General features: G+C 38.7%; 3 protein-coding genes and 1 long non-coding RNA gene across 15 annotated transcripts; 2 read left to right on the top strand and 2 right to left on the bottom strand.

Annotated features, from left to right (window-relative positions):
* Positions 1-4,157: 4,157 nt before the first annotated feature.
* Positions 4,158-30,389, bottom strand: ZBED4 (zinc finger BED-type containing 4). 3 transcript variants are annotated; one of them, XM_068402282.1, is made up of 5 exons: positions 30,221-30,389; positions 29,073-29,217; positions 25,651-25,774; positions 24,304-24,381; positions 4,158-9,447 (listed from the first exon to the last, which is right to left on the bottom strand). In XM_068402282.1, exon 5 carries the CDS (start codon positions 9,007-9,009, stop codon positions 5,521-5,523), a length of 3,489 nt encoding a protein of 1,162 aa, XP_068258383.1. In that variant the 5' UTR covers positions 9,010-9,447; positions 24,304-24,381; positions 25,651-25,774; positions 29,073-29,217; positions 30,221-30,389; the 3' UTR covers positions 4,158-5,520. The 3 variants fall into 3 exon arrangements, with proteins under 3 accessions (XP_068258383.1, XP_068258384.1, XP_068258382.1); XM_068402283.1 differs by lacking the exon at positions 29,073-29,217; XM_068402281.1 differs by lacking the exons at positions 25,651-25,774; positions 29,073-29,217.
* Positions 30,390-30,473: 84 nt separating this feature from the next.
* Positions 30,474-39,164, top strand: LOC137663741 (uncharacterized). 3 transcript variants are annotated; one of them, XR_011048216.1, is made up of 6 exons: positions 30,474-30,615; positions 31,796-31,966; positions 33,428-33,527; positions 34,233-34,298; positions 34,987-35,154; positions 38,617-39,164. It is a non-coding gene; the product is annotated as an uncharacterized lncRNA (long non-coding RNA). The 3 variants fall into 3 exon arrangements; XR_011048215.1 differs by lacking the exon at positions 38,617-39,164 and having other exon boundaries at positions 34,987-36,668; XR_011048217.1 differs by lacking the exons at positions 33,428-33,527; positions 38,617-39,164 and adding an exon at positions 33,278-33,395 and having other exon boundaries at positions 34,987-36,668.
* Positions 39,165-40,687: 1,523 nt separating this feature from the next.
* Positions 40,688-113,149, top strand: BRD1 (bromodomain containing 1). 8 transcript variants are annotated; one of them, XM_068401390.1, is made up of 14 exons: positions 40,731-40,818; positions 45,825-47,205; positions 61,403-61,559; positions 68,033-68,164; positions 73,657-73,785; positions 74,603-74,915; positions 75,716-75,976; positions 79,188-79,676; positions 95,414-95,549; positions 96,862-96,989; positions 102,445-102,554; positions 104,905-105,059; positions 107,835-107,934; positions 113,105-113,149. In XM_068401390.1, the coding sequence occupies exons 2-14, from the start codon at positions 45,839-45,841 to the stop codon at positions 113,111-113,113; spliced, it is 3,486 nt and encodes a 1,161-aa protein (XP_068257491.1). In that variant the 5' UTR covers positions 40,731-40,818; positions 45,825-45,838; the 3' UTR covers positions 113,114-113,149. The 8 variants fall into 8 exon arrangements, with proteins under 8 accessions (XP_068257494.1, XP_068257491.1, XP_068257492.1 ...); XM_068401393.1 differs by lacking the exon at positions 113,105-113,149 and having other exon boundaries at positions 40,688-40,843; positions 107,835-109,693; XM_068401391.1 differs by lacking the exon at positions 113,105-113,149 and having other exon boundaries at positions 79,572-79,676; positions 107,835-109,693.
* LOC137663429 (uncharacterized) lies at positions 40,745-41,623 on the bottom strand. The gene has a single exon (XM_068400639.1). The coding sequence runs from the start codon at positions 41,621-41,623 to the stop codon at positions 40,745-40,747; it is 879 nt and encodes a 292-aa protein (XP_068256740.1).
* Positions 113,150-123,683: the final 10,534 nt, after the last annotated feature.

Here is a 123,683-nt window from a genome sequence, read left to right as displayed (position 1 = left end):
TCATGACCCATGCAGTGTGTGCAGTCGCTGTATGACTTGTGACAGCATGGGTAACCCCCTCCAAATGGTAGCCCACACCTGGAATACGAAGGGGCAGCTGTCAAACTGGGATGAAGATTACTGCAGTTTTTCCCCAAAGGCTGCTTTCAATAAACAAACAGTCTTTGGAACAGAAACTAAAGCCATCTCTCCTTTCTCTTAAATGAATCTTTTAATCTGCAAGTCCTGTGTTGTCTTTTTTTAGCTCCACAAGAAACATAGAGCTTACTTTCTTCCATGCAAGTACACTGAATATTAATCTATATTAAAGGAGAAAGTAAGTGTGGGTTTAAGTTAAGTTCCCTTAGATGTAAGAGGGCATTAAGGAAGTATCTATCTCACCTCTTCTACAAACTTGGAGTGGGGTATTACAAATTACATCTGAATGGTGCAGATGAGAGACACTTTGAAAACTTACTTGGTGGAAGTTTTGAAGGGACTTCAAAATAATAAATTTCTCATGACTATTTCAAGTTCTTAAAAGAAAAATTCCTTTTGTCTTGACTGATTACAAACAACCCAAGCTAAGAGTATAGCTTTTCTTAATAAAAGCAGAAATAGGGTGAGCGTATTCAAGTAATTGAGGATTGTATTAATCTGAATAAAGCAAAAGACAGATAGTACAGTCCATCTATAAATTATGTTACAGCTATGACATTTAAACACAGAATGGAGTTGTAAGTAAAATGCATTTAACATGTATAATGCTGCAGTAGAATGAGATTTGTTTTCGGATGTCTTGTTAAACTCCCCAAAGGTCAAACGTTGCGTAGCATCATGCATTGCCTTTTGAGGTTTGACTTAATTTCTTACAAGCAACATTTGTTCCCGTAAAGAGCAAGGCTCACAAATGATTTGGATACAAACATGTCACCATGTCATTTCACCCAGAGATGGTGAATAATCACTGTCTTATAGCCTGAGATTTAGGACTCTGTGTTGTAAAACTAAATAAAGTAATTGCATGAAAAATGTTGTGGAACTCACTGATAGAGGACATTTTTGGATGCTGAAAGTAAAAGCTGCTTCAAAAAGGGTTAAACAGATCACTCTCCCATCAAGAACTAAAACAACCAAAGATCAAGGAACAGCTTCCAGTTCACAAAATCTCTACGCAATAGAGTGTTCAGAGCTGGGAAAAAACTATCAGACCGTATTTACCTTATACCTCCCCTAAGTACTTGCTATGGGTCTTCTCAAGAGCGAATTTGGGGTGAGGGGACCTGGAGAATGGTTGTATTGGATCAGACATATTTACCTGTTAACACTAAGAAAAGCCAGAATGTGTCTCAGGTTCTTCCCTCCGCCGTCCGTTTCACTTCACCCATCAGAACACAACCTCAACGCAATGTAACTGCATGACACATTTTGAAACACTGATCACACCCCTTTTTCTTACTCCCTGGCCATTTCACACATCCCCTTGGTGAGACAGGTTACACATTTAGGCAAACAAGACTGAGATTGTGCTGCCTCTCCTACTGCAGTTACTACTGTTCTAGGACCATTACTATCTTCCTGAACACTTGCAGTTCTTTCCGTAACGCTAAGGAGCTTTAAAGGTGATACAAGATTTAAGCACTTGTTTGCTGTATCTCAATTCCAATGCAAGACTGTGCGTTTCCCTTGCATCCGAGAGCACTTTTTCATACGTAACAGAAATTATACGGAAGTCCAGCGTCGCTTTCCTCCCTCTATTACCTGTGCTCATCATTAAATACTCCCCTTCCACCCCCCTGAGAGCTTTCCTTGTAACTTAGTAGTCAAAGAGTCTTGTACAAATGACTTCACTTTCTATTTGCAAGAAAAGAAAAAACCACAAGCTGAGTTTATCACGGATGTCAGCAAGGCTGTTTAACCACAGCCTTCTCAGTTAGCTGGTTACATAAGTAGTCTCAGCTATGTCTTAAATGAAACGTATCGCTATCTGCTTAACACATGACACAGAAGATTAAAAGGGTGTTTGCAAAAATTCCTGAAGTTAAATGAGAAAGAATACCTCCGTGAAGTTTTCTTCATTTTTTACTTAAATATGTACGATTCCTAAGCATAATGGATCCATTTCGTATGCAACTACTTACTTCAGATCAGCTCTTTAGATAAACATGAGCAACTACAACTGCTTTTGGTTGCTCATTTCAGACCTTTGTTTATGATAGCAAGGACAGCCATTATCTCTTCTGAAATTCTACTTCTTACAGTCAGAGGCAGCCTTTCACCAGTTCTGCTTTATTTCAGCTGCAACTGCCCTTGATTCTGTACTAAGGCTTGATTTGTGTCCAGTTATGTCCCCTTCCTACCTTTAGTACTACAAAGTATTTCTTGCTGCAGTGTGTAATTAATTGTTACACCTGCCTACTCTTAAAAGCAGCAAAAGCTGTAAGATTCTGATGATGAGATGACACAAAGTATGATCTTTAGTACCAGCTACACTTCACTTTTTATGCTAAGAGGAAAAAGTCTGCTTACTAAATTTATTTCTAAAGTTGCTAACATACTGAAAGTAACTGTTTAAAATAAATATCACTGTTGCAGGTTCACCACATCACTATGCATCAGGGAACTTGTCTGCTGCTGCAGGGACTGGTGCAGCACAAGCTCAGCTTGATGAAAACTCCCACTGTTAACAGCTTGTGCTTTATTACAGCCTGAGAGAGTGTAATGTAAAAATAGGGGAGTTTCCTATACGTTACAAATATGAGAAGGGTTGGAAGATGCAAGAATTTTAGCCATCACTAAGAATTTATATTAAAAATAATAAAGTAAACCCAACACAGACCCCATGCACTCAATAACTTACCTCAGTACTTCAATGGAAGCTTTCAGCCCTTCTTTTAAAGTCATTCTTGTCTCACAGGCGGCAGTGCCTGAACTGAAGATGGAGATGCTCCCCTAACTCCTACAGAAGGATCAAGGCTTCCAACTGAAAACCAGCAACTTTGTGCTCTCAGTCTCTGCTATTTTTATTTCTATTTTATTTAAGTTTTTAAGAATTACGTGTTTTGATTTTAAGGCCTTTTGGGCCTGCATAGTAGCTTTTAAAAAAAACCACTAACATAAGCCTATTATTAATTCTGAACCAAGCTGACACTGAAACAGTGCAGTCTTAAGAACTAAGCCCTTAAAAAAAAAGGAAATTGCAGGTACAAATAAAGAAGACTAACTGATAAAATTTTACTTTTAAAAATAGTGACTAGTTCTCGTGCTCTCAGGAAGAGTTATGACAAAAAGCATGACTATACAATTAAGTATCCGTATGAGTAAGATGCAAATTGGGGGCTCCAAAATGCCATGACTTCAACTTTCCATGAGAGCTACATAGGAGCTAGAGCAAAGACTGCCTTCAGAGGAGCCAAGATGCTTGTTTCCAGAGAACTGGGATTTTCAGGTAAGCCTGTTCACTGCCAGCCCTCCTGCTGGTATGATGTGGCTCCACAATGCTTTAAGCCAAAGGCTTAAAGTTTCTTCATCCTCTACCTCCCTCTCTGCTGGTTTGGAGAGATTAAACATCTCCTTTACAAAGGTCAAGGTTATATTCGCAGTTAAAATGCAGGGAAAAAATTGAGATAATAATTAACCGGTAACCATTTAAACATGTTTCCCAATAAGCTGCTTCAAACTCACCTAGTTCCAACTATACATAAACGAGAACAAATTGTTTTATTACTGCAGAAAAAAAACACGTGCTGTTCTCTTTTAACCCTAGAAGAACAAAGAAATGCTGACTTGATAGAATTAAAAGTTGCCTTTTAAAATACTGGAGACAAAATGCAGTATTATTTTTTTCCCAAGTACAGTGTATAATAATTTACTTAAATAGTACAGGTGTAAACATAACTGATGGAATAACAATTGAAATACCTGAAATGTTTAGAGAAATGTCACGTGGAAACCAAAGCCACCTGGAAAAGAATTCATCAAATTTTCCTGAGGTTGAATAGCTTGAGTGAAATGAAAAGAACCAGAATCCAGGCTTCAGTCCAAAGAGCTAAATGGAAAACCAATCTTTTCACATAGCATGTTCTGTGGTATATTTAGGATTACAATTGTATCAATTGATTTTTACTCAATGGTTGTCATAAATCCATCTGAAAATAAAAGGCAGCGTTGACTACCACTAGAAAATTGCAAATAAAATGTTTAATTTCAGAAACTGAGTTCACCATTTATAAATACACTAAAACATAGTAAATGCAAAATTAGATTAGGCATAGGTACAGTATTTTAACAAAGCTACAACTTTTCTAAAAGGTCATAGGCAAATGATGACTTGTTTCCCAAAAAGTATTCAATGAAAACTGAAATGAGAAGATTAATCTCGCTAGAGCTAAAAAACCATGGAGAACGTTCCTTTCAAATTAAATGCTGGCTATTTTTTTCCATTTTATTTGAAGTTTTGAGGGCTCTATATCCCATTTGCCTGATGGACACCAACAGTTAAGAATCAACCCTACTACACAAAATCCTAAGCAGTGCACCATATCCATAAGGCTATTACTGAAAATCAGAAGATCAGTTATTTCTGTACTAGGAGCTTTAAGACAGGCTGTTCTACACAACTGAAATTACGTTAGGAATAAGGGCTCAATTTTTACAATAGGGAAACCTTATAGTTTCGATGCACGAAAGATTAGAAAAGGCTTTAGAATGACATTAGAGTCTTCATGGTAAGTTTCTTGCCTTTTTTGTACACGGCATTAAATAACAAGCATTAATTCACAAACTTTGATAAGACTTCCAAAGAGCTTTTATAAATACCCAGAATATTTCTGTAGTTCAGTTAAAATGTAAAACCTGAACAGTAGAACCCAGAATGGGAAGTTTTACTACCGATTGCTGTATAACTGACATTCCATATCATCTCAAATTTAAGATTTATTTTCAGATACTAAGTCAATAGTCTCCTGTAAACACATCTTCCTCAATAACTCTTAAACCTTTAAGTACTTTAGGGCTTGTAGTTAAAAACACCACATGATAAAAAGACAGCTTGAACCCCATCTTTCATGTACAGCTTTCTTTTCACAACTACAAAAGCTGTTTTGTTGCAATTAAAGCAATGTTCAACTAAAACACAGTACCTGGTTTATGGTTTTTACATAATAATTGAATAAAAAACTACAGAATAGAACTGTTTACATCTTTTTTTTGCCATTCTATTAAAACAAATGACTGAGCTTTTTTAAAGTTCATTTACAATTATGGATTAAAACCTACATAATTTTGTATAATTTGACAAGACAGGCTATCTCTAGTGTGAACTTTTAAAAAACATATATACAATATCTGGCCTGAAGTACTATGAATAAGGCACATGTAGACATATTGAAAGCTGAAAAAAATTAAACTAAAATTTGGAATTATAGTCACTGATTAGATGTCATACATGGCCCCTATTGGAGCAATTTAAAAATCCAAGTTATAGATAGTTAATATCCAGTGAGCAACAATATATTTAGTCTAGCAGTTTGTTCATTAGTTTCAATACTGGAAGTATATTAAAGGAAGATTCACTTTCAAAAAGATAAGCTTTTCAAAGTGTTCAATCATTAGCCTTGACTGACTAAAGTTGTTGCTTTCATTGGATGTATTGAACAATCTCTCTGAAGGAACAATGCTTGGTGGACAACCCAAGAACCTGACAGCCAATTTTGACAGTACTGGCCAAGATGACTTCTTAAAGTTCCAGTAAGTTAGAGGATCACAGTTATGCTCAAGCACTTCTTCCTCCAAGTAAGAAAGCACCATTTCCTCTGGTAACTTTGCTCTCTCTTTCAGGTCTTTTGTTTTCTTCATGTCACCCATGAGTGACCAAAGATTATCTTCCCCATATGAATTTGTAGATGGTGAACCTATATCACATCCATTGGAAACAGGTTTATCATCATCTGAGGTAGAACTCATTATTTCCAGCTCCCTGATTAAGTCTTGTTTATATTGTTCAGCCTCCTCTTCTGTAAATAAGGATGTTTTATACCGGGGATCCAGAAGTGTAGCAAAAATGTACCTTGGATCATGAAGCGTGGAGGACAATCTACTCACCATAGCTTCTTTCAACGATTTCAGCATAGTATCTATGCCCATTGTTTCCTCAAATAGCATTTCTATTTTCCTGTTAAGTATATGAATCATTGGAATCACTTGGCTTAGAGTAGACATGTGCGTACTCATCTCCCTACTAGCAGCTTCAAAAGGTTTGAGAGCATGACACACCGACTGCATGACTTCCCACTGATCACAACTTATTAGCTCCCGAAAGCTGCACTCTATTGACATTTCATCAATTGCTCTTTTCTGTTCAATAAGACGTTCAAGCATATGAAATGATGTATTCCACTTTGATGGAACATCTTGTATTAACTGATGCTGAGGCAACTCATACTCTTTTTGCAACTCAGCTAACTTCTCTTTTGCTTTTGCTGACCGATGGACGCGTTCACAGATCTTTCTTGCAATACTAAGCAAATTCTGAACCATTCTCTGGCTTTTAATAGCCTCATTTACAATGACATTAACAGTGTGACTAAAACATTGTACACTTGAATGATCACCTTCATTTAAAGTTTTCTCTATACTCTGATTATCAGTAACAGTAATCCCAATCTGAAGGCCAATGGAAGTAATCCATGTTTCCCACCAGTACTCTAACTGCTTTTGAATACTGATTCCATTGTAGTCGCAATCAATTTGTGATACATTTAATAGTGCTGAACAATGGTAATCCTCACACTGCGGTCGAAATGAAGACTCAAATGTTACCCAATGAGCTGTCAGGGTTAGATATTCTCGTGTTTGGTTGCTCATCCAAATTCCGGATGTAAAATGGATCACTCCACTTTCAGCTTCTTTAAGATGTGAAATAATTATTTGTTTTACATTATCATACATATCTGGAATTGCTGTCCTAGAAAAGTAAGATGGAGAAGGTAAAGAATACTGAGGTTGCAAGTATTCAAGCAGCCTGTTAAAGCCAATGTTGTCTACAAAAGAATATGGCTGAAGGTCAAGTGCAATCATTTCGGCTACAAGACTTGTGATTTTTTTGGCAACTGGGTGAGAGTCACAAAACTTGTCATTGGTTTCATCAAAATTTGAAGATCCTAGTAATTCTGTGCTCAGTGGCATGTGATTATCCGTAGATGAGGATAATACTGTCTCCGAGACATCAGTTTTCAGTACATTGTTATGAAACCGCTGCAAATGTCTTAGAAGGCAACTTGTGCCTAGATTTGTTGGCTTTTTCCCCCTACTTATTGTACGTCCACAGTGCATACATATTACTTTTGTTGAATCTGCAGAACAAATTGAAAAGTGATTCCACAGTTTTGAGGTCTTCTTACTATTAACAGGAAATATAATTTGATTACCATGTGTAACCATTGTAGGCAAGTCAGTCAACTTTGAGGATGAACATTCTGCAGAAGCCAAAGTGGCGTAAGGAGAATTTGCCAAACTCACATCAAGAAAGCTCTTTTGGTTTCCAATTACATCGGGATGGCGTCTATATAGATGTCTCATCAAGCAGCTTGTGCCCACATCTCCTTTCTTACCACGACTTATCATACAACTGCAGTATCTACATACTGCTTTCAGACTGTCTGCAGGTGACAGTGAAAAGTGATGCCAAACTTCTGATTTAAGCCTTTTCATAATCCTTTTATTTTGCTGAAACACAGCAGTAGGTTCAAATATTAGTGGACCTAATCCCTCACACTGTTTCTCAGGAGATGAAACAAAGGAGACTTCACCTATATCATCAGAAGATGACAGCAGTGAGTCTTCCACTAGAGCATCTCCAGAAGAGAGATTAGTATGGATCTCCTCAGAGATTCTGTCTGGAGAAGAAGAAACAGAAGTTGATTCTTTCATTAGTTTCCCAGGAGAGGATGACATAGAATTCAGATCACTATCTGAGGGTAGTAAAGAAGGCAACAGAGTTGGAGGTGCAGTGTAGAGAGGTGGTATGCTGGTACCACCCCCATTCTCTTGCAGGACAATGGAACGATGGGCTCTCCACATGTGTCTTATTAAACAACTCGTTCCCAGGTCTTTTCCATTTTTTCCTCTACTGAATTCATTCATGCAGTGGATGCAAACAGCTTTAGAATTATCTAGAGGTGACAAATAAAAGTGTTTCCAGACAGCAGATCTCCTTCTGGAACCTGATGTGCTCTTTGGAATTACAATATTTTTTTCTGCTACATTCTCCACAGTGTCATCATACTGGTTGTTGGGTAGCTGTGGAGATGACCCAACGATGACTTCTTCTTTGCTGCACTTTTCAGAAACTGAGAGATCCGATATTTCTTCAGAAGAAACAATAGAAACAGATTCCTCAATTATTTGATCTGGAGACGGTATTTTAGAAGCCATTTTCTTGACCAGTTTTATGGGGGATAGCATAGAACTCAGATCTCCAACATCTGCGGACTGAGGTGGCAGTAACAATGTGGGTGAAGAAAAGGAGGATATACCTGGCATACTTCCATTTTCTTGAATTAGTACAGTGGGGTGGGCTCTCCTCACATGTCTCATGAGACAACTTGTACTCAGGTCCTTTTCATTTTTACCCCTGCTAAATTCTTTCATACAGTACATACATATTGCTTTAGTGCTATCTCTAGGAGATATAAAAAAATGGTTCCAAGCAGGTGACTTTTTTCTGGAGCTTATGTTTCTGCTAGAAAGGAGGCTTTGTGTCACAGCTTCCATTGCTACATCATACAGCGTACTACTATACTGAGAAAAAAGAGATCCATAATCATCTTCATTTTCTGTAGATAAATATTTGCCAGGGTTGTTGGTAATGAAGTTCTTTTCTTTGTCTTCCTGTTCATCACTGCTGTCAGTATGTTTGAAATCATCTTGTTCTGCCTTTATATCCATTCTTTCTAGAGTGCAGTTAATGCTGTCTTCCTCTTGCTCTACTTTTAAGTTATTGATTTTACCCAATACAAAATTACCATCCATTCTGGGGGAACGTGCTTTACTCTTGTCCGTGGATAACAAACTCTTCTTGCCAAGACTTCATTTATTAATAAATATAAATAATTTAAAAGATTATTTAAAATTTGATTAAAATGATGTATCTTGTATATCGAATGCACAAACACAAATGTGCATATGTGTTAAAATAATCTCTGGTTTATGAATTCTGTATCCATGTCATGCATAAGCAAATATGGTTAGTCATAAAAATACATTTAAAAATTATAGACTTAATTAATGGAATATCATTTTTTCCCCAGGATCAGGACATTTCAGGTCATGGATGAATGCTCCTAAAGACAGCTACTGTTAAATGCTTCATGTTGTAGACATAATCCTAAAAAATGAATGTACTATTTTCTTATTGAAGGAAGCCATTCTGTTCATCTTGATTGGGCAACTGTGATTCTTTTGCACCATCTAGAAATAAAAAAATCAGAAGACAAAGTTAACTAACACACTTCAAACATCTACAGTAAAGGTGAACTAAAAACATGCACTAAATGTTCTGTAGGTTTTTTTTTTTCCTTTGAGATAAAAACAATTCAGTGCACTATTGAAGAAAAGAAGAAACCCAACATTTACTCAATACATTTATCGTGGGCAAATACATGTCTACACATGCAGCTCTGGTTCAGCTTTGACAAAATCTACAGTCCAAGCATCACTTTTGTATTGGACACACCTATGCCTTGTCCTACTTCCTAATTCAACCACTGCATAATCATACATACACACACATATATATATACAAACATATACTATATAGCTGTCTATATCTACAGATAGAGATGAAGACAAGCAGGCATTTAATCGTATTAGCACAGAAATATGTACTTAAAACCAAGAGTTAAGTTATACTCCTGTACATGTGAGCCCTTCGTTACTGACAGCAGCATTTAAAAATACAAGATTTTACAAGAAACCTCAATAAGGGTATCCAGCATTGTTACACTAATCTCTCTTCCTCTGACCATAGTCTCACGGGGTTATATTCACACCATAACACTCCCAGACAACACCATACTATAAGGAACAAGCTAATTCTAGAGTTTCACGATTCAAACCTGAAATGCTTAATTTAGGATAACCGGGCTATGCAAATGCCATATATATATATATATATATATGTCATATATACACTGAGGTCTCCCAAAAGCATAGCAACATCACTCAGAAGCAAAGATATATACAGTTGGATACACTGGTGCCTAGTGCAGCACTGCCAGATCAAGTTCCTCATGTACCCAAGGGTTACACTTGAAAGCCCATTTACACCGAGATAGCTCATTTCCCTCATGGGTAAAGATTTCCCCCACCAACAATTCCAGCACAAAGAGAAGGTTTTTGAAGTATAGCTGCATATATATCACAGCGCAACAACAGGCTCAAAAACCAGCCCCCCGCCAGCCCCACACAAACCTGAAGAAGCTGTCTGCATTTGTCAGCAACTTTTTTTTTTTTTCCATAGTTCTATCAGAATGCTGAATTTTGCCAACCCTTTCTCACGTATTCTCTTCTGTCATTAATGTAGTTATTGGTACCTTCATTCAAGATAACAAACATTTTTTGATCACACAGGTGATGCTACACTAGGCACTCCAATTTGTGCAAACTGGATTTTATGGGACTCTTTCTCCTCAGCTGAAGAAAAAACAGAATTCTGAATCGGTTATTTTAAAAACTTCTCACACAATTTTCATGTGTTACTCAAACACAAGAAGGATTTCAGTAGACAAAAGGTGAAATTAGCCATACCTACAAGACACACAAAAGAAGCCTAGGTTGTACTCACACAGCCATTTCCCCCTGTATCAAGACCAATGTCATATTAGCTTTGTAACCTATTTTAATTAATATTTCCCTGAGGTGTGTTTACAAGTGAGATGAGAAACATTTTCTGTGGATTTCAGATTTCTGGAAAGCCTATCACAGCAATAGCTTGCTTTCTTTTCCAGTGCAGGGGAAGGGGCAGGGAGAAGGAGGGGCAATCAGCTTTCTGCAGCTATTTTAAGAAAAGGGAGATGGAGCAGTCAGAACTTGCAAAGAAGGCGGCAGTAACTCTGGTCTTCTCTCTGTGAAAATTTTAGTATTTGTGCTCTGCCTTTCTCTCTCCTTCTCAGAAAAAAAAAAAAAAGATGTCTTCAGACACAAAAAGATATGATGGTAGAGCACGAAAAACATCAGGTTCTAATGACGGGAGAGACTTGAAGGTAAAGAAAAACCTTAAATTTCTCAAGAAATTTAGCAGGTTTGTGAAATCACATCTAAGAGCAACTCTGGCAGCAGAAACTAAATTTACATCACTCAGTATAAAACTGAATGAAACCCAAGTTAGTGATCACACACATATTGATGATATGGAAGCACGTGCATCTGGGACGAGAGCGAGAACGTAAGACAGTCAACATTTTTAATAGAAAAAAAATCCTCTTAGATTGATTTCATCTTTATTTTGATCTAATCTGTGAATTTGGAGCTTGTACTGCAAACAGGAAAAGCAATATATAATAAGGTGTTGTGACTTAGGATCACATAATAGAAAGGCTCACAAGCAAGTGACTCCATGCAGAGCTTAGAGAACATAAATTATGCACGTAAGTGCCAAGTTACAGTAAGCACGTTACAGATTCCTAGCTAGATTCACACAAAATGCATTCATCCATTGGCACAGAGTTCTGATGAAGTTGTGCACAATTTCTTCGCCTCAAAACAGGCAATCGCATCTCTAGCCTGCAATTCCTGTAATTCCTTAACTATGCAAAACCAATTCTAGGCTTTGAACAGGAAAATCCATGGAGAAGCTTCACTTGTCCCTGCCCTGATAAGCAGTTACTGCTTAACACAGCTAAGCGTAAGATGGAAGATTTGGAAACAGAATCACAGAACGGTTACGGTTGGAAGGGACCTCTGGAGATCATCTAGTTCAACCCCTTGCCAAAACAGGTTCCCCTAGAGCACGTTGCACAGGGTCGCGTCCAGGTAGGTTTAGGATACCTCCAGAGAAGGAGACTCCGCAACCTCCCTGGGCAGCCTGTTCCAGTGCTCTCTCACCTTGAAGTAAAGAAGTTTTTCCTCATATTGAGATGGAACTTCCCTCATTATTTGTTAGCACTGTTGAAACCTGATAGATGACACCAGTTGCAAACTTCATAACAATACTTAAATAGATTGACACTCATTAACAATACACATTGCCAATGGTTAAGTTCTTGATCATTATCAGCCATTATCACTACATATTCAAACAGTGAGGCCCTAATCATCTTACCCTAAATTAGCTTTGAGTACACAACACCACTGAGCTGATGCCATGTAGTTAAAAACTGATGGTTATGGTCCTTGAGGGTCTTAGCTTCTGAAGTTGAGTTGAATAGGTGAGTGTGCTATTTGGACTGTGAAGCAGGAACAAAGGTGGTAGACTTCTTTCTTCCCTATTTCTCCTTGCTGTCGCTGGGTGGTTTTGATGCTCATAATCTCCTCCACCAAAAAATGGTGTGGGAAGCAATCCCATCTGCTCCTGACACTATTTACCTTCTTTTCTTTAGGATCAGAAACTGTTCTTGTTCCACCAGAAATCTTTCCCGCTTATTCTGTATCTTTTGTTTTTGCTCGCAGATTTTACTGCTTGAATTGTCGATTCACTTGTTTTTCTCTCCCCTCCTTGTGCAATTAAACATAGGTCTCCCTTGGCAGCTACATATTCTTTCTATACTTATGCTTAGCTGTGATATAAAATGCTTTCATGCTGTTAGGAGGGTTACGCTATCAGCAGTGCTACAAAGCACGTATATACTGCAGCCAGTTACACTATTTTAGTGTACTTACAACTGAGTTTAAGACAAGTAAACATCAATTTTATCTTGTCCACTTTACGGCTGTTACAGGTCTCTGGGTACACAGCACATATTTTTCTGGGTATTGTTGTTGCCTTCTAGGAATGCAGAATAGCTGAGATTCTTAGAGGAGACTCATTAGGGCTGCTAGATCACCTCCTGGGAAATCCCTAAAGTTGGATCCCCCTTAGAAGATTTTGCATGTTTTTTTTCCATTTTCTTTCAAACATCTTAGCATGATCTCTATTACTTTGAGTGTTACTACACTATACTGTAAAATTAAGTCAAGCTCCCTCCCTTCAAACACCCTTGAGGGTTCAACCTACATTTTCTTTAGAATACAGTCCCCAAAATGCTCAGGGTTAGAAAGACAGGTATGTTTTTCATCTCCCCCTCCCATGCCAACTCTATGTAAGAGTCAATCAATCTGTTTTAAAAACAAATAAAACACTCCATTCTATTTTAAAATTTTATAGTAGCCTAGAACAAAGTATGAATTTGGTTATGACCACCTTTACATAGCTTATGTATACCCTTGGACATAAGCTACTTGAAGTTAAGGACTACTGCTAAACAAACAGGATCTTCAAGGAGAAGGAAAATGTTTTCAAAGGTACAAAAGGCTACAGGCAGTCAGTTCAAAATTAAAATGATTTATGCCTTTGAAATCTCCTCAATCAGATACAGACAAGCAGCGAAACAAAGAGACTTAAGAATCACCCTGCAACAAAAATCTTCAAAGAAAATAAATGAAACAAGAGGACAATTATCTACTCTAATGTACTACTCTAGACTATGAGCTCCTGAGCGGCTGTAAACAGTCCGTGGTTTGCTGTGGTAAGAAGCCTACAGAAGCATTTTATAGGATTTTCCATTCAAAATTGGATTACTGAAAGCGTATGTTGGTTGACAAGAAATGTCAGGAGAATGTCACTGATCCAAAGAGTGCCACAGCGGACTGCCATGACCAGAAGAAATCACTGCTGAAGTAAGGGGGTAAAAAAGAGAAACACTGGTGTCTTGGGACTGCAGAGACATACATTAACATACAGAGAAGTATGAAAAGCATGCAAGAACACTGAACCATGAGCAGACTGTTTGTAAAGCAGATAGTGGCCTGCAAGCTTTAATCAATTCTAGATTTTAGGTTGAGTAGTCAGGCTATAATCATGGACTTGATTACATTACAGAATCTTAGTCCAAATAACAGTCTAAAGAAAGTTGTTTAAAACACTTTAAATCATTATACAAGTGCATATAGTGTAAATACAAACACACACACCTGCAAAATGCAAGAGCAGTTGTTTCAAGAAAGATACAAAATGTGGAGACAAAGTGAAAGTAAAAGTATTTACTAGCTTGAAAAAAAAAAATCAAAAGTAGTAACAGATTTTGAGCGTAGAAGGTACATAAAAGCACATTAAAAACAATTTGCACAAATGAATGTCAGTTTTAGAGTAAATAGTGCTAATCTTGTTTATTTTTGGAAATGTACAGACTTCATTAAGAACATCAAGTAAAAAGAAAATCCCCAAAAGCAAGCCATACAAGCAAAAAGGAGGAGACATTTTAAGAAATTATTATTAGCTTCCACTTCAATGTCAGGTACTATGCTAATTAAGGAATATTTGCTAAAAAAAAAACAACCAAAAAAAAAAAAAATCCACTCACAAAAAGAAATAAAATACTCCCAAAAAACTGAAAACAAAACACACATTCAAAAACCTGTAACAAATAAGCTGAATATATTTGTATAAATGTATAACCTAAATGAACCTTACCACTTTCAAAGTTACAAATCCCTTGAAGAAGGAAAACTAAGAACAGGGACATTTTTTCTCTATAGAAGTTTCCTGTGACAAAATATCAGTACTAGCTCACCCATAAAGAACTGCAAAGTTTGCAAGATACTGAGCAATTAAAATGTGGTATTAGAAGAGACTGCAAAATTAGCATGTTAAGTCACACTCTGAAACAAGGTGGGTCCTATGCTCCGTTCTCACTGAAGCTCCCAGGAACCTGCACAGATGTACCAGCATGAACTAGTGGATGCAATAGTGTAATTGGAATCAAAGTACAGAAAGTGAGTCTTAATAAAAGAAAAGTTGTTCTGGACCTCATGGGAGGTATGATTTGTAGAGGACTGTTGGGAGAGAAAAGAAGGGGAAGGTAAGGCCACCTTTATTGCTCCATTACTTTTCCAGTCACCTGAAAGGCAGATCTTCCATTAACCGGTAACCGTTGTGGTTTTACAAAGGTATTCTCTCCAACTTGCAAAATACCCTCTCATGTCCACGACCCCAAACACTCCATCTGGACACAAAAGAGTGAAGTGTGGAAACAGCATCACCAATACTGTATATTGCTCCTTGTTGACAGGAATATTCTTCACTCTAACCAAATACTGGAACAGAATATAACAATTAAGACAAGTAATATTAGACATTTTTATTAATCTTATATGAAAAAGTTGAAGTTTATAGGAATTTGTGTACTTAACAGAAAATATGTAAAAAAAAATATTGGTGAAGTGTATGTTAATGAAAGGAGAAACATCATAACCCAAATCATATCTGAGTCAATTAAAAAAAGCCCAAAAGGGCACACACAGAAAAAGGAAAAAACAAAGACAGAAACTATTACTTTTATAACTGCTCTCTTCTACCGGAGAGAAAAACCCTGATATTAGAAACTCAAAGTATTTTTAGTTAAAGTTTCAGCTACTTACTTTTTTTCCTGCTTATATCTTAACAAAAGTGATATATGAAAGTAACAAAAATACAACATTTTTGAATATTGGCTGAGAAATATCTAGGTTTAGCTCTTGTTCTGTCACAAGCTACTGGTCTTACAGAAGACTAAATTTCTCCCTTCATGACCAGTTAGGAGGGCTATAATATTTTATCTTTCATTTTTTGTTTATGTTCCATCTCTTCTGCCACGAGATTTACAGAGTCATCTTACTACGTGGCTTATCCAAGGTCTCACTTTCACTAAGGCTCCCCTAAGTACTCCTGAAACACTTGCAGAATGAAAAAAAAGCTTTTATAATTTTTTTTAAAATTCCATTTTAGAGTGAAATAAACATTTAGAAAAATTCTAGTTTACACATAGGGAGCATTCATGAACAGTTTTATATGTTTGTGTAAACCAGAAAAGACTGATTCAGCTCTCAAGACTAGGGCTGGTGGTGGGAGGGGGAAAAAAAAAAGGGGGGGTGCATTATTTCCTCCAAGGCTGGAGCATTTCAAGGATGTGTGACCAGCCAAGCAGGATGCCATGCACAGGAGCTGTAACAGGCTGGGAGGCAGGAACCAGGCAGCTCCGGAGGATACTGTAACTGCTGGGCTTCAGCTGCTGGAAGAAACCAGGCAGCATCCTGACAGGGCAGCTGATGCCCTCAACTCACTCATCCCGGAAGGGAAGAGAAGCCAGGAAAAATTACAGAGATGAAATAACATATCCAGAGTAACGCATAAGGAAGGAAACGAAAACATGCTTTGGAAAGCGACAGGACAAAGGTACGTGCTCAGAGGCTTGGGGGACAAGGCAGAAAGAACAAGAGCCCTCCAAGAAAGGTATGTGAGCTCCCCGGTGCGCTCATGCTGCTTGTCAGGACACGACACAGAGACCTCCAATTTATCCAAGTACAAAGATCATTCATGCCTCTTCACATTGCTGAAAAACTCAGTGCCTGGTGTAAGGTGGGGTCTAAATCAGTCATCCCAGACAGAGAAAAACAAGGTGTGGAGAGCTGAGTATTATAGCCATAACTGTCATTAGACTCTGGGTACTCAACCCTAATTACAAACTCAAGAATTTAGCTAAAGTAGAGACTGAAAAGCTAAAAAGACTACCAGCTAAATGTAAATATTCCCCCCCTTTCTTGCCTCCTGTCCCCTAAAACATCAAATAATTTTACTGTGAACATGGACTATTTTATATTAAGCAGTAAAACAGACCTGCCACTGCCAAGTTACATTTTCTTGGTTTAGCAGTCTCTGGACTCTTCTCTCTGCCTTCTGTTTTCCCCACCACCACTAAATTAACAACAATGCAGGAAGCTAACAATCAGCAGCACAGCTCAGAAGTGACAGTTCTAGTTTTAGACTCTTGCTAAAGGGACAGTGTCAAGTTAAAATCTAACCAGTACACAGAAAACACCTAACATTGCACACACTCAAACTCCTCAAACTCAAACTCGGCCTCTTACTCTTTTAAAAGTCGTTTCATTTTGTACATCTGTTTTCTCCTCTTGCTGCTGTAAACATTAAAAAGTCTATAGGACTCTGTTTTCAGATAATTTTTCTGATATTCCCTGAAACCTCAGGAAAGATTCAAGAACTGAAAGCCCCAGCTTTGTACAAGTATCTCCATCTCAAACTCTACATCATCTGCATCACAGTGTACAGAAGAAAGTGTGCACACTAGCTCCCCCTGCACAAAACTACACTGGCTCCTACACTGATGTGTAAAAGGAGTGAAAATAATTCATGACAATGGCAAAACTGAAGAGAAATGGTATGATTTCCAGATTAGCACTATTTAAAAAACACGAAGCTGAGATGAAGTAAGATTTCATTTTCAAAATTAATGTTTTTTTTTTTAAAAAAAAGAGGATCTGGTTCTTAATTCAGTTCTTACACCAGTATATCCCCAGTCATAAAACTTCTTTAAAAGATTGAGATAATGCTTTTTTAAAATATTGTACATTTTGCATTATTTTTTAAGTCTGATATAAATAAGGATATTTGTGTTAGCATGCACATTGTTCACACCTGGCTGACATTTAGTTCTGGCATCCCTGTTCAGTGCCCAACCGAATTTGCTAAACATGCTCAGTACCCACGTGTTTCATCAGACCTCAATGACACAGGCTGACTGCTCAGCATGTTTAAGAACAAAGCAGGGTGGGGAGTCAAAACTCAAACTTATTTCTGGAGAAATCAGTCTTCATAATTTATTTGACAATTTATTAAGCAAAAAACTCCCAAGTTTTATATTAAAAAAATAAAGAAATATCCCTGTGTTGCATGTACCACCATACATAATATTATGTATCACCACAAATAGTAACAGTACGCACACCTACAACCACCTGATAAGCCTTTAATTCTTGCTATTTTTTTTTTCTTAGTGCATTAAAAATACCATCGGATTTCAAATGAGGCTATCTTCCATCACATGCCCTTTGCTAACTTCCCATAGCAGCACACTATAAGAAAGGAGGAAAAAAAAACAGGTCGTACACATGCTAATAATTTCTGTCCCAGCTTTTACTAAGAGATTGCTCATAAAAAACAGATCTGTCACAGTAAATAAATTATGTCAACATTTATCTAGCATCCAAACTGTCTCTTAAGCGTTGAAGTGTTCTTTCTCATTATCTGGTATGATACTACCCCGAAGCAATACTTGCAGGATATGTTTCTATGCTATTGTTCACACCTACCAAATGTCAGACCTGTCTGTCATTTGTTAAAATGTTGATGGTTTAAGCAATAATTTAATCAAAACTTTAAGCAGGATTTTCCTAAGTCTTACACATCAGTTCAATATTGCTCCAAGTGGAAGTTACACATTATACTCTTATTTTGATATTTTTATTATTTGCATTTTTTGACAAACAAACATTACATGCTAATAAGATGGGACAATTCTTAATGTTACAAGAGATAAGGTGGTCTTAAAAAAATTTAGATTTTTTGAAACAGCTGAAGCATGTATTGTTTGGTTTATAGAATTCTTAGTGCAGGACATGAAAGCTGCTTTTAGTATCTCATGCTGTACAATTTGGGGCTGAGGGGAGGGTAGATGAACAAAGGTTGCAGTAACACAACACGAGGGTAAAATACATAAGATAAAAATAAGAACAGAGTAGGGAAGGTGCATCAGTATTATTATGCAACAGGAAACAACATAAAACCAAAAACACAGCAACAACAGGTAAGTTCCGAAAGAATGAAAGACAAAAGACATTTACTCCATGTTCCTAGAGAACAGCAGCCTGCCTTCAGAAAAGCATCACAAAATTCAAAGCAAAGCTCCTCTGACACTTCTTTTCCACAAGTCATCAATTCCTCTGCCTAGCCCATTACACCCTTCTCTCCTCCTGTGCAGTCCCCAGCTAACAAAATAAATGGGATAGGATTAGGACAGGAAAGTCTTCTCCTGACTAGTCCATCTTCCTACCTTGCAATATACTAGAAAATATACACTTTTGCTATTTTTTTTAAAGTCTATCTTTAAACTCAGTAATAGTGAAACCTTAAGCACTTTAAGGATGATTTCAAAAGGCTAAAAATGAGACACCTGTAAGGAGAAAGCTGATAGTTACACAGCTGAATAGTCAGGATGATGAAGAATGAAAAAGCAGTTAGGAGAGGCACGCCATGCCTTGTGTACAGCAAGTCTTCTTGGAATTCTTGCTGAAAACATCCATGTAAGTACAAAACATAAACAGGGTCCTTTACATAATGTAGCATTATACTAACCTGTTTGAACTATATTTTTTCTAAAATAAATAAAAAAAACCCAAATTGAACGATAGCTGTTGAACTGCTAAAACTACCATATATTAGTATCTATTTTGATACTAACCAGATCAAGTCTAAAGATGGCTGTTTTAAAAACCCTTCATAGCTACCCATTAATCCAATTCTGTGTTCATATTGATGCCAGTTAGTTACATGTCCTCAGATAGTTTCCCTTGTGCTACGGAGAGGTTTTCCATGATTTACACATATTGTATTCGTATATGTGTAATATGACATAGTACTATGCTTATATTATGTGTTTGTATCCTGGAACGCTTGTGCATATAAAGGCAGGTTAGAAAGAGTCATAGTCCCTGAAAAGACAAAAAATATTTTCAAGAGGTTAAACAGTAGTTTAAATACTTGGTAGGGATTTTTTACAGCTAAGCTTAATCATTCTTTCGTCACAAAACTTTATTTCAAGTCAGAAGATACCCTCAATTGCAAATGATTCTCCAAAGAAATGTTTCTTCTCTGTACCAGGTATCTCCTTTCTTCCTCATGTAATAATTTGAAGAAACACATCTAGATTCTACCTGAAGCAAGGAAAAGACTCTCTCTTTACTACTAAGTATACTAAATATAACAGAAAATAATATTAAAAATATCATTCAAGATAATTTTTATAAAGTTCAGAAATACTCAGTTTCATCCTGTCAATGAGCACAAGAACTGCAACAAATACAACCAGGAACTTTAAAGCCAAGCTTCCATATCACATGCAGGCATAATCGATGATGGCCATGATAGGGGTGAACTTCTTATGCCCCTTTCAAGTAATTTTTGTCTTTTGGTATTTTCTAAGTAAATTGTACATGCATCAGTAGCATCTGAAAGTTTCACCTGATATCCTAGTTTAAAAAAAAAGACCTCAACTGTGTCCCTCTCAAAACAAACATTCTTATTCACAAAACGGGGGAGAGGGAGAGAGAAATGAGTGTACAAATCTCCCTATTCACTTGTCAACCAGCCTGTCACTAGTGTCCATGACAAGGTGTCTTTTCCCTCTCAACCTCTTTTAGGGACATATTCTCTTTACCTTCTTCAAGGCAAGGTGAGACTTTGCAGCAAAGACCCAGCTGACACGGACAACCAAGCCAGGAAAGCCAACATTGTTTCTACTAGCACCACACTGGGCATAAGCAGGAAATCCAAAGAGACACTCCTGTCCCTGGCAAACAAATAGCTCAGTCTTCTCCCAAAAGAAACGGTTTATAGGAGAACCATCCTACTGCTGTAGACACAGATTTTAATTTGAGCAAATAAGGTTTTGCTTGAGGAGCAAACAAAAAATACAACAAGAATTTTAATTGAGAATAAAGGTTTTTGCAGTACCTATTCTAACCAGTGCAGTTCATGAGCTTTAATTCATGTAATGCAACCTGTAATTTAAACAAATTTTACAGAATAAGGTTATATGGGTGGTTTATTCAGAGCAGGATCAAAGACATTTTTAGTACAAGAGCAGGTAAAGAAAAGGATAGCCCTTGCTGTTCCCATTTGCTTGATTTCTAATATGATACAGAAGCCATAATAATTATTTTAATAAAATTAATATTTTTGAGGTATAGAAAAGCAAAATAAATAAAAACATTTAGAGAAAGAAGAAGGATCAGGAAGCTCCCTGTTCTTTACGAGCATCACTGTATTTCCTATCATAAACAGATCACGGTCTCCCCACCGCACAGTAAGCCACAGAAGACAACTCAAAATCCCTAGCAAAAGAAAAGAAGAATGGAACCTCAATTGCTCCTGTTTTCCAGTGTCAAATCCAAAGATGCTGGCAACAGCATAGTCTGCACACTGTTTGGCTCCCTGAAAGCTGACCCACTCTTCCTACTATTTCAGGGGCTGCTAACTGAAGTTGCAACAAGTGAAAACCTTTCATGTAATGAGTACTACCCTGTTGTCTTTTGGGTTGTTTTTTTTCCCCCCTGTCTCTAGATATGCTCCCATAGTTATTAGCATATCACGTTCCCACCTTTAATGCAGAAGAAAGGGAACCACAGAGTAAAAATAGATAATAGTATATGATTGCCATTATCTATGCCACATTTTAGCATGGATTTGCGGTCCCAAACCTGAAATAAGAAAAGCTCTCAAGAGCTGGGAGCCAGTAGTTGGGTGGGAGTTATAAACAGGCAGCAGTTTCCACACCGTTCTTTCCTCTCCCACCTCCTCCATTGCACGTCTAACACTACTAGATCCCTTGAATCAGGAACTAGATTTTCTTAAAGCATCTAAACTGCACATGAAAGCTACTGTATACCATAAGCACTGGAAGACTTTAATTCTTACACTGGATGCTTAAGGATGTAGACCTATAACGTTTTCGACCTACCAAAACTTAAAATTTTAAGAGAGAAGATAACATCTGGACAGCAGAATATTCTCATCTTTGTTCTCAGCAGACTCTTCAGCTCTATATAACTTTAGCTGGAACTAGATGAACTAGATCGTGGGTTGGAACTAGATGATCTTTAAGGTCCCTTCCAACCCAAACCATTCTATGATTCTAAGTGCCCATACTACCAAAAGAGTGCCGCCTTAATCACAAATGAAGAAAGCATCACAGAGAGAAGGAATGTTTGCAAAATGCTAGCTCTCTGGGTCACACCATTCAACTCCAGGAGCTAGTATGTAATAACTTATTCATAATATGCAGCATGGTATGGTCCGTACTGGTGAATACATCACATATTGCATATCGATACACTGAAACACAGAGGAAAAACAACGGCAGTCTTCAACTACCATACCATGAAGGAAAAAATACCCCAGCAAGAAGCAGTATGAGATCACTTAAAAGATTATGTATTTGGTATATTCCTCACATTCCATATTTCCCAAAATAAACATGTAAAAATGACTGTGTTCTATAAAACTTCACCAAAAAATAAAGAAAAAAAAATTGTCAAAAAATATGTTCTATAAATGCATTTTTAGGCTGACTAAAATTATCTAAACTCTATTCCAGACTGCTTACAACCTGAATTTCAATAAAGCACATGAATATGACAAAAAAAAAAAGAGGTGATAAAATGTATACACTTTTCTGTTGGAGCTCATATTGATGTTTAATTTCTTTAAGACTAACCACTTACAAATTTTATTATCTACCAGAATAACTGAACATGCAGTCAACAGTTATTTCATCTGGGTTTATAATTCAAGAAATATTTCTTGAAGATACTAAGACCAGATACTCATTTTCAGCAGACAAGTAGTATTAAAGTAGATATTTTCATTGAAGGCTTTTAACGTTGAAAGACACATTAGAAAGGCACTTTAGGTAGAACTATAAAATGCTACAGTGCTTGATATCATGTAATGAAATGGTGCAAAGCATAAAGTGACCCTAGATGAGTACATTAGAGTTCGACATTAAGTACATGAGAGTGAACTTGTGGACATTCTGGCAAAAGCAACATTGTTCCTATTACCATATTTCTTTACAGTGGTCTAGAACTGACTCAAAAGGCTGCTGCAGATGACGACTACTTTTTCCTGCTCTTTGGCTATGCTACGGACTTGGAAAGCACTGGCAGTTCATTTTTGCTTAGACTGATTAAGAACGATCCACAAGCAGATTTAGTATGTAAAAAAATCCCCCATACCTTCTGTATGCGTCACCTAGGAAAACCTTCCTTCAAGAAATGAATCTGAATCATGTTTTTATTTTTCTTTTCCTACGGAGGCCAGACTGTAATGAGGATAGGCTGAGAGAGTTGGGGTTGTCAGCCTGGAGAAGAGAAGGCTCCAGGAAGACCTTACAGCAGCCTTTTAGTACTTAAAGGCAGCTTACAGAAAGATGGGGACAGACGTTTTAGTAGGGCTTGTAACAATAGGACAAGAGGTAATGGTTCTAAACCAGAAGAGGGGAGATTCAGACTAGACAGAAGGAAGAAATTTTTTTACAATGAGGGTGATGAAGCACTGGAACAGGTTGCCCAGATAGGTGGTAGATGCCCCATCCCTGGAAACGTTCAAGGTCAGGCTGGATGGGGCTCTGAGCAACCTGATGTAGTTGAAGATATCCCTGCTCACTGCAGGGGGACTGGACTAGATGACCTTTAAAGGTCCCTTCCAATCCAAACCATTCTATGATTCTATGACCCCACCAAGACTTCCTAGCTCAACATTTTACCTATCTTAAACATTTTGTCCATCTGTTGCCAACATGCATGTTAACCAATAATACAGGCAGCTTAAAATTTGAACTACTTTATTTGGGGCAGGGGAAGAATTAAAAAATAATCAGAAAGTTCTGAAACACTACACAAGAATAACACTTATTGTTAATCTACACATAAATGCTGATCTGCATATCAACAATTTTTTTCTACTGCATCTTAGTCAGGAATCTCAGGCTTCTGAAAAATCCGTATGCAACAGCTTAAACTGAATATAGAAAGAAAAAAAAATGTTTCAGACAAAAACCTTAGAAGAAAATAATAAAATTTACTTTATCAGTGAGGACATGAAAATCTGAGTAAGACAAGTGTAATCTGAGTATAGGATGAATGTAGCACGTAAGTTACTTCCCCCTTTTAAAAAGGGCAGACTGCAGGGTAAGGATGTATATATGCCAGCTGTTAACACAAAGTAAGAGGTGCTCCACAAATCATAAACTATGTACTATTACTGTAACACTGTAAAGATATCCAGGCTTACAAACTTAATGTTTAAGTCTCAGGCACTCATACAAACCTTCTGCTAAATTATTAAGCTCCATACAAGTCAATGCACAGGCATATAATTATCCATTACCTTTGTCCATTGGCTTACTCTAAATTAATAACAACAACAATGACACAAGACCCAAAACGAACAAGATGCCCACTAGTTTATTGGGAAAAACAAACAAACAAAAAAACAAAACAAAAACAAACAAAAAAACTTACACATCTGTTCCACTGCATGCAGGCGGCTTCATTTGACGTTAAATCCTTGCTACTCAAACTTAATGATGACGATTGTATCTAAGGAAAAGAAGACAGTAATTCCTTTTAACAATTTTTTTTAGTCATGTTAACTGTCACAGTGGCAAGTCATGGGATGTTTCAAGTTTCTCTTTAGGTGGCAGCTCCAGGAGTTACACTTACATGACTAGCTCTCTCCTTTTTTCAAAATTCCTAGCCCTCATATTTCTTCACAATTATTAGACATTTTCAACTCTAGAGCTCCAAAGCAAAAAAATCAAAATTACACCTCCCCCTAAGATGAGTACTAAAAAGATTTAAAAGTAAAATTTTTGTACTTGTCTTGGCGCTGCTCCATTTTCTTTATGCTCAGGGATGACTACATCCCACGATGAATGAAACCAAGCCTACACTACATGCAAGATTTCAAAGGAGCTTGCCAACACCTCTCAATGCACTACAGGATTAAGCTGGCAGCTTGTTACACCTTCTCTTCACGAGCTAAACATACTGCTTACACAGTGCACCCAGCATGTGTATTAACCAACATGCAATAGCATAGGATCAACATAAGATTATCATTCCCCATGTATGAGAAAGGAACGATTGCAAGTGGGGCATATTAAGTCAGATATTTTGACTTGGCAACAAAACAGACCAAAGCAGTCTATCACAGGACATATTTCTGGAGTTTTGCAACTTCAGTTCCACTGACCATTACACAGACATGAGTGTCATTGTGCAGAGGCCCCACCTGTTCCACTGCCCCAGTACACTTAAAAAACCCACTAACTAAACAAGAAATCTTTTTGCCATCTTAGAAACTCAGGAAAGTAAACTTTGACTCCAAATCTAAATGCAGGAAATGCTGGACTCCGTCATGCTTAGTGGTTAGGATGGTGCTTTGTCCTCTTTTCTAAACTTCATACGGATCAAGCATCAACAGGGGTTAAATCAGAAAAGCATTCTCCCCACCAGACAGTGCTCACTGCTCTTATTCAGATCGTGAGATGGTGATTGACATATATACATATATACACTCACATATTTTTTTTTTTCCTTTGAGAAGCAAAGCATGTCTCAGAGGGTGGAAAGTTCTGATTGCTGCCTTACTGTGCTTTATGGAGTGAATGATATGTAACTTCTTTTACTGATATTTTCACTTAAAAATACTTCCATACTCCCTCTTAAGCAAGTGAAAACATCTCCAGAGCTGTGTGGCTGGCTGATTTGGCTGTTAAGATGAGACACTTCAGCTGTCCCTACTACACGAACATTTAAATAATGTATACAAAGAGGAAGGTGTCAGCCAAGGAGACAGAGACCCACCCGACACAGGGTGCTCAGCAGGAGCAGTTAGGGAACTCTCAGAGACGTGGATTCAGCTCCTCAGGCAACGCAGGGAAGTGAACCTGGCTCTCCCACATTCCTTGTAAGTGCCAGAGCTGTCAGACTACAGGCAAGACAGAGTACAAATAATGCATCTTTATCATCCCCGATGTCTTTAAAAAGCAACACCAAAACCCCACAACTCTTCCATTCCCATTTTCCCATTCTTTCATTTGTTTAAGTTGACTATAAAATAGTTTCAAGCCAGGCCAAACATTTCATTCAATTCAAATTAGTTTTGGGTTTTCTTGATTGTTTATTTTAGTGACAAGTATAACAAAGAAAAAGTCATTTTAGCTGGATCTGAGTGTATTTTCTTTAGAGGCAAACACTGATTCAGAAGATAGCGTACAGAATTACAACAACAGGTAAGCAGCATAATTACTGAAATGCTAATTAAATGAACCTATTTGGGGCAAAATTGGCACAAATTCTTTGATCCTTGTCATATGAGATAACATATTATTAATTTTAAATCCCCTTTTCCATACATTTTGTAAAGAATTGCAAAAGAGTATTGCTAAAATATGTCACAGCTGTTAAACCATTCCTATTTTCAGCCATAATTTTCAAGCTATTGACTACTGAAATCCAGAGCTGGCTTTTGTATTAAATGTACAGAAAATCTGAGTGCTCAGTGCAAAAATTCCTCTAACACACCAAGGGAAAAAATGTATCTGTATGACACTAGTGAATGTAAACTAGCAGACATGACTCAAAAAAAAAAAATCCAACAAGTTTTCAGACAGCTATAACAGTGAACTAGTAACCCTCTCAACCTTCAAAGAGGGATTGTCCAAACCTACATGTCATTACAAAGCGAAGGGAGAAGGGAAAGAGGTGAGAGATGGAAGGGAGGCAAGTGTGCAGTAACAACTAAACAAAGCACACAGGTTGCAAGTTTAAATAAAGATTATGGTAATATTGTAATATTTCTTATGTCAACATCCACTGAAAACCAGTCTTACACAGGTTACAGGAAAGACTGATACTTCACTTTTCAATATGTTGTTCACTATACAAAATTCACAATTTGTTCTGAATTATTATACTTGAATGAAAATAAGTACCTTAAAAATTAAGATATGTTATTCTCTGTCTCACCACAAAAAAAAAAAAAAAAAAAAAAAAAAAAAGAAACAAACCAATACCACCATGGTTAAACTATGTATCACAGTAATTTAGGATAGAAGTTCTTCCACTTTGGGAGAAAAAAAAAAAAACAAACTATAAAAGCTTTAGTTGTTCTTACTTCTTGTTGTGTATGCTTTAAAGTCTAGATTTCACTTGAAAGCCCTCTTTAGGTCGCAAACTACTCAATTTTCTCAATAACCGGTTGAAATCAATCCCAAAGCTGTGAATTGATAGATACGGATGATGCCAGTAGTAAATGCAAAATAAACAGCCAAAGTTGTACAGAAAACAATGCACATCTGCCCCATGCAAGAGAACACCTTTTTGTGAAGCCTGTTTTGAAAGCATACACTAGAACAGACAACATTATGTACATTACATTAATTTATGTCGATAGTACTAAAATACCTAGATTGTTCCTACTTAGGAAAAAAGTGTCAGTCACAATGATGAGTTAAACACTATGGTCTACATTGTGCAAAATCCCCAACTACACTATCTATAATAGTGTTTTCTAGCTAAACCTAAGCTAATATACATGTATCATCACACCTGCTTACACAAAGCCAATTATTTTAACTGTACATTACAGTGGCAACCCCATAGCACAATATGCTCATTTTAAAGATGAGAATTCCTACAAACTAAAAGCGAGTCTCAAAAGACAGGAGTTACAAAATCCTCTCATAGAGTCTTCACTGTGAATGATGGTAAAATGCAGCAAGGTGTTGGGAGATACATCATCTGTATTCCTTAACTGAAACTTTCTCAGAGCCACAAAAAAAAAAATCTCTAAGAAGTTGTTGTATTTAGGGTTCTAAAAATTAGAAGAGAACAAATTCCAAGAAAAAGGGGAGGAAAGGCCACATAAGCCAGCAACTATTCCCTACGACCTAAGACTTTGCCAGGACTTCCTTCTGTAATACCTAGTTCTTAAGAATCTTTGATAGGACGATATTCTACTTTACATGAATAGGCAATTTTAAACAAATGTGTGAAATTCCGTTGCCCTCCTGTATTTCCAAAGGACCTGTTACAAGCCTTAGTGATTTACTGTGTGTGCTGAAGTAGACCCCCCCTGCATTAACCACCCATGATCCCAGCTATTCTGCAAACACAATTCTTGCTCAGGATGTTCGCAGTCTAGGTTTGAAATGAGCCAGAATAGGTAGAAACCCAAACAGAGAGAGAGGCCGTAGCAGAAAGACAGTAAGCATTGCTCTAAGCTCATCACCTGTCTAGCCTTCCACTAGTATACACTTTGCCTTTCACATTATCATTGAGGATGCTGTACATTTCACAATTTTGCTTTATATAGAGTAATAGTAAAAGAGCTATAGTTATTCAAAAGTACCACTGTTCAGGAAACTTTTATCTGAGACACTTAGTTTAGATATTTCATTTTACTTTCATTTTACTTATTCTCGATCAATTCTTATATTTGTCTGCTCTGGAGAACTTCCGCAGAATAAATTCCTCAACAGCTGTTAAAGTTGGAAGATACTAGCAACACTGCAAGTACCAAAGTAGACAGACATCCAACCATATAAAAACTTTCAGCACCTTGCCTGCTGGTCTCATACCTAGCAGACAGCAAATTTTTAAGAGTCCACAAAAGAATTTCTGCCACTTTTAATATACAATGAAGAGATGTAAGATTTTTTTTTTTTCTCCACAAAACCAATCTCCATAGCAAATAATAACTAGAATGCCCCTGCCCAGTATTTGTACAAATACAGGCTTTCTAGTAGCAGCGTGGTATCTTGGGGATAGTTGATAAAAGTCTTCCAGACTTCACTACCCCCAGTACGTACTCCATGAACATCCTCCCAAGGGTGCACGTCTGCGCTTTAAATGAAACGCTGAATTACTGAAGATAACCTTTAGAAGAAAAGAACTGCCCTCACTCTCTTGAAAAGCAAAACTCATGCACATACATCATGCGTGACAGACAACAACGTGTAAGGAAAGCCTGAGAAGTACTTTTATGTTATGGGGGCTTGAAAGACTTTCTCTGCTTGGCGTTATAGGCATAGCATGACAGCTCATGCTAAATTATTGAAATCTCTGAAAGATACCCGCAGAAACAAGACACGACTGCTTCTAACACATAAGCACCAGGGAGAAAGGACTGGGGAAAGAGGACTTTTTCTACACTGCAAAGCCAAATACTACTAAACTTAGCAATGATAATCAGAATCACCATTAATGCAAAAGACACCTTTTACCTTTCAGGGTGTTAATAAACGTTTTTACACTTTTAGTAGACTGCACGTGCAATAGACGACTTTAAGTGTATCAGACTCCCTCTGAAATCCAGTAAGCGTTATAACACAGCCAGTCCCTACCATCGGCAGCTGTCTCAGTGCAGATCTAGAAGTTACAGAAGATATTTTTAAGGAAAACTACCACGTCCCAAGTACAAATCGAGCGCAGCAGTACATGAAAGTTAAATTCTGCAGTTTTTCCACATGCACCTCTCCTGCACGACTCTGCCCAAGAGGGACGGGGCTGGAACTTCACCCCACGCAGGAAGAGATGCGGTGTTTACGCCGCGGCCGAGGCCGCTGGCGGGCGCCTGCCCCCCTCGTGTCCCGCGTTCTCGGGGGGGAACGCTTTTTAGGACTTCCTGGGCTTTTCAGCCCCGGCGCCCAACTAGCAAGCCGGTGCCCGAGGAGCCCGCCCGCCCGCCGCTTCCCGCGCAGCCCCGTCCCGCACCGTGCGCCCTGCGCGGAGCCGCGGCCGCCCGCTGCGGGGGTCGGCGGGCTCTCCGCCCCCGGGGCTGCCCGGGCCATCTTAACTGGGGATGGCAGTGGCCACATGGTCACCGCTGTCTCCGCGGGCCCGGCTCCCGCGGCCTCCCGCCGGCGCGGCCCCGCCAGGTGAGAGCGGGCGCGGAGCCCCGGCGGGTCCCGCCGGCCCGGCCCGCGCCGCACACAATGCCGGGCGGGCTCGGGGTGCGGCCAGCGGCTCAGCGGGCACCTCTCCCCGGGCGGGGGGCGGCAGACCCCGCCGGGCGGTCCGGGCCACCGCCGAGCCCCCGGGGACCGGCGACCCCCGCCCGCCGGGCCGCCCCGGCCCCCTCCCGGGGCCTCGCAGACAATGGAGCCAGCACCGCGGGCCTAGTCCCCGGCTTCCTGCGCCGCCGCCCCGCCGCCACACGCCCCCTCCCCGGCCTGGCGGCGCTGTCCTGCAGGCGCTCCCAGGCGGGACGGGACGCCGCCGGGCCCGGGGCGCGGAGCCCCGGCCGCGCAGGCACCGGCGCCACTGAGGCAGAACCCGGCGGAGGGAAGGGACGGGGGTGGCGGGGGCCGGGGAAGGGCGAGCCGGACCGCCCTGCCCGGCCCTCTCCCGGTGCCGGAACGGTGCCACTCACCTCCCCGGGCGGCCGCCACAGGAGAAGTCGGAGGTCGCCGCCACCGCCCGGCCGGGCCCGAAGGAGTTAAAAGGAAGGGCCGGGCGGGACCGTCCCATTCATTAGCCGGGCGCTTTGTCTCTGGCGGCCGCCGCCACCGCCGCGGCACTGAGCAGGCTGCCCCGGCTCGGCCGCCACGGGGCGCGCTGCGCAGGCGCCGGGCGCGGGGGGCGGTGCCGCCGAGCGGCGGTACGCACGGCGCGCAACATGTCATCCGGGCCGCGGCCCGCAAAATGGCTGCCCTGGGGCTGTGACGCCCTGGGGGCGGCGGGGCGGCTCCGCGACCGGATCCGGCTCGGGGCGGTGGCGGCGGGGAGCTGGGTGTCCTGCTGCGCCGCCCCCGCGGCGGGGCCGGGGTGAGACGCGAGCCTTCTCCGCAAAGGCGCGGCCGCTCGCCTCCGCCCGCTTCGTTTCTGGAGGGGCTGAGGGGGGCGGCGGCAGCCGCGGCGGCTCCGAGGGCGACGGGGACGGGGCGGCGCCGGCCTGGGGGTTCCCGCGGCGCCGCAGGCCTCGAGGGACTGCCGAGGCCTCTGCCCGGCCGGCAGCGCCTTCCCCGGGAGACCGCGGGCGGGCGCCCCGAGCTCCCCCTCGGGCCGGCCGCGGCCGGAGCGGACGTCCCCGTCCTCGCAGCGGGGGTTGGCGGGCGGCGCAGCGCGGAGAGCTGGTGCCTGGAGTACGGCGTGCTCGGAGCGGCTGCTGGCAGGGCCCCGGCTCCGGGAAGGGCCGGCAGCCTCCCCTGGCCGAAACCCCGAGGAGAGGCCTTCAGGGCACGATGCTGTTCTGAACACAGCCCTGGCCTTTTCAGCAATTTAATCTCCATTATGCATATTTGCACTTAAAAAACCCCACCTTGATGTGTATCTGTGGTCTGCTGCACACTAGATTTGGTTCTGGGCTCTGTTCTGCTGTACTTGCAGCCACTGTCTGCCTTGGGAGGGGCACTTCACGTGAGACTTCAATCTGATCTGCGCAGCTGTTGCAGGGAAGGCAGTTCAGGATGAAGGATATGCGTTGTGTCTGTTCTATGAAGCAGTGGCCCGCTATGTGCTTGAGATCTTGGAATTTTTCAGGATAAAGCTCCTTCAGTTTTGGTGTTCAGTTGTGGGTCGGTGGTTGTCCTTTCTGATTGAGAAAGATTAGTAAAGGTTGTCAAGTGGACTGAGTGATCCAGGCTTTTCGGGTAGGGTGGGGGTGAAGCAAAGTGGTTTGTTGGGTTTTTTTAATGTATGTCATTTCTACAGACAGCTGGGGAAAGATGTGGTCTGGTGAGACTTTGACATCTGTTGTCAAATTCCCAGTGGCAGTCATAGATGTCTGCTTTGACTTTAGTGTCACTGGTCAGAATAACTTGCATCTTACCTTTGGGAGTGTAAGTAGGAGAAAAACATTAACAGCACTGGTTTGGAAGCAAGGCTAAGTTTTAAATCGGGACAGTGTTTAGAGAGAGAAATCGTGTTTAAGCAAATACTTGTTTTTTTATCCAAGTTGTTTTCATCAGTTAACTGACTATTTTTTTTTCTTTTTTTAATTAAACAGATTTAGTCAAAAAATGTTTTAGTGGATATATGGCAGTATATGAAGAAATCAGTTGATTGCTTTTTGATTTGAAATAGTGGAGCTCTTGAACATTCTTCTATAGTATTTATATGTTTATACTTCTGTAGTACTGGTGTGGTCTTCTAAATGGATTGTGCCAGTTAACATAAGGTAAATGATTGTTATGGTTAATGCTTCCTTTAGAAATCTCATGTCAAGTTTTTTTTTTTTCATTGATCTGCTACTCAAAGTCCCAACAAAATAGCTGTTATGCTGTGTGCTGGCAGTCCTTTGTTCCATATTATAACTTTTTAACTTAGAGTGTGTCTTTACTGATACAGTTGAACTGCTACTGTAGACGATTGAGGCCAAGTAACTGAGGCCAAAGTGATTTAAAGTGAAGTTACTTTGGCTTGCCCAGTTTCTACTGTTACAAAGTGCATTTATTTAAATACGGCTACGTAAAAATGAAGTTTGATATTGGCCAGATCTGCCAACTGGACTCTGTAATAGAGGTGTGGGAGCTTAGTTAAGAAGCCTCTTTCACCAGTCTGTTGACAGTATTATTATTGCAATAATAATAGATAGAAGTATATAATCTCATAAAGCATCTCTTAGAGAACTATAAAATTGTAACAGTTATGTTGACTTTTACTTGTAATTACATAGTTACACTTTTCACACCACGGAAGGCCTGATACTATTAGAATATGTGGCTCTATTAACTGCTTTTTTTTAAAAAAACAGCTATGACTTTGAAGAGTTTCCCAATTTGTAGTTGAAAATTTTACAGTAAATCAAAAAAGACTGGAAATTCACTTTGTGTTTTCCCACTGCTTGTTGCTCTTTCTGTATGCACCTCTTTGTACCTCTTCATTTTTTCATACATCCTATTCTAAAAATTTCTTTAAGAGTTAGTGAAAATTGAGATTAATGAAAGTTGATTATTTCTTTAAATTATCCTCTAAGCGTCTTGAGAACTAGTCAGTGATTCAGTATATCATCTATAGATGTGTATCACAGATTGAGTGAAATAGCTGGAACTTCTTTCTGTTTTACAAAAATACACCAGAAACTTAAGAATGTAGGTCTTAAAAATCTGAGCAAAGCTGGGGCCAAAAAGTCTTCTCTCAAACAACCAAGTAATTTGAAGAATAAAACAAAGAGATGATGATCATATGGTGACAGGCAAAGGAAAGAGTAGTAACTGTAATTCCTAGAGAAGGCTCCAGACTGCCGGCTTGTGGTCAATGTAGCAGCACTGGTGTAGTAATAGTCTAAAGAGACACATTCTCCATAAAGCATGCAGTCTGAGGTGTAAGTGTGTGAAAGAACATAGTCTTTTAGCAAGAGGGATATTAGGAAAGTCTGTGCAAGGCATCTTGACAGGAAGAAACCAAAAGTTTTCTTATTTAACTTAAGAATAATTTTTTTCTTTGTTTTCCCCCATTTATGCCTTTATAAACCTGTTATCTGTTTCAGATATTGTGAATAAACATCTTTATTTGCACGTTTAACTGAACCTGACATGAATTAAAAGTGATCTGATATTAAATAAATATAAAGAAGTAATTTCTCACTCCAGTCCCTGGAGCAAACTGTAAGTACCTGGCTCCCCGTTATGTTTTGTAGAATATCGGAAAGCTAAGAGAGCGTGCTCCTAAAGAAACTGAATTCTCTGGAGAATAGGTGTTACAGTTTCAGAGAAGAAGAAAATGTCACAGCAGTAACTGTAAGTGACCAGCTCTCTGCCATTCTGGGGTGTACATTGAACTCAGAAGGCTCCCAGGGAAGCTATAGCAAGAGCCTAAAACCAGTTGGAAACTAGATGAAATCCTCGTGTCCCTACTGTGACAGAACTTCAAATATGCCTTAAATATACCTGTTTCTCTGTCAATATTATGTTACGTGTTATTAGACGATTCAGTTGCTGCAGATAAAGCTTTGTGTTCTGTGGTTCCAGAGTCTCTCCAGTCACTGAGATGTTCATCTTAATCTGTTTTTTTGCTTCCTTCCATCCATTTCTTTCTTGGTAGTAAAGATAACATTGGTACTGCAATGATAAATTGATGTAGTTCTGTCTTTCTGAATTTGTATACCTTTGGAAATATTAAAAGTTACAATGGCATATTGGTAACACCAGTGTTGGGAGTATTAACCATTTTGCTGCTGTTACCTTGTTTTAGCAGAATTGAGCAGTTAATGTATTTATCTCCAAACCTGCTCTGATAAGCTTATTTTCCTTACTGAATCACACAAACCTTTAGCTTCACCTCTAGCAGCTTCTGCATCAATGATGCATTTTCTGTATGAAATCATGAAGACAAAAAGTATATCAAGAAATAATAGTTCTTAAGTCAAGCACAAAGAATTGATGCCTTTTGTATGCACTGAGGTAATACATTTAATAAAATGATCTCTTTTCCTCCTTGTATAGACTCCAGCCTCTTCCAGGACCCTATCTAGACGGTGTCAACTTAATGATCAAAACCTTAAAATAGAGGTCAGAAGTACTGAATTTCAATGTCCAATTTAGTATCACAAGGGTACGATTTCTAAGAACACTTAACATAGGAGAGTACTTATATATTTAGCATACATAACCCATTAACTTCAGTGGGCACTTGGCTCTGCTGGTCAGATCCAAGGTGTCAAGTTGGGTGCTCAGAAAATAAAGAATGAGCAATCACACAGTAGTTGTGAGCAACTTTCAGCAGCATTCACTGCCCAAACCATGATGCCTTTGTGCTTTTATGTTAATTACCTCCTTTGTTACAAACACAACTGTCTAATCTCTTTATCATCCTGGATTTATAGCACATCAAAGGTGTACGTCAATGAATTTTCAGGAGTGCTCAATTGGAAGTTCCTATTCTAGCTTTTTTTTGAGCCTATTTGGATTCTGTCTGCAATATGAAGCCATATTATATATCAGAACTTATTTATATATGCGTGAGTTTGGAAGATCTCTTTGTTAGCCAGCATCAGGCACTGGCCAAGGTGATAGCCATGTCTGAGACAAAGCAAAGAAAACTTGCGTAGGGCTCATTACGGTTTGTTAAATGATACGTACTCGGAACAGCGGAAGCTATGAGCCATGTCTGATTCTCTTGTTTGCTTGAGTTTTTTGTGGATGTCATGTATTGAGTCTTAATTCTGACATATTTTTTCACTTTATTTTTCCTCCCCAGATTTTGATGTCACCTTACTTTGTAGTCCTTCCCTGTGTAAATGAGGAGACAAGGTTTTAATTCTGAATGAACCCCATCTATTTTGGGATTTCTTCTGCAGTAAATGACTAGGGATTCTAACAGCAAAGCTTCCTCCATTGCATATCGTCTTAATCATCTGCAGACCAGGTTTGTCCTCTAAAATGAATGAGGAAGAGGTAGTAAAGTAATTAAGACTGGATTTGTGTCTCATTGCTGATTGAATTTTAACTTAATTATACTAAGGCTGAAGTCTTAACTCATTGTAAATATTGGAGATAGTTTCTTGGAGATACACGTATGTGAGTGACCTAACTAGGAAAACAACTTTACTCAGAGTTTATACTTCATCATGTATTACACTTGCAAGTTTTGATTCTGACAGCAAGGAATTGAGAATAGGGAAGTCACTCTAAGGGATTTAATAAATAAACTTTATATATTGTTAAAATTTATGAAGGCAGTGAGTAACTTTTCTTTGCTTGGATGAAGGCTGTGTAGAGGAAAAGGTCAGCGAAGGAGGAAAGGGTTATCAGAGAAAGTAATAATGCATTTGCAGTAATATTGTTTATGTGGGATATGCTGGCTTAAGCAGTTACCTGAGTTCGTGCTAAACAAAATTATCTTCTGAAATCCAAACCTGATGAGGAGAACAACCACAGGGAGAAATTAGAAATAAAAGTACTGAAACTGATGTTTGATTTGAGAAATATATTGCATGTCAGATATTTCTGTGGAGAGCACTTTGTTTTTCCTTTGCTGTGGCTGCCTTTGGCAAAAATTTTCTGTTCAAATAGGTGCTTTTTTGTTGCAATAACTTTCTATAAATTCTGTCTTTATCTGCTACTGAGATTTCCTCAGCATGTCGTGCAAAAAAAAAAAAAGAAGTCAAAATCCAGTGTAAATTGTTTAGCCACAGGGTTTGATATTTTTAGAACTTTTCACATAGCAATTATTGTTTTGCTTTTTGGTTCCCACCCATTATCACTGACATTCTGTCTTTGCCCATAACTTGGCTCAGTTAGTTATGCTATGTGAATTAACAGACAGTCCAATTCTAAACGTGCAGCTTCTTTTGTCAGCTAAGCTAATGATGGTTAATAACTAGGGATGCTGAAGGGGCACTCCCAAACCCTGGATTTACTTTGCTGCTGCCTCCCTTGTGCTGGCAATCATTTTCATCTGATCATGCAGGGAGGCAGTTCTGGGAGCTAACCAGAAATCGGTGACTTGTTTATGAAGGGTTATTCTGATGGCAGTTACTATTTGGCAGTAATAGCTTCCCATAAAGACCTTTACAGGTGGAGTCACTATGCAGAACATAATAAAGGTGCCAAACTGTAAACAGTAAGAACTGAATAATTAATGCCAAAGAAGCAATGACGGGAGAGAAGGGGAACACTATTCCCTTGTTTATGGCTCTGTCTGCTCTTTTGTAAACAACAATACCATTACACGTAAGAGTGCCAATAACTCTGCTCCAAAGGTTTGTGCTTAATCAATAGTCTCCATAAGATAGTAGTTTTGCTGTTTGGAAGACCTACATGTGAGTAGATGGGCCAGCTTTGTTCTTTTGCTGCAGCATTTTGTAATTTGGGGAATTTTTTTTTGTTTTGTTGAATTGTAGTTTATGTATGCTTTCATGTATATCCTAATACTGAAGTTTGTTTGGGTTTGTGTGGTTTTTTTTTTTTTTTTGATCTTTGCAGTGTCCATAGGGGTGAGCTCAAGCCCCACCTACCATCATGCAACAGTTATGAGCATACATGGTAGAGAGTGTCGTATAACTGCAAAATCCCAAAGGTACATGATGTTAAAGGATACAAGCTAGATAGCGGAAGGGTAAGGAAGGCAGGAAGTAGGTTTCCCTGTCAATTGTGTATCTCAGTGAAGTGCTTAATGCATCTTTCTGTCTGCAAGTAACAGTCTACATACCTCTTCCTGCAGTAGGTGACTCCAGTCAGTAGTTCCCACAAATGCTTAAATGGACATGGGGTAAAGGCCTTTGCATAGCAGCTGTACAGCTTAAAGACCACTCTGTGAAATGATCTTTAAGTATTATCTATAGATAACATTCCATAGGACTGCTTAGCAGATGCAACTCCCAGAGGTATTTCGTAGCAAGCATACTGATCTAGCTTGGGTTCTGGTGGAGCTCTTGACAATAAAAGGGCTCTGTCTTTATCAGTACCATAAAAGGCATTGACACAGTCTCCAGTCTGTTTTTAGAATCATGTTTTGGTGAAGACCATTCATTTGGATCAACATGAACTGTCCTGGATATCTAAAGGGTCTTCTTACCAATTTTATAAATAGAGAACCACTTCGATTCTGAGAATGAGAAAGATGGTATGTGCAGCAAGTAAGAGTTAGTGAGGCCATAAGAAGCAGAATATTTAAGTGCTGCAGCAAGTCTGAGTTGATCTTTATTAATCTGTAAAACAAACATGATACACTTTAGCAACGTAGAAATGTATCACCTACGTAGTATCTCATGAAGTTTGCCTCTGCAAGGAAAGAGAGGAGGATGCCAAAGCAGGTACATAGCACTGGTGTTTGTTTACATGATCCTTACTTCTTAAAGTGTTTCTCTTGAGAATTTGATAACCGGTGCAGGTGAAAGCTGGTAAGGCAGAAGATATTCCTTCTGTGGAAGTCTTCCATGCAGGGTGAGTCAGCAGTGGCAACTTGAATAAAAACTTGATGCTGCCAAGTAGCGGTGTGAAGATTCTGATGGACTGGGACGGAAGCCCCATGCACATGTTGAGCTAGTGCCAAAAAAGGTGGTGAGGGTCCTGTTGCCATCAAACTATGGTTCAGAGAGCCAGTTATTTTTTCCTTGAAATTGTACAGTATCCCAGTAGAATTTTTTCTTCCTTGTCCAAAAATAGAATACTATTTTGAGGCACCAAGTCTCACTTGTGAGATGGAAAAGGCAAAGGAAACTGATCTTTGAGGTTACAGAGGCATGTGCTGAGGACTGGTCAAATTCCCCAGACAATGCTACATACTGTTTCATTTTGAATTAATATGGGGTAACGTACTAATATTTAAGATGGAGGGGTTGAGGGCGCTGATCTGGTAGCCTGTCATAAGGTCAATGAGAAATGATTCAAAAGTGTAAGGCTCCTAATACTGAACTATGTGTTGAGCCTGTCCTGATCTTTGTGCCATTGCTCTGAAGTACTGTATCAAGGAATGACACTCATTCTGTGCCAGAGCCTGGACCATCTGCAGTGAAAACTTCTCATACCTTCTTACTGAGAGTAATTGAGAGGATCTAGAAGACTGATGCACCCTGCCTGCATGTTAGTAGTTTGGGGCAGAGACACCGTCTTCAGTATGGGAACCAGGAAATGAAGCTCAGCCATTCATTGAAATTCTGTAGAGAATCTGAGGAGCAGGGAGACCTTTCTGCGTTAGGCTAATGTGGATCAGAAGCTTTTAATTTCAAATCTGTTAGGAGATCAGGTTCTGGCACCATAGCACACTGTCGTGATTGATTCAGGCTGCGCTACGAGTCCTTGGTCAAGAGGTTGTGGGAATCAGTGACGCTGCTGCTGTCTTTTTAATGAAATAATTTTGGAACTGTCACTTCCTGTTTTTTATCAGCATGAAGCTTAAGACCTTACACCTTGCAGATGGAGTATTTTTACCGAATGTGCCCTATGCACAGGGCAGGCAGAGCTGGAAGATGAATCTGAAGAAAAAGTCATATAAGTAGATCTTACTAGAGAGAATAAAGCAAGAGTTTAATCTACAAAAAGATGGTTAAATGATGCAAATACCAGAAAGGAACACTGCGTTATTGAAGGGATGTCCAGCTACGGAATGCTGTAGTCCACCTGGCAGAAAAAAGAAACTGGAAATGTGCCAGACTTGTGCATCAGACACATGAGAGTATGGACACCATCAAGCTCTCTTTGTAACTGGAGACAAGTTTTCCACAGCTTTTGTACAGCTGCAGGGCAGATACACATGTGGATGATCACTTAAAAGATAAAACAACATGTTTTCTATCAAAAATGAGATTTTATTGTTACTAACTTCTTGACGTTTGTAATTTCTAGTCATTTTTATACTTTCTGCACTGCTGTATATGATTTAATATGCTGCTCCCTCTTTAGTATCTATCACAAGCTTAATTCCAGTGCAACAACGTTACCTCCAATCAGCGTGTTGTAAGATTTCTGAGACTGATGGCAGGATTGCTTAAGCAATGTAAGTGGAGAGTAATTCCTCACAGGCAAGCACACAAATGACCAGATGGCCTCTAGAGTTCGTACAATCTTTCTTTTTTTTTAATATAGGAAATTGAAGTTACTGGGCCTGTCTGACCCTAAAGATCTATTTCTACACTGAGTGCACTGCACAAATGTTAGCTGTTTTAAACTTCTGTTTTGTTACTGTGCTGGATGGTCCCTGATGGGCAAAAAGGAGTTGGAAAGTACTTGGCCTATTTTACAGGATTTCTTTAGTGAAGTTACTTAGGCTCTCAGAACCTTAATTCATTTTCTACAAGTGATGACAGGTGTATCTATTTCTGATTTCCTAGTCACAAAATTATTGTAGCAAAAGCTGCTGTTTGAGGTGAGCAAACACAGTGTTAGAGAAAACCAGAAAATGAATTGGTAAGTGGTTGTGAAGAAAGCTTTGCTCAGTGGATGGTTGTTACAGATGGGCAAAGAGAATCGTACCTACTCTTGACCGTTTGCCTTTTACTGCACGCAGGACTTATTCTGTATGATCGGCAAAGGCAAGTGTTTGTCTCAGGCTGGCTAGCTAAAAGTTTTTAAAGCATGTGTGTGCAGCTGTCTTGCAGAAATGTATTGCAGTAAAATCCTCCTGATCTCGAATATGGCTGTCTAAAAATAGTACATGACAAAGGGTGTCCTTTGCAGGGAGAGCCAGGAATAACTTGCTTTTGCTTCGTCAAAATGTAAGGCTATTACCAACTAATTTACAAGCAGCAGCCTGACGCGGAGACCACGCCAGAGCTAACTTCCAAGCAAATTTCCTACGTAAGGAGTCTAGAGCTTGGACTTACCCCAAAGAAATAATAAATACCGCCGGCTTGTAGTTTCCAGCCTTGGTTTTGTAACAAGCCGTGTCCTGCCCCCCTTCCTCCCCCCTCCCCCGCCCCGTGTCGTTCACCCTGCGCTGGGGCGTTTAAATGTTCCGGCTGGGGGTGCCGCGGCGAGGCGGGGGAGCCTGGCTGCCGCCGGGCCCGGCCGGCCCTGAGCGGGAAGGCGGCAGCTGGAGCAGCGCGTTCCCGCCCTCTCCCCCGAGGCGCGGCGCGGCGCGGCCCTGCCCGCCCGAGCGCCCCGTGCCGGCCGGTACCAGCCCGCCCGGCCCTCTGCCACCCGCGGGTGGGGGGAGCGGCGGCGCGCAGGCCCCGCCTCGCGGCGGCGGAGCTGGGCGGTGCCTGGCGCCCTCACGTCCCTGCCCTCCCTGCCTCGCTCCCTCTCCGCCCCCCCGTCGGCGCAGCGCTGTGGTGAAGCCGCATTGTTTGTGCCGAGGGGGGAGGGGAGCTTCTCAGCCCCGGGAGCTGAGCGCCGAGCCCGCAGCCGGACGGCGACCTGCGCCGCGCCTAACGAATGCGCCGCGCCCGGCTGCAGCAGCAGCCCCGCACCCAGCGCCGGGTCGCCGCCGCGGGCTGCTCGGCCTTCTCAGCGCCCGCTAGCCCGCCCGCGGCTGCCGGACGCGGGGCCAGGCGGCAGCGCCGGCGGGACCTCCGCCATTAAACCGGCCGCAGCGTCGGCCGCAGAGGCGGAGTGGGAGGTCTGTCAGCCGCGCTTCGGCGGCTCCCACAGCGTGAGTGAAGCCGCAGCAGGGGCCGGTGGGTGGGGGCTGCGGGGCCGGGAGCCGGCGGGTCCCGCCGCGGCGAGACGGAGACCGGCGGGGGAAGGGCAGGGCGGGGTGGGCACGGCAGCGAGGGAGGGCGCGGGGGGGAGAGGAGGCCGGGGGCGAGACGGGCGGGCGGGGAGGCTGCGCGGGGGGGAGCCGAGCGCGGCGGTCTGGGGGAGGGCGCCGCTCGAGCTGTTTTGTCAGCCGCCATATTTGTGGGCCGAGTATTTTCGCGGAGGGGAGGGAGGTACTGTTGGGAAGGGCTGGAGATGATGGGCCTGGGCAGGAACCATCCTCCCGGGGGCCGGGAGGGGGGGAATGCCGGGGCCGGGCAGCAACCATCGGCGCGGAGGGGTGTGTGCGCGCTGGAGTCTCCCTGGGCGTGGGCAGGAAGTGTTCGCGCAGAACCGGCGAGGGCGGGCCCGTGGGCAGGGCCAGTGCGCGGGGCGGTGGAAGCCGCGCCGGTAGCCGGGACGGGTGCGTGATCCCGGGGGGGCGCGGGGGAGCCGAGGCGCTGCCGGCGGCCTTCGGCGGGAGAGGGGCTGTGGTGACCCCGCGTCGCCCGGCCGTCCGCGGGCCGGTTCGCTGGGCTGCGTGCGCCTCGGCGCTGTGCGTTCCCCGGCGGGGAGTGCTCCTGCTCCGCGGCTGGAGCCGTGGGTGGTGTCCGCCCCGCGTGCGTGTAAGCGCTGTGTGCGTACCCTGCCGCCTTGTCCAGGACTAAACAGCGTTCCTGTGTCTTTCTCTTTTTAATGGTCTGCGTGAGAGTGACCATTGAGCATGGAATCCCCTTTCCATTGAGCAGGGGATCCAGGGACCAAAGGCAGTTTATGTGAAGAGGAGGAAGGTAACTAGGACAGAGAGTGTGAAAGGAATTTGTAATCAAAAAGTACGTCACCATACTTTTCCTGTTGGTTTTAGCTATCCTAAACCTTGATAAAAAGTATTTTCTGCCTCATACCGTGAATTCCACACAAACAGCTGTCTTCATGTACTTTTGTTGTGGTGAGGGAAAGTGTCTGCTGGTGATTTTCTTCCTAAGCAGCTGATGTAATTCCAGGAGAGGAAAGCTGTGAATAACTTTTCTGTTTTATCTCCTGCGGTCTTTGGGTTATTGTAAGAGGCAGAAAAGTCCTAACAGGAGTACATTAAAGTAATTTAATTTTGCTCTTAGTGGGATATCTCTATTAATGTTGCATGGAAACTGTCTTAGTTTACTCTTTTTCAAACATAGGTCCATGTTCTTCATTCCTATGGATCCACAGGGTACTTCGGGGGGGAGAGAAGAAAGATGTCTGATAATTAACTATGAAAAGCAAACCAATTGGCAGTCATGAATTTGCTATGCAGAAATCTGGTCTTCCTCCAGAATATTTATAGGACATTTGCAAACAGATGAATTTTGGAAAAACAAAACACTGCTTTGGCTTCCAGAGCATTTAAGTTATTCACAGTCAGTTTCTATGAAATTTGGCCAGCATACTACCAGTTCCAATTCTGTGTTCATTGCATTGTATTTGTAGGGTATCCATTCTGTGTTTAACTGTGACTGTAATTTGCTTCCTATTTTAGCTTTATTTACAGTTGAATGTTACAAGGAAGATGCTTAGATATTAGCTCAATGATTTTTTTTTTATCATTCTGGTTCATACAGTTTATTTGACTTTTACGGTAGTAGTCCTAAATTTTAAAGCAGCACTTGTGCTTTTGAATATTTTCTTCCTGTTCTTGTTGCCCGCTTGCAGAGTCTTGCCTGCTTAAGAGTCTCGGGGACAGAGGGGGATGGAGAGCTTGGAAACCTAGCATAAATTTGTTTTTTCTGTGGTACTGGGTTAGGTGAGTTAGTGAAGTGTGGACAAGTTGCACGGTTTTTTTTGATTTCTGAAGACTAGCTCTCATCCCTCCCCCAGTATTTTGTTCAAAATGGTCACTATCCTCATGAATCTCTAAGAACAGATACACAGCCAGCTAAGATGTAGGAAGGGACATTTAAAAATAATACACACTTCTGCATCTAAAGAGAATTAACGTGCATGTAAAAAAAAAAAGAATTAAAGATATAAATGATCTGTTTCTCTTGATTGGTGACTAAATTAAAGACACATTAGAAAACATAAAATGAAACTATTCTGATCTGTAGTAGGTTGCTGTACATTGACACATCAGCGTGTTTTAGCTGAAGAATCACTCATTATTTGTTCACAATAATAAATGGAAATCAGGGCCATTGTGTTATCTTTGGTCTCTTAATTATAAAATCTATTGTGAAACTGGGAACTAACTTTCCATTTCAGTTAAATTATCAGTATGACTTTGTTATTGGACCTTCTGTAGCAGTATTAGTGGTTTAAACTTTTTCTGCAGTTAAGAAGTCGGTATGATTTAATCCTGTGTTGTTTTACAGAGTTAAATTATTAAATATTTCTTCCAAACTTGTTTGAAAAAGTGGAGCCTTTTTTATTCATCTGTTTATATAGAGCAGGTCAGAGGTCTGTCATGATTAAACACTGACTGTTGTCTGTTTTTGTGCTTGTGCTATAAAAACAAGTAATAAGAGTTAAGGATTATTTGTGTAAGTCAGATCCATGAGCAACACAATTCTTGCCTGAATAATAAAACCAGTTTAGATTGGCAAAGAAGGTCAGTGTGTGAGAGCAGATAGATCAGACCCTCTCAAGAACTAGTTTTAAGGCTAGGTGCTTAAATTATTTAGTCTTCCTGTAAAAGGGAGTTCCTTCAGTGCTTTGAAGGTGCATCTTTAGCGACTGACATCATAGACTAAACAAATGGAGTGGTTTATGTAATTGTTCCAGTCCTTGCTATTTTCTTCCTGACATAGATAAACTAGTCTTTAACAATAATTGTGGTTTGATCTCTATATTTCGTTGCTATTTTGGCAATACATGCTAACGCTATGGGCAAGAACAACCCCATCTGGGCAAGAACAACCCCATGTACCAGTACAAGTTGGGGACAGACCTGTTGGAGAGCAGCGTAGGGGAAAGGGACCTGGGGGTCCTAGTGGACAGCAGGATGACCATGAGCCAGCAATGTGCCCTTGTGGCCAAGAAGGCCAGTGGCATCCTGGGGTGTATTAGAAGGGGTGTGGTCAGCAGGTCGAGAGAGGTTCTCCTCCCCCTCTACTCTGCCCTGGTGAGGCCGCATCTGGAATATTGTGTCCAGTTCTGGGCCCCTCAGTTCAAGAAGGACAGGGAACTGCTAGACAGAGTCCAGCACAGAGCCACGAAGATGATTAAGGGCGTGGAACATCTCCCTTATGAGGAGAGGCTGAGGGAGCTGGGTCTCTTTAGCTTGGAGAAGAGGAGACTGAGGGGTGACCTCATTAATGTTTATAAATATGTAAAGGGCAAGTGTCATGAGGATGGAGCCAGGCTCTTCTCAGTGACATCCCTTGACAGGACAAGGGGCAATGGGTGCAAGCTGGAACACAGGAGGTTCCGCATAAATATGAGGAAAAACTTCTTTACGGTGAGGGTGACTGAACACTGGAACAGGCTGCCCAGAGAGGTTGTGGAGTCTCGTTCTCTGGAGACATTCAAAACCCGCCTGGACGCGTTCCTGTGTGATATGGTCTAGGTAATCCTGCTCCGGCAGGGGGATTGGACTAGATGATCTTTCGAGGTCCCTTCCAATCCCTAACATTCTGTGATTCTGTTACACTAGTTGCATTATTTTAACTAATACGCAACATTGACTTGAAGTGCAGAATTGAAACTGTGGGGCCTTAATAGTACTTTAAGCCAGTGAATAAAGACCAAGAGTTTTTTCTGTAGCTGAGGTTGAATTTTGCTATTTAGTAATGATTTATTAGGAATAAGGAAGGAGGGGGATAGAACTTTTAAACTTGGTCTTATCAGTTGGTTTTGTATTATTTTCAACCCTCATAGAAAAAAAAAAAAACACAACATTAAAATGTGAAAAGACATAAGTATGGAAACTTTTAATTAAGAAATTTTGTGATCAAAGTGCATGCTTGTCCTAGTCATGGTACTTCATGGTGTGGGGAAAAAAAGCTATCTTGTTGTATGGTGTGTGGAATGATCTTTTTTCTAGTAAGTGATAAGCTTGAAAATTATGTTGAAGAGCTCGGAATTGGATTTAAAGACAGGGAGATTTTTATCTTCCCTAGTTCCTCTGAGAATAACTCTTGAAGAATCTGTTGAGGGAGAAAGGTGCATGTACACGCACGCTTACATACAGGGAGCATATTATCGCTGTAAGTCAAATCTGCTTTGCGGGTGGAATATTTCCTACTTTCGATCCATACTGCACTGTATTGGGCAGTGCAAGTTCAATTGTGTTCTTGTAACTTTGTGAAGGATAATAGGCTCACCAAGGGTTAAGAAGAGAAAAGTGAAAAAATAAAGGGCTGTCAAACTGCATACTTGCCAAATTTGGAAGTGTGCATGTTTTTTCCTGCTTTAAGTATAGGTGTAGTAATTAAGTTGTTAATGTGCCTATTTCAAATTGCACGGGAAAAAATCATGGGGAAAACTTGTTTTTCTTTCACTATTAGTTCTTTTGCAGGGAGATCTGGAGAAAATAATTTGTAGCTCTTGAAAAAAAAATTGCTAACTACAGGACACCCTTAAGGTATTAGGAAACATTGTATTAAAGGTTTTCTTACGATGTAACGGGTGTAATTTTTTTTCTGTGGCACTTCCGAAAGGTTTCTTTCTCATGCAGAGGTCTTACATATAGCTCTTCTGTAGGATTTTTGTATAAAGGATTTCGTATAGCTGTGTTTACTTAGAGAAGCTGTTATTTAGGAGATCTTTTTATCATTAGGTTAAATTTGTACAAAACAATCCTATTAGGTGAGGGTGACAGACTTTTTTTTTTTAATTGAGTAGATAGGTTGGGGGCTATAGAACCAAGTTTTTTTTTTTCTTGCTATAATAAAACTAATATTTTAATATGAATGTTAATGATGTTAACTGTTGCTCTAATTTTAGGTAAACATTACCAAATGAGGAGAAAAGGAAGATGTCATCGAGTATCGGCAGCAAGGCATTCTTCTTCCCCGTGCAGTATTAAGCACTCCCCGACACGAGAAACCTTGACATACGCTCAGGCTCAAAGAATGGTTGAAATAGAAATTGAAGGTCGCCTGCATAGGATCAGTATCTTTGATCCTTTAGAGATTATATTAGAAGATGATCTTACAGCCCAGGAAATGAGTGAATGCAACAGCAATAAAGAAAATAGTGAAAGGCCACCAGTTTGTCTAAGAAGCAAACGGCATAAAAATAACAAAGTGAAAAAGAAAAATGAAGCTCTTCCGAGCTCACATGGTATACCTGCTACAACAACTCCTCTTCCAGAACCAAAAGTACGGATTGTTGAATACAGTCCCCCTTCGGCTCCTCGGAGACCTCCGGTTTATTACAAATTCATTGAGAAGTCAGCAGAAGAACTTGATAACGAAGTTGAGTATGACATGGATGAAGAAGATTATGCGTGGTTAGAAATAATAAATGAGAAGCGGAAAAGTGATGGAGTGTCAGTTGTTTCACAAAATATGTTTGAATTCCTTATGGATAGGCTTGAGAAAGAGTCTTATTGTGAGAACCAAAAACAGGGTGATCATCAGTCTTTAATTGATGAAGATGCAGTGTGTTGTATATGCATGGATGGTGAATGTCAGAACAGCAATGTAATCCTGTTTTGTGATATGTGTAATTTAGCGGTACATCAGGAATGCTATGGGGTGCCATATATACCTGAGGGCCAGTGGCTCTGCAGACACTGTCTGCAGTCCCGTTCTCGGCCTGTAGACTGTGTGCTGTGCCCAAACAAGGGAGGTGCCTTTAAAAAGACCGATGATGATCGTTGGGGACACGTTGTGTGTGCTTTGTGGATTCCAGAAGTTGGATTTGCCAATACAGTTTTTATTGAGCCAATTGATGGTGTCAGGAACATTCCCCCAGCCAGATGGAAGTTAACATGCTACCTCTGTAAACAGAAAGGTGTTGGTGCCTGCATCCAGTGCCACAAAGCAAACTGCTATACTGCATTCCATGTGACGTGTGCTCAAAAGGCCGGTCTATATATGAAAATGGAACCTGTGAAAGAACTAACTGGCAGTGGGACAACGTTCTCTGTAAAAAAGACTGCCTATTGCGATGTACATACTCCACCAGGTTGCACACGGAGACCTCTAAATATTTATGGAGAAGCTGAAATAAAAAACGGTGTTTGTAGAAAGGAGGGATCAGTCAGAACTGCTAGGTCTACATCAAAAGTCAGAAAAAAGACAAAAAAGGCCAAGAAAACAGTGGTTGAACCCTCTACAGTTATGCCAACAGTATCTGCTCCTTATATCCCCCCCCAGAGGTAAGCAAAGCATCCAAATGAGAGAAACCTTTACTTAATTATCTGTTTAATATTAAACCAATGCTTTTAGATGCCAGCTTGAAGTTTTTGTGCATTTCTTACATGCTTTCCATAAAGGTCATAGTCAGAGGACTAATGTAAATTATGTACATTGCACTTCTGTGAAATTAGATTAAAAATGCAGTAACTTCCCCAGAGAAATTAGTAAGTAGTCTGTCTTCTCCTCAGAAACCTTTTTTTTTTTTTTTTGTCAGACCAAATCGTGTTGGGTGCTCAGTTGTCATTCGCTGCGCTTTTGAGAATTAACCGCTGAATTCAGAATAGCATGTGTAGTTGAACTTCATATTGAAAAACCAGCCAAGCTCAAGCTTAACTGTATTTGTAATTTGGGAATCGGAACTTCTTTTCCTAAGTTTAAGAGCCTCAAACTGAAAGTTACACTTGCATATATAAGATTTGAATCTTGTTCGTCTCACCTAAACTAAGTATAAACTTGTACTGTTGGATCTGTCTAAGCAGTACAAACAAACCTTCCCGGAAGTATTTTCCTTGTGGGGCAGAGTAACTTTTCAGGAGGTTTTTCCTAAATTTGTGTTTTTCCTTTTGCAAATGCAGTAGTGTTTATCAAGGCTTGGATGAATTTGGTACCTTGCAGACTTTTCTAAAAAAGTTAGCAAGTAAGTGATGGTAAGTTAGTTGGTTAAGGGAACCTGAAATGAATTTGCTGTCCAGTTCAATGATGCTATCAGATAATCTGTCCTATAACTATAGTAAAATGTTTATGTTTGAACAAAAATGAATTAATGCATGTGATAGAGTTTTAATCCTAATCTTGTTTTTGCTTACGAATTTATACTCTGTAAAAAGTTCTGTTTAAGCTCATTTTTATATTAGTGTGTCTTCTGCAGCGCTTGCAGGAGATTTTGTTATGTGAGTGCAAACATAAAGCACAAACACCAGAACTGAAATTACTCTTTACATTTAACGTGCCATATTTTAGTGTTTTTAACAGTGGTGTTCGGGGGGGCTGGCAGATGGCTCTGGATCTGGTGAGGCTAGTGAAGTGATGCGTCAGAAAGCAGGGATGTTTCGAGTGATGTTTTCAGAAGTAATAATGGAATTGGAGCAAAATGGAGATATTAAAAAAACCTTTATTTCAGGAGTTCAAAACTACAGCATAAACTTGAGTTAGCTTAGAACAGTAGCATCTCTTTTCAGATTTCATGCAGTTAAACTGAGTTGTAATGCATTTCAACAATGGAAATAATTTGTGGGATTTGAGCAACGGTAGAAAGCTCTGTGGTAAAGAGAGAGTTTTGGCTTTGCTGAACATTTGAGACATAACATACTGGGCTGAGAAATGCAAAATTGGGCTGTTGGGACTAAACCATGTTGGTCTTTATGGAGTATTTATTCTGTTTGTAGCATTTACAACATCAATATGTTTGTTTACCCCTTGAATTAAATTCTTACTGATTTAAGAACAGTAGTTTAGAAAGTTTCTAAGAACAGGCACAACTTCCACGTGCAGGTTCGTTGTTTGTACTGTGAACAGGACTCTGAATGCTCAGACAGTGAAGGCTCTTAAAATAATACAAATAAACCATGCTTTTTTTTTTGAAAGCTGACTCCCAAGTCTCAGGTAATGGACAATTAAGGCTGGTTAAATTAATGTAAATAAATACATGTTTTGAGTACTTTTCCTGTAATAAGTTTTGTTAATGTAAGTAGCTACTTACTGACTTTGACAAACAGCCTTTAGCTCCTGTATGGTGTTTACAAACATCAGATTGATTGCACTGTTCACTGTTATGATTTGCGTGCTAAAATGGTATTTTTGTTTAGTGGTGCAATGCAGAAAAGCTTGAGTTGACAGCAACTAATACTGTTGACTGTGGCTGGGGGAGTACATATAAAAGAATTTGGCTTTGTCTTAATTAGGACAATCCAGATTGGTTGTGTAGTGTGTTTTGTGGGGTGTTATTTTTGTTGGGTTTTTGTTTGTTTTTAAGAAATGTATATGTAAGAAATGACATGAACTAGGTGAAACTTGAGGATTAGAATGCATGCTCTCAGTTGTACCTCTGGCAATTCGTCCCCTAGGTAACCTTCATAAAAGCCAGACCCTAAAAGGATATTATCGTCGCATTTTTTTTTTTAACAGTGTCATTAGATGCTAGAAACAGAAATATAAAGACTTTTATTTTTTCTTTTTTTTTAAAAATAACAACTACATTTCTTTTCAAGACTGCAGAGAGATTCAGCTTGCTTCTATTTATGCTTGGTTTCATGTTACTAGACACAAGTATAGTTCTTATATTCTGTATCAGAAGTGTAAAAAGGGCACAGTTAAAACTATTTTAAAGTTGAGTTTTATTATAAATTGCTTGTCTTCAGCTGAAGGAGGCTCTTGCTTAAGTACTCTCTGTAATGTGAATGTGCTTTGTCCTAGAAAATGTAATACCTGAATTAAAAGCAAAACAGAAAAGAGCATATTAAAAGGAAAAGTGATTGTGCTGTAGACCCAAATCTCAGTTGTGTAATTTTCTTTGCCTATTCTTTTTTTTTTTTTTTTCCCTTTAGAAAAACTATTGTATATGTATGGGAGTTAAATACATACCCATAAACTAATAATGAACGATGTGGGTCATTTCGCAGCAGTCTTCTTTTAAATCATCCCTTTTCTCTAATCTGTTTTTAAATGTGCTTTTTTCCCTTGGAGTTGAAACATGATTTGCCTTTCCAGAGATCTCAAGGAAGAGCAATCAAGTTATTTAAATTATCAGAGAAGAAATGTACACACTCAGTGTTTAAACATTAGTGCTTTTTTTCCTGAAGAATTTGAAATGCACACATTTCCAACAACTCTGGAAATTGAGGCACACGTGGAGATGTTTGGTCTTAATCATTAATAACTAGACTACATGTCTCCTTGACATATAGCTGGTTCTTTAGAGTTGGTAGCTGAAGAAGTATGGAAATAGGAAGATGATAGTGAGCAGGAAAATTCTAGGTGGATGTAGCCTCTGAGCATGCCAGTTGAAGCTTGAAGGCAAGAAGCCTCTTGCCATTTCTGTTTAGTTTAAGGTGGAAGGATTGTATGCTGTTTCCTTACCTGGATAGTGAGTGTGTATGAAAGACTGGGCATTTTAATGACACTGTGATATTTCTGTTTTCTGAAACACCTATCTTAATGTTCAGGATACGTTAAAAAGACTGGTGTAAAACAACATACATCATAATTTCTGCACAACTGTCTGTAGCTCATGAATTTCTGTATCAGCTTATCAGGTCAGATTTCTGTGCTACTGCCTTGAATGATTTTGAGCTGTACACTTTTCAGTTGCCAGAATTTCTTACACAGATGTCATGCTCTAAGCTTTTTTCTGTTAAATTACATAGTGTCATTCTGTAGGTCACTTGTAATCTAATTATATGGCCTTTCAGACTATCATTTGTGAACTACTGACTGAAGAGTGTAGGATCAGAAGTTTTTAACCGTTGATAAAAGGAGATGAATGCTTGCTTCCCCTGTCTCTTCTTTTTTTTCTTTCCTTGACCTTTTCTTTTCTTTCCTATTTTTTTATTTGAATGTTGCGCATCTTGTCTGTCCTGTTGCCTAGGTATTTTGGAAAGTCTATACCTAAGTGTCCACTTCCAAAGGTGTAGGGGTCATGTTAGAGCCTTAAGGTGACTTCAGTTTTCAGTGCTGTCAGTGCTGACTTTCTGGTAACTTGCTTAGCACTCGGAATAGTATATGGGACCACTGGAGAGCCTCTTATGCATATATCATTTGCATCAGGCCTCTGGCTACAGGAGTGTGTTACTTCTTTACTAGGAAATTCCATTCAGTTTTTCTTGAAATATAAAACTTGAAGATTGTTGCTTATGTTGTACTGCTTGCATTCATTGGTTTTTGTGGTTTTTTTTTTGTGGTGGTTTTTTTTTTTTTTTTTTGAAAAGGCAGAAATGAGCTTAGTCTGAAAGTCACATGTTTCTGGGAAAGGGTCAGAGAAGCTGTGTTATGTGGGGGGGCAAGTGGGGAAGGACAGTCCCTCAAACTACCTCTGTATGGGAGGGACAGAGAGTACCAGCACTGGTTGGCCAGTGATGGTCAGAAAAGTGGCCTCCTGCTGCCACTAGCTAGTTTGTCTGAGGACAGTGGCAAATTTGTTCTTGCAGTGTTCGTACTCCACTGATGATGTGTGATGGTTGAATTTTGCCTAGTAGATAAATGATTTTTTTTTTCCCCAAATAAAATAGTAAAAGTATTTTATTTAGATTGCAGGTCTAGAATTTCGAAGTTAGGAAACTGTAACTTTTAGGGCTGACTTGACAATCTAAATACAGCTTCTTGTCTATGTTAGTTATCTTATACTGGCTCTGTGCTCCATTTCTTGTGGATTTTTTTCACCCCTTGTTGCTGCTCATCCTTGTCCTTTATAACAGCTGCCTTATCCAGTGAGTAGGATAGATACACCAAGGAGGAGAGTTGCAGTGTTAGCTGTGAAAACTATCTGGTTTCTCTGACTTTTGAGTGATTGATTCTTCGGTACAAATAACATCGTTTTGTTGTAGTCTCCTGATCTTGTGTCAAAAGAGGCATTTAAAATGCGATTGCTTTATGAAAAGCAAAGCCAGTGTCGATGTTCATATTCTCTAAAAATGCGAAACTAGGATATAGTGGCTGTATACTTGGGGGGAAATTGAATGTGATATAAAATATTTAATCTTCAATATTTTCAAAATATATGCACTGAGATACAGTGTAATCTGCTTTATTAAAATACCATTCATGCAAGTATTGCTCTATTAAGTGGAAGCAGATATGTTAAAGTATATAAATAGTTGCTTTCATCTTTAGTTTTGGTTTCTACATGGTATATTTGTAGTGTCTGAGATCAAGAAAGCATTTGAAATGCAATACTTGTACAGAGAGCAAAAAGTAAGCACTTTCATACTAAGTAGGAATGAGCTGTTATACTTGTTTTCCATGTTGTATGTATCAGTTGTGTCACATGATATTATTGAAAAAGAATTAAAAGACCCCTATGAAAGTATGTAAGTAGTGGGCAGATAACTGAAAGCAAAAATTGCTGAGACTCTTAAAAAATATTTTCATCTGTTTTTAGAAATCTACATTTACGTGCTGCACATTAACTGTTTTTTCTATGTTGTCCTTTGCTTTTATTAGAAAGCATTTTGCTCCTGGTGGTAAAACCGAATTTCTGTTACTGTATGTCTCAAGGCAGAACCAGTGTTTTGTTTTGTTTTGTAGTTTATCCAGTTGAACTATCCTGAACTTTCTTACCAACTAATTAAATGTAGTCTTCATATCTTGACACAGGAATCTTGATTGTTTCTAAAATGAAGTATGGACCAGAAAAATAAACGAACAGGAAGTGATGAAACACAATATAAGTGAAAGGAGCATTCACGAAGGCCTTTGACACTGTTAGGCTGCATTCACAGATGATGCTTCTTAATCATATGTGTGGCTTGTGGATTTCTTTGGGGGATTTGTTTTAATGTTTTTTAGGGTACTGGGTGTTTCTTTGGATACATTCAGAAAGTTTTTAAGTGGGGGAAAAGAATAAGAAAAGCTGCTTAAAATTCAGCATGAAAAAGCCATTGAAAAATACTACTAGAGCCAATGTTGAAAAAAAATTGAAAGCTGAATAAATCCAGACTAATGTCTGTTAGCTGTTTATCCTTGAATATACATGTATGTATGCTTTCACAAAATCATGTGGAAATGCTTATTTTAATTACAGAAGAGTATGATGTAGGTACACCTTATGGTTGTACCTAATAATTAGATGATGGAATCATGTGGGTAAAGTGGAAGGGGATGCTAGCAGTCGTTGTCCACTGGTGTTTCTTGTAAGATCAATGGAACTCAAAACCTTTCTGATAAATGTGGAATCTACTGCTGATGTTATCCTGACCTCTTTGCTTAAATAAAAAAACAATTTTGCCTATATCAAGAAAAGAGCTACTACAGAGTTCACTAGCTTTCCCTCAGTGGTGCTTTAAAAAAAAATAGAAGTAACTTTAGAGCTTTATTTTCAAGCCAGTTCATCTTGACTCTGGTTGGCTTATTAAATAAGAATTATTAATGTGTTGGAGAAAGTGTGGCTTACTTAATAGGTTGTAAAAGTGGATTTTGATTTTAAGTAAAAATAATGAGGAGGATATTTGTCTATCTGGTATTAAAAGCCAGATGTTGATTGGTGTCCAAGGGATGATTTCCCCCCCTGCTAAAAATCCAGAGGATAGAAGTGATGTCTCATATTTAAATGTACCCTTTTTACAAAATGGATATAGGAATATGCTGTATATATAACTTTTTTTTTTCTGTCTTCTGTTTATTTTGCCGGTATGGGACAAAGACCTTAAAATAGAAATTGATGCGTTAGATATTTCTGTAAGGTGCATCATTAGTATTCTGTGCGTCCACTAAGGGTTTTGGTTCGCAATGGTTATATATGTGGTAATGCAGTTATGAAGATAAAAATTAATGTGTTTTTGTTTTTCAGTACTTCTGAGTTTCATCAGTTATGTGACCTTTCATTAGATTCTTTTGGTGGCAATTAGAGTGTGTTGTGTCTTGTAAGTGCCATACAAAAACATGATTTTCAAAACGCATTGTCTGAAGAACTGTCTCCTGGCAGATTTTATTTAATAGTCAAGTTACAGAATGCACAAAAATTAGTAGGTAAATACTGAGATTTCTTTTATTATAGATAAAAAGGTGATTTTTGATTAATACTTTATCTTCTGCTGATGTGAATTTAACTTTTTGAGATTAGATTTAAAAATCATGTGTGGTGTAGTTATGACTAATACAAAAAAAGAAGCACAGAAAAATATTTTGAGTAATTTTAAGGAGAAGTCATGACTCTGTATTATGTACAGGAAGTGGTAGAAGTAAATCTATACATGGGATTTTTCTGAGAAGACTAAGGAGGTTTTCCAGTGTGACAGGGTGGAGTTTTTTTGATTGTTTTGTTTTTTTTTCCTTATCCAAAGGTTTGGAAGATCACAAACTTAATTGTTGAAATAGAAACAAAGTAACCTGTTATAGTGGAGAATTGACTGAAATAACATAGCATTTTCTTAACTCTTAAATTCAGTGTTCTGCTTTCCTGTGCAAGAAAAAATTTACAAGCTGTTTGCTCAGGTAGAAAGATAGATGCCTGGTTTCACAGTCATGTGAAGTAAGAAAAAGTGCTTCTTACATGTCGGTCAAAATTAAATACTATTTAAATACCAGTAAATGTAGAATAAAGAGTAGGAACCTGGAGAGACTTTCAGGCTTCAGAAGATGTATTAGTAGATAAAATATATACTGTTGTATTCTCTGCCTAGCAGAGAAAGGCAGATTCAATAGCTCGAATTTTAAAACATACAGACAAAAAGGAGTAACTGTGAAGGTGATTAAACACTGCATTAGACTAGTAAGGGAAGTGATTTGGGAATGGGACATTCCCGTTTCTTCAAATCTTCAATACAAAATCTGGAAAGTAGTTATAAATAGGAAAGCGTGTATTCATCACATGGGGATTGTGCAGGCTTGTGTCGCACAGAAGTTTAAATGAAATCCTTGTCAGCCTTTTCAGGATTTGATATGTACCCTGTTGAGTACATAGCTGACTTCTGCCAGTTACAAAAGAAAGCTTATGCTTACCCTTTTTCAGAAGGAGATAAAGACATGCAAACAGACTCCAGTTTTTACATAGTTAGTCATCTACCTGTGTTGTCTTTAAAGCTGAGCAAAAGGGTTTGTTTGTTTGGTTTTTTTTTAGTTAAGAAATCATATTATGTTGAATTTTTTATTGATGGCGGGGATAACAGATACAGACACAGCAACAAAACTGTCTCCACTATTTAAAACAATAACAACAACAAAAAAGAGTATATTAAAGGCGAGTTTTAGAAACACTGTTTGATAGGCAGCTGCTGCCACAGGCTGTGTGTGGGAGGAGTAGGGTTTCACCTGTCCAAGTAGGCTTTCTCATCTTTGAAAGCTGAAGGTTTTTTTGATAGTTGGCAAGGCCCCAGAATCAATTCCAATTCTCAAAATAGATGCTTTCATAGCTTTTTATTCTGTTTTCTTTTGCTAATTCTCTTCCAGTTCATGTCAGTGGAATTGCTGTAATTGTTTGTAGGTAATTTTTGTGTCTTTCCTACTTCCTATGAGTCTCGATATGTTCTGTGGAACTTTGCTGAGCAAGCCTTGAAAATTCAAATGTTCTTGAAACTCTGTTTACTTTGTTATGATTTTTTCAATTTAGATTTTTTTATGTTTTGTTCTCACAGGTTTTAGAAGCATATCTGCAATCTTTGTGTTGGAAAATAGGGGCATTTTGTTTGCCCAGTAAAGTGGAACATCATTTGATTGTTTCTGGGTATTATCTTAGGTCAAGAGAAACTGGTATTTCAGTGACACTAAATAAAATTTTACAGAGTTTAATTTAGTTTTGCTAATCTTTTGCACGTACCTTTAATACAGCTATGTTGGGTAAAGGAAGATGCAAAATAACAAATTGATGAAACTGGAGGCTCAGGACAAGTATAGTAATTAATACACTAGGTTTAGTTATTGTTTAAAAATCGGTTGTCTTTAGTGGGTATTTGATCTTACTTAACCTTGCTGGTTTTCGTATTAAGTTCCTTCTGCCTGAGTTACTGTAGTAATACTGGCAAAATCACATAACTTGCTTAAGGAAATTTTCTCTCCAGTTTGGGTTTTGAAAACTTGAGAATGGAGAGATGCTATAGAAGTCTTCATATATTGTAACACTAAAATGATATCTGTGGAGTTAAAAAGCACGTGTGGTCTGTGGAGCGGTTAGTGATGATTAATACAAAAGGGGCATTATATCTTGTTGGCTTTTTAACGCTAAACTACCACAAAGTCACCAAAAATACTGTTTTCACTTTTTCTTGTAACCAGTTGTCGTAGTTGCAACAGCGACATGTAACTGAAACTGGGAGAGGAAGGCAGTCATGAGTAGGAAGAAGGAAGCTGTGAGACTGCTAGTATGACAAGAGCACATCTGTTACGTTGACGAAAATTATTTTATGCATTTGTCTAAAAGATGAGGAAACATAGGACTGAGTAACACTAAGCTTTCTGTGTATGCTTTGAGCAGTGCACTAAGAGTATCACCCTTTGCAGGGTAGATTATCCATCAAATGTCTTCTTGGGAGGAGAGGGTTAGTGTAGAGCAGCTGATAAATAGGTTTCTCACCAAAGCTATTGTATATTAACTTTCATTTTAAATTATTTGAGTCTGTCTTACCCTTTCAAAACAAACCAGTTTCCTCTCCTCATCCTTCTGTTGCTTTTGTAAATGCAGCATAGTTTTAATGCCACAATTTACACTTCAGCCTAACCTGTGGTTTCAGGCTGCGGACTGCAGGTGCTATTTGAAAGGTTGAGTTGGAAAGGGACCTTTCCCTATTTAAAGACAAACAGGGAATTGTACATTACCTCCGTATCATGTTTGTAGTGCATGTCACAGTGTTTTACAGTCGGATACAAGCGGGGCTGGGGAAGGGAAGTGGTACTGGTTTTCTCAGTTGCCTGTGGCACAAATAAAACGGTTTTGAAATATGTTTTGACATCTGTGTAGTCTTGGAATGTAGCCCAAAGAAAAGGAAAAAACAAGAGGGAGTATGACTGATTGTGCCAAAACATCAAAAGACTGCAGTGGTCATCAGCTTGAAACCTAATACTTCTTTTATGGGACCAGTTATATAACAGCAGCTACTGAATTTAATGGGAACACGGCCACCTTTTAAAGAATTTTCAAATTCTTTCAGTGTACTTTATTTTAAATAAAATAAAGCAGAGGAGGGCCACGAAGATGGTCAGAGGCCTGGAGCACCTCTCCTATGAAGATAGGCTGAGAGAGTTGGGGTTTGGCTTGGAGAAGGCTCCAGGGAGACCTTCTAGCAGCCTTCCAGTACCTGAAGGGAGCCTACAGGAAAGCGGGAGAGGGGCTTTTTACAAGGGCATGTAGTGATAGGACGAGGGGTAACAGTTTTAAACTGAAAGAGGGTAGATTTAGATGAGATACTGGAAAGAAATTCTTGACTGTGAGAGTGGTGAGACACTGGAACAGGCTGCCCAGAAAAGTTGTGGATGCCCCCTCCCTGGCAGTGTTCAAGGCCAGGTTGGATGGGGCTTTGAGCAACATGGTCTACTGGAAAGGTGTCCCTGTCTGTGGCAGGGGGGTTGGAACTAGATGATCTTCAAGGTCCCTTCTAACCCAAACCATTCTATGATTCTATGAAATAACTTGATAAGTTGAGGGAAAAACAACAGACACTGAGCCACACTGAGCTGTTCGTAAGGCCTCAGAACAGTGGTTCAGGCTGCAGCAGGTTACGGTGTAAGAACTGTTCTGCTCAGTGTTTAGCTTAATTGTGTTAATTGTTTAAATGTTTTGAGAGAAGAGTGTTTAGCACTTAACATGGTCTGTTTCAGGATGCTCCTTGGGAATTTTGTCTAGCAAGTTCTCTGTTCCATGTGAAACCTGGACAGCAAGAACACTTCTTGTCTCCTTTCTTGCTTTCTGTAATTGCTATAGTTGTGGCTTTTTTTTAACCCGACGTGTCTAAAGTCAGTTGTCATAGGGGAGACTGTAACTCTGGTAGTATCTTCCAGATATATGTTCCTACATTCTCTTCTTTGTGAACTGTCTTCAATAGTCTTTGCACTTATTTGGCAGTCTTAACAGGTATAAAAAATTATTAAGTAATGAGATTGGTCTGTTTTTTCTGAAGAGAAAGCGCAGGTTTAATTGATACACTTGTGTTCAGTGTGCATTCTAAATATCTGATTTTTTTTTTTTTCTCCCAGTACTTATTATGCTTGACTTTCCATTAGAAAATAAAAGGTGGCAGAAAGCTGTTCTTTCCTGATGTTCTTATACTTGGAAAAAGTTCTAGGGTGGACAGATATCTTAGCAAAAAAATGCCTTTGCTGAAGTGTTTTGTGTAGTTCTGGGAAGTGACCTAAGTTCTGTAAGCCTTGCCTCTGCGTGGGGGATTTGTCAGTGCAATGTAGCAGTTAATCCTGTTTTGTGCAAGTCAGATCCTGGATTGCAAAACTGTGAAGTCTTCAACCAGCTCTCCCTTACCTGCCTCAAATATATACAGTTTTTTTTACTCTTTAATATTTTTTAAATTATGTCTTTCTGTTGGAAAAAAAAGGAAGTGGAATCTGCAGCACACCTTTAAGATCTCAAAGAATTTCAAAATTCTAGTTTGAAAATTTAGTTTCAACATCTACGAATTTAGTTCAATCTCAGGTAGCAGAAAGGAACTTGTTCAAGACTGGTGCATACCTATGTGTGTTACTTCATGCTTGTGTTCAGCTTCACTGTGTCTGAATGTATCTTTGTGAGTGAGAACCTCTTTCCCAATTTGGTAGTGCTATCAAGGGTGGGAGCTTCAAAATCAATACCCAGTCTGTGCTATTTCTAGGGTTCTACAGCAGTGGGCGAATTGTGTCTTACTTCCCCAAAACAGTTGTATTGTCTGTCAAAAGCATTACTGGACAGTAAAAGTCTACCTGAGAGTTCTGACTAAGCAAAAAGATGATCTGAGAACTGTGCTGTAGTTAGCGGGTTCTTAGGGTCTAACAGCAGATGTAACATCCTCGGACATCAGTAGGATCATAGTGTGGAGGCTCTGCATATCTGCTGTGTGAAGGGCCTCTGACCTCTGTATTTTGAGAAATTTAGGGGTGATTGGTGGTATATTGCCACTACCGAAGTCTGGTGTCTAAATGAAGTATGAACAGCCAGTATTTGTTTGGTTTTATTTGGAGGGAAGGCAGAGGAGTAAATTCCTACCTCTTGCTGGGTAGTTTCTGCACTCCAAATTACCTTCTGTTTATTTGTATTTTGAAAGTGGGAGAATATCTTCTGTGAACATCTTTCCTAAGCTTATTCTAGCACTTTACTATTATAATTATCTATGAATAGAATGGTTTGTTATGTGAATGGGCAAATGTACTTAAAGCTGTAATTAAAGATGTTTGCTTAGTCTTGCCACATCTGATGGGCATGAAGCCAAGACACCTTTCTTCATGTTAAGTTACAATTCTCTGGTCTTTACAAATAGGTATATATTTGGCTGTGCTTTTTTTGACTTAGTTCAGTAGTTTTTGCTATTTCTGAGAGAGAGATGTGAAAGTAATTATTTGATTTTGATTGCATTCTATAATTAACTGTAATACTGTTGTGTTTGAACTTTGATATGGTCTGTTCTGCATTGAGTAAGTCTTTGTGGAGCCTGCCTCTGCCCTTCAATGAAAGACTTACAAGACAATCCTAAGTCCATCTGCAGACTTTCTAAGCTTTAATTTAAGCTAAAATTTTTCAAGAATGCCTAACTGGCTTAGTTATTAATTGAAAAACAATGTCACTGGAGAACTGAAGGACACAATGGCACTGTATTTTGAAGAAAACCTGTGTTTGCTCTGCCTTTACCCTGTGATGACTGAAAACTCTCTAGCTACCGTTAGTGTAGCACTGAGTAGGCCTGTTGCACCTTGCCTTCTACACAGCCGAGAAAAAACAACCAGGGATAGATGACCTTTGGTGAACTCAGGGTAGACTAACTTGTACGTGTGTCTGAAAATACCATTCAAGTTTCCCAGCGATTCTTAAAAATTATTTTACCCAAGGTTTACTTATAGCTTTACATTTTTGTTTAGGTATTTGACTAGTTTTCTTTTATCACTTACCTGAGAAATTGCTTTATTCCTAATATTAAAAGGGAAGAAGCAGAAAAATACTAATATGTGTATATGTTCGTGATTTTATTTAAATGCCTCGTGGTAGTGCTCTACGAATCAGACACTTCTTGAATTTAATTTTGCCTCTTTTGGTATTAAATTTTATTGGAGAATCTCTGATAAACCTATTCCTGTCCATTGTAGAGTTTTGCTATGGGTAGTAATATGCTGAGTGAAGAATTAACAGATTTCTTTTCATTGATATTATCCTTTCTGGAACTGTTTTACGTCCAGCTCAGGGAAATCCTTTTCTCCTCTCTAACTCACCCATGCCCCCAAAGGACTGACCAATCCCCCTAACAATACCCAAATGCATGACCAATCCCCCTAACAATACTGGTGGTTGGTGCCTTGGGGCATCTCGTGTTAATTCTGGAAGGGCTGCCACCAGTGACAAATCCCTGCAGTACCGTACAAAGGCAAAAACTTTTCATTCTACAACCATTGACTCTTTTTTTTTTTTTTTTTTTAAAATTTTTACCATGATTTCAAGATCCTGTACGCACAGAGATTTGAAGATGTATTTCAGATAAGCTTTTTTTGAATATAAGTTTTGAGAGGTTAGTGTTGTGTGTGAGACTTGGATATTTTAACATGTCGTTATTTAAAAAATAGGAGTCAAGGTTGTAGTGTGTGGTGTTCATATGTGACTTTCCTAGAGTATTTGTAAACAGTATATGTAAATGGTATTTGCATCTGTTAAAAAATGAGTTTGGAGAAAATACTGTTTATTTAATCAAGATATTTTGCTTAACTGCTTGTATCATCCTCTTGCATGTTTTCTCTGTGGATATGTTCATCATATGTGTGGGGTAAAATCATAAGTGTTCTTCTGTTTTACATTTTTTGTTCGCTTTATTTACCAAAAATTTAGTATTAGTAGATGCGTAATACAAGCTTTTTGTTGCATGTGTTCAAGCAAAAAGTTTGAAGATATATTGTCTTTAAAATAAATTACTAATTCTGTGTGAAGATGGCAACAAATGATCTGAAAACTGTTGTAGGGTTTTAGAGCTTTATTTCTGATTTTATTTTCAATAGGAAAATTATTCTGAAATGAATGTAATGCTTTATTCTCAGCCCTAATCCAAGATTGCTCTTGAGATAATGATCATGAAAAAATTGATACCCTTTAGCTTTAAAAAGTACCTTAACATGTTTGGTAGAAACTACAGTGTCAAGCAGATGTATTTGATTGATTGTAATCTACTTCTCAGAAATAATTGTACTGAAAGGGATGTCATTGAAAGAAATCAGTAATATGGTGATCGCTGCTGTTGTTATGTTATACATTCATATATATCCGATGTTTAACTTCCATAGACAATACATTTTATGCTTTGCTATGAAAAATACAATATCAGTTTTTCCATATTTTAGATTAAATAAGATTATGAATCAGGTGGCCATTCAACGGAAGAAGCAGTTTGTTGAACGAGTGCACAGTTACTGGTTGCTTAAAAGACTGTCTAGGAATGGTGTTCCTCTGTTGAGAAGGCTGCAGTCCAGTTTACAGTCACAAAGAAACACACAACAGGTATGTGACACACTTTTTCCTTATAAGAATAAGGCAGAAAATCTCTATTTTATAGATTAAAAAATTAACCAGGAAGCATAGCACGGAGTAAAAACTTTCTCTTATTCAGGACTGAGTAAATTCTTTACCTTATTCTTAAGTATTATGACCTATATTGGAAATTGGGCATTATCTAATCCTTTTAGATTTGTGAGATATGAAAAAAAAAAAGTAATATTTGTGCAGGTTTTTCTTTTGTTTTGCTCAAATGTTTCACAAGACTACTGTCACCAAAACTATCTTAATACCATTGTTCATTGACTAGCATTGTGGTTTTTTGGAATTCATTCCTCAATGTGCTATGAGTTAGTAAGATAAAAAATAAATTTTCTTTTAAATTCATCAAAAGGTGCAAAGCAAATGTCATCTTTGACACAACTGAGAAAAATGGGGATTTTTACAGAGTAAAGGTTAGACATGCTAGTTCACAGGTGTTGAATTCAGATCCTTACTGCCCACCTTGTGCATTGATAACAGAACAAAGAGCAAGTTGTTGATGAAGTACAAGACCTGTTCCAACTTTTAGTTTCACTTTTGACATCGTTAAGTGGGATTGTAGACAAGCATAAATTTAGGCTGATACTTTGTTCAAGTAAAGCTCATCCTAGCTAAAATACTTCTAGATTGGTTAAGGTTGTACACATTCACCAGTCAGAATTGCTGAAAAACAGTCACTCCAGATGTGTGTCACATTCAGAAAGTGGTACTCTTCTACTTCTTATTTTTGTAATATGAACACTGTTTCCCATTTTTGTAATATGAACAGCTCTTCAGTGACATTAGAGGTTTTGGCAGGTCTTTTATTATTTTGATTTCAAGTCACTGAGTGGCTTCGAAATAATTGAAACTTCTTTTCTGAATTCTCTGTATGGATCCATGTGTGTAGACCTTGAAATGCTGTGAAGCATCATGATGTGGAAATTCATGCTGCATCCCAGTTACCTTTTTTCATTGAACTGAAATTGTGGTTGGTTGTGTTCTTTCCATTCTCCAGGTGTTTGACTTCCAGTGGAATTGTTCTTGTAAAATAGCCTCTAGAACTTAAGAATGCATTTTGTAATCATTTACTTATATTAAATTGAGAAATTTTTTTCCCCTTTAAAGCTTAACGATTATTTTTGTTTGAATTGTGTTGCTGTTTGCTGATTAAGTCATTAATTGATGTAGTCATAAAAATACCATGGTCAACACTGCTTCTGAATTATTTGATCTGTCATTTTTCTGTGTGTTTCTTTTCTTAGCTTTTCGTGGAAAAACTAATCAATAATTCCCAGCACAACTGATCTTCGAAGGGCCATCTGGTCCAACCCCACTGCTCAAGCAGGGCCACTTAGAGCAGGTTGCCCAGGACCATGTCTAGAGAGCTTTTGAATATCTTGAAGAATAGAGACTGCACAGCCTGCCTGTGTAACCTGTGCCAGTGCTCAGTCCACCCTCATATTTTTTTGAAAAAAAAAAAAAAGGGTTTTCTCATGTTCAGAGGGACCCTCCTGTGTTTCAGTTTGTGCCCATTGCCTCTGGTCCTGTCACTGGGTCACTGGGCACCACTGACAGGAGCCTGGCTCTGACTTCTTTGCACCCTTCCTTCAGGTATTTATACACATTGATGAGATTCCATTCCCCCCCGCCCCTCCCCGTTCCCCGAGCCTTTTCTTCTCCAGGCTAAAACAGTCCCAACTACCTCAGCCTTTCCTCATAGCTGAGATACTCAAGTTCCTTTTAGGTGGAATTTAGGTGAATTCCTTTTAGGTGGAATTAACTTCGAATATAAATTGGCCACTTGTTTATCTTTCTTTCATTGCTTCTATATTACTCCATTTTAGTACTATTTTTTGGGTTGTAACTTCTCTAAAATATTTTGTAGTCTACTTTTAGTCTTTGATTAATCTTTTAATTCTGTATGAGAAGTTTGTATTCTGAAGAGTGGTGCTTGGCAGTTACCTAATAATAGCTGAAATTAATTTATTCAGATAGTAGACTTTTTTTTTTTTTTTTTAAAATAAGCATGAGTCCCTAAAAATAATAAAATCAAGCACAGAAGTCCAGGGCTCATGTGGCAGTATAGACCAAGACTATAGTTAGTTTCTGAAAAAATTATGCTCGCTAGTTGGTAGTTGGGAAGTACTTTTCCTATTGAGATGGTGTGGGTAGACTGCAACATTTCTAAATATTTACATAGTAACTACCAAACTAAAATGATTCTTGTAATTGATGTTTGATTGTAATAAAATGAGCCTTAGATAGGAGCTGTTTAAAATCCCTTTGCCTGTTTGCACAGGACTCTTTTTCTTTTTTTTTGCTTTTTGCTTTTTCCTTTTCCTACTATGCTCTATTCTTAAGTAAGAAAATAGTGAAAATATTTTCTAAGCTAATTGGAAACTATTTATATTGGTTTATTAACAATTGGGGCACTTCTGAGACCATTCTTAAAAACTTATAATTGAAATTAACTTTGCTTGAAACTTGCTTTTTCTTTTCAAAAGACAAAGCTGAGTATTAAATGATTCTGTTGATGAAATATATGTAGGTAGTGCTTTTCAGTGAGTAGCAAGTGTCCTTTGTATGACATTGTGTCTTCTCCATAGCATCTTCAATATGTATTTATAATACCTATTAAAGTAGTCATAACTGCAAAGCATTTGATGCATTAGCTGTCTTCGTTACTCCAAGTATGAGCCAAACCATAATGAAGACTTTAATACAGCTGTGGCATGGCTGTGAGAACGCCTCAAAATTTTTGGGATATAAATGATTATTTTGTTCATTTCAGTCTAGATGGGAAAATTCTTTTTACCTTATTTTATGTGAGAGGTCAGAACATCAAGAAACCTAAATAGGTTTTCAGTCCATCAAAGGAACATAGACACTGATGTAATACAGGTTCAGAGGAGATATTTTTGAAGAACCAAAACTCTGAAAATGGTTTCAAGATGCCTAGTGGAAGGTGATTTTGATCCATCTGTAATGTTTGTTTACTAGAACAAATTTGGCAGGGGAGGAGTGTTCATGATTTAGAATTACTTCCTAATGAATGTGTTTCAGAGCTTGGTTATGATATGCTTTTGAAGGTGATAACGACTAACAGTTCTAAACCAGGCAAGAAGATCTTGGCTTACATACTACCTCACCATCTGCAGGAACAAGGAACCCTCTGAAAGAATGGTTTATATTGTCACTTCTCTCTCCACCTAGAAATTCAGGAACAGTATTGGAAATAGTCTAATAAATTTACATCCCCGTTATTCTAGTTTTTTTCTGTACTTAAAGAATGCCTGAATAAAAACAAGGCATGAAAATTAAGTTTAGTACCTTGTTGCTGCTGTAGTAAGGTTAGTTTAAAACCACTGTTTGAAGAAACAAAGTAGAAGGTGCTGGTGACTAAGGTCTATCTTCACTGAAGATTTTGGTAAGAATGCAAGTTGCAGCCACTAATGATTTTGACTGATTGGCATACAAGTGCCAGCAGAGGATCTTAATAAAATTAACTGTGTTGATCAAGATCCAATTTCATCACTGTAATTCTATTTTTGTTTGGCTTATATCAAGTTACAGTCCCTCTAGGGAGTGAGGCTGTTCCCATGTATTCACATCCAGCATAAGGAGTGATCTGTTACTCATGGTGAGAGTTAGAGCTGAAGACCAGTTCTCAGTTGATGCATGTTCTGTGTTTGGACTTGGAAGTGTTTCCCTTTTCCCTCAGTGTTAATAAATCTGTCAGTTTTAGCTTTTCTAGATGATATTTTGTGTTCAGCAAGAACTAACTCCATCAGAAAATACCACAGAGTTTCCTTTTAAATTTTTCTTGTGTCATCAGCCAGAAGAAACTTTATGGCTTCGCTATAGAAAGAAAGATTTGGAAGAAGAACTCTTTACCAGGAAATTAATAGAAACGTTCCTTGTCAGAAAGCTTTTGAAAACTAAACATTTTGAAAGGAACTCTTTTTATCCAAGTGTTTACTAGTTAGATATTGGAAACCAGTGCATCACGCTCTTTTCAGCTTGCCTGGATCTTTTAATCTAATTAAGGTATAAGTTGTATGTCAGGTAATAAACCCCCTTTACCCTAACCTGTTTATCTTAGCTATTATAACTCTGTCTGCCAACATAACTTCACATAGAAATGTCAAAAAATTGAAGTCTTGCTATTAATCCCCAGGCCAGAGTGACGTTTAAGGAGGGAGTGTATGTGTGCACAGAAAAAAGCAAACAAGGTGCTCTTGATACTTCGAGTCACATCTGCAGATTTACACCTACCTGCCTATTTTATGGAATGCAATTGGTCAAACAACTGATTCAACTAAAAGAATAATGTTGGGTTTTTATTTTTTTTTCAAATGCAACTGCACCTTCAAATTTAGCCAAATAATTAAGTCTGTAATGAACTACCCTGAGACCTGTTGTAACAAAAGTTAACATTTTTTTTTCTTGCTGTATTTAAGTTTCCTGACCCACCCTAAAACTAGTATGGTTTTGTTGACTTAGCTTTCAGCAGGATCAGTTCCCCAGTTTCATGAAATATGCAATTATCATAGGGCAAAAGAGCGAACTCTGAATGGCTGCAAGCAAAGGGAGGACAAGCCTTCCACTTTTAGCAATAGCCACAACTTAATTTTGGTCCTGAAAACCAGAAAAACTGTGAAAAACTGTATAGCTATGTCAGTTAACAGGTTGCTTTCATGGGATTAACAGGTTGATTTCATGGGATAACAGGTTGCTTAACATGGGATCTGTACTCAGAGATGAAGGGGTGTAGGAGAACAGCAATTAGTGGCAGTGTAGACTTTATAATTCAGTGGATCTCTGAGAATTTTAATAATTTGAAAATATGCATATTAATATTTGTTCTGTCAACACTTATTTTGAACTATTCTGACCCTCAACAGTTAAATTATTATGTGTCTAAGTCAAGACTTAACTCCTTAAAAGAAATTATAACCGTTAGTAGCAATAGTCATTAGGAAAAGGAACTAGAAGTTTCTAGCTACAATTTTTCAGTCTTTTTTTTTTTGTGTGTGTGTTTTGGAAAGAGGAACAAACTGTTGTTTCCAGATTGCTATATTGTAATACAGAGATAGTTGATAGTTAAGGATTTTCAACTTCAGTGGAGTCAGAGATTTGAATAAAACTAACTTCATAGCTTCCACAGGTACTTGCCTTTACTTTTACAAAGTGTATAAAGCAATAAAATATGATGCAGATCATAGAATCATAGCAGTCACAAATCTATTAGCTTTTTTTTTTTAAACTGCCAGTTTTTGCAATTCTATTTTTAGGACCTTCTGTCTGAAAGATTGCCCAAGATTCCTTTAGAGGACCTATGATATTTCTAAATTATCCTTCTGTTAAGGATGTTTTTGCTTTGAGTGTAACAATTTGTGATATTGACTATTGTTCATCTGCTTAGCCAGTTTTCTTTATTCCTCTCTCTTCTGTCTTTTGTAACTTATGGTATTTATTGTTTGTTTGGTTTTAGTTTTAAAAAAACCCTGACGATTACATATCAAGTGTGTATTGCATTATACTCATTACGGGCAAGCGTACAAAGCTTTGGATCTCTTTCTGAGATTCTTTTCTAAAATTTAAAATGTAATCATTAATGTTAATCATTTTAAATGTAATAATTTTTCAAAACAAGTTTCTTTTGTGTACTTGGTAATAATATATTTTTATGGTCTTGTTTCTGGTGAATTACCAATACCATTTCAATACTATAGGTAGTATTCCAATATCCTTGTTTTTCTTATGAAAAATAGTAAAAACAAACAAGAAAGGCTCTGTTTTCTGTATGTACAAATCAAACTAAACACTGCAAGTGTTTATACACTACTTCTGCCTAAAACCATGTGAATTAAATCCTTTCATCCATTCACTGAAAGGCTGTATTACTGCATTACCCATTTGCAGTACCATTTGAAGTTACTATATTATTTAATAAATTGCTTTTTGTTTCCTGTCCTCAGAAGTCATAATGATTGTGTTCTGTTACAAGTGTCCTAATTCTCATGGATGCAGGGAAGGTGGACTGTGTTGAGCACAACAAGAATTTGTTTCTACCAGACTTGAATTTCTGGAGAAGCTGATGATGTTCACCTGGTTTGGATTTTGATGTGAAAATATTGAATGTTATTTTGCAGCTTGTTATACTGCTACGATGCTGTTTTCTGTATTGCTTTTTCTGATGTAAACAGCCTTTACGATAGGATTCCTTTCCAGTGTACAGATTTTTTTTTTCAGCTGGACAGTTGAGAAACTTGAGAAGATGCCCTGACCAGAGGTTTTCTTTTCTTGCAGTATGAAGCCTATGACCAAGTGCTGTAACTATAAGACAGTAGTTTCTCCTTTCCTGTGTATATGTTCTGTAATTGCATAAAACTAGCTTATAAAAAGAGGTTAGTGTTCTTCATTTCATTAAAACCTTTTGGTTCTTTTCTTAGAGAGAAGATGATGAAGAAATGCAAGCCTTAAAAGAAAAGTTGAAGTACTGGCAAAGGCTACGCCACGATCTTGAAAGAGCACGTTTGTTGATTGAACTAATACGTAAGCGTGAAAAATTAAAAAGAGAACAGGTAAATGGAGTACGTTTTAATTTGGTGAAACTTTTCTGAAGGAAAGGTAGTTTAAGTATTCTCACACACAGTTTTTGCAATAGGAAGACTAAGTGTCTTAATCTGCATCTGGGATCAAGAAACGTACGTGCATGTGCGCACTCATGCAAACTGTTCAAAATATATAAAATTATCACATAATCATAAAATGGTTTGGGTTGGAAGGGACCTTTAAAGGTCATCTAGTCCAACCCCTCTGCAGTGAGCAGGGACATGTTCAACTAGAAGAGGTTGCTCAGAGCCCAGTCCAACCTGACCTTGAATGTTTCCAAGGATGGGGCATCTACCACCTCTCTGGGCAGCCTGTTCCAGTGTTTCACCACCCTCACTGTAAAAAATTTCTTCCTTATATCTAGTCTAAATCTATGCTCTTTTAGTTTAAAACCACTACCCCTTGTCCTGTTGCAACAGGTCTTGCTAAAAAGTTTGTCCCTATCTTTCTTATACGCCCCCTTTAAGTACTGAAAGGCTGCAGGAAGGTCCCCCCAGAGCCTTCTCTTCTCCATGCTGAACAACCCCAACTCTCTCAGCCTTTCTTCATAGGAGTGGTGTTCCATCCCTCTGATCATTTTTGTGGCCTTCCTCTGGCTGCTCCAACAGTTCTATGTCTTTCCTGTACTGAGGACTCCAGAGCTGGATCCAGTACTCCAGGTGGGGTCTCACCAGAGTGGAGTAGAGGAGCAGAATCACCTCCCTCGACCTGCTGGCCATGCTTCTTTTGATGCAGCCCAGGATATGGTTGGCCTTCTTGGCTGCAAGCGCACATTGCTGGCTCATGTCGAGCTTTTAATCCACCAGTACCCCCAAGCCTGTCCTTGGTGCTGTCTCTAGGCACATCAAGGATAGGGGGATCATTAGGGGCACTCAGCATGGCTTCACCAACGGGAAGTCATGCTCAACCAACTTGATAGCCTTTTATGAGGATGTAACCCGGTGGATAGATGGTGGTAAAGCTGTGGATGTGGTCTATCTCGATTTCAGTAAAGCGTTTGACACGGTCTCCCACAGCATCCTCGCAGCTAAACTGAGGAAGTGTGGTCTGGATGATCGGGTAGTGAGGTGGATTGTGAACTGGCTGAAGGAAAGAAGCCAGAGAGTGGTGGTCAATGGGACAGAGTCCAGTTGGAGGCCTGTGTCTAGCGGAGTCCCTCAAGGGTCGGTACTGAGACCAGTTCTATTCAATATATTCATTAATGACTTGGATGAGGGAATAGAGTGCACTGTCAGCAAGTTGGCTGATGACACCAAACTGGGAGGAGTGGCGGACGCACCGGAAGGCTGCGCAGCCATTCAGAGGGACCTAGACAGGCTGGAGAGTTGGGCGGGGAGAAACTTAATGAAATATAACAAGGGCAAGTGTAGAGTCCTGCATCTGGGCAAGAACAACCCCAGGTATGAGTACAAGTTGGGGACAGACCTGTTGGAGAGCAGCATAGGGGAAAGGGACCTGGGGATCCTAGTGGACAGCAGGATGACCATGAGCCAGCAGTGTGCCCTTGTGGCCAAGAAGGCCAATGGCATCCTGGGCTGTATTAGAAGGGGTGTGGTTAGCAGGTCAAGAGAGGTTCTCCTCCCCCTCTACTCTGCCTTGGTGAGGCCACATCTGGAGTATTGTGTCCAGTTCTGGGCACCTCAGTTCAAGAAGGACAGGGAACTGCTAGAGAGAGTCCAGCGCAGAGCCACGAAGATGATTAAGGGGGTGGAACATCTCCCTTATGAGGAGAGGCTGAGGGAGCTGGGTCTCTTTAGCTTGCAGAAGAGGAGACTGAGGGGTGACCTCATCAATGTTTATAAATATGTAAAGGGCAAGTGTCATGAGGATGGAGCCAGGCTCTTCTCAGTGACATCCCTTGACAGGACAAGGGGCAATGGGTGCAAGCTGGAACACAGGAGGTTCCGCATAAATATGAGGAAAAACTTCTTTACGGTGAGGGTGACCGAACACTGGAACAGGCTGCCCAGAGAGGTTGTGGACTCTCCTTCTCTGGAGATATTCAAAACCCGCCTGGATGCGTTCCTGTGAGATATAATCTAGGTAATCCTGCTCTGGCAGGGGGATTGGACTAGATGATCTTTCGAGGTCCCTTCCAATCCCTAACATTCTGTGATTCGGTGAAGCCCTTCTCTGCAGGGCTGCTCTCAATCCCTTCATTCCCCAGCCTGTATTGATACTGGGGGTTGCCGCAACCCAGGTGCAAGACCTTACACTTGGCCTTGTTGAACCTCATGAGGTTCACATGGGCCCACTTCTTGAACTTGTCCAGGTCCCTCTGGATGGCATCCTGTCCCTCGGGTGTGACAACTGCACCAGTCAGCTTGATGTCATCTCCAAACTTGCTGAGGGTGCACTTAATCCCACTATCTGTGTCATTGATGAAGATATTAAAGAGTACTGGTCCCAATATGGACCCCTGAGGGACACCACTTGTCACTGATCTCCATCTGGACACTGAGCTGTTGACCACTACCCTCTGGATGTGACCATCCAACCGATTCCTCATCCACCGAACATTCCACTCATCAAATCCATATCTTTCCAATTTAGAAGGGTGTTGTGGGGGACCATGTCAAAGGCTTTACAGCAGTCCAGATAGCTGACATCCATAGCTCTTCCCTTGTCCACTGATGTATTCACTCCATCATAGAACGACACTAGGTTGGTCAGGCAAGAGTTGCCCTTGGTGAAGCCATGCTGACTGTCTCGAACCATCTCCCTGTCCTCCTTGTGCCTTAGTATAGCTTCTAGGAGGATCTGTTCCATGGTCTTTCCAGGCACAGAGATGAGGCTGACAGGTTGGTAGTTCCCAGGGTCCTCCTTTCTCCCCATTTTAAAAATGGGTGCAATGTTTCCCTTTTTCCAGTTGCCAAGGTCTTTACCTGACTGCCATGACTTTTAAAATATCATGGAGAGTGTCTTGGGAACTACATCAGCCAATCCCCTCAGGACTCTGGGATGCATCTCATCAGGTCCCATAGGTTTATGTGTGTTCAGGTTCATCAAGTGGTCTTGAACCTGATCTTCTCTTACAGTGGGAGGGACTTTGTTCCTCCAGTCCATGCCTTGTGGTCCATCCACTCGAGAGGTGTGGGAAGAGAGGTTGCCAGTGAAGACTGAGGCGAAGAAGCTATAGAGTACCTCAGCCTTCTCCTTGTCCATTGTTACCAGTTTACCAGTCTTGTTCATCAGGGGGGTACACTTTCTTTGACCTTCCTTTTGTGGCTAACATATGTGTAGAAGCCCTTCTTATTATTGTTTGCGTCCCTTGCCAAGTTCAGCTCCAGCTGTGCCTTGGCCTTCCTGACCCCATCCTTACACAACCGGGCAGGGTCCCTATACTCTTCCCAGGATTCCTGTCCCTGCTTTCCACTGCCTGTGCATTTCCTTTTTCCCCTTTAGTTTGACCCGCAGGTCTTGACTCAGCCATGCTGGTCTTTTGCCTTCCTTGTCTCATTTCTTACACCTGGGGATCAAGACCTCTTGCGCTCTATGGAAAGCGTCCTTAATGATCTGCCAGCTCTGTTCTGCTGTCTTGTCCCTGAGGGCAATTTCCCAGAGGGGTCCTATTGACTAATTCCTTGAGCAGCTGGAATTTTGCTTTCCTAAAATTTAGGGTCCTGACTTTACTCTTTGTCTGACCCATCTCCCTCAAGACTGCAAACTGCACCGGTGCATGGTCACTGCAGCCCAGGCTGCCTCCAGTCTTGACGTCACCGATGAGCTCGCTTCCATTGGTGACCATCAGGTCCAGTATTGCACCCTCTCTGGTAGGGCTGTCTCTTACCTGGTTTAAAATTTTATCCTCAATATGCTCCGGGAACCTCTAGTATTGCCTACAGCTCACCGTGGTACTTTTCCAGCAGATGCCAGAGTGGTTGGAGTCCCCCAGGAGGACGAGAGCCTGCGAGCACAGTGTGTCCTGTACATGGAGTAAGAAGGCCTCATCAATAGGTTCTCCTCGATCAGGTGGCCTGTAGTAGACACCAACCAGAAGGTTCCCTTTGTTGCCTCGATCTCTAATTCTTACTCATAGGCTTTCAACCTGCTCGTGGCTATTCTTCAGAGACAGCTCTTCACACTCTTATCAATTTCTTGATGTAGAAGGCAACTCCTCCGCAACACCTTTCTCACCTGGCCCTTCTGAACAGCCTGTAGCCATCGACAGCCACACTCCAGTCACGGGATTTGTCCCACCAAGTTCTAGTAATGGCAACTAGGTCATAGCTTTCTAGCAGCACGGTGGCTTCCAGCTCCTACTGTTTGTTGCCAATGCTGCATGCATCGGTGTAGAGAAATTATTTAACAAGCCATTCTGTTAGACTTGCAAAGACACTTGGTTCCTGAAGAATTGTAGAAAATTTGATCTCTTCAGGTTTTCCCAATACATGTGTGTATCCTGAGTAGCACTTACTATTCTTCTGTCACCAAAAAAAAAAGGAAAAAAAAAAAAAGCTGCATCTAAGTCCTACGACATTCTAGAGTTAACATTGCTGGGAGGAGAGTTTTGAGGAAGTGATAATGCAGAAAGATAACATTTTATATGAAAACTGTGAAAGCAAAATGTACTTATGAGTCCTTAATTGTCCTTGTTTATAAAAAACACCATTCCATTTTTACTTTTAGCAAGCTGTGAACATTCATTGCAAGATGATACAGTTTGTAATTCTTGAGTGCTTTCTGGAATTCCATGCATAATTCCTGTACATTCGCATATCGCTTGCTATACACGTGTATTATGGATTGTTATTATACACATGTATTTATGTGTTTGTGTATACTTTGTTTACATATTTATATTATGTATACACACACACCATTGATGTGTCATTAAGAATTTATTTTGCCATAACAAGGCTGTTTCAATGTTGAGAACTCTTTAGATGGCCTGAAGAATGATGAAGTATTTGAAGATGTTGTTGATTCTGTTTTTTTAAGTTATTGTCTTGGAATTTATGTAGAACATTGTCTTTAAAATTACTCTTTGTTTTGGTCTAATGTAGCCTGTCAATGTTCATCGCGTTCTCTTTTCACACTTTGAAAATGGCACTACACTGAAATTTAATTTTAAATTAAACGTGTTACCTTTACATTTTTGTTCTTATTTTCATTGTTGGCAAAATATGAAGCTGTTCTTATGTAACATCTTTTCAAAGAAAAGAAATACAGTTAAAAATGGAACAAAATTCATTTATAGATAAAATACAGATTTGAGTTCTGAGAAGCCAGAGTGGAGTCTACAGCGAAGGGATGAGAATGATTTTTCTTATAAAGTCGTCAGCTGAAAGTGTATGTCAGACAAATGCCAACAGATTATATTGAAAGTAGCATTGAACTCATTTACTTAAATGTATTTATATTGTGTTTCATATCTAAAGTACTTTACTATTACTGCAAAATAACTTTAAAACAGTATCTTAATGAAAAATGCTCAATTGGATAATTATTACTTATTTAGGTCAAGATTGAGCAGGTTGCTATGGAACTTCAGCTTACTCCATTCACTGTACTTCTGCGATCGGTTCTGGATCAGCTGCAGGAAAAGGATTCTGCTCGTATATTTGCTCAGCCAGTGAACCTTAAAGAGGTATGTTTTAAGCTGTTTTTCCTTATGTTTAGATATGACTTGGTGGCACTTAAGTACAAGAAACAAATAATTGCATGCAGAGTTGGGAGCAGTGTTACCTTTTAATCTCTGTTCCGCTAATTTACGTTATGGTTATGAGTTATTGCTATGAAAGTCTGTTTATGCTCATATAAGAAAATAATTTCTGGGACATACTTGTATGGAATAACATGGGTACATATTGATCTTTTGTGATAAGGTTATTTGATAAAGCAAACTCGAAGGGTGTCTTAAAAATTGAAATGAGTTCTTACTTGCAGGTGAAATTCCTTTTCATTCACTGGGAAACCAGCTAGAGTGTATGTGTGTGTATATGTGTGCATGCATACATATACAACACGTTTATACATGTGTATAACATGTAGACATGTATACACGTCTATTGTATGTATATGTATGTGTGCATATACCACATACGCATGTATATATTATACATATGTGTACATATGTATAAATATGTACATTTATAAGTGTGCGTATGCGTACATACAAGTATAATATGTACATAAACCCACGGAATTCTAAAAACTTGTAGTTTCAGCATCTGTTAGTAGAGCTCCAACTTGCTACCTGTGATGCAGAATCTTGTAATAGGTACACTTCAGTTGGCGTGCAAACGTGTGCAATATCAAGATGTGCAATTCTAAGCTACATTGTGAAGTTCTTGATTTGAGTGTTACAAAATATATTTTTAAAAAGTGGATCAGTTAATAGCTAATGTTCCTTTGTCTGTAATAAGATAATTTTACACATTTGTGTTTTAAATATTTATTCAAAGGTTCCAGACTATTTGGATCATATTAAACATCCTATGGATTTTTCTACCATGCGAAAACGGTTAGATGCTCAAGGCTATAAAAACCTCAGTGAGTTTGAAGAAGACTTCAATCTTATCATAGATAACTGTATGAAATACAATGCAAAAGATACTATATTCTATAGAGCTGCAGTGCGGTTAAGAGATCAAGGAGGTGTAGTTCTCAGGCAAGCTAGGCGAGATGCTGAAGGAATCGGTTATAATAATGAAACTGGAATGCACTTACCTGAACGGCCTAAACTTGAATCACCCCAGCCTTTCTCTTGGGAAGATGGTAAGATGTTTTTGGATTATTTTTAAGAGTTGCATTTTTCATTACACACAGTGTGTACCTGCCATACAGATGTTTCAGATTGTTGCTGTTCAGTTTGCTGACTAGATTTCTACCCCTCCCTTTACAAACATTGCTTGAAAGAGTCAAGTGTTCTGCTAGATCTGTTGTTAGAAAACAGCGTTACCCAGATTCTGATTTTGACAGTGCCAGAGCCTAATTTAACAAGATACATGAAAAAGGTTTTTAAATTGAGTGCTTTCTTTTGTATGATTGTGTGCACTTGTAAGTCATGGAAAATGACTACCAGTGCACATAAACTTAAGCACATTCTTAAATAACCTACTGAATTAAAAAAATCAAGCACGTTTGTAATACATATCTAATTGGTTTTTGATTCTTTTGACATACACATCACTTTTCTGAGGTTTTGGCAGTAAAGAAGAATAATTAACAGGTTTCTTTTGTAACCATAATCTTGCCCTTCTCTCTGACAAGAAGGAAATCATCTATTAGGGTGGGAAGGTTTAATTATGTCTTCCTTCTGACCTTTTAATTCTTTGCTCTGCTATTTAGTTTTCTTGAGCAAAATGCTGATTAAGAAGAATAGTAATTATATAGTAGGAATTCATTTCAACATTTCTTCACTGGTAATTGTGAAGCTACTAAGACTGTAATCTAAGTAGCTTTTTGATGACAATTTCTAATTCTGGCAAGTGAATTTTATTTTTTTTGTCCTCCTGTTGGTATTGTTATTCTGGGAAACACTAACACATTTTCAATTATACATATTTTGACTTCAGTGGATAGGTTACTGAATCCTGCAAACAGAGCACATTTGTCCTTGGAAGAACAGCTAAGAGAGTTGCTAGAAAAACTTGATCTCACCTCTGCAATGAAATCCAGTGGGTCAAGGAGCAAAAGAGCAAAGCTGTTAAAGAAAGAAATCAGCATTATTCGCAACAAACTAAGTCAGCAACACAACCAGCCTCCTCAGATAGAATCAGGTATTGGAAGTTTTGAAGAAGAAAGTGCAGCATTAGAACAAGACGGAGAAGAAGAAGGTAAGTTTTTAAACCATGTTTAAATCAGTACTGCTCTGAACCTCTTCAGTCAGGTGCTTTAATCACGTGAATTAAAGAGTGTAATAAATGAATATTATATTTAATTTTGAAATGGATAAATAGTCACAACAAATACTTTTAGAATTGGAGAATTACCTTTTTAAACAAAACCTCTCTCCATTATTTTTCACAGTAGCAAGGCTTTTTAAAAAGTTAGGTGTTTAGAGATGAAGGTACAATCAATCTTATAAGAAAAGGAATCAGAAATACCTGACTGGAAAACATGTTTGTACTTTTGGAAACCTACTTACATGCCAAAATATGTATTAGGGATTATGTGAGCCTAGGTCAATGGTGCTGAAAACTCTGGCCATTGTGTTGTCTTGTGTAGCTTGCTTTTTTTCTGTATTGCAGACTCTGGGGAGGGTGGAGGGTAGGTTTGGGTTGGCTTTTTTTTTTTTTTTTTTTAAGTAAAGCTAACTGTTGATAGGACTTAACCAAACTTCATGTTGTAGAATCAAGTCAGCCATATCTAACCAGCCCTTCCCCTGGTGCTTCTCTTCCTCCTCAAAACATTGGTCTTGGAATTGCATCTACACTTGTCTAATTCCCATTGATTTTAACGAGAACAATATACTAGAAAGACCTAACTTTATATTTCAGTTGAATATCGTATTTGCATTTTTAGCTTTTAAATCGGTTACTGAGGTCTTTATTGCTCATTTTTAAATGATGCAAAGAAAATCTAGTCTCTCTAAAAAAAGTGCTATTGAGTTTGTCTCATGATCAGCTCTTCTCTAAAAAGTTAATCTAGTTTTCTTTAGAAGAGTTAGAGATGTGTTTCATTTTGAATAAGTGCATTCAGTGGGAGGAGGAAAGAGCACAAGGGAAAGTGAAAGCATGGTGATAAATAAAAGTCTGTGTCTAGTGCGGCTTGATGCTATCAAAATTTTTGAAAGTGAAGTCAATAAAATGACTGTCTTTAACTGCCATTCAAACAGCAACTTGGTGTTTAATTCTTAGTGTGACTAAGAGAATGCTTTTCAAACATAACTTGCTTGAGACTGGAATGACAGTAGTAGAAAAACTGTATGTGAATCAGCATCCTTATCTTGTTCTGAGGCCGTTAAGTATTTTTAAAATGTTTAATGGGTTTTTTTAAACTTTTTTTTTTTTTTTTTTTAAATCTTCAAGTGATGATACTACTGAATATAGTTCTTTAGCAATGGAGTTTCTGGCAGATAATGAATACACTAACTTTTTTTACTTGTAGCTTAACATTTTTATGACACAGCCTTTCATTGCAGCTGTTGTGCAAAAAATAGTCCAAAAGTGAGCAGTAGCTGTTTTCTTGTATTTACAGTATGCTTTTTAAAAAAAGCATAATGAAGAGCATGATCCAGAGTTGATTGGCATTGTTGTTACAATTCTGATCTACCGAAGAGTAACAGTCATTAGTTCAAATTTCGATTCTGAAATAGAAGGTACTTAGAGGAGTAAAGAAAACAAGTTGCCAAAAAGAAAGATGAGGAAAGTAGTAGAATCCTGTGCCCAGGATCTCTACAGGAGCTGACTTTAGAAGAGCTGTGAATTACCCCCTTATCAGTTTCTGATCATGTGAAAAATATGGTACCAGAATAACCCCCTGAAATTTAGGTTTTAGTGTCTAATTAGTTCTCAAGTGTTTTTCTGTGCTTAAGTTTTTCTGTGAATATTTTCTGATTAATTGGAAGAAAATCAGAATTTGTTCACAAAGAACAATCACCTTGGACATTCCAAACTACGGGTTTTTTAAGTTGCTGGTACTTTAAATGTGCTCATCTGACTAAATTTCATTCTAAATGTCTTCCTGAAATATTATTTACCAATTCTAACGCTTGTATGCCTTCAAAGAATGTGAGCATAGTCATACTTTATTTTAACAATGTATTTTTAATAAAAACTGTGCTATTGTTTGATTAAACCTTAAACAATCAGGCAGAGATTTTTCTGTACTTTGAAGACCTTGATTTCCATGTAAGCATTGCTGAGACAAAAGAGAAACAATATAGCGATAATATTTAATCCACTACAGGTACAGGGCTTAAACCCTTAGTTTTTTACACCTTTTTTTTCGAGTGGCATAGAAAAATTAACTAAATTTTCAAATTTCATGTGATAGCATAAATATTACGTTGGTCTCATACAGTTACTCTAGAATAAGCGTCTTATTTCTTCTTCTTAATTTATATTTTAAAAGATTCTTTTGGAAGCTAGAAAGAAGGTTTTAACATCTCTTTGAGTTGATAATTGTGGGTTAGGAAGTCCTTCTATGTGTATTTGGGGTGCTGCAATAGTAGAATGTTTATTTTCTTTCCCATCACTTGGGATGAAAAACTGGAACTAGTTTTATACTCACAGTTATATTTCTGTTGCCTTTCTGAGCATGGAATTATTGGAATTGACTGGGACACGATCATGTTTTTTTAAAAAAAAGGAAAGGAAGAAAAAATGGTAGAGGGTGGTTTTTCTGATTTCTCCTATCAGGTCTGCATTGCCAAGTGTGTATTTGCCAACTGGTGGCTAATCAAGCTGCAAGACTTTGGGGGTGGTTTTTTTTTTTTCCTCTACTTTTTTTATTTCTTTTTGGTAGATGAAACTTCTAGCCACAACTGTAAAACAGCTTTGCAAATCTTGCCTTTCTGTAAATTTTATAACACATTTTAGCTCACTCTAGTATATCAGGTTACAAATATTTTTTTTTTTCTTTAATGCTTATCTGATAAAATTTGTCTTAGGCAGGTAAGGTGAATATTGATAAGGTGAAGTAGATAAAAATGTATATTATCAAAAATTTTACTTGAATGGCAGTATAATTACATTTAACAGATAATCATCCACCACCCCAACTTTCTATTTAAAAAAATAGATTTCTTAGTTTTTAGTTAATGAAACTAACATAACTGCATGAGAAGTAAAAAGTATTTATCCAGGTGTAAATTGTTAACACCAACTATAAACACCTATTTTTCTATCCCTGTTACATTCCCAGTATAAAAGTAGGAGATACTAACTAGGGCAGTTTGTTGCTAGACAAGGTTTGTTTTTAAAATGTTATGCTTTGTTTCCAAACAACAATTTATTTGGTGGGCTGCACATTTATAGTGAGTTTTATAATAGACTTTATAACTACAGGTTTTCAAAAATCACACTCTATTTATAATTTTTTCAGGAGATAAATCTCCCCCTAAACTTGAACCATCAGATGCATTACCTCTTCCTTCAAACTTGGAGACTAATTCAGAACCACCAACCCTCAAACCAGTAGAACTCAATCCAGAGCAGAGTAAGCTTTACAAAAGAGTAAAATTTGATAATGAATTATATAGCACTTCCATTCAGAAAGAAATAAATGGACACACTCCAGAACACTTACTTGACAGTAATCTCAATGAGTCGACTGTTTCTGCTGTAGCTGAGTCATCAACTGATGTAAACAGACGTACATCCATTCTCTTCTGCAAATCGAAAAGTATAAGCCCCCAAAAGTCTGCAAAGAACACTGAAACCCAGCCAACTTCTCCACAGCTAGGGACCAAAACCTTTTTGTCTGTAGTCCTTCCAAGGTTGGAGACACTTCTGCACCCAAGGAAAAGATCAAGGAGTGCATGTGGAGATTCTGAGGTTGATGATGAGTCCCCTGTAAAGCGCTTGGATACAGGTAAATGTTACAAAACTTATTTCAATGGATGCATCTCGAAACAACATACCTTTTAGTTTTTTGACATACATACATGTAATTGTTAATCTTCAGGTTTTAGCACTTCAACAGTTTTTCCTCATAGTTGAGTAGTTCAGAAAATTACTGATTCAGTTTTGTTGGCCCTATACAATGAGACTTGGTGAACAAAGTTTTACCTTTTCGCAGTTTTCACTTTAGCAATGGAATCTTCAAGTTTACATGTATGGGTGGGTTTTTTTGTTTGGTTGTTTTTTTTTTTCTATTGCCTTTTGTTGCAAGCAATAGGAGAAGTGAATCAGCTGCTTTTTTGGAAATCCCCTGTTAAATTACATGGAAACTTCATATATAGTGCAATAACTAGAACTCTTATAGAGAGGAGCATGGAAAATACATGTTCCGTGTATGGCTTCATTTTGCTGTGGTGTGACTCCAAACATATTTTCACATTGTGAAACTGATGACTGTGTATGAGATCCTTTGTATACCCATGTATTTTATGGAAGTATTAAAATCCCAAAGTATAGTGACATTTCCCGTGTTAAGTTTTCTTAGTCTATGCACTTTAAATAAATAAAGTTGAAGAATCTAAGTGTAAGATTACACTCTTAATGAGACTTCTCTAAAGAACATTTAAAAAAAATGTTATCTTGATATGTTGGTGCAGTACAGTTGAAGACATTAATTACAGCTTTTCTTAGCGAACTGTAGTTCTGTTTATTGGAGAACTTTGAATAAAACCCTCTTTGAGGGAGATTAGCAGCATAAGGAAATTACTTAAGTATATTTACTTAATGTTATCCATGGCCATTACTATGACTTTTATATTACCTTTGAAATAAATACTCTTTCATTGTCATGTTGATAACCCATATGCAGGTATGAAAACAGCATGTAGTTTCTTGTGTCTTTGAATGAAAGACACAGGAATTTAATTTGAACATTTATTGTGAAGATGTGCTTTAAAAGCTGTTTGTGTGTTTTATGGGGTTTTTGGGGGTTTCTGGGGGAGGAGGATGGATGGGTTGGTTGGTTGGTTTTTCTGGTTTAGTTGGGTTTTTTGTTTGGGTTTTCTTTTTTGTGTGTGTGTGGTTTTTTGGGGTTTTTTTTAAATGATCAAGTGAGAAGAAAAATTATTCTAGTGCTGGAATCATAGCATGAGAAAATTATAAGTAAGATTTGGCAGGTCTTTTAGTTTGTTTTTTTGTTTCTTCATTTGTTTTGCCTCTTTGGAAAGCCCCAGTTTCCATTCCTTTTCATAATGGCTTGGAAAGAGCACACAGGTTTGATCTGGTACTTTAGTTCTGAAGTAGGAATCATGTGAAGGTAGTCTGATGATACAAATGAGTTAATCTTCATTGATATAAAAAGCTTTGGTTTCCAAGTATTCCAATTTACCAGTCTTTAATCTAGATAATTTCATTATGTACCTTTATACAGATTGCATTTTATCACATGCACAATGAGTCTTTGTGCTAGATCACACTAGGACTTAGTACTAATTACTTAAAATTTTTATCTTAAACATTGTGAATTGTTTCTTTGGCGGAAAAATGTTTTTATTATATAGGAAAGCTGACTTAATTCTTGACCAAAAAAAACCCAAACCATAAGATCTCTGAATACATTTAAAATCTGTCATTTTGTTCCTTTTCTCTGTGGAGTTAGGTGTGTGGGGGGCAAATGTACTATCCTAAAGCAATCACTATAACTTATCATAGAATTAGGATTGCAAATAGTGATTATTGTAGTGTACTGTGTTGGTTTTCTGTTATTTCTTGGCTAGATAGCAGTAATAGAAAATTTCAGTGAAACTTATCATTTACTTAGTATTCTTCTTGCTTCTGGCTACACAGATTTTCTCAAGGCACTGAAACGGATGTAAACAAATACTTATAACATGGATCACTGAACTGGAGTATTTAACACAGTAAAAAGCACAGGGTTTTTTGGGGGGCGGGGAAATCTATCATTTCTTAATATATACTTTGCATGCAGTTATCAATATACAACAAACATAATTACACCTAATTAATATTAGTAAATGTTGAGCTGACTTTGTTTCTGCCCGATCGCTACAAAATGTTTGATGACATTTAAGAACTGTCTGCAATTAAGCTGCATATGAATTCCACTTGCATTTGATATCACAGAATCACAGAATGTTAGGGATTGGAAGGGACCTCGAAAGATCATCTAGTCCAATCCCCCTGCTGGAGCAGGATTGCCTAGACCATATCACACAGGAACGCGTCCAGGCGGGTTTTGAATGTCTCCAGAGAAGGAGACTCCACAACCTCTCTGGGCAGCCTGTTCCAGTGTTCAGTCACCCTCACCGTAAAGAAGTTTTTCCTCAAATTTAAGTGGAACCTCCTGTGTTCCAGCTTGCACCCATTGCCCCTTGTCCTGTCAAGGGATGTCACTGAGAAGAGCCTGGCTCCATCCTCTTGACACTTGCCCTTTACATATTTATAAACATTGATGAGGTCACCCCTCAGTCTCCTCTTCTCCAAGCTAAAGAGACCCAGCTCCCTCAGCCTCTCCTCATAAGGGAGATGTTCCACTCCCTTAATCATCTTCGTGGCTCTGCGCTGGACTCTGTCTAGCAGTTCCCTGTCCTTCTTGAACTGAGGTGCCCAGAACTGGACACAATACTCCAGATGTGGCCTCACCAGGGCAGAGTAGAGGGGGAGGAGAACCTCTCTCGACCTGCTGACCACACCCCTTCTAATACAGCCCAGGATGCCATTGGCCTTCTTGGCCACAAGGGCACACTGCTGGCTCATGGTCATCCTGTTGTCCACTAGGACCCCCAGGTCCCTTTCCCCTACGCTGGTCTCCAACAGGTCTGCCCCCAACTTGTACTGGTACATGGGGTTGTTCTTGCCCAGATGCAGGACTCTACACTTGCCCTTGTTATATTTCATTAAATTTCTCCCCGCCCAACTCTCCAGCCTGTCCAGGTCCCTCTGAATGGCTGCGCAGCCTTCTGGCGCATCAGCCACTCCTCCCAGTTTTATTAAATTATCCCAGTTATATTAAATATAATTTAATATTGTAGCGTTGACCAATTCTACTTAATCTTATTTGGTGTGATAAGGGCAGAGATTATATCTGGGGTAAAATAGAACACAGATTGTTTTTTGAATTCTTCAATACTTGATTTCTAATAAATCTTTTGCTCTCTGGAGCACAGACCAATTTGATTAAAAGCCAAGCTTCATATGTGCAGCATTCAGTTCCCATTCTCTGAATGGAAGAAATGAAAGTAAAACGTGCACATCTAAGAACATAACTTACATCCTCTAAGTAAATAACAGACTAAACTAGAGGTTGCTCAGTGAAAAAACAAATTGACATAATCACTTGTCTGGTTAACATAGACAGGAATGACAGTGTATACATATATTAATGAGTAGAATGCAGTAATTTGACTAAATCTACTCACAGATCCAGAGTCCTTACACTTTGAATTAAAACTATTCTTTTTGTTTTCTTTTTTTCTTTAGATGCATAGTGATTGTTTCCTGTAAAATCTGGTGTGAAATTTAGTTATTTAAGCACTTAGCGATGTCCATAAACTTCAGCTGCCTGCCTTCAGGAAATTTCAAAACATAAAACATTTTAAGATGTGTATGCAAACAAATAAAGCATTGGAGATTGTGAAGGTCTAAAAGAAATTATCCCCTGGCTTGTTAAATTTGTCAGTACGGAGACACGGGGAATACAGGAGCTCGACTGCTGAGTTGTCAGGATAAAACCAGGCTGCAGAGCAGCCCATAAATACCAAAGAGACTGAGAAAGTGAAGTTTGGCTGGAACGCTACCAAAATTATTGGGGGGATGCTAGTACATTTTTGCTTGTTTTTGAGAAATTTTGTTTGTTTGGGTTATTTTGTTTTATTCTGTCTTTTTTTAAATGGGATGATAAACCACTGAGAAACTTTGACCATTTGCTAAGAAAATCAGGCAAATTAGGGAGGGAAATTTGGAAAAAAATGCTGCATTCCTTTATTTGTATTTGGCCTGCTCAAGCAGGAAAATTTCTGAAAAAATTTTGAGAAATAAGAGAGGATTTTTGTAATACATGTGGAATAAAATAAGTGCATAAGGCAGAAAGAGGGGGAAGGAAACTATTTTATACCAGTCAGCTATTGCAGTGATATTTAAGAGAATAAATGTTCCTTTTGGTTTATATCATCTAAAGAACCATACTATTAACTTGCTCACCGTTATTTCTTGGTTTATGTTATTAGAATAGAGAGGATTTTGAGCAACAAGTCAAGAACAGTAGGGTTTGATGAACAACTAGATAAATGAAGGTTTTGTCCTGTTTCACGGCTTGTGAAGTGTGTGCATACATAAGTTATAATATGCATTAATATTTTAGAAATTTTTCTTGGGTCCTAAACCTGTTAATTTATTTGGAAGTACTATCTTTTGGGTTATTTTTAAGATACTAATTATTAGCACCCAACTTAAAATTGCTGTGTTTTCTAAGATCAGTATAACTGAATCTTCTGTAATGATAAAAAAATATTTTTAGATGCCCTTCTGTTTTTCTTGATGCTATAGGAATTGTGGAGCCTTTTACTGTATTCTGTCATTTCATTTTTTTTGGAATGCTTAGCTCATTTCTTGGCCTAGGTTTAGCTTTCTAAAAAATAAAATGTCATAGTCCCCTATGTGCTTCATCTATGGCATTTAACACTAATTTTTCTGTGTGGTGCAGATGGTAAACAGAACTGTGGGATTTATTTAAGGTATTAAAAAATAGTGAAATTGGAGATCCACGCTATGCTTATAAATTAAGAACACACTTGCCATGGTGTTGGAGCTGAGTATAGATGACCTACCTTCAAATTCACAGGTTTAGATATCGTGAAGTCCCTGGTATCAGGTACGTAAGGCACCGGAGTTAATCAAATCATCATTATATTTGACCTGTTTGGAACATCAGAGAATCATGGAAAGTTTGGGTTGGAAGGGCCCTTTAAAGGTCATCTAGTCCAACCCCCACATACTCGCTTACAGTTCTGATTTAAGACATGGATGATCATAAAAAATGAATCCAGTGACTCCAACGCTAACTTCGGGCACTGAACCTGGAAATCAAACATACAGGTGACTTAGGGCTCATTCTATTATGCATGGAGAGAGAGGGAGACAGTTCCCACAGTATGGTTGACTGCAAGATGAATGTCTCTCAGAAAAGATTTGTGTGTGGGATTGTTTTCTTTTTTTTTCCTCACTTTCCATTTTTTTCCCCCAGATGAAAATAGATTATGTAGTTACATGCATAGAGGAAGGTCCTCTGTAAAGAGTAATTATGGTAGTATATACTCTTTTACTGTATCATACATGCAGTCCAATATTTTGGGACCTTTTTAAATGATAGCTCTCATCTGTGTTTCCTGTTGTATTACCCAGACATAGTTTCTTCCGTGTGTGTAGAGGAAGTATACACGTAAGAAGGTATCCCATACAGAGAAACATGTATTACTCAAGAATAGGTAAAATACTTGAAACGAAGTTGCTTTTATTTTGTTGGTGCCAAAACAGTGTTTATTGGTCATACTGTCACTTGGACTTTGTTAGGCCATGCTATCCTAAGATGGTAACGCTCACCACACTTTCATTTTCCTTTCTCTCCTCCTCCCTTTTTTCTCTTTTCTTCCTTTACTTTTCCCTTTTCCCCTCCCTCCAAAACTGTAATAATACAGCTGTCACTCAGAAATGACTTTCTAACAACATGTCATTGAAAAAAAAATGGAGATGAAAACAGATGTTGAGAACTAACCTTTGGCTGATAAGAATGGCTAAGTACTCCCGAGTTCTATAAAAATAATTTTCTCCTGAAGATAAAAGTATTTTAAGTCTGAGGGGAAAAAAAAACATACTACAGATTCATCTGATTAGATATAAAGATATGAATATGCAAGTCAGCCTTATTTCAACTCTTTTTCAGTGCTGCCTAAAAATAGCAAAGCTGGATTGGTGTTTAATAGCCCTTGATTATCTTCACTTGACGACCCTTCAAGCACTGTCAGGTTGACTGCATGATCTTTGAAACATCTTGTTTTGTCTTTGCAGCTCCTTTTGTTGAAGCCAGGAAGACAATGTTAGGATTGCAAGCACTGGTAATTTTTGCTAGGCTGGAATAATTTTTTAGTGTGATGTTACAGTCTCTAGAAGGATTCAGAACATGCACTTCCTCAAGTACAGTGCAAGCTATCATAGAAGGAGGCTGTTTCATGCATATAGTAATCACTGGATCTTTTATACTGAATTGCTTGAAGTTTTCTTCTCCCTGTGTGAAATACCTCTCAAGGTACAAAAGGCTTTGAAAATTAGGTCCAAAAATGCAGCTGTGTAACTTAATGTAAGTAACTGGCTAATTCAAGGACCTGCAGTTAACTGTGTTGTCCTGTATGTCATTTCGGGAGTGGCAGATCTCTGGTAAACATTACTACCTTCATCTTTCTTTCAGATGGCAACTTCAGCTTCCATTTCTGTTCCCTGTCCTAGAATGAGGCATAAATTAAGAACCAATTTTTCAAAATAGCTGTAAAAGGCAAATAAATGGTAAATTATTGGTTTCCTGTTTAATAGACTAGGATTGCTGGACATGCTTACATGAGGGGGCTCTGAAGTTCACCTGTCCGTCTGTTTCCTTTTCTTTGAATACCATGCCCAGCAATTGTGTTCTCACAATTACAGGGAAACAATTACTTTCAAAGAAGAAAAAAAATGTGTTGGTAAAAGCTCTGCATAAAATCCTTTAGATAGTAATTTAAAAAAAAGAAGTTAGTTCCATTTAGGAACTGGAATAGTCTGCCTTTGTAGGTCCTGCTGGGCTGCTCTGGAAGACTGCTAGGCACTAGGTTTTTGATGGCAATATATTGATAGATGATTATCATGCTTTTTTCATGATACAAGTTGAGAATGAAAATAATCTTTATTCATTTAAGTTTTTAATAACCCTTTAAGTTTTCTTTCTTTTAATTGATACCAGGATTTGGTAGATGAGAAAATAGAAACCTTCAAATGGAAAATGTGTAAGAATGTATTTTTTGTAAAGGATCTTTACTGTTTGCATTACCGCATAAATCAGAAAAAATGTTTGGAAAGAAGATTCTGATCTTAAATCCTCAGAAGTAGTCTTTGCTGAGATAATTAGAAGTGAATGGTCCTAAATATTACTGACTTTCTATAGGCATTATATTTCTTGGATCCTGAATGACATACCATTGATCTGTGTGTGATTCAGGCACTTAAGTCTTGTATTACAATCATCTGTGTGTGTTTTACATGTCAAATCATAAACTAGAGCTGACTAAAGAATTCAATTTGTAAAGCTAGTTTTAAATCCTTCCAAGTTTTGCTCTTGCACTTTTTAATGGCATTTTCTACTGTACTACTACTGTCATCAGTCTTTTCTATACCACTGGAACAGCTGATACTCTCTAGAAGAAGTGGTAAAACGTATTTTTGAGAAACGTTTCTGCTTGTATGCTCTTTCCTTTCAGATTTTTCTCAAATGTTTTCAAACTCTTCCACTAGTGTTGCCTCCCACTTGTATATTTTAAAATGTCTTGACAGTCATCCTACAATACAGTGATCCTATTGTTGTAGTGCACAGAGCAACAATCCTTATCTTGTGGAAGCTGTAGTTATTAAATGTTGATTAGTTTTCCTTTCTGTTGTGCAATTCAGATTCAGTTGTTTTAGCAGACTCTCATCTGATTAGCCAGACACACTTCTTATTCACAGATTTTGAAGAAAATTAGTAATTACAGGATGAATTCTTAAGTATTCTTTTGAAACATATCAAACTTTCACTATTCAGTGAGACACTAAACAGTATTCGTTATGTGTTACTTAAACCGACAAAGAAGAAATTTTTCTGTTTAGGATCTTTAAAGACGTGCACAGATATTCATCTCTGTGTATTCTGAAAAGAAGGACTGTGTCTAATATTCTTACTGCACTCCAGAATTTACTGTTGGAAGTAGACATTTATAGGGTTGCTCTAAGGTTCACTTTTTAAAAACTTTGTGGATGCCTTCCTGTTGCTGTAATACGCCTATTTTCAAGGTTTGCGTATTGAAGAATACAATAACTTGTGATTATTTTATTACCTTAAAGTATTTCTTTGTCCTGTCTGTGCATACCTGTATATATAAATCCTCTTAAATTAGGGTCATCCCCCTTCTTACTCTTACTGGAGGGATTTTTAGATACATTTCAAAACCATATTCTTGATGCATATAATGCACGTGGAGCTTGTATTCTATGCTTTCAATGACTTGTATACATTTTCTCTTCCAAGAAAGAGGGCTGAATCAAAGTGAAACTTTTAGTCTGGTTTTGCCCCTTTTGAAACTTTACCTGAGTATTAGTGTTAGAATATGTGGAACACTTGTATCATTCTCACTGTCTCTGGATGCTGCTGTAAGGATGGCTTGTTTATTTGAAAGCTCTGTTTCCTTTCAGAGAGACTTAATGGCTTTTTCACTGTCTTCCAGGTTCTCATATTAACTAATATCATGCTGGGTATTTATCTCTTTGGATCCTAATTATTTTCTGTTATCCTCAACATGGAATGGAATTCAATTAAATGATCATTTTGGAACGCAGAAAGACAATTACATTTGAAGTAATTATTTTGGATCATGTTGGAGACACCAGCCATCCTTAAAACAAAACAAAAAAAAATGAACACTGTTGGAGGAAGTCTTTGACATATATGAAACTATGCTCTTCATTCAATATATTGCCCCATTTCCGTAAGTTATAAAGTTGTACATGTTGTAGTATATGTGACACAAATTGGTCGCAGATTTTTACCACTCCCAGCGTTCTTATTCCTAGAACATGCTCTGTGAGAGCAGATTAGTTCAGAATGTTCCATCTCCATCCTCTTCCCTTCCCCAAAAACCAGTCTAATCTTCCTTGGAGAAGTAAAGCATACAAAAAAAATGTTTTTACCTATTTTCGTATATTTATGTAGTTTTAATACAATACACATTTTTCTTTAATATATATTTTAGTGAAGACTAATGTCACTGGTGCTGGGTAAGTGCACAAGTCGGGACTTGATTAGTCCTTGCTTGGTAAAATGAACCTAGATAGTGTTATATATATATACAAGTGCTGGTGTGCTGTGTGCAGTCTTTTTTTGACTGCTCCCACTTTTTTAGTGGTTGAAGTTATTAAATAATTTTCATTATTTCTCAGCTCTTCAGCTGTGGTTTTAATACAGCACTTCATCTTACATTTGGATATGCTTGGTTTTGCATCCGGCTATGTATAGTGAAGTTTTAATTGTTTTAGAATAATTTTATGCAAGTTCTGCTTCTTTATTTTTGTTTCAGCAGAACTGCAAGATGCGATTACGGTCTGAAATGCACAATCCTGTATTCTGTGGCAGGATTTTGTACACTCATGGAGCGTGCCGCTCCTTGGCCTATCCTGAGTTTTGTTCCTCTCATTTTTTTCTGAACTTCTGCTGTCTTTTCGGAGTCACCTTTTCCTACTTCCATTAATTTGGTGTGGGCAACAAGATTATAACTTGCTTGATGTAGGTAGTCAGTGAAAGTTTTAATTGCAGTTTCAGAACAAACAGCTGCTGTTGAGAAGAAGTTGAAACTCTGTCTGATAAATACCATTTTCAGGGCAGTGAGAAACCTGTGCAAAGGTATAAAACTGATCATCTTTGGCTTACTACTTAGTTTACAGTTGTTTGTTAGCATTTCTTTATTTTTAAAATGGTTACATGTGTTATATGCCATGATTGACATGACAGTAAACTTTCTAGGTAAACTGAAGTCTAGAGCTGAAGATTAGAAATGGCAGTAACCCTGCATTTAAGATTGATAGCAGATTTCACTATTTGTGAATTCCTGGGTTTTTTTTAAATGAAAAAAGTTCAGTTCTGCCTCTGAGAGTGGACTGATGTTTGAAGAAACTTAAGAACAGAGTGCAAAATAAAAAGGAATCATCTGCTAATGAAAGGTTTTAGTTTGATATTTGGGACAGCTCAGTTGATCTAACAAAATCATGAGCTTTTGGAAAATGTAAATGGCTCATACAGGTTTGTTGCAGGCTTATTCAGGCTACTAATCCACAAAAGCAGGATGAGTTCCTTCTCCCATGGATTTTCTTTATTTGACCTTCTTAATAATACTTTTGAGCCAATAAAATGCAAATTCCTTAAAGCAAATGGACATCTTCTTTAATCTCACTTATTCTAGTAGCTACAGGAGATTGGGTATTTCTTGATTCATGGGAGAAAGAGTTTTGTAATGATCTAAAAAAACAAATTCCCAGTTACGACATGTAAATGTAGTATATGTTTATCTTTTGCACATCAGTGATACCATAAACCACTTAGATTTTGTTGCCTGGATTTTTCCAGCAAGTTAACAAGGTCACTTGGGAACTGCAGCATCTGTGACTAGGCATGAGTGCGTTTTGTTTAAAATAAGCATTGAGGTCTTCCTTTCTTAAAATAATGACTATTCCTTGTAATTTCTGACAAGTGGACTGTATAAACCTTGAGTCTCATGGACTGCATAAGCTCATGTCATTCAGGGCTTGATATTTAGGAAAATTGCTCGTGCTGATAGCCTGCATGTTCTTTGTTTTTAATACTTCCACAAGCAAGAGAGAAATGTGTCTGACCAGCTCGAAATTCTTTTGCACTTTAATAATCCTTATTTGTCAGAAAAAGGTTGGGTTTATTTTTCACTGTTAGTGACCATTCTACAGACTGAAAAAACTTCGCTTACTGTAATCTTAAAAACCTATGTTAGTGAATTAAATGAGTCATCAAACTCATAATGTCGGTTATGTTTAAACTAGATTAAGGCTGGACTACCACTGCAGAGAGCTGTTTCCGTTGCTAAAGTTGTGTGTTTGTGTTGCTTTTCTTGTTTCTCAACATCAACAGTGAGGCAATCACATCGTTGCTTTGCCCAGTGCGCGACTGAACACTAGTTCATTACCTGACCACATATTTCTTGGTATGGACATGGTGATAAGAAGAAACCATTGCAAGGGACTGAGCGTGCCAAAATGAGCATTTCAGTGACAGCACAATCATAAACTGATTGAAGACATCAAAATGTGAATCACAGAATCACAGAATGTTAGGGATTGGAAGGGACCTCGAAAGATCATCTAGTCCAATCCCCCTGCCGGAGCAGTATTGCCTAGACCATATCACACAGGAACGCATCCAGGCGGGTTTTGAATGTCTCCAGAGAAGGAGAGTCCACAACCTCTCTGGGCAGCCTGTTCCAGTGTTCGGTCACCCTCACCGTAAAGAAGTTTTTCCTCATATTTAAGTGGAACATCCTGTGTTCCAGCTTGCACCCATTGCCCCTTGTCCTGTCAAGGGATGTCACTGAGAAGAGCCTGGCTCCATCCTCATGACACTTGCCCTTTACATATTTAAAAACATTAATGAGGTCACCCCTCAGTCTCCTCTTCTCCAAGCTAAAGAGACCCAGCTCCCTCAGCCTCTCCTCATAAGGGAGATGTTCCACCCCCTTAATCATCTTCGTGGCTCTGCGCTGGACTCTCTCTAGCAGTTCCCTGTCCTTCTTGAACTGAGGGGCCCAGAACTGGACACAATATTCCAGATGCGGCCTCCCCAGGGCAGAGTAGAGGGGGAGGAGAACCTCTCTCGACCTGCTAACCACACCCCTTCTAATACAGCCCAGGATGCCATTGGCCTTCTTGGCCACAAGGGCACATTGCTGGCTCATGGTCATCCTGCTGTCCACTAGGACCCCCAGGTCCCTTTCCCCTACGCTGGTCTCCAACAGGTCTGCCCCCAACTTGTACTGGTACATGGGGTTGTTCTTGCCCAGATGCAGGACTCTACACTTGCCCTTGTTATATTTCATTAAATTTCTCCCCGCCCAACTCTCCAGCCTGTCCAGGTCTCTCTGAATGGCTGCGCAGCCTTCTGGCGCATCAGCCACTCCTCCCAGTTTTGTGTCATCAGCGAACTTGCTGACAGTGCACTCTATTCCCTCATCCAAGTCATTAATGAATATATTGAATAGAACTGGTCCCAGTACCGACCCTTGAGGGACTCCGCTAGACACAGGCCTCCAACTGGACTCAGTCCCATTGACCACCACTCTCTGGCTTCTTTCCTTCAGCCAGTTCACAATCCACCTCACTACCCGATCATCCAGACCACACTTCCTCAGTTTAGCTGCGAGGATGCTGTGGAAGACCATGTCAAACGCTTTACTGAAATCAAGATAGACCACATCCACAGCTTTACCATCATCTCTCCACCGGGTTACGTCCTCATAAAAGGCTATCAAGTTGGTTAAGCATGACTTCCCCTTGGTGAAGCCATGCTGAGTGCCCCTAATGTTCCCCCTATCCTTGATGTGCCTAGAGACAGCACCAAGGACAAGTTGCTCCATCACCTTTCCAGGGATGGAGGTGAGGCTGACCTGTCTATAGTTACCCAGGTCCTCCTTCTTGCCCTTTTTGAAGACTGGAGTGACATTCGCTTTCCTCCAGTCCTCAGGCACCTCTCCCGTTGCCCACGACTTAGCAAAGATGATGGAGAGTGGCCTAGCAATGACTTCTGCCAGCTCCCTCAGCACCCGCGGGTGCATCCCATCAGGGCCCATGGATTTATGGACGTCCAGATTGCTTAATTGGTCCCTGACCCAGCCCTCATCAACCAAGACAGATTCCTCCTCTATCCTGACTTCTTCTGGGGCCGCAGGGGTCTGGGGCACCTCAGGACAGCCTCCAGCAGTATAGACAGAGGCAAAGAAGGCATTCAGTAACTCTGCCTTCTTTTTATCCTCTGTCTCCAGGACCCCCACCTCATTCATCAGTGGGCCTACATTGCCTCTAGTGTTGGCTTTACCTGCAATGTATTTGAAGAAGCCCTTTCTGTTGTCCTTGAGCTCTCTTGCAAGGTTTAATTCCAAGGAGGCCTTAGCTTTCCTAGTTGCCTCCCTACATCCTCTGACAACAGACTTATATTCCTCCCAAGTGGCCAGCCCCTCCTTCCACGACCTGTACACCCTCTTCTTCCACTTGAGTTTGCCCAGCAGTTCCCTGTTTAACCATGCAGGTCTCCTGGTACCCTTCCTTGACTTCCTACCTGCTGGGATGCTCTGATCTTGAGCTCGGAAGAAGCAGTCCTTGAATGCTAACCAACTATCTTGAGCCCCCTTACCTTCTAGTACCCTGTCCCATGGGATTTCCCCTAGCAATTGCTTGAAAAGGCCAAAGTTGGCCCTCCTGAAGTCCAGGGTTGTGATTCTGCTAGCTATTCTGTTCCTGCCACATGAGATCCTGAACTCTACCATCTCATGGTCGCTACAACCAAGGCTGCCCTCAACCTTCACCTCTTCAACCAGACCCTCCTTGTTAGTAAGGATAAGATCCAGCAGCGCTCCTCTCCTAGTTGGCTCATCTACCATTTGCATCAGAAAGTTATCATCAAGTGAAGCTAGTCCCTAATTTTTTTTTGTCCTGGATATACATATACATGCAGAACCAGTGTACGTAGAGATACGTAGCCAAGTCATGTTTGGCATATATGTGGTTAAACAGTTTATAGGTACTCTTACAAAAATAAACAGCTATTTCCTTCCACTTTCTCAGTCCATTGGGAACCTGAACTGTGCTTGGTTCTGGTAGCAACAATTGCTTGATCTGTCTTCAAATTTAAAATTTAATCTGTGATCTAACTTGTTTCTGCTGATAGCTGATTTATATTAGCTAGAAGCCTGAATGATAATTTGAATAACGTGTGTCTAGCTTGTGGCAGGATGAAAACAAAACAATTTCTACACCTCACTTGAAAAATAGCTCTGTCAGGATAACTAAGAATAAAAACTAGTTATTTGCAGAGACCTAAGAGATCTCCTATTTATCTTTGCAGAATGTGTTTCCAGCTTTTCATTTCAGATGCTACGTGAAGCGTACTGCCATAGTTTATAGGGGAATTTAAGCTTTCTCATAAAGCATACTCTATTTTGACAGGTCGTTCAGCATAGTCTAGGACTGAACTCCTTAATCTCCAGCTATTTGTACTGACTTGCTGAGAATGAGATCAAGATTAATCAACAGCATGTAGTTTAGTGCTTGAACACTCAAGACAATGCTACCTTTGTAATTTTTTTCTTGTATAGGAAATCAAAGGCAAATATAGGAGTTAACAAAACACTCTTCAGTGAATGTTCTACAATGTTAACTAAATGACAATGGAAGAGAATATTACCTGTAAATCTTTCAGACCAGTGAATAAATTCTCCTTTTTCTCTTAAAAATCTAAAATTGTGTTGATAATCCAAATAGAAGGTCTCCTCGGGGTGGAGGGAAAATCCCTGAAATGGAAATGCCTTGAAATACAGCTGAGTCATACAAAGTAACTAGCTAAGCTCAAGTTCCTTAGTTGTCGGCCTTCTTTGCAGAGGTCTTTGTGGCAAACAGACTGGAAGAATTAGAACTTAATAAAGGGAGTTCTGCCATAGTTGTCATACTATAATGCTCTGTGGAGAGGCACGTGGAGTTACATAAGCTTATTTGACTATGTCTGAATGAACAAAGATCATGGTGACCTTTAAGACTCTGATAATAGGATGGCTGGGATAGGTAGCTCTTTCTTGCATTATGAGAAGCATGCTGGTCATAAGGCCGTTAAAAAACTTTAATTTATTGTAAGGAAATAAATGTGCTCAGAATTGAATTTGTGTTAAAATTTTGTTCTCTTTGTAGTCTACAACTTGCAGTACCTGATTGCAGGCTAGTACCGTTGTCTTTAGCCAGTTCATTTCTGTGTGTTGGATTCTTTCTTTTTTAGTCCTAATTCCCCCCCCTCCTTGGGGAAGTCTTCAGAACGCTATCTTAATCCCTTTCGTTTGTCTCTTTAATCAAATATGGAAATGACTTAGTAAGAACTATACTGTTGTGAATTAGCAAACCCAGAGCAGGATTGGTGGCAGCCCATCAAATCAGTAGCTTGTAAGATAAAAGCCTTTTTAACGTTTTCATTACAATTAATGAAATCAAAATATAATATCCTTGGACGTACATAAACTTGTGCCAGGGGAAGGATAGTAAAAAATAGTAATGTGCATATTATTGATTGTTGATCACAGAAAACAGACATGATAATGTCAGTCTGAATTCACTAAAATGGAAAGACTTTCAGGAAGAACTAGATAGCATCAGGAGGGAATCCCTACCACTCTTTACTCCAGTGTTTGAAAAGGATTTTCAGTATTTCTTGACTTTTGGTTGTAACATGGTATTCAAATGAGCCTTGTGTTGCCTTGGTAAATCTGCCTGGTTTGTAACATTACTTTTTTTCCCTTGTTTTTTTTCTATGCAGCTTTTGCAGCCTGACTGTCTTAATAGTTGGAAACATTACATACAAAGACTGATTTGATATTCCATTTGGCATTTCCCGTATTATAATCTTCACCTTTTTTTATGTTACCTAAATTTCCATCTTATCTTTAAAATCTGGACTACAGGAACCTCCTATTTATAACACTGTTTTGAAATGAAATATTTTGTTAATGTTCAAGTTGTTTGTTTTTCATCACATCACAATACTTGAAGTACAGAACAATAATGATACAATGTATGAATACAAAAAGTTGTTAATGAAAATGGTGTGGTTTCCAGTTTGATGCAGTTTATTTTTGTGTTATGCTGTAGGTCTGTCAAATGGTTTTGGAGATGGAAGTAAAGAGAGAGCATTAGATGATACTCCGGGAAGAAAAGTTGAACCTCGTCGCCGCTGTGCATCAGAATCTAGTATTTCGTCTAGTAACAGTCTTTTGTGTAACTCGAGGTAAAACTGTAAATCTGAAATATAAATTTGAGACTGAATATATCTGTTTTCTATACTGTTTGTGACCAACATCAGAGGATTGCATAAATTTTAGAAAAAAAAAAAAAGAGTACATTTCAGTTTTCTCGGTTGTGTGTCAAATCTGAGACACCTTTCAGGATTGCTAGTATTCTTCTGTTGCATTCAGGTTATTGCAGATCTGGACAGTTACACTTTATACTTGACAAGGCTTCTCTCTATATATATGGATACATATACATGTTTGTGCATACAGTATCTTGTTCTAATTACCTTCCTAATCCTGAATACTAAAAACAGGTGTGTTTATTTTGGTGAGGGGAGGAGAGAAGCAATTTCCAAAGCGGAGTCCTTGTACACAGGGAAGGTAAATTCGGTAGCTGTGGAACTGTAGATTATTGGTCTGTGATTTGGATTACTGGCTAGTTACTGCAGTGATAATTGATTGTACCTGTAGACCAGCTATTGACTTTCTTTTTGTGAAGTCTGTTGTTAAAGATAGGACTGTCAGAATGGTCACCTCTGCCACCATTGATAAATATTTCTCCATCACCAATGGTGCACATTTTCCAAAACGGCACTAATCTCTGGGTAAAAGGTAGCTGTCTCCAGTCTTGGGCTATGAGGATGGGGCATACAGGAGTATAGCGTAAATCTGTTAGAGAAGTAAAGAAGGCTTTATTCATGTGTTCAAGATTGGTATTAAACTGTTAAAGGGAGTGGTGTTAATGCACTCATGTCAAACAGGCTTTCAGAAACAAAGAGAATTTAATATTACATTTGTTGTGATTTATTGAGGATTTGATCTAGAATAATTGCTGTTCAGATTCTATGAACTCTTAAAGAAAATTCAAGTGTGCAGAGAACAAATTTCCCATTTTGTGTATAGACATTCCATAATTGAAAGACACTAATTTGTAGTGAAAAATGAAAGAGAAAATAAGTGTGTTTCCTACGTAGCGAAACTGTTGGAGCAGAGGGAACATGTTTTCATTTGGCCACTGTAACATTGAAGACAAAGCAGCTTCTCTCATTTGTACATGTATAAGCTGTACAGCAGTTGAGGTGCAGTTGCATACAGTTTGTCTTTTACTGAAACCAGGCAATTATGTGCATGAAAATAATCTGGGGTTTTGGCTTTTATGTTGTTGTGTTTTGTCACATAAAATTTGTTAGAGCTTGCTGCTCTGATTTTACTGCGTACTGATGAATTTAAAATTCTTTTTCAAAGTATTGACTAATAGTAAACAATGTTAATTTTCAAGTAATGGTTTTAATGTTAATACTTCCATAGTTTCAGCCTGCCGAAATGTGGTAAAGGTAAACCTGCGCTTATACGAAGACATACACTGGAAGACCGAAGTGAATTGATATCATGCATTGAAAATGGAAACTATGCCAAAGCAGCAAGAATTGCAGCTGGTAATTATCAATAATTGTATTCTTAATAATATTGTATAACTATAATTTTGTCCATTTATTTGACAGATTCTAGCATTCGTATTTTGGCTGCTGAAATACATTAAGCATTCTGAAAGCGGTGTTGATAGCATTGCAGACACTACTGCTTTTGACTCTTTAAAGATTTTGAAGAGAAAAGAATAGTACCTGATTTTGTTTTTTTGTTTAATATGTGGTAGCAAAACTTGGCCTGAAGTACAGTTTGTGGTTCTGTCAATATTTTTCTTTGTTGGGCTTTTTGTTTAGGGTTTACTCCTCATAGTCTGTCCTGCATAAACATGTTTGCAGATGTGTGAGACATGGTCTGCTTTGATTCAGGAGAAGTTTGAAACTGGAAAGAAGTGGAATGTAGAGGATAATAGGTTACCAAATTTTAGGGAAATAACTATGTTATCTTGATATGTTTTCCACCTGTTTCAATATTTTAATTGCATTACAAGATTTAAGTAGATTGTCTCTTCTGTAAGTAGAACTGTGTTTGCATAATGCAGTGCTCCCACACTGAAGCTAGACATCAGCCTTGCAGTGTCTAGCAGGCCTTTAGTTTCTGACCTTCCAACTCATCTCCCCCTCGTCCTGGGTGTTCCTTATCCAGGACTCTTTCATGTCTTTCTAGTGCTTTTATCTGACACTTTGTTTACCTTAGTCTGTTCTTTCCTCTCCACATGATCAGTTTTTGTTTTTCTTTCTTGCAGTGAATCTGTTTTTAGCTACTGCTTCATTACTCTCAGGCTGAGTATCTTTATTATCTGTGTGGTAACCTCTTATACAGGACTTAACCTTTTCCATTTGCTTTTCTTACTCTGTGCTGGGTAGTCTTATATTTAACACTTTCCACTTAGAATTCCTGTACCTGTTTTTTCAGAACTCTCCTTGATCTCTCTTAATTCTGTCTCTGTTCTCAGATACATTCTACAGCTGCCTAAAAGGAGGAGCAAATGACATTTAACAGCATTATTGTATATATTACTATATATTCTGTCTAATTTGAACTCTTTTGGCTGCCTTCTGCACCCTGTTACCTGAGCAGATCAAGAAGAGGAAATAAGTAGGAGTGAAGTGGAAACTCCTGCTTACATTCTGTTCATAACTGGAATTTTACCATGATTTACTTTTATTAGTAAAATCCAGATTTTAAAAAGAATCTTAAATAAAAGGTTGTTCATTCATGGCAAAATGTCTCAAACAGTTCTGTTTGACAGAGCATATATGCTTTAGAAACAAACACAGTGCTTAGAGTTATGCTGTCTTTAGGTCCAAGGAATATCTTGTTTCTATTTATAAGATGCTGTCTCAGAACCTACGGTATGGTATGTCATAATACTGCAATTATGATGCGATGCAGTTTTGCATTGAGTAGTGGATGTAATCATTGTAATGCACACCCACTGAAATATGTTAGTTCAAATGCAAACAATGTTACAATGTGCTATTGAAATCACAAAGCCAAATGTGTGAGTTAGGGCTTGCTGTTTTCTGTAATACTGCTGCCACATTCAGTGTTTTTTGACTTGTGAGACTGAGGTATGCTTTAGAACCAGGTCCACTCGATGTACTGGACAAGTTAAGACTATTATGGAAAAATATGTTCTATATTGAAATATGAAGATTATATTGAGATATAAATACAGAGGATGAATTAAAGTTTCAAAAATTATTCAGAATTCTGTCTAACTTTTGGGACTTGGACTTGTAGGCTTAATAGGGTTTTCTTGGTTTTCAAATAGAATTATCTGTATGTAATAGCTTATTGTTCTTGGTGTGCAAGAGCACTGGAAGATGAACAGACACATGCTATGAGTGGTTTTCATTAATAGCTGCTGTATACATAGATGTACTGAGGTTTGTAGATCTTGGATTCCTTTATAGGGTCAGGAAGTTGCTATACCAAAGTGGCAATGTGGTGTTCTGCCTGTCCCTCCTGAACCTTGCCAAGTCCTTTTGCCTGGCTATTCCTTGTTCTCTGATCCAAGATGCTTATCTCACTTTCCTATTCCCAGAATCTCTCATGCTTTTTGTACCAGTTTTCAATTCTTTGTCCCCATCTTTATCCAGTGAGTTGATCCACCCTCTTGTCAGACTTTCCCTCCCCGCCCCCTCAGTAAATCTTGGTGAGGGTGTTTTTTCCAGCAGTGTCTAGGTGCTGTCTTTCCCTTCAGTCACATGAGGCTGGTGAGCAAGAGTGGTCAGGGGCAGGTTGTCGGGGAACGTTTTGCTGCATTTGACTCAAATAGCTTTTTCCTCTGTGTGGTCTTAATTTCAACAGGTAACACTGACAGCAGAGAGAACACTTTGTCCAGCCAAGAGTTACACAGTAAAAGTAAAGTCTCAGTTTATCATTTATGCTAAACAATGACCCCTCTACACTGCAGATACTACAGCTACCTGTTGGCTGGCAGTAGTTTTGGAGCTTAAATATGCTCAGTGTCAGTGGATTTGTCTGCAGATTTAGGCATTAAAATCAAAGTTTCTTCTATGTAATTTAAAAAAAAAAAGGAAGAAAACACTGTGCACTATTAATCTGGGCATCTTTCAGTAAAATAGACTTTCCTGTTTGTGGCTGAAGTTTCTGGTTTAAAATAAATGGCCTATGAAGAGCTAGCATTCCTTGCTGAAAGGTATGCAGATATTGGGTTTGAAGTTCTTAGAAATACCTTAAAGTTTTGAGGCTTGAGATGCTGGCATCTAATGGGTATTTTGCTCAACTTCCCATAAAAAATTAAACACAGTGACTCTATTATGAGAATGATACTGAAAAAAACACTAGTTGTTCTTAAAATATTGTAAGAAGTAAAAAGTTTGTAAGGGGAGAAGTATAATGAGACATGTTTACCCTAAGCTATGTAGGATCTTAAGTCTGGTTTGTGGTATTTTGGTACTGCTGATTTTCAGCTAGTGGGAGTACTGTTATTTAAAATCTTCAGCAGTACGTTGTCCTGTCTGCTAACTTGAATTCATTGTCTCCCATAGGTTGAGGAAATAAAGGTGGTTTTATGCTGTAAAAAAAAAAATAGTAACCATATGTGCTAGCATAGTAATCCCTATCACCGCATGGAATAAATTCTGACTAGGAATAATTCTGAGACTCTTCCCTACTGTCTATACACCTGGAAGTCTGTGAGGGACTCTGGCAGTGTGCATTCTGTCAGATTGTGTATGACCTTCTTCTCAGCATTAAAATACTATTTTCTTTGTTTCGTATCAACTCTGCAGCTGAGAGTAATGTAGGTTTCTTTTCTTTCTTGTTAGCTACCCCAAAGAAGAGGATTTATACTGGTTTTATGTACTAGATAGAGTTCTATATATTGTTTTCAAAATAGTCTGTGTGTGAAGAACACATTAATCTAAACCTTCAGGACTCTAACTGGCGTGTGAATACTTAACATACTAGTGTTAATAGAGCAGAGAAATAAAGAAGTTGCCTAAGTTGCTTTTCCTGTTGTGTTAGCAATTGCTCTGATTGTTTTATTCTGAAATACTACCAAAATAGTTCATCTGGATTCAACATGTTTTTCCATAATACCCAGTATTTTATATATTCAGCTATACTCTTAGAAGTATACGAATGCCTGTATGTGTTATATTTGTGCGTACTATATGTTTATAAATATGAAGAATATTATGGCTTTTAATGAGAAAGTGAAGAATGTCCTAGAATGACCTCTCTAAAAATATACAGAAAGGAACAAATAAAGTAGTAAATAGATTTAGTAACTGTTTTCCAAGGTTATATAGTTCAGTGAGAAACAGTGTAAACAAGACAAATTATTTTCATGGTTTTGTATAATAGAATCCACTAATTAAAGATCTCTGTAAAGCCTGCTGGGATTGACGGCAAAGATCCCTGTGTTCTTTAGGAGACTTATTGAAGGTCTTAAAGACACTGGAAAAATTGCATTTGTTTCTCTTTCTCTTATGATACCCATACCTACAATAGAACCTATAACACCTTTTAGCTTCAAAAATATCTAATTTCTTTGTTATGCTGTGGTGGCAAGTTATTATGAACTGCTGCACTTTGATAACTGATGTTACATAGTTGTGAATGTCTGAAGTTAGACTTCCCAATTAAGTATTTTCTTGAAATGTTGACACCATTATAGATTAAAAATAAATCATAATTGAATGAATTAGCCTATGGCTGAGAATTGACCTAGAATGTATTGTAGAGAATGATTGACCTCTTTTTTTGTGATCACCTTAAACACTTTTTTTCTTGCTATTTCTACTCTTATAAGGTTTGAAACCACTTTTTTTTCCCAGCACTTTTTTGTGATGTTGAGATAGAAGGTATGTCTGCATGCTGCTTCATTATAAATTAAGCATTGCCCATTTTAAATGGGAGCAGATTGGGAAGAATTGAGGAATAAATTGTATTTTGGCAAGTAGAGAACTACTTCTGTCAAGTATTGCCTTACCACTAAAAAAAGCATGACTACAACATCTGAACTGTATTTTGGGACCACTTTTCCCAGTACAAGAAGTGCCTCCTCATCTTTACAGCTGTGAACTTTCATTACCTTCTTTCTACTTTTCCACCCCCAGTTCCATCTTAAGGGTATAACTCACTGTCTTCTGCCCAGTCTCTTGGCCTCATCCCTGTGCGTCTAGGGGGCCAGCTGCGGTTGTGGTTGACTGAAAGGCTTAAACCTGTCTCATGCTTCAATCCAGTGGTGAGCAACAGAGAAGAAAATGAAGGATTTCTGGTAGAAGCGAGCAGTAACATAAACTCAGTTTTCTGTTATGCTGCCTCCTGAGAAGGAAAAAAAACAATCTATTACAGCTGCTTCCTTGAACCCTGTTGGCCTTTTTGAGTTTTGCCACAGGAAAGGGCTGGGCAGAGAGACCAAGAGGGCTGATCAGAAATAAATAAATAAATAGAAATTAAAATGCAGGTTAGAACTTATGCATAAGAATAGAAAGGTATACCAGACAAGCATTCTAAGTTATCAGGTGCTGATCCTACTATGGATATCCAACACTTTGAAAACATACCGTGCAACTTGTGTCTTCAGTATCATCACATCTTTGACAGGATTGTCATCGTAGTTTCAAAAGAAAATGGTTATTTGGAGTACCATAATTTTATGTTTTCTTTTGAGCTTTTTCAAAGGGAAAGGGTTATTCGAATTTGGCAAACACTTGCTTTCTGAGAATTAAGGTATTTTAAGATACGCTGTTTCTAGAAGTGTCTAAAAACTTGTTCTTTATCTGTAGGCTTGGATTAAAGTACTAGTACAATTTAAAGAGCTGTTATGCCCATTACCTGCTTTTTATTGGTTTGTGCATCAAAGGTGGTATTGGCATTTGGATTCTAATGATCATGAGATGTTGATGAGGAAACAAAGAACTGCATAAGATTTGTCTGAAGTTTCGTTCTTTAATATTTTAATTTTATATCATTATTTGTTCTTAGAAGTTGGGCATAGCAGTATGTGGATTTCAACTGATGCTGCAACATCTGTTCTTGAGCCTCTAAAAGTAGTATGGGCCAAATGCAGTGGATATCCCTCTTACCCAGCTCTGGTAAGTACACAGCTTCCCATCAGTACACTAGTGATACTGTTTCTGGTCTGAAGGTATCAGTGCATGAACTTATGGTAACTGACAAATTCCCATTCAGGCTGAATTATTCTGCCCTCTTCACCATGCAGTCAGTTTGTAAAATTATTGCAATATCAGATGTTGAGTCAATAATCTGTACTACCTTACCCATCTTTTGAGATGTGCAATACCTCTTGTGTTTTAACCCCAGCTGGCAACTAAGCACCACACAGCCACTTGCTCACTCCTGCCTGGTACGATGGGAGAGAGAATTGGAAGGATAAAAGTGAGAAAACTCGTGGGTTGAGATAAAGACAGTTTAAGAGGTAAAGCAAAAGCCTCGCGCACAAGCAAAGCAAAACAAGGAATTCATTCACTACTTCCCATCGGCAGGCAGGTGTTCAGCCATCTCCAGGAAAGCAGGGCTCCATTATGCGTAACAGTTACTTGGGGAGACAAATGCCATCACTCTGAACATGCCTCCCTTCCTTCTTCTTCCCCCAGCTTTATACGCTGAGCGTGATGTCATATGGTATGGAATATCCCTTTGGTCAGTTGGGGTCAGCTGTCCCACCTCTGTCCCAACTTCTTGTGCACCCCCAGCCTACTCGCTGGTGGGGTGTTGTGAGAAGCAGGAAAGGCCTTGACTCTGTGTAAGCACTGCTCAGCAATAACAAAAACATCTCTGCATTATCAACATTGTTGTCAGCACAAATTCAAAACAGCCCCATACCAGCTACTATGAAGAAACTTAACTCTATCCCAGCCGAACCAGCACACCTGTCTCAGTAGTCTTTGTTCCTGCAGTATATATTTTGTTTAAAGGATCAACTGAATAAGCGTTTGACAGACATCTTGTTAGTGCTGGGATTATAAGATATTTTCTGCTGCAAAATGAGTATTCGAATACTCTGATTCTGCAGTTCATTAAAGAAACAAAAAACTTCAGAGAGTTGGAATAAGTTGAATGATTGTATCCAGTCATGAATGATCTACTGGAAACTTAAAGCTGTTGTGTCCATGTTATTTTAGGAGAAATACACACAGTTCTACTTAAATCAAAGCTTGCAGAGAAAATGTTGATGAAGTGTTTGGCTTCAGGCATTTGGGGTTATAGAAACAGTTCATACACTATGGCTTGATTTATATAATAGGCTGGACAATCATGACTTTTAATATATGTGCTGGGGACATCAGGAAATGTAATCATACAGAGTCAGGTTAAAACCTGTGGAGGCGAGATTCGGAGCACTTGAGTTTAAGTGCCCGCAGTGGGTGACTCGAACACTTTTAGGTCAGATGCTGAAAATTTGATGATTTCATTGTCTCTTGAATGGTGTTAGCACTTCAGTGTTAGATTTAAGCTGATCATGACCAAAGGGCTCCTTTTCTGCCCACTTCTTTATGTCAGCGCTGGTGTTTCTCTGAGTGTGTGATGAGTTGATTGAGGAATTAAACCTCAGGCAAGAGAAGAAAGTTCTGATTTCTACAGACTTCCACAGTGTTAGCTGTCTGTTGATTTAGTTCCCATAATCAGTTTACTGTGGATTAAGATTGGTGCCAGTGTGGATGCTAGAAAAACAACAGGAGTTAGTAGGGTAGGAGATGGGTGGAACAGGCATGGAGTAACATAATCCCTCTTTGGTGGAAGCTGAACACATGATAATGCTGTGATCTGCCTACAAAGGAGTTTTTCCATCAGCCTGATCAGTTTGATGTTAGCAGCATCTTTCCCCCTCCCCCAACCTTTGTTTAGAAAGAATTTGTGACACTAACTGCATGTTTTGCTGAAAACTGAGTTATTAAATTGGATATGCAAGATATTTGAAAGTGACTTCTGATTTCTTTTTTTTCTGTTTGGGTTTTTTTTTGCTTTTTTAGAGGGTGTTTTGTTCCAGATTTTGAGTGTGGGGCTTGTATTTTGCAGAAACAAATATTTATACCTTAACATAGGTTGTTTCTTTAAGGTATCTGAAATTCAGAACCTCAAATTTGAGGCCAGTTATGGCTTTTAGAAATCCTTGTTCAATTTTCTCATTCTGAAACCTGCTTGTCAGTCTGCAAAGCTGTACTAAGTGCAATTCAGGTGTGACTTTAAGAAGAACTGATATGGGTGAAAAATGCTCTAGAGAGAGTTTTTTCAGTTAAATCGACCACTGTACCTACACTATGCATATTCAGCTTATGTCAAGAAGTTATGTATGTAACACAAAGCCAATTTATATGCAGTGGCTGTCTCGTTTATTTTCCTGTTAATTCTATTTGTAATACCTCCTTAAAATAAATGATGTAGTTCTGAAAATTAGGAACTGACCATTCTTCTCTTTTATAGATTATTGACCCTAAGATGCCTCGTGTTGCTGGCCATCACAACGGTGTTACTATACCAGTGCCACCTCTGGATGTACTGAAAATTGGAGAACAAATGCAGACCAAATCAGATGAGAAACTGTTCTTAGTACTATTTTTTGACAATAAAAGAAGTTGGTATGTTATTGAAATGTATTGTTTGATGCAGTGACTTAAAATTTTAAAAGCCCGTACCTTTAGTCTAAAAGAAAATTGAAACTTTATCTTTCCATGGATATCTTTCATATGGAACTATCAACTGTAATGTTAAAATTTCATATTTGAGTCTATTCTTGGACCAAAACATATCATCACTGAAAGATACCTGCTTGTGGTCAGTTAGGAAGAAAATAATATAAGTCATTAAATAGTCTTTTGGTTTGATTTACATGCTGTTTTCATTTATTGACCTGATAAAATTGCTTCTTCAGCTAAACAGATTTTGTAAAGGTAATAGTCTTTAATATTTATCTGTATCAGCCTTCATCATTGCTTTCTGAATGACAACACTTTTTTTTTTCCCCAGTCTGCTCAAGTGTGTTTTCTTTAACTTTTTAACCTCTCTAGTTAAATGCTTTATTAACACTCTCATTTGAAGTTCTTAGCCCTTTCTAATTTTTTTCATGAAACCTTCTGTTTTTTCATTCCTTTCAGTATCAGCAATATGCTGTGTGGAGCATGAAAGGATAATTCACACAATAAAACATTCTCTTCCCCTTCCACTAGCTCTTTGGGTTTTTTGTGTTAGGTTTTTCTTGGTGTATTTTTGTTTGGTTGGGTCTTTTTTTGCCAGATATGGAAGCTTTTCATCTACCTCTCTTTTTTCCTTTCATCAAATGATAAATTTCTTCCGTGTGTTCTTCTTAATCCCTATCCTCCCTGGGTTTCCACACAGGCCAAGCTAGCTTTAAATCTTTTTATATCTCAGTTGTACTCTTGAATTTGCTTACACTTTCAGTAACATTTTCCTCTTCAGCTGATTGTGTGTGATGTCTAGAAATGCTGCCATTCACCTGACTCTCTCTGTCCCAGTACACTATCACCTAAATAACTTCTTGCCTGGAATTTAAAACTGATGTTTGCTTTTCTGTCCCCGTAGATCCTTTGGCATAATCACGATTCTTTGGCTTGCTTTCTCTGTTCTTCAGTTCTTGTCTTAATTCCTTGGTACTTCTTCATGATCTTTGTTCAGTTGCGTGGGATTCCATGAGATCCTGCATTCTTCTGCCTTTGTTCCTGGAGAACATCCAAATTTAAAAATATTCAGTGTTCTGTTTCTCATTTTTCTGTTACTGGTGTCAGAGGTGTAGTGCATGCTCTCCCTAGCCATTTTCTTAATAATTGCTGTGATTGATTCTTGATCTTGGGAGTACTCTGCAGCTTAAACCTTTCCGATTTGTCACCATATGCAGGTGGTCCTAAATCTTGCAAATATTATGCAAAGCTGTCTGTAACAGATACTCTGCATAGATGGATGGGACAGGCTAAATACTTTTCTAGCCCCTTTCTCCTCCTCCCCTCCACCCCCACCCACTCAACATTTTTGGTAATGGTTCCTGATTACTTTGGCCATTTTGGCATTCATCACTCTAACTCACTTTTGCCTCTTTTACTCCTGAAGCCATGTCTATGATTTTCATTCACTTGCAGGGTGTATGTAATCTTCAGTCTGTGATACCAGCTTCTATCACCTATGGATTACCTTTTCAAATAGTCATATTTGTATTTTCTCCTTTGCTGCTTGCATCTGGAGGACTTGGCAAGCTTTCTGTTAAAAATACCTTCTTAAAACTTCACTCTAATCTGTATTAAAACTGATAATGGTTAGACTGCTGCTTATCGTGCTGCTGTTACTATTCTTTACTCTTCTGTCTGTATTCTTGTACTGACTCTTTACGTTTTTTTTGGTTTCAGTGTGTGTGCTCAGTACAGTAGGATTGTAGTTAAGAGTGCTTTAATAATAATATTTCAAGAGAATTTTATTCAGTTAAAAAAAATCTTTGAATAAAATGTTCTATATCAGATTTTACTGTCTGATTTGCAGTTGGTTCAGCTCCAGATAGACTCCCAAACTGAAGTTTTCAAACAGAACCATGGCTTCTGCCATTTGCAGGGTTGAGATTGCAGACTACAGTAACATACTTTAATACATATTCATTAGTTTACCTAACTTTTGTTTTCCTTAATACCTGTAACTTAAGAAAACAGGATTAAGATAAACTTTTATGGAAATGAAGTAAATTTACTTTATACTTTTTAATTAAACATTTAGAATGCTTTTCCTTTAACTAGAAGAATGGGGTGTAGAGTTTTTTTCATTACCACTCCTCTGTGCCCAGCAATCAATGATATTCACGGAGCTTAGAACTGAAAAGTACTCTGAATACTGAGTTACTGGGATTTCATACTGCAGAGTAAAAGCATACTAAGCAGAACTTACTTGGCGGTTTAGCTTTCCCCATAAAGACCAAATTGAGATGTCTTAAATATAAGGCAAAAATTGATCATCTGCAAATTCCTTGTAATGATGGAAATGAAAGAATGAAGAGAAACAGTACTGTGTCAAGTGAATCTTGAGCCACATTCATTCTTAGTTACTGCTGCCTATTAAACTAAACTGCGTCAGTACTTCATGCTAATTTTTTTCAGTTGGTACTTAATATCTATCATTAAATAAGTATCACTGAATGAGAATGTATTCTTTGTTTGGTGAAAGAGGCTTTCGTAATGTTTTCATGTTCTTAAAATATTTAAGGCAAGTAAGTACTATCTTAAAAGGAATTTTATCACTTTATTTAAGGCGGTAAAGCTGATCTGCTGTATGAGAAACACAATATAGCAGCCTTGACATTTCTGGATAAACTTTTTGATTTTATTATATATTTAACATACATATTTTACCCTTTCTTACAGGCAGTGGCTTCCCAAATCCAAAATGGTTCCCCTTGGGATAGATGAGACTATAGACAAGTTAAAAATGATGGAAGGACGTAATTCAAGCATACGAAAAGCAGTAAGAATTGCTTTTGATCGTGCTATGAATCACCTGAGTCGAGTCCATGGAGAACCAGTCAGTGACTTCAGTGATATTGACTAACAGAGATTCTACCAAGGCAGGAAAAATACCCCACAGACTTGAACTGTACTAATGAACCTCTTTGTGTAAAAGAATGTATTGAAGATACAACCCCTTAATTGTTGATTCAGTGGCTGAGTTCTGCAAACTTGAAATAGTTGAGCAATTCTTCTAATTCACCATTGCCGTATTGATTAATGATTTTATTGTGTTTAGTTTGGAGGGTTTTCCACTAAACCTGTTAAAATGTCTTGTTTATAGTGTTCATAATTGTACATAGTTGTATATTCAACACTTAACTTATTCTGATTTTAGAAGTAGCTCTTTAATTCCTTTTATAATTTTGCTGGGGAGGGAGTTGGTTTTTGTTCTCATGCTTTTTACATTTTATTTTTCATTTCTTTCTGAGGTTAAGTTACCTAAGCACCATCTTCCAGCTTAAGGTGTTTAGTGGATCTTAAAGCCTAATATCAAAATGACATCAAATATATGTTTGCCTAAATCATATACAATATGGTGCTGCTTGTATCATTTCTTCTTTGGTCTGTGGCTTCTGAAAAAGACTTCTGAATGTTTGTGTAAATCGTTGCTCTTTGCACAAAGTACCACATATTTAAGATTGATGTAAATTTACAATTACAAATATGTATTTTAAGAAAGGAAGTTGCATTATTTTGGAGGGTACTTTGTGAGAAAGACACCAAGAAAAAAATTATACTATGTACATCACTTGCAAATCACCAAAAACACTCCATTGTTGCCCAAAATAACTTGTTTGGTTTTGTTTTAAACCTGGCTTAAAGCCTGCAAGCACATTATTTCTTTCAAAACCATATCCCATTTATCTCCCATTGATTTAATTTTGTTGATATGTGTGCCTCCCTGTTTTTTATTTATTGTAGAAAATGTATTAATTTGCTTTATAATGAAAAATAAAATTGACAAATATATTGATATGCATTTTTATACAGGCACATGAGAAGACAACTTGCTTTGGGAGAAAAATGTATTGGAAATTGTATAAAATAACTTGATGGTTTGTGTGTAATTTGTTTTTTTTGTAACTTGTAATCTTTTGTTTCCAATGAGGGGATTTATGTAACTTTTCATTTAGAACACTTTGGTAGCAATAGAAACTTTGGATACATTTTTGTATGGTACATGTGATGTATATAGAATTAGTACTTTATTTTTATTTTTAAGAAGTAAAGCATTATGTTTGGGCAGGGGGAAGAAGGAGGGTGGGTTTCCAGAACTGCATTTTTATATTAAAAAGAAAAAAAATAAATTCAAGATATTGATTGTTGTAGCTACTTTATTCCTACCTTCACTGAGATACTGAATTTGTAACAATGAAAATGGCAAGGTATGTTTGCAATGTGATTTATAATGACTCCATTATTTATAAATGCACTGTGTTTGAACTCTTTTGCAGTGGTATCTTAAATACTGTACCAAGTTATATAATATGAAACACCAAATAATGCATATGAATGCACGAAGTATTTATGCCCAGCTTTTTTATAAAGGATTAGCAAATACAGCAAAACCAATACTTTTTAAATCTTTTTTTAAAACTTCATTGAATAGCATACTTCATTGTTAAACCTGCTTGAATCTTTATTTTAAGGGACAATTACTTTTTAAATAGTTTTTAATGTTTTTATTCTCTATTGTTTGTAATACCCCCTTAGAAGCTTGAAATAAAATTTCTTTCTCAACTGTTAATTTTGTCCTGAATTTAGCCCCTGAGATTTTTGCTGTAGTGCCCATTTTCTTATCCATGACTGAGCTGTTACAGAGGTGCTGGTTCAAGAACCTGTTTGTTTTCATGCTGTGGCATGCAGTATCATCCTTACTGAGCCCTCTGCATGGTACGTGTTCTAGCTAGCTACACTAGTTGAGACCAGTTGCCTATAATGGACTCTAATGAGATGAGCTGGATAAATTTCACAAATGATCAGGCAAATAGTTTTCTCAGTCTTGACAGTAAACACAGCTTTAGGGGGAGTAGTGATGGCAGATATCCTGTAAGGACCATCATTGAGGTGCGCTGCTGTGATAGAAACAACAGCCATATCAGGTAGAAAAATAAAATGAAAATTTGGTTGTTTGCTTTAAATAAAACTTCTGTGTGATGACTTCAAGGATCTGCCATATAACCATGCTCATCTTTGAAGGGAATGGAGCTTATTTTATGCAATATTGAGACAGTAGAACCACTTGTCATCTGTTAGGACAGCCTATTAAGAGTCTTCAAAAATTAGCCTGCATCAGATTTTATTTCAGACTTGTTCTGCCAAATATACTCAAATTTGGTGTGTGTGAAACTGGATAATGATTCACGGCCTTATTCTGGCAAGCAGAGATCTGGTGTTTTAGATCTGTCAGGCCTTAGAAAGCTGAAATTGCAGTTACAGTAGGAGTTGGAAGATAATTTCATACTTGTATGATAAGAATTTTGATATCTGTAAAGTACGAAGAAAAAAAAGTATACACACAGATGCAAACTGATTCATTAGAAGGCTTCCCAAGTTCTCAACTTAGCAACATAGGAGGGGGGAAAAAAAGAGCTCCTTTTTCAAAAAACAAAAGGAGAGCATTAATTTCATTATTCTGTAACAAATTGTTTAATCACATCTTCAGTGAAAGCTTTAGTTAGCATTTTGCTCAGACTTCCGAGTTTCATTTTCTGGCTTTTATCTTCAGAGGCAGCTCCATCGGTTCTTGGAGAAGGTAAATTTGCTGCCTTGATCTTGCAGGTGTCTGTATGCACTTAAGAGAATTCTGAGCTGGAAAAGTTTACTGATTAAAAGAAGCCTGTTAAGCATCCTAATGAACCACACTGCATATTCTTTTAATGAAACTGGCATGAAAGGCTATGTTGTTTTCCTTTTGTGTATGTGATGGAAACTGTGCCAGGAATTCCTCTCAGATACTGTCTGAGAGGAGGTTGCAGTAGTGGCTACGGCTCTTACGCCAAAATCGACCATCATCCAGTGGCTCTTCAGATTGGGTTAAAGTCTAAAATAATTTCTCAGACTTGTCAGTCTTCCGTATGACTTGTGAGTTTTTAAGGGATTTCCTACCTTTTTAGGAAAGGAAGTCCAAGCTCCAAAACTACTCTGTTTCCAAATTCTGGGGCCTAGCCAGGTACAGTAGTCAGATGAATACGTGCATATCAGAATGTGCTTCACTACATTTTAGACCAAGTTCTTCTATGACAACATTAATAACTGTAACATAATCATAGAGTGGAAATCATTATTCTAGGGGAGGGGAAAAAAAGAGGAACACCCCATTGTATATTACCCATTTCTTGGGGAGTGTTGCAGCAGTAAGTACAGGGTGTAGATTTGCATATTCACTACTCCGTTCTGGTACCATCATTTCCTGCTGATAAGTGTGCGAGTCCCGAATCAGAAGCTGAAACTAAGTTAAAATTTGTCCTCTCTTGTATTAAAATGTGAGAAATCATGTTATAAGTATTTAGGGGGAAAAATGGATAGAGAATGACTTCTTTTTAAAAAAAGTTTGTATTTGTTACAAAACTCAGTGATTTTTTTTGGAATGTTTGTTGATTGTGATTTTGTATTTTTTACACTAGAGGGAGCAATACACACACACCAACATTCACAAAATAAATATTTAGTATTTTCTTTCCAAAATGCTGCTATTAAAGCTTTTTGCTGCTAAACAGTCCTTTCTGCTTCTAGTATTTGTAGTCTATCAAAAGTAGCTTTCTCTGATGTTCTTGCTGCAAGTGGGCCAGTTTGGGAATGTGTATTTAACTGTAGAGCTAGTACATAGAACAACAACTGGATTTTCTGACTCTCTGTGTCTAATTGCTAGTGACAGGCAAGTTACTCTTCATACTGTTCTATTTAGCTGTCGATTTTATTTTCACAGGTGTGCTGCTATGGGTGCGTTCTGTAGTATTATAAACAGAAAATTACTCAGAGCTGCTCACTGCTAGTAACAGTGCAAGTCAAACACGCAGCAATCATCAACAAAAATATTCAAGTTTGGAGGTGAAGGTGCGAGATGAGACAATTGATGCTTATGCTCAAGTAGATGGAGAACTACAGGAAGAACATTAGCAAGCTTTGTCAATAAGTCAGTGAGGAACTATGGGAAAAACATTAGCAATTTTCATCGAGAACTCACGAAGGACTTTGGGGCTTTCTAAAGAACTGGAGAAGTGCTAAAGCACTGTCTTCATTTAAAAAGGGGGGATTTGGAGAATTGTCTGCCAGTATTGCTAAAGATGAAACCACTGCAAGGACATGGTGAGAGAAACAGTGGTGGCTGGATTTTAGGTGGAAAGGTGATAGCTGAGAGCTGGGCAGAGAGCGCAACAGTATTTACCTACTTTCCTACTTAGAAAGATATAAATTATGTGGATGTATAAGCAGTTAAAGGTTATGGAGAAATTAATTTTTCATTAATTCAAAATATTTATTACTTGTGTAGGATAGCATAACAGTCCTAATGGTGGATAGAAGGAGAAGTAACAGTTGGAATTACTTTTGACCTCACCAATGCTTTTGAAGTTCTTCATCATGTTTTCTTAGGCAAACAAGAAAAAGTATCACCTAGAGCAGGTTTTTGAAAAACTGCAGCAGTTCACAAAGTAATTATCAATGGTTGATTGTGAAACTGGGGGAACATTTTCAATAGGCTGCCTTTTGGGTCTGCACATCAGTGAATAGTATTTAATATTTCATGCTAAATAGCACTGCAAAACTCTTAAATGCTAGTCTAGATTTTTTTTGTGTATCTACGTCTATGTTTTGAATTAACTTTTGTTTTGTTTTAGTAGCTCTTTGGCTCATGCTTTGCTTCCTACTTGGTATGACTTTTCTATCTATGATATGGACGTCCCAGAATTCATTTCTTCGCAGATTGACATGTACACTTCACTGAACTAGCCATAAAATGTGGTGCTCGAATACCAGTAGGATTTTTTTTATCCCCAGCACAGGGGGAACTTGGAATTAAAGAGATGGTTTTTATCCTAACCAGGACAAGATGAATGCATTTGGGCAGCAGTTCCTTTAGAAAGTAAAGACCTATATTAAAAGTATCTCTTTTTTTTTCCTTTCAGTGGAAATAGTTGTCTGTGTGCAAGGAAAATGACTCTTACAAGACAAACAGAAAGTAAGTAAAACTACAGTCAGATTGTACGTGAATTTAACTAGCAATCTAAATTTTATACCTTTTCTATAACTTCCATATTTATGATGGTGCAACTGAGTAGTCCTTAATTTATATATTTTAGAAGAAAAGAGAAATTGAAATTACTCCTCTGCCCTTCTGCTAGATGATGATTATGGGGAGAATGTATACAAGATGCCAGTAAGATGCTGATGAAGCATGAAGATCAATTTTTCAGACCAACTTCATCAAATAATTTGAACAAAGCTAATCTAATTTGCTGCATAATTGTCTGCTTCTTTCCACAGATGTTTATTTCTTCTGAAAATGTCTAATACAGTACTTGTCAGCAGGTGTTTCCAGCTGAGAAAAATATGGGGCTTGGTTGCATTGTTGATTACATTAGAAAATAGTCCTAACTTTTAATGAAAACGTTACTCTAAAAGGGGATTTCAGCAGTGTAGAAAAAAGACTTCTTGTGCTGTCTGAGTGGAAGAAGAAATGTGCATATACATTTTGTGTTGTATTCTAGAAACTCACAAATTGGTATATTTTTTTCTGAGTTTCTATTACTCTCTTTTCAATCAAAGATCTTCAAACTGACTTACTTTATTCTATAAGATCTCTTAAAATTCCTGTGTTTATCTTGAATGTGATTTATTATTAGTTATTTGTTTTTTGTTGGGGAATATTGTTACAATATTGTTATAGCTAGCGGGAAAAATCATAACAAAGAAGGGATTGAGAAATGCTGAATTTACAATGAGGATTGCCAAACAGGTGCTAGGCTAGCATGAGAAAGAGGAAGAAAGTTGCAGCTTGCTGATAGGAGTAAGGAGGGCTTGAAACTGCTGAATTGGTATGTGGCTTCGCTTATAGTTGCAAAATGAATAGACAAAGTGTATCAAGAAATAGAATGAAACATTAGACAAAGCACTGCTTCAGAATAATCATGAAAGTAGAAACATGTACTGTATAAAAAGAGCTATGCTGCTTGCAATAAATCGTTCATCAATGATCTGAAACTCATCTACGCATGCTGTCATTACTGCCACAGTTTTTAATACTTCAACTGCCATAAAAATGTTGAGGTGTATGTAAATAAATTATAGTCTTAGTTGGTCTGTAATAGGTAATGAAATGTTTGTAGTCTTTGGTGCTAAGTAGGATTGAGCAGCCCTGTGCGTGGCTTCCTGTACACTATAGGTTTCACACAAATTCTTTGGTGGTTGTTTTGGGGAAAAGAGTAATACTTTAATCCAAGAGAATACATAAAGGTGTCTCTTAAGTGAATTTATCTCAGACTTCTTCATTCGTCTTAAGCATTCTCAGATCTTACTCAACTGGCAAATTAATCTGGATCAGAATAGGCTTCTCGAAGTCTTCTAAGCATAATGTTCTATTTCATAGCTTTAGCTTGTTGACAGACAGCACTATTGAGCCTTTACCTCTTTTCATTTTGTGTACCACCATACCTACTCTAACAGTTACAAAGGCTTTTTTCCATTCTTCTGCTGACCATTAGATTTACAAGTCATGTCCATGATTGCTGTTCAATTTCCAGGTGTTCAGATGGAGCCTCCCGTGTTTCAGTTTGTGCCCATTGCCTCTGGACCTGTTTGGACACCACTGAAAGGAGCCTGGCTCTGCCTTCTTTATACCCTCCCTTCAGGTATCTATATATATTGATAAGATCCTCTGAGCCTTCTATTCACCAGGTTGAACAGTCCCAGCTCTCTGAGCCTTTCCTCATAGGAGAGATACTCCAGTCCCTTCATCATTGTTATGGCCCTTCATTGGGCTCTCTCCGGTATGTCCATGTCTCTGTTGTAGCGAGGAGCCCAGGACTGGACACAGTACTCCATGTGTGGCTTCAACAGCACTGACTCGAGGGGAAGGATCACCCCCCTCGACCTGCTGGCAATACTTTGTCTAATGCAGCCCAGGATACCATTAGCCTTCTTCCTGAAGAGTGTCTGATTTTTCAGTGTTCAGAGTTCACAAAGGTTTTGTAACATTTTAAATTAGTTTAAATTAGGAGGCACCTTGGGGAGGGTAGGAAGTTGTGAGGAAACTAATCACATCTTCTATTGTTTTCTTAGGACTCATTTAAAAAATAATTAAATGTTGTGATGGTGTTCCTAGTGCTGCTTCTTACGGTTTTCTCTTTAGCACATTTGCATGAACCGTTTTATAATGGTCCTCAACATAAGAAGGATATGGAGCTGTTGGAGCGGGACCAGAGGAGGGCCACGAAGATGATCAGAGGGGCTGGAGCACCTCTCCTATGAAGGCAGGCTGAGACAGTTGGGGCTCTTCAGCCTGGAGAAGAGAAGGCTCCAGGGAGACCTTACAGCAGCCTTCCAGTACCTGAAGGGGACCTACAGGAAAGCGGTAGAGGGACGTTTTACAGGGGCATGTAGTGACAGGATGAGGGGTAACGGTTTTAAACTGAAAGAGGGTAGATTTAGATTAGATCTTAGGAAGAAATTCTTGTCTGTGAGGGTGGTGAGACACTGGAACATGTTGCCCAGAGAAGTTGTGGATGCCCCCTCCCTGGCAGTGTTCAAGGCCAGGTTAGATGGGGCTTTGAGCAACCTGGTTTAGTGGAAACGTGTCCCTGCCTGTGGCAGAGGGGTTGGAACTAGATGATCTTTAAGGTCCCTTCCAACCCAAACCATTTTATGATTCTATGATAATGAAAATAATTAAGACAGATAATATCATTTCATATTGTAAAACAAAGATCACTTAAAAAGAGAAAAAAAAAAGCCATCTTTATTTACCACAAGTTTTTCTTTTACAATAATTCTGATTTTTAATGCTACCATCAAACTCTGGTCTTCCTCAGCTGTTTCTCTTTCACTGAAAGTGAGTATTATAACAGCAAACCAATACATGTTAGAAAGCATGAAAATGGAAAAAATCACAAAATGTTACACAGGAGAGAGTAGACGTCCTGAGGTTTGGACAGTCCTCGTCAAGGTGCTCTGTGTAGCAATGTTTCCCCTCTGTGATTCATGCAGTGCATTAACACATGGGCAAAGAAAGCAAGCAAGCTTTCTACAATGGATTTGACGTGTGGCCATTGGAGCAGCAGGGTAGAAGCAACTGGGCATTAAAATTTAACTGGGCAAGTCAACAAAAAAGGTAGCTTAGTAATTTTGTGACAGGAACTATGTAACTCAATTGTTTGCAATAACATTCAATTGCCCTTTATGGCCCAGAAGGTCTCTTCAATTGCTACTTCCTAATTTTTAAGCTGCCCCATGACAGGTAAATATGACTTGTTTTTGGCTTTTTAGCTAATTTTCATAAGTCTAATTCTACTATTACTGATTTTCCCTCTCTCCCCCAATTCATATGTTAAAATAAAGCCAGAATAAGTCATCAGAATTATTGATTCCCAAGATGAGAAAAGCAAACATGCTGGGTTTTTTACTCTCCTTTTTGTTTATTTACTCTCACATCTGTTTATTGCTTACTTTATAAAATTTTGCATTCTTCCAGGGGTGGTTGTGGTTGTGTTTATACAAGGCATATCATCAAGAGGTATAAAAGCTCTAGTTTATTAAAGATAATGATATTTTAGGTTAATAAAAATGTGTAAACCTATATTGTATTTTTTTCTGTTTTTCAGAAGATCTTCTGGAACGGAGTGAAAAACACTTCTCATCAAAATAAGCAGTAAGAGAGAGCTGTTAGCAGTTAGAGATGTCACTGAATTATTTGATTTATCAGAGACTATGTCTGTCAACCAGAAAATACAAAAAAAAAGGCAAATAGGGTAAAAATAGGCAAAAAATAAAAAAAAAAAAGGGTCTCTTTAGCTTAGAGAAGAGGAGACTGAGGGGTGACCTCATTAATGTTTATAAATATGGAAAGGGCAAGTGTCAAGAGGATGGAGCCAGGCTCTTCTCAGTGACATCCCTTGACAGGACAAGGGGCAATGGGTGCAAGCTGGAACACAGGAGGTTCCACTTAAATATGAGGAAAAACTTCTTTACGGTGAGGGTGACCGAACACTGGAACAGGCTGCCCAGAGAGGTTGTGGAGTCTCGTTCTCTGGAGACATTCAAAACCCGCCTGGACGCGTTCCTGTGTGATATGGTCTAGGCAATCCTGCCCCGGCAGGGGGATTGGACTAGATGATCTTTCGAGGTCCCTTCCAATCCCTAACATTCTGTGATTCTGTGATTCTGTGTGAAATGAAACTGAATCTGACAAACAACAGTAAAACAGTTGTTATTTAAAAAGTCCTAATTCCTAGGCAAGGAAAAGGAGGCTGCATAGAAAATGGAGGGCAGAGTTCTCAGTTTAGAGTCAGAATAAAAAAAAATAAGGTCAAAGACAATAGCAGCAGCAGATAGTCACATGATGCCTCCTCCAGAGCTTTGTATGCCAGAGACCCTGCTCATGCTGCTGTCTTATTACTGCAATTGCTCGAAGTGTCTGTCAAATCTCCTATGCTTCATATAAGCTACTTGCATAAAAATAAACCATTAGCATTTTAACATCTCAGCAATAAAAAGTTTTGGCTTTGAAAACTCTGGTCTTGTTTCATATTTAGCATTCAGTATTTTCATTAATCTTAGTTAGTATGACACTATCATCTATGTCCAAGTTTACTAGAGTTGACAGTGATGTATTCAATCAGTCCTAGGGTGAGGTGTCATTAATGAACTACACAAGTCTGTTTTATTAACTGTCTTTCTAAAAATTAGTTTTGAGGACAGTCTGAAGTTCATATTAGCTCTTGTGTTCAGCTGTTTCTTTAATGTTAGCCGTATGTGTACAATTACCAGCTAAAGAACAAACAGCCTTGGAAGGTCAAAAACCGGTTACAGAGCTGAAGATGAGCCTGCTTGGCTGTCGTGTTTGCAGCAAGAGAACACGTGAAATCTTTGCAATAGATGTTAGTCCACTCAAGCGCACATAATCAAATTACCACTATCTTTTCTGATCTTCATGGGATCTGTTATAAAATGAAGCCAGAGGCTGTATGACTTTAAGTTTAGATGGCCACTTATTGATTAATTTGAATGCAAACATGAGGGAAACCAGTTCTAGAGCAAGACAAAAGCAATACATGGCTTAGTGCTGCTGACATTAAGTTAGTTTTGGTAAAAATAGAAACCTCCTGTGGGTGGAAAACTATTTAGTTTGAAAGATTGAGGGAAACTATGTGTCTCAAAAGATGGTAAGAAAAAAACTTAAGATAAAAGCCTCCTAATTGGGGTCACATGGCCACGTGTTGGCCACATATAGAACTGTGCAACAACTTATGAATACTGTCCATAGCTGACAGCACTGGTGAAATCCCCTTTAGATCGTGTGTGTAAGTCTGCAACAGAAAACATTACCTGGGATGGCCCCATACTTGAGTCAGGTATGCAGAACTAATTAATAGATTATCATGTATACTTGATGTGTGCCTAGACAGACGTGTGTATGTGGTATTATGAAGGTACTTACGAAGGTATATATGAAGGTACTTTTAATGATCATTAAAGGGAAATGCACTTCCACTGCTTGTGTTCACTTTTATATGGTATTGCTTGCCCTGCTGCTTGGGCTTCTGATCTCTTGCTTGTGTTTGGTCTGGTATTGCATTGTGCCCCATACTCTTCTGGGGGGCTTGGCTGTAATTTAGATGCAACAGAAGAACGTCATAGGGAGTGTTGTTATCTCTGGCTAACAGAGAAGGGAGTGAAGCAGAAATTCAGTGAGTTGTCCAAGGCCACAGAGGAAGCCTGGGATAGAGCCAGGAATTGAACTGAACATGCTTCTGCTTCAACTGCCAAATTATGGCTTCTTTTTCAATCAGCTGATAAATATGGAACTTAATCACTAACTCAGCCGCTCAGTGAATTTTGTTAGAAAAAGAAGAGTGTTGGGCTGACCCCGGACAGCAGCAAAGTACCCGCACAGCTGTTCGTTCACTCCCCACTCCCAGTGGGATGGAGGAGGGCATAGGAAATGCAAAAGTGAGAAAACTCATGGGTCGAGATAAAGACAGTTTAATGAGTGAGTATGGAATATTCCTTTGTCCAGTTCAGGTCAACAGTCTTGGCTATGTGCCCTTCTAGCCTCTTGCCCAGCCCCAGCCCAGCCTACTCACTTGAAGGGGCAGAGTGAAAAACAGAGAAAGCCTTGATGCTGTGCAAGCACTGCTCAGCAATAGCCAAAACAGTGGTGCGCTATCAACGCTGTTGTAGTCACAAATCCAAAACACAGCACTCTATGGGCTGCTGTGAAGAACGTTAACTCCATTCCAGCCAGACCCAGTACAAAAAATTTGAGGGTTTTCAATTTGGTTTCATCTTGCATCAGCATCAAAGGTTGTTATGATAAATTTTGGAATTTATTTTAAGGCAGAAGTCCTCTAACCTCTCGTCAGAATAGTCAACAGTGCGGTAATCAGAGCAATCCCATGGGATATGGGAGACTCAGATTTAAAGCCCCACTTTGAACTTGGCACAGATACTTAACTGTGAATCCTCTGTGTCCCATTTGCATCCCGTGGACACTGAACTTGGATTCCTGTTACCCCAACCATCCATCCTGTAGACAGGAAGCCTTCAAAAAAAAAAGCCTTGTTGAGATGAATATGTTTCAATTAAAAATTAAAATAGTTACAAAAACAGCTTAATAATTTATTGAAAAGTTTCTCATCAGTACAATTATTTATCTCTGTGTCTTATCTAGCCATAAATCTTGACTCTGCTGCATATCTACTCCTGTGCTGCAGATGTGAGGCACCATATAAAACATTTCTTACGAAACAGATAATAGTTGATCCTCATTATTTGCTGCTATGTTGACTGCTGGTACTAGCTGTTCCCAGTATACAATCTATACAGATATGCCATGACAGGATTGAAATAAATAGTTCTACTGTGCATCCTGGGAATGCATTTGGGGACGACAAAAACAAATAATTAGTGCATGTAGTTAAAGAGTTTAAATTTATCTGTACTGTGTTTAAAGTTATGAGGTTTTACCATTCTCTGCTTCTTCATTTAGAAACTGTATTTCCATTTACAGAATCACAGAATCACAGAATGTTAGGGATTGGAAGGGACCTCGAAAGATCATCTAGTCCAATCCCCCTGCCGGAGCAGGATTGCCTAGACCGTATCACACAGGAACGCGTCCAGGCGGGTTTTGAATGTCTCCAGAGAAGGAGAGTCCACAACCTCTCTGGGCAGCCTGTTCCAGTGTTCGGTCACCCTCACCGTAAAGAAGTTTTTCCTCATATTTAAGTGGAACCTCCTGTGTTCCAGCTTGCACCCATTGCCCCTTGTCCTGTCAAGGGATGTCACTGAGAAGAGCCTGGCTCCATCCTCATCACAGAATCACAGAATCACAGATTCTGTGACACTTGCCCTTTCCGTATTTATAAACATTAATGAGGTCACCCCTCAGTCTCCTCTTCTCCAAGCTAAAGAGACCCAGCTCCCTCAGCCTCTCCTCATAAGGGAGATGTTCCACGCCCTTAATCATCTTCATGGCTCTGCGCTGGACTCTCTCTAGCAGTTCCCTGACCTTCTTGAACTGAGGGGCCCAGAACTGGACACAATATTCCAGATGCGGCCTCACCAGGGCAGAGTAGAAAGGGAGGAGAACCTTTCTTTACGTGCTGATTGAAGTATGACTATTTTAACTTTCTGTGTAAGTTCATTTTATACAGCTAGATCTCTAGACAAACAGATGACAGGTTAAGTATTATTCCTGAAATGTATGTTAAAGTAGTAAAAAGAGGGAAAAAAATCCCTTATTTTGGAAAAGTGGAGTCACTGAGTATTAATCAAATGATAGCACTAAGTTAGCACAGTGGTCTTTAAGGGATTTGAGTACATCACTCTGATGGATGAGGTGCTCACTTAGTACAAATATACTAGAATGACATAGGAGAACTGTGGTAGGCATCATTTTTCTTGTTAAAACTTTTCTCATTAAGACCAGCTTATTGTGAAAACACAATAAAATTATAAACTGCTTATATATCTTTCACAAACATAATTCATTTTCACTAAATGAGTACAACCTTAGTTAAAGTTCTCCCTCAGAGGTAAGACATAAATACCTTCATGGGCTGAATTTTGCCCAAGCTTGGGGTTTAGGCTAAAAGTCATATATTATTACTGAAAAATTACAGCCATGGACCAAAATTTTCGACAACAAAAGACTAAACCTAACTCTTTTACTCTGTTAAGGTGGTTTGCTTGTTGTTTGCTCGTTTTAAAGGAGTTGTGGAAATGCAGCACAGAAAACTTGTTCTCAGCCAGTTTGCTTGATGTAAGTGAACTGAATTGTGGATATGCTAAAATGCTGAAGATATCCTAATATCTTGGAAAGGTTTATCCTAATGCACAGTAAGCCTCCTTTGTTAGTTAATAAGAGAATTATTATAATATATAAGGGGGCTGCTCTTGGGTAAACAGAGCTGCTGCCGAGCTGCTCCAATGCCCTCCGTTTTCACACTTCCCCCAGGCCCGAAGGTGAAGATTGGTCTGGACATAGGTTATATATGAACGTGCTCCCCCTTCCTCTGCTCATCCCGTATAATTTCTGACAATCTTTCTCAAGGGTGGAACTGAAAAGTAACTGCCTGGAAACAGATGAAGAGGATTTGGCCCTGCCTTCCATTTTCTCTGTCTTCCTCCATCTTCCAGAATTCTTATGGGACTGTTTGTAACAGACATTCTCAGGTTTCCCCTTGGTTGATTTTCTTTCTCCTTCTCCGCTTTGAGAGAGGAAATAAAAATGTTAAATCTTCAGCATGGGACTTTTACCATTGCACAATGCAAGGTTAAGAAGGTGCACAAGAAACAGTTTAGCTAGATCCTGCTATGCACACCCCAACAGGCCTGCTTAAGTAAGTGGTCTTAATTTTTAAGACTAACACTAAGGCATTTACAACTGCATAAAAATACATAAAACCAAGAAATTTTAAAGTAGCTATTTGATTGGATTTCTTGTATTAACTTTCTAAAACAATACATATTGCAGACCAATACAAGTCTGGAAAGATGATGATTTCCAGACAATATGCTACAACTAGCAGTTCAAACAGAACAAATATATACAAACAACGTAAAGGTAATTAAAACATTTTATTATTCAGTAAATATGCCTGCATTCTGCAAAGCAGGACAGATTTGTGTTCAATTTCTTTTGGTAAATTAATGCTTTTTAGATTAACACCTCTTTTGGGATTATGGAACACTTGCATGAAAATATTATAACATGTAAAATCAGTTGTCTTTCACTCAATTTATTACTATTTGCTATGGTTTAATTCATGCAGTCCAGAAATGAGAGGCAGTTTCCAGTGTCCTTCAACTGAAATCACAAAGTGGACTTACTGCTAATGATGTCTAAGGATCATATAGATAATAGCAATGTCAATAGGCCTTTGGCAGAGAAAGCTGATAATGTTCTAAGACTAAATTATGAAAGTTAACTGTTAAGAAGATCACGGGAAGCCCTAGGGTATGACAGAATTAAATCCTGACTTGTACTCTAGGACATGAGTATTAAACAACTTTTCCATGTAAAAAAGTTTATTTTATCAAAAAAGGTCAGTTTGCTGAACCTGAAGCTTCAATGAAATACAGAAATTTTAACACTGTTTTTGTAAATAAATATTCTGGGGTCCAAGATAGATCTTTTAGTTAATCCAGTATTGGATTTGCGTGGCAAGGTTTTGGTAGAAGGGGAGGCTACAGGGTGGCTTCTGTGAGAAGCTGCTAGAATCTTCCTCTATGTCCGACAGAGCCAATTCCCGCCGGCTCCAAGACAGACCCGCTGCTGGCCAAGGCCAAGCCAATCGGCAGCTGTGGTAGCACTTCCAGGATAACATATTTAAGAAAGGGAAAAAACTGCTGTGCAACAGCAGCTGTGAGAGGGGAGTGAGAATATGAAACAACTGTGCAGACACCAAGGTCGGTGAAGAAGGAGGGAAGGGAGGTGCTCCAGGTGCCGGAGCAGAGATTCCCCTGCACCTCCTGGAGGAGACCATGGTGAGGCAGGCTGTGCCCCTGCAGCCCGTGGAGGTTAATGGTGGAGCAGATATCCACCTGCAGCCCATGGAGGATCCCATGCCAGAGCAAGTGGATGCCCAATGGAGGCTGTGACCCCGTGGGAAGCCTGCACTGGAGCAGGCTCCTGGCAGGACCCGTGGCCCGATGGAGAGAGGAGCCCATGCTGGAGCAGGTTTGCTAGCAGGACTTGTGACCCCGTGGGGGACCCATGCTGGAGCAGTCTGTTCCTGAAGGGCTGCGCCCCATGGAAGGGACCCACGCTGGAGCAGTTCATGAAGAACTGCAGCCTGTGGGAAGGACCCACATTGGAAAAGTTCATGGAGGACTGTCTCCTGTGGGAGGGACCCTATGCTGGAGCAGGGGAAGAGTGTGAGGAGTCCTCCCCCTGAGGAGAAAGGATTGGCAGAGACGGCATGTGATGAACTGACCACAACTCCCATTCCCCATCCTCCTGCGCCACTTGGGGGGAGGAGGTAGAGA

This window comes from Nyctibius grandis, chromosome 5, assembly GCF_013368605.1.
Source record: "Nyctibius grandis isolate bNycGra1 chromosome 5, bNycGra1.pri, whole genome shotgun sequence".
In the NCBI taxonomy this organism is placed as follows: Eukaryota; Metazoa; Chordata; class Aves; order Nyctibiiformes; family Nyctibiidae; genus Nyctibius; species Nyctibius grandis.
This window is presented reverse-complemented; position numbering and strand designations above follow the sequence as displayed.

What these genes read in the sequence shown, in the direction of transcription:
- ZBED4 (XM_068402282.1), bottom strand. Translation starts at nt 9,009, where the DNA reads ATGGATGGTAATTTTGTATTGGGTAAAATCAATAACTTAAAAGTAGAG.
- LOC137663429 (XM_068400639.1), bottom strand. Translation starts at nt 41,623, where the DNA reads ATGGTCACTCTCACGCAGACCATTAAAAAGAGAAAGACACAGGAACGC.
- BRD1 (XM_068401393.1), top strand. Translation starts at nt 45,839, where the DNA reads ATGAGGAGAAAAGGAAGATGTCATCGAGTATCGGCAGCAAGGCATTCT. An exon ending in AGCCAGTGAACCTTAAAGAG is followed by an intron (nt 73,786 to 74,602) that starts GTATGTTTTAAG and finishes ATTTATTCAAAG; the next exon opens with GTTCCAGACTATTTGGATCA. An exon ending in GCCTTTCTCTTGGGAAGATG is followed by an intron (nt 74,916 to 75,715) that starts GTAAGATGTTTT and finishes TTTTGACTTCAG; the next exon opens with TGGATAGGTTACTGAATCCT.